Consider the following 114,777-nt stretch of genomic DNA (forward strand, 5'->3'; position numbering starts at 1 on the left):
TGGGGGGGACTTTGTGGATCTCCTTACCTGCAGCCTGTTCCTTGAAGTAGGATATCCTCCTGAAGAAGCGGGCCTTTTCCCGCGAAACTAGTCGAGGAAATTTATTGTGCACTCTCTACGGTTGAATGTTCCCTATGGAGAACCCGTCAGGAATACCTCAACTGTGATGTGCATATTACTGTACTTCTTCAAGTGATATTTCATTATTGTTTTGTTTTATATCTTTATTAAACATTATATTGATTTTAAATTTTATTAGTGTTTTTCCATTACCAAGTACCGGTATAGTCCAATCTATTATATGGCTGAATGGAACTACATATGGGGTTGGTGTGAGCGACTACCCGGTATTTCCATTTAACTCCCTAAAGTCAACACATAGTCGTAGGCTACTGTCCTTCTTTCGAACACAAACAACTGGTGATGAGTATGCGGAAGAAGATTTTGTTACCCAACCTCGGTCAAGAAGGTTTTGGATATATTCTTTCACTTCTTTGTATAGGGGTTTCGGTATCGAATTGTAGCGTTTCTGGACAGGAATTTCATCTTTCAGGTTTATCCTCAGTTTCAGGTTAGGGATGCATCCTATGTCTCCCTCATCTCGAGCAAAGACATCTGATTCATCATATAACATTTGTCTCGCTATCTCCTGTTCTTCTTCTGAGAGATCTTCCAAATTGACAGGTGGGTGCCACTTAACAGATTTGTTAGTGGGTAGCTGATTTCCAGTGTCCCCTTGATTCAACTGGTTTACATGAAACACCCTTTTCTTCTGGTCAATTCCCTTTCCATCGTCTTTGTTTGGAGACAATGGTAGAATCTCAGCTGCTGGAGAAATGGTACCCAATACTGTTCTGGGTGGAAGGTAGATGTCATGTTGAGCACGGTTCAGTATAGGTATCTTCACCAGTTTAGAGAACCCATTTGGCACATCTACCACTGAAGGAAATAGTTCAAGTCCTTCCTCGACTGGATATTCGGGAAGTGGTTCAAATGGCATGATTCCTCCTTTCGGCCACGCTCTAATTCTGCATTTGACTTCACAGAGCTCACCTCCTTTAATCTGGAGTCCCTTCTTCCCCACTTTGACCATACGACTATCGAATATTTCTCCTGGGTCAGTTGCTTGACTGACAGCATTGACAATGTTATTCGCTACACTCTGTCTTACTTTCATAGCTTCACTCAGCAAGATAGTCAGGTTTTGGGTGCTGTTTGGTCGGTCACGGTTTTCTCTGATCAATTCTTCGATAACATTAAACCCAAGAATTGGATTGTCATTACAGCAGTCACTCACCAGCATTGGCACATAAATGGCTAAGTTTCCATGTCCACTACTTTCGAATTCCAGGCAGACTTCAATCCACCCGATGAATGGAATGATAGAACCATTTGCAGCTGTAATGGATAAGTTGTCATCACAAAGTAAATCTTTTATGTGCCTAATGGAGACGCTGGGTAGAAACTTTTCTAACCATGCCTTCCCGACAATGCTGACCTGAGCTCCTGTATCCATCAACATGTCAACCGGAACACCATTCATCCGACATGACAGTAGGCATTTTCCTCCAATTAATTGTGCTACATGTTGTTTGGAGAATCCATTCTCTTTTGGGAGTGTTCTAGTTGACCGGTGGGTGAATACCCTGTTTACCTTAGCATGGGACAGATCATTTGAGGTGGTCACTGGTTGTCCCTTTCCCAGTGACCGTCTGTCGTTTCCCGACTGCCTTCTTTTCTTCAAGCAATCAACCGCTCTGTGTCCTGTCCAACCACAGTAGAAACAATGGTAGCAGTTCTGACTCTCTCGTTTAATGCAATCATCACACCTGGGCTTGCAGTGAGCTGTATCTGGAACTTGAACATTGGTTAGTGGCTTAGTCATTTGGTTTCCAACAATAGGAGTTTGGTTCATCATCTTTTCCAGGTTCTTTGTGAGAGCAGAGACCTGTGTTGTTAGTTCCATTAATGCAGTGTGATTTGCTTTAACATCTCCCTCAACTCTCTTTTGCAAGGTGTCTTTTTCACTATTACCTGGTGTCTGTGATGAATGAACAGTAATAGGTTTATGTTTAGGTGCACTGTTTAAGCGTCTCTGCCTTTCTGTTTCCTCATCAACTGATCTGGTGACTTGCTCTATGATAAAGTCATCCGTTACTGTCAAATCAGACACATAAGGCTTGATATCTCGTCTAACATTAGAATTTTTCTCATTTAGTCCCTGATACAGTGTATGAAGGAATATGCCTTGCACCAGTTTTTTGTCATAGTTAAACTCTCGCCTATAATGTTGTGATGTAGACAGAACTTTTTGTTTTAACCCCACTAGCCTGTAAACAAATTGTTGTGCTGTTTCTCTTTCTTGCTGGGTAGCATTGCTAAGGTCCTGAAATAACTCATTACCACTTCGTTCTCTCATATGTGACTTCAAAAACCTTTTCAATTCAGCAACAGTAAGATCATCTTTGTCAGTCAACATATCTTTAAAATTACCAGGTTTGATTATTCTCAACACTGTGCGTATAATTTCAGATTCAGGGAATTTTTCTGTTAGACCCTCGTCAATTTGTCTGCACACGCTACTGTATCTCATGTCCGAACCATGATCTGAAATTACACCACCATGCATTTTAAATTCTCTACGTGGCAATAAAGCAACAACATCAGTTAATCTCACCACCTCCGATACCTGTTCAGTCCTTGCAGTCCCACTACTAATTTTTGCAGCGGTTGCAATGTCCACAGTTGGTGTACTTTCCTTGTTAAGTTTTAGTTCATTGATCTTGTCTTGGATAATGAGTAGGTAAGACATACCTTGATCTTCCAACTTTTCCAGCTGATCACTTCTCAAGTAGTCTTCAATAAATTCAACAAGTTCCATTTCGTTGGTACCAGTCACTGATGGAACGTCCACGTCTCTTTCATCTTCCAGCGTAATAGCGAGGCTATGCAGCTGTTCTTCATTAAGCAGATGAATTTGTTTCCGGATATCCCACATCAGCACACGACGAGGAGACGCCATCTCTGTTGCAATCTGAAGACTTGCACTCACGAGGCAGACGACTCTCACGACTCTCCTTGTAGTTCTGTAGCAGGCTCACGCTTGTCTCGTGCTTCCCTTTCACTGGTAACACAACGAATCCCGGACGAGCCCCCAAAATGTTACCGGCCTCAAAATGTGAATTAAGAGAGCCGATGGTTGTAGACGTGATGAGATAAGGTGATCAGCTTGGCGTGGACTGCAAAGAATCACACAAACAGCATGAGATATGACCACTGACTTTATGGCTGGAAGTAGTTTAATTTTTACATAACAATACATCTTTTACATTTTTATAGTCACATGTTTATAACCATTAACAATATATATAATACAGATTTTAACTAAAGTATTTTAAAACGTAGTTATAACAATGAACATTACTAAATTTAATAACATATATATCCCTGTTATTCAGTGTTATAGATAATTATCTTTATCTCTCTGGTACACTTTAAGTGTGCAATAATCATACTAGCAATGCATTGCTTTAATACAAATATTTTCATGGTAGTACTCCTTTTTAACGACTAGATGGTGCACATTGCATGTCTGTATGATGCAATACATAAGCTTTACATACAATAGGTTTTTTTCTATATTAAATAACAGAAAACATGTGCTTCTATAAATCTATGCAATTTCCAATAAATCAGGTTTAAATATACCTATTTAGAACGGTTTAGTGTTTTATAATAGACATTTGTTCTGACTAATGCAGTATTTTCATGTTCTTATGCACTTTTCACTTGTTTCTGACACATGCTGTTCTAAACTTCTAATTACAGCAAAACTATAGCATAAAATCTGCTGAGACTTTTTCTGCATCTGCTCAAGATGTTTAGGAATCTTTCTATCACAGGTTAATACAGATTAGGAACAATTTAGAGTACATACCTGCAAAGAATCACACAAACAGCATGAGATATGACCACTGACTTTATGGCTGGAAGTAGTTTAATTTCCAGTCACATGGTGTGTGGCCTTATATAGACTCTGTTTGTGTACCTTCTCTGCCATCTACTGGTTATTAATAGAATAGAAGGGAGATGTTTAGAAATATAAAAAAAAATGAATATGTACTTTGCTTTGGGGTGTCTGTTTTGTGACCATATAAACCCCAGTCCGTCACATAGAGCCCATTCTCCTGGGCATAACTGTTGGCGGCTTAGAAAGTCTGCTTGCCAATTTTCCACTCCTGGAAAGAAGACTGCAGAAAGGCATGGAACATGCCCTTCAGCCCAGGCAAGAATGCGATTCACCTCTTTTTGTGCAACCAGACTCCTGGTGCCACCCTGGTGATTGAGATAGGCCACAGCTGTGGCATTGTCAGACTGAACTCGAACAGGGAGATCCCGTAGTCTGTAAGACCAGTTTATGAGAGCCATATAAACTGGCCGGATTTCTAAAACATTATGGGCAATAGCTTCTCGATCTGAGACCATTTCACCTGTGAGCACGTCTCCTCCAACACTGCTCCCCAGCCTGTCAGGCTGGCATCTGTAGTTATAATCTTCCATGGAAGAGGAAGAAAAGTTTTGCCTTTCAGCAGATTCTTGGTCTGTAACCACTCTCTTGCGTGTCCCTGGGGATAGACACATCGGAAGGTCCAAGGCCTGGGGCTTCCTGTTCCAAGCCGCAAGGATGCATCTTTGCAAAGGCCTTGAGTGAAACCGGGCGAATGGAATGGCCTCGAAGGAGGCGACCATTTTCCCTAGCAGTCTCATACACAACCGAATGGGGGAAGATCTTCTGCCCAGAATTAGGCGCACCAGATCCAATATAGCCATTGGTTTTGGCCTTGGTAGAAACACCCCTCCCTGAGCGGTGTCGATGACCATGCCCAGATACCCCAACCTGGTATCAGGCTGTAGGGACGACTTTTCTAGGTTTATAATCCAACCTAGGCGTCCCAGGTGTTCTAACGTTCTGGTAACACTGTGGTTCAAGAGCGCTACTGTTTTCTCTATGAGAAGTAAATCGTCTAGATAAGCCATCACAGTTATACCCTGAGCTCTTAGGTTTGCCAAGAGAGGGTCTAGAATCTTTGTGAAGACTCGGGGAGCCTTAGCGAGACCGAACGGCAAGGCCACAAACTGAAAATGGCGCTGATCTACCGCGAACCTTAGATATTTTTGGTGTGCGGAAAGAATTGGCACATGAAGATATGCATCCCTGATATCTATTGATGCCATAAACTCTCCTACTTGCAGGGAGGAGACCACAGAACGTATTGACTGCATTCGGAAAGACCGGATGCGCAAAAACTGGTTCAGATCCTTCAGATCCAGGCAGGGTCATCTTTAATATTGATTGGACCCGGAGCAAAAAAATTTTTGGGGGCCCCCTTCCATGCAATTTCACTCTCCACCTGCTCTGAGACATACAATAAATATAAGCTGGACTTAAAATCAGTTTATTGTATCAGGTCAGGCAGCAATTGTGATTGGTTGCCAGAGGTTACAGCATATCATTACTGCTTACTGACTGGTTGCTAGAAGTTACAGCACACATTACGGCTCACTGATTAGTTGCTAGAGGTTACAGCAAATGATTTCTGTTTGTTAATTAGTTGCTAGAGATTACTGTACAGTAATACTGCTCACTGATTGCTAGAGGTTACATCACATCATCTTCTCACTGCAGGGGAGCATGATATACGTATGAATGCCACCTTTATTTACATATCAATGCAGGTGGCCACAGCTATTTGCTTAGTAATGTCGCTGCTATTTACATATGAATGCCAGTTATTTACCTGTAAACACTGGGTCTGCAGGTGAGTCATCTGTACACAACAGGGCTAAAACTTCAAGGGACAAGGAAATTTAAACCAGGATATTTGGCAAGTAGGGATGAGCCGAACACCCCCCGGTTCAGTTCGCACCAGAACTTTCGAACGGACCCCACGTTCGTTACGAACGTTAGAACCCCATTGAAGTCTATGGGACTCGAACGTTCGAAATGAAAAGTGCTAATTTTAACGGCTAATATGCAAGATACTGTCCTGGCGGGAGCACTGATTTTAATGACGATTAAAGTGAAAAAAAAAAGTGAAATATTCCTTTAAATATGGTGCCTGCGGGGTGTCTGTAGTATGCCTGTGAAGTGCCACGTGTTTCCCGTGTTTAGAACAGTCCCTGCACAAAATGACATTAAACAGAAATAACACCATTTAAAACTGCTTGCGGTTTTAATGTTATATCTGGTTCCTGCAATATGAAAAAGGATAGAAGAATGCAATAGGAAAATAATTAGAATGCATAATTTGCTGGATCCATTGGGCTCCCAAAATGTTTTCTCTACCTCTTCATTATTTGACTTAAATACCCACTATCCACTACCCACTATCCCACTAGTGGGATAAAAAATACCCACTATCTTTTTCTATTAGGCCTTTTCCCCCTTACTGTGTGAAGCCAGATATACCCACGTAAATCCCCAAACTAGATCCCATATCCCCACTGTTAGGAGTACCACCGACCCAGGGGACCACCAGTCTCCTCCAATCCTCTCTGCTGACGTCCACCTTTTTTTACCATAGCCCATCCAATAGGAAGTGGCTACAACAGGCAGGGGTGTGGATTTTATCTCTGAGAGGGGCTTTAAATGAAAAGTATAACATACAGTGGCAGTGCGTCCGTAAAGGGCGCAGGAGCGCTGCCCCCTCTCTTCTGTCACCGCTCTATCACCATAGATAGATTCATGCCTTGCATGAATCTATTTATAGTCCCCGCTGACACCCCCTATTCAGGTGTCTTGCCCCTTTTCTGGTGCCGGGCACCTGAATTATAGTGATGGTTTTTTTTTTTTGGAAGCACCTGATTAGAGCCGTAGACTCTAATAGGCACCCAAAAAGGTGAACAGCTGCTCACTCAATTGTTTGTTAGCAAAGCGAAGGAATTCACTTTGCTAACACTGAACCACCTCTCAGCCAATCAGGTGCTCGGGTCTGTTATCTGTCACCTGATTGGCTGAAACATCAGACGCTGTGATTGGACGCCTGATAGAGAGGACAGAAGAAGACATCAAGGAGCACGCAGGACACCGCCACTGACCCGCTGCGAGACAGGCAAGTGCCGGGGTGATACACACTGCCAGCATTTGATGGGGCACAGTTGCAGCGGCAAATGATGGGCACACTGACAGGGCACACTGACACACTGCTTGATGGGGCACAGGAGCGGAAATTGATGGGCATACTGGCAGCAATTGATAGGTATGGTAGTTGGCATAATGGCTGCTCTTGATGGGCACAGTAGCTGCCTTTGATGGGCACAGTGGCTTCGTTTCATGGGCATAATGGCAGCATTTGATGGGCACAATGGCCGCAATTGATTTTCTTTTTTCAGTTTGTTTGCGCCTCCCCAAAAATTTTGAGCACCAGCCGCTAGTGGCACCAGTAGCTGCGTTTAATGAGCACAGTACTTGCGTTTGATGGGCACAGTGGCTGCGCTTGATAGGCACAGTGGCTGCGCTTGATGGGCGCAGTGGCTGCGCATAAAGATCAAGTAGGCTTTGTCCATTTAAGGGGTACATGAGACAGCATTTGCAGAGCGATCCAATTGATTGATATTGCAAAATCCTACTCTAACTCAGCACGCACTATCTCCTAACACTACTGACTGCAAGCTCTATTATAAAAGATAGATCACTAGCTATATAGGTGAGGTGAATATAGCGGTGTATACTGCGGTCAGGGCACACAGACAATAACCACTACACAACAGCAAGATAGAAAATCGGCCGAAAACGATCGGTGTGTACTGTGTTGAATACACAGAACACCCACTGCTTCAGACGCCAACACACTACACGAGGCTGCCTCGATGGCGGCCTTATATAGTGTGGGGCGTGCACTACACAGCCTGAGCTATGATTGGCCACAGGCATCCTGCCTGTGGCCAATCATGGCTCTCCTCGCTGCTGGCGCTGCGATTGGCCAAGCATGCGGGGTCACAGTGCATGCTTGGCCAATCATGAGCCAGCAATGCACTGCGCCATCGCACACGAATTTGACGCGAACGGATCAAAATGTTCGGATTTCGCCGAACGGACGAACAGCCAATGTTCGAGTCGAACTTACGTTCGACTCGAACACGAAGCTCATCCCTATTGGCAAGTATGAGGCAGCTGCTTTGGGCCCCACAACAATGACAGGGCCCAGGGCAGCTGCCCCTTTTGCCCTGCCTTAAAGACGGCCCTGGATCCAGGATAGGTCTGACACCTCCATTTGGCTTTGGAACGGTGAAGAGATTGGAGTAAAAGCCTGAACCCTTTTCCTTTGGGTCCACTTCCACTATCACCCCCTGTTTTTGCTTTACTGGATCCTTGGGAATCCTTGACCTTAGGAACCGAGAAGGCGGAATCTCCTGAAACTCTAGCTTGTAGCCCAGAGATATCGATGAGATTACCGACTCGTTCCGGATATTATCCCGCAAGGCTTCTGCAAACTGCAGGAGCCTTCCCCCCACTCGGCCGTGTGGGGGTGCCCCTTCACAAGGAAGCTTTTGGGCTCTGCTTGGCAGGCTTTCGCCCCCAAGTCTTTTTCTGCCCCTGGGCATGACCTTGGGCCTTTCCTGTAGAGGAAGGTTGGGAAGGCCGTCGCCACTGCTTAGAGCTTGATGCTCCGGGGGAAAGAGAACGCCTAAACGATGGACGTTTGCTCTTTTTGATTGGAAGGAGAGTAGATTTACCCCCTGTAATCTTTTGGACGAATTTATCTAATTCTTCCCCAAAAAAGCGTTCCCCCTTAAATGGGAAACCAATCAAATACTTCTTACATGACAGCTCAGCTGCCCAATTCTTTAGCCATAGGGCCCTTCGCATGTGTACCAACAGGAGAGACAAACGAGATGCTTGTTGGACCGAATCCGAAATTGCATCAATCATAAAACACAGAATTTGAGGAATTTCTGCATAATTCTCCACTTCCTCACTGGGAAGGAGGCCAAGCATCTGCTTAACCTGTTCCTTGAGGAACTGACATAACCCCACAGTTGCGACTGTAGGCTGCACTACAGCGCCAGCCATGGAAAAGGAGGTTTTCAATAACGTTTCCAGCTTCTTATCGGTTGGATCCTTAAATACCTGAGCATTATCCAAAGGACAGGTCAGGTTTCTATTCACACAAGAAACAGCCGAATCGATAGATGGGACCCCCCACTTCTTGGTGAAACTTTCCTCCAGAGGATAAAGCATAGAAAACCTTTTAGGAGGAGCAAACAGTTTATCGGGATGCCCCCAATCTTCATACAACAATTTATCCATTAAGGGATGAATTGGAAAGGAAAAGGCAGTCTGTGGGATTTTCCTGACCCCCAGGGAAGAAACAGAGGATGTAGCGGCCTCAGCAGCGGGCATTCTGAATGTGATACGCACCAACTCAGTATAATATTGAACCTGTTTTCTGAGTGCCTGGGAGGAGGGGACTCTCTCCTCTTCCTCTGACTCATCCGACTGCTCTTGATCCCTATCCCATGATAGGGATCTCTCCTCATTTTCAGAGGTGTCATCTGAAAGAGGAATCTCAGCAGAGGGAGGGGATCTACCCCTTTTCCTGCTATCTTTTAGGGAAGCTGAAATAAAATTCATGATTCTCCCTTCAAAACCCTCCAATGTAGCCTTAAGGGAGTCTTCAGTGACATACACTGGGGCTGAAACATTAGGAGAGGCTGCAAAACCCGACAGGGGCACTGACACATCCTTTGAGGCTGGCTCCAGTCTTGCAGGGGGGGATTGTAAACTACAGGAATTTTTAGGACCCCTAGACCTAGGCAGTGATTTACCAGTGCCCTTGTTACCTCCCCCTGAGACCCTCTTACGAGGAGACATAGTCCTAAGCTACAAAGCAGAGGTACTAGTACAAAGTGCAATTACTGTTGTGCTCCAAGTCTCATAATAAATATATATGCTTAAACTGCACAACCTGATGCTGAGTAGGTGTCTTAGGTTTGCCTGGATCCAATCCCTTAGGATGCTTACTGCCCACAGCTCCTGTGTCTTCCACTTACAGCCCCCTGGCGCTCTGGGCTTTTTAAAATTGGTGCTTTGGCGCCTGCGCAGTAAAGCGCTGTGCACGCCGCGTGCACGCCGCGTGCACGGCCTGCAACCACACCCCCTCCTTCCATTAGTATGGGAGCGCACTCAGCGCGCGTGCACGAGGACTGCCGGTCATCCAAGGGGGGAGAGGATCACCTACGGAGCCACGCGGCACCCCTAGACTACGTGGGACCCCTCTCTTACCTCTATTGTGGCAGAGACTGTAGCGGAGATGTGAGCCATCTGAAAACAACAGGGCTTCACTGAGCGTGTGTATCTGAAAGGCATGTAAGTATGCATCAGGCTACTCTTACTCCCTCTAGTGGTGGAAACCAGGTAAGACATACAACTATTCACATGAAGAAATCCATAATATATGATTTATATAGGATTAACTTCTCTTAGCTGTCCTCGCCGCAGGAATTGCTGAAAACAGACAGATTCCAGCCTTCACCCATCATGGCGGGCAGAGTTGTGCCAACCTTCAGGATTTTTTGGGTTCCTTCTCAGAGGAACCTCTTACCTGGACCTTGTAAAAGACTCTGCCAGAAACTTTCGTGCCACTATGTAAATAGTACACCAAGTCTGGTTTTCCCAGAGCCCAGTCTTCCAACAGGAGAGGACTTACAGGCAAAACCTAGTTTCTTTGGATGATGAGGCCCGGGTACCATATCATCTTGGGAGTCAAATATCGGCCCGAGATATGGATCCAGTTATCATAGCCCTTAGACCCCCGCAGGGACCTGCACAGAGCTTTCTTCATAGCACATGTTTTACGTGACCAACCACCTTAGACACTGGCGAAAAAACTGAGGTGCCTCCCATATGGGAGGGGTTATATAGGGGAGGAATTCTCCTTAATTGGAGGTTAACCAGTGTCCAATCATCAGAGGTGCCTATATAACCCACTATGTAATGAAGCTCCTGTGTCCCGTGATGTATGATTAAGAAAAATGCATTCGTGTGAACGGAACCTAAGGCCTGGTCCAATTTGCTCTAGTGAAGGAAAAATGAATTCCTTCTTGATCCCCCAAAAGGCGATCGGATATTCCCTGAATCAACAATCTCTTGTGTTATTACCTATCAATAATTATATAATTGTTTTATGAGATTGAATTGGATTGACTGTAAGTAATTCTGTTTACAGCATTCCAGCGTGCGCTCTGATGGTGTGCGCTCTGATGGCGTGCGCTCTGATGGAGTGCGCTCTGATGGTGTGCGATCTGATGGCGTGCGCTCTGATGGAGTGCGCTCTGATGGTGTGCGCTCTGGTGGCATGCTCTTTCAGCCTCTTGGCTGTTATTTTAGGCTCTGAAGAGGCTGAGAGGCGCAGAGGGGAACATTAAAAGCTCATTCAGATAGGCGCTGAGACTCGTCCTCCATGTGGAGTCACATTTTGGGACGTCTGCATCCACCTTGCAGCTGCCCATAGGAAGCTCATAGAATTAGATTCAGATGCAAGGCAGGAGCAAGTTCACTCAGGGAGGGTACAGCCGTTACAGCTGTAAGGTGCCAGGGGGCCAAGGGGCCCGCCTGGGACAGAAGAAGGCAGGATGGGTGAAGGGGATCCGTGCTGTGCAGTATAGAAATGATCTCACAGTTTCTGCAGTTCTGGTGTCATTGATTTTGGACATCGAGCTCTTTACTGCCACCTCTGGCTACTATGTGCATGTGCACCCCTCATGTGAAAGTGATCTGCCTGTACTACGCTTCTCAGCAACAAGTCAGCTTTGTAAAAACAAGCTGGGACCAGGTAGGAAGTTAGAGGCTAGGGTTGCCACTTTTTCTTCAAGCCAAACCCGAACACTTTAGTGGTGCACAGCAAAACTTTTTTTTTTTTTTAGCATACTATACTATAGGATTGTAAAAGACCTGGGACACCTTTGGGAGCGCCAAAGAGAATAGAAATGTGGCGTGCATAGTGCCCCCTCACCCTCCCATCAGGCCCTGTTCTGTTCCTCCCATCATTTCTGTCTGAATATTGTGTCAGGGTTTCAGGTGGACTGAAACCCGGACACATGATTCAAAACCCTAGTAGGGGCTGAGAAGGAAAGGGAGGGGGGCTGTTTGTGAACAGGGAGGGGCCAGAGGCTTGTGTGGGTACAGATTTGTGTATGTGGGCCTTCCATATATACAAATGTGTGTGTGTGTGGGGGGGGGGCAGACAAAAATACAGGTGTGTGTGGGGGGGCTGACATATATACAGGTGTGTGTATATGTGTGTGGGGGGGGGGGGGGGCGCTGACATATATACAGGATTATTTACACAACAACAATGGGGTCAGTGGTGCTACCTGTGTCCAAGAGAGAGAACTACACTCTCACTACAAGGCTAAAGGAACCACACAGATTAAAGGGATAGGAAATCACAGTGGTGGTAATACCGTATATACTCGAGTATAAGCCGAGATTTTCAGCCTCTTTTTTGAGGCTGAAAGTGCCCCCCTCGGCTTATACTCGAGTCATCGCCGTCTGACTGCCCGATCAGCGTGTCGAGCAGACAGACGGCGGACATTCTACAATTCAAAAGCCGCGCCTCCGCCTCCGCCTGTGATAGGCGGAACACTCAATTTCCCAGCAGTCAGTGTTCCGCCTATCACGGACATCCGCTCATCCTCGTACTACGGACGAGGATGAGAGGATGTCCGTGATAGGCGGAACACAGGCTGCTGGGAAATTGAGTGTTCCGCCTATCACAGGCGGAGGCGGAGGCGCGGCTTTTGAATTGTAGAATGGCCACCGAGAAGAGCGGCGATCCTGGAAGGACGGAGGCTCGGCTCGGCACGGGACGACGGAGGCTCGGGACGACGGAGGCTCGGGACGGAGGCTCGGGACGGAGGCTCGGGACACAGGTAGGCTGGACACACACAAGGCTGCATGGACACACACACAGGGATGGATGGATGGACACACACACAGGGATGGATGGATGGATGGACACACACACAGGGATGGATGGACACACACACAGGGATGGATGGACACACACACAGGGATGGATGGACGGACACACACACAGGGATGGATGGATGGACACACACACACAGGGATGGATGGACGGACACACACACAGGGATGGACGGACACACACACAGGGATGGACGGACACACAGGGATGGACAGCCATGTCTCACCCTCGGCTTATACACGAGTCAATAAGTTTTCCAGTTTTTTGGGGGTAAATTGGGGGCCTCGGCTTATATTCGGGTCCGCCTATACTTGAGTATATACGGTAATCACTAAAGCCTCATACACACAGTCGGACTTTGTACAAACTTTTCCGTGGACTTTTGTACAAAGGGCGTGGTCCACAAGTTTGTATTGCATACACACGGTCCGACTTTTTGACAACAAACACAACGTACTGACGCCACTTCAAAAGAGGACGTTCAATGACTCCACCTTTGGTCAACTTCTGTATTGTAGTCTGATCTTTTGCATTGGTTCTGAGCATGCGTGTTTGTACCTTGTACAAAAGTCCGATGCTTTTGCGTACACACGGTCGGACTTTGCTCCATCGGACTTTTGTTGCCAGAAAGTTTGTCCGTTTGCACAGCCAACAAAAGTCCGATGAAAACAGAAAAAGTTTGTCCGATGGAGCATACACACGGTCGGATGTTGCTCCAAAACAGCTAATTTGCATGTTTGTTGTCAAAAAGTCCGACCGTGTGTACGGGCCTTTACACCCTTCATCTAGAGGTGGTAAGTACTAATTGGGATCTCATCCACCTATACGAGGACAGACCCTCCTGTATAAAACACTAGGGGGTAAGTCCACAGTAATGACCCAATAAACAGACTGCACCGCCAGCAGTCCAGTGATTCAGTGATAATTCCCCAAATAAGTGGAAAATGATATATAAGTGCAAAGTTATATAAGATATTTATGTATACACACTAAAGGCCCATTACACAAGATCAGACTTTTTGACAACAAACATGCAAATTAGCTGTTTTGGAGCAACATCCGACCGTGTGTACGCTCCATCAGACAAACTTTTTTGGTTTTCATCGGACTTTTGTTGGCTGTGCAAACGGACAAACTTTCTGGCAACAAAAGTCCGATGGAGCAAAGTCTGATCGTGTGTACAGAAAACCATAGGACTTTTGTACAAAGTACAAACAGGCATGCTCAGAACCAATGCAAAAGATCAGACAACAATACAGAAGTTGACCAAAGGTGGCGGTAAACAGCAGAAAAACAACATGATTTGGTGAAAGTTGGCTGAAAAAGTGCTGCTGTGTGTATGCAACACAAGTTCAGGGCCGACGCCCTTTGTACAAAAATCCAAGGGAAAGTTTGTACAAAGTCCTATCGTGTGTATGAGGCTTTAGACTATAAACTGTGTAACCAAATATTTCAAATGAAATATGTAAAAATATAAATATATATGTAATAGACAAGACCACTCTTAAGCCTCATACACACGATAGGACTTTGTACAAACTTTCCCTTGGATTTTTGTACAAAGGGCGTCGGCCCTGAACTTGTATTGCATACACACAGCAGGACTTTTTCAGCCAACTTTCACCAAACCACGTGGTTTTTCTGCTCTTTACCGCCACCTTTGGTCAACTTCTGTATTGTTGTCTGATCTTTTGCATTGGTTCTGAGCATGCCTGTTTGCACTTTGTACAAAAGTCCTATGGTTTTCTGTACACACGATCAGACTTTGCTCCATCGGACTTTTGTTGCCAGAAAGTTTGTCCGTTCGCACAGCCAACAAAAAGGCCCATACACACGATCAGACTTTTTGACAACAAACATGCAAATTAGCTGTTTTGGAGCAACATCCGACTGTGTGTATGCTCCATCGGACAAACTTTTTTGGTTTTCATCAGACTTTTGTTGGCTGTGCGAACGGACAAACTTTCTGGCAACAAAAGTCCGATGGAGCAAAGTCTGATCGTGTGTACAGAAAACCATAGGACTTTTGTACAAAGTACAAACAGGCATGCTCAGAACCAATGCAAAAGATCAGACAACAATAAAGAAGTTGACCAAAGGTGGCGGTAAAGAGCAGAAAAACCACGTGATTTGGTGAAAGTTGGCTGAAAAAGTCCTGCTGTGTGTATGCAATACAAGTTTAGGGCCGACGCCCTTTGTACAAAAATCCAAGGGAAAGTTTGTACAAAGTCCTATCGTGTGTATGAGGCTAAAGTCAGATGAAAACCAAAAAAGTTTGTCCGATGGAGCGTACACACAGTCGGATGTTGCTCCAAAACAGCTAATTTGCATGTTTGTTGTCAAAAAGTCCGACCGTGTGTACGGGCCTTAACACCGTAAACCTAGAAATAGATCCTGAGTGAAAAAAAATCATAAGTGTATAGTGACCATAAATTTGTGAAAAAAAGTGTCCAAACACCATCAAATGGCATATAAAAGTACATATAAGTGAACCAAACCAGTTCTATTACACAAAAAAAGTTGTGTAGCAAAAAAATTGCATAAATCTGTGTGGAAAAAAATTGTGCAGCAAAAAAAAAAAGCATATAAAAGCCAAAAGTTGCAAGAAAAACGTATATAGCTGTTCCAGTATGAATAGTTGTTTATGCTTATGCAGATGATTCAGGTGACTTTTGTGCTTGCAGTTTTTTGCAGGTGACCTGTGTGCGCCTCCTGATATGTCCCTACTCACCAGCCCCTGCAGGGGTAATTCACATGTAACGCCACACTCTTAACCGAGATTTCCGTGTGTTGGCATCTGCAGGCTCTTAGGCGTCCCTTGGTCTCCAGGTAGTCGCAAGTGTACACAAGTGTGTGCCTCATGGAAAAAAGATATTGGCTCCCATAGTGTAGCGTCAAGAAATCTTCTGTTTATTAAAAATATTTTAAAAAACAAATTAAACATATGCTGTATGGATTTTTTACTTTTATTTTAATTTGTTTTTAAAAATAAAAATATTTTTAATAAACGGAAGATTTCTTGACACTACACTGTGAGAGCCAATATCTTTTTTCCTTGAGGAGTTTTTGGGGAGTTTACACACCTGAGCTCTTTTTTTTTTTAGCCAATGGAAAGTTAGTAACTAGGAGGAGAGGTAAGGCATTGTGCAAAAAAATGTGCATTATACAATATGTGTTTTTAGGTGCTTTCCTGTGTATAGAGGCCAAAACCATGTGACTCGTGTCCTTACCTGAGCTTCAAGCCACCAGCTTTGAGCAAAGCTTAGGTCTGAAAGTCCCCATTGTCATATGTTTGAAGTGGTTGGTTGTAAACCATTACATATACTCAGTGAAGTGCCTGGCCTCAGGTGATTCATGGACATTAAACAAATCCTCCTACATAAGTTGTACCAGTTTATCTTCAGCCATCTCTTCTCTATATCTGTTCAAACTGCTGAATTTATAAGCTTGTCTCGAAATTCAGAAAAGGGGTGCAGAGAGCCGAAGTTACACTCTGCAGAGCTTAGTTAGGAGAGCTCTAAGCCCTTGTACACACGGTCGGAGAATCTGTCGGAATGTGTCCTATCGGACCGTGTCGTCAGATAATCCGACTGTGTGTGGTATGCATCGGACTGATTCTGTCCGAATCTCCGTCCGACCCAATTTTCCAACATGTTGGAAATATTTCCCGACCAACTGGGCCGAACGGACCTAATCCGATCATGTGTAGAGCATTTTCATCGGACCAAGTGCCACGCATGCTCAGATCGAATTTCTACATCAAAGCTATTGTCTACTAGCCTGAATGTAGTCCCATCGTAACGAAATTACGTCATCACGTTCTGAAAGATCGGATTTTTCGCCAACTTGGCCCGACCGTGTGTATGCAACAGTTTCGGACACAATCCGTAGGACTAAATCCGACAGGCAAAATCCGACGGATTTGGTTGGCAAAATCTCCGACCATGTGTACGCGGCCAGGGAGATGATTGGCGGGAAAAAGACTTCCCTTCACACAGCATAAAGGATAGAGCTGAGGGCGTAAATCACAGGCTGTGTGCTGGAGGTCCCTCTATTGTCACCATTTTTCTTTTAGTGTCGTGAAAACTTGTCAGTAGCGACTCATGCTGATAGAGGTACAAAGCAGCAGACAGAAATTACACTTTGGGCTTTTAATTAAATTAAGTACACACTACAGAGGGCTGGTCTTTGACCTATCTTTTAAAGTGGCTGTAAACCGCAGACATGAAATATGAACAGAGTCATTTGATTTAATGAACATCAAAGTGCTTTATTTCATTAATAATTATGCAATGTTCATTAAATCAGATGACTCCAGACCCATCCTAGGTAGGGATGAGCTCAGGCGTGTTCGCATGGACCACGTGCAGAGCCCGCCAGAAAGTCGGCACAGCGCTGCGCTAATCACAGGCAGTGAGACGTTGCCCGATCTCTGCAGCCGCACAGAGGGCAATGTCTCACTGCCTGTGATTAGCGCAGCGCCATGCCGACTTCCTGGCGGGCTCTGCACGTGGTCCATGCGAACACGCCTGCGCTCATCCTTAATCCTTGGATAACGTTTCTGCCTATAGGAGCACCACCCACCTAAGAACACTGCAGGGAATCTGGGACCCTGCAACACTTAGTGGGCCTGTAGGGGTATGAGGTTTTTGGAGGGGGCTGGGGACAACTATAGGGAGTGGGGTCCTTGGAGAGGTCAGGGGGTCTCTCCAGGAGGCTGGGGGCTTTGTGGGGAGCACTACAGGACACTTTTGGAGGTTGTGAGAGCCAAGGTGGGCTGGAGGGTCTGCCGATGGATGGAGGCATTGCACTGAGCTGGGGGGCACTGTGGGGGGATGGAGGGCACTATAGGGGCTGAGAGCTTCAGAGGAATTAGGGCACTCTTGGAAGTTGAGAGGTATTATTGGAGAATGGGGGGGGGGGGGGACTTTAGGAGTTGTTAAGCGCTGTGGGACATTAAGGGCTCACCCAGCACATTTGTAAATGCTACTTTTAGGGCATCTGCAAGGTTCTTTTTTTCCCCTTTTTCTGCCTCTCCGCACCCCTCCATGTTAGCCTATTTGTCCATACACACATAGGCGTTTAGAGGCAGAAGAAAAAAAAACACTTCCAGTACGTCTAGGTTGCTTTGTGCAGAATAAAAACTTGACACAGAAAACTAGAGTTTTTTTTATCCATGAGTGAAAATGCTCAAATACTCCAAACCTTGTGGTGCGATTTGAGCCCATACAAAATAAATGGGCTGAAATTGCACTGCAAAGAAAATGCATATGATTTGAACAGGAATGCAGTGGGATGCCTATCTGAATCGCATGTGGCGTCCCGCACCGAGCCGGTGAGAATCCAGGCTTGTGATAGCGACTTCGGCCCGGGTTCACACAGGAGCAGTAGGGGAACCGCATGCAATTTGGACAGGAAAGGTACTGCATTCCTGTTCAAATCACATGCAATTCTTTGCAATGCAATTTGAGCCCATTCAGTTTGTATGGGCTCAAATCGCACCACAAAAAGGTATGGATACTTGGTATCAGCGAGTACTTGACTAAAAGTGTCCACACTGGTACTCGCCGTTAAAAATCAGGTATCAGTGCAACCCTAGCGTAAATGCGTCTAGAAGCGCATTGACGCCAGGCATGTCAAGCACTTGAGCTTTAATTCATTTCAAAGACCAAAATTCTGGCCAAATGAGATGATCTAATGCCCATGAGCTTGAAGCGCCTAAACGCATTTATATGCGCCAGGCATTTTTTCCACACAAAAGTAAAGGCATTTAGACGAGGTTAGCTAATGCCCTGTGTGCAAGCGGCCTAATGCCCCATACACACGGTCGGAAATTCCGACGGAAAAAGTCCGATCCGTTTATGTTGTCAGAAAATCCGATCGTGTCTGAGCTCTATCTGACTTTTTTTTCATCGGAATTTCCGACGGAAAAAGATTGAGAGCTGGATCTAAAATTTTCCGACAACAAAATCCGATTGGACTTTTTCTGATCGTGTGTAGTGAATTCCGACGCACAAAGTGCCACGCATGCTCAGAAAAAAATTTGGAGACGAAAGCTATTGGCTACTGGTCTCTACGTAGTCCTGTCGTACGTGTATAACGTCACCTTTCCGACAACTTTGTGCGACCGTGTGTAAACAACACAAATTTCGGCCAAAATCCCTCGGATTTTGTGATCGAAATGTCCGACCTTGTGTATGGGGCATAAGGGATGTGGAGGCCCAGAGGGAGGCTGTGAGCTGGCAGAGGGGCACGGTCCAGTGGTTTATAACGGGTTTTTAGCTTTATAGAGGATTAATATTGTTTTTTGTTTGATTGATTGTTTATTGTTGTAGTTGCGGTAGCAGGTATATACTGTATATAAGAACTATATAATGGTGTGGTCACAGTCTGCACTTCCAGATCCCGTCTTCATCTGAGCACCATATTTACAGAGTATCAATTAATTTTGAGTTTTCATGATAAATATTTAATTTTGATTTCCAGAAAAAAAAAAAAAAGAACTTAAGCAAAAACGCAGAATCATGACCATTAGACTTTATTTTAGGGGGAAAAGAAAAACATAAACGTACAATATCAGCTAACACTACATCCAATTCTAGAATACTGCAAGGCCTCCAATACCATTCAAAGGTCTAAAAAGTATAAAAACACATCAATACCGTTTCCTCTAAGGAGTACAAAAAACACAAATTTAATAAAAGTAAAAAAAAAACACAAAAAGAAAGTTTCATTGCGGTGACCTCTCCAGGAAACAAGACTAGCGAGGAGCACAATGGTCCCCAAATTTCTGGAAACTGTTGATGGGGCAACACTTAAAAAAAAGTTTCTCCTTTAATCTGTGTCCTTACAAAAACTTTTCTTTTTAATTCTGCAAATCTACAATTGGCACAACTTGTAGGCGGGGATGAAAATTGAGGATTGATTCTTCTTATGTTCATTTTGCATTTGACCATTTTAAAATGTTTTTAAAGGGAAAGTCCACCAAAAACTGACATTATACCCCCCTCCACTTTGTTAACCCTTCTCATTCTGACTGCTGCCCATCTTGAAATCGCTCACATCCCTTACAACCCAGGAAGTGTGAATGGCGGCACCGAAACAGGCCACACCCACATCACTTTAACAAATTCTTAAAATTGTTCTACCGTCTTCACCCCAAGCAGAATCATTTTCCTACGTATCCAGCTGCCGTTAGATTCGATCTAATACTGAGGATCCATTTACATCTGTGTGGTGAGCTAAGGCAAGTGTGTTAATCATAGACATGCACAGGAGGTGTGCCCGGGCACACCCTAATCACTATATGCATTGCCGATTTCCTCTACTGCCCAGGCTCCAGCACCCCCACCCACCCCCCCACAGTGCTACTGGCTTCCCTCCTCTCCCCACCAGCTGCTGCAGGGGAACTTTCAGGATGGAGAGTGGTGGAGGGGCTATTAATATGTAATTTACCAGTGCCTTCCTTTTCTAAATGAACACACTCACTATGCTCATTCATAACTGAAGCATAGTAAACTGTTTACTATACTTCAGTTTGTGAATGAACATGAAGCCGCTCAGTACAGAGCACTTCCCATTCATTCACTGCCCCGTGCAGCTGAGGCTGCAGAGAAAAGGCATGTGTATTAGAGCTTTGGGGTGCACACACTAATGCAATAGGCTGCACACACCTATACAGTTAATACATGTCATTTCACATGTTAACATGCACTGCATTAAGGCAGCCCATCAAAATCAATGGGCTTTCAATGCCCCAAAATCAGGCGTGGTGCAAAATCTTTGCCACAATGCACGGCGGTGAGTTGCAGCCTTACAACGCATGTGTTGGCTTAGTGCTTTCGGGTACTATTCAAACAGAATGGCACCTAATGCATTTAATGTGTGTTTCCACGCTTTGACATGTGCATTCCTACAACGCACAAATGTAAATCAGCCCTGATATGCTTTTGAGTGTTTTTGCTTGATTGAAATTGATGGAAACACATCTGAATGTGTCTCAGCGCATGCATCAAGACACAAACCAATGTGCATCATAATGCCGCATATTACCAGGTCATAAGGCAAGCAAAAGCACCACGATGTGCATCAATGTGCATTATGATGCACATTGACAGCCAATGCAAAGCGCTTTGCAACACATGACAAAGTACATTAACATGCGTTGATATGCATTTGGATGTGCTTGCATTAATTTAAATAGACACCACATGGTGGGTAAAAACACATAGCCTAAAAAAGGTTCCCAGACACTTTGTCCTTAATAAATCTGATCGGCATATCAGAAATTTGGCAAAACAATTAGCTTAAACCTTATGTAGGCAACTTAACTCCCACCACTGAATTCTCAAATTCAAATGCAGCGGCAAGAGTGAGACTCCATTAACGCCAATAGGAAGGGGGTTCCCTGGGTAGCTCTGGCTGTGGATTTTCTAAACTATATATATGGAAGTGCGTGCCACAACCTACCAGTACCCAACTGTAACCGAAATATCAGTCTTTGGTGGCCTAGCCCATGGATACCATAGATGAAGGGGTTATTTTGCCATTAAGGTGCCATATCTGAGGGTTTGCGGTAAATGGATTATGGCTGTAACAGTTTTACATTTTTTGTGATCCCGTTCCAGAAATGTTTCCATTTCCCGTGAATGTCAGGTTTACAGCAGCAGGTAGATCCTACATCTGGCCATATACGTTACAATCTGATTGTGCAATCTTCTTTATGATTGATTAAAGACTGTTATGTAGGCTCTCAAGCTACAGCTCTGCGCAATCACCTTAAAACGGAAGTTCAGGCAAAACCTGACCGCTCAACCTGTTCTCTGCCACATTCTAAACCTAATCTATCTGACCCAGTAAAGCAAAAAAAAAAAAAAAAGAAAAAAAAAAATCGATATACTTACCCATTCTGCAGCCGATCCGGTCCCAGCATCAGCTGCCAGCGGCAGCTTCAGTGTGGAGGCGGAAGCAGGAGAGGCAGCCGACAACGGAAGCCCCATAGTAAGTTTATGGGTGATGTCACTTCCTATCCTCTTCACAGCTGTTGTCGGTCCTCTCCTGCACACAGCTTCTGCCGCCAGAAACCGGACTGGCTGCAGAATAGGCAAGTACAGCAATTTTTGCTTTACAGGGTTAGAGAGATTAGGCTTAAAATGTGGCAGAGAGCAGGTTTATGCTGCTTTCACACTGGGGCGGGTGTTGACAGTAAAACGCCACTAGTTTTAGGGGCGCGCTGTTAACCCCCCGCTAGCGGGCAAATAAAAGGGTTAGTAGCACCCGTGTAGCGCTGAATCACTTTGCAGGCGCTTGGGCAGCAGTGCCCATTAACTTCAATGGGCAGGAGCGGTGTATACATACACCGCCCCAAAGATTCTGGTTGCAGAACTTTTTCTAACATCCTGCCAGCACAGCGCCCTGGTGCAATAGCACTCAGGCTTTCACACTGGGACTGCAGGGGTGGCGTTTTTCAGGCGCAAAAGCATCTGAAAAACGCCTCAGTGTGAAAGGGGACTTATAGTTTTTGCCTGGACTTACACTTTAAAGTTCACCTCTGAATTACAAAGCCCCCCCCACGCGCTGGGGAGGTGCTCTGTAGTCCTAACACACCCTCCCAGGCTGACAATGCTCCATATTACAGTACAGTAATGCTCCGTACACACGATCGGAAATTCCGCCAGCAAAAGTCAGATGTGAGCCTTTGGTCGGAAAATGCGATCGTGTGTATGCTCCATCGGAATTTTGCTGGCAGCAAAAGATTGAGAGCAGGTTCTCAATTTTTCAGTCGGAAAAAGTTCCGATCGGAAATTCCAATCGTCTGTACAAATTCCGACGCTCAAAATTCCTATGCATGCTCCGAAACAATTCGATGCATGCTCGGAAGCTTGAACTTCATTTTCTCGTCTCGACGTAGTGTTGTACATCACCACGTTCTTGACGATCAGAGAACTTTTGTGTGACCGTGTGTATGCAAGCCAAGCTTGAGCGGAATTCCATTGGAAAAACCATCCAAGTTTTTTTCCGATGGAAAATCCGCTTGTGTGTATGTAGCATAAGTGTAAAGTGACCAGTTTTGGAGTCCTTACATTATAAAATAAGCTGCTTGAATGATTCATCATTTCGGACAGTAACACATTTTAAATGGAGTGTGTCAGAGGAACAGGCATTGGATATAATCAGAGATGAACACAGTTAAAGCCGAATTCCAGGCAGACATTAGCAAAAAAAAAAAAAAAACAACTCCAAATAATGCAGAAACGTAACCACTATGTGGATGCAGCTAGTGTAAGTACCTGATTCTTTCTTAGTATCAGCTTCCGGCAATGCCCTGTACAGCAGCACTCAGACTCAGGCCCCATACACACTATTCGATTTTCTGCAGATTTACCAAAACCATATAATATGAGGTCAAACCTTCATAGTTTCAATTTGCATGCAATCAGGCAGGCCCTTGCACTACATGGTTTTGGCAAAGCTGAAGACAAAAATCTGCAGGAAAATCTAATAGTGTGTATGGGGGTCTAAGAGAGGAAAGGGCAGAGCTAGGGGGCCAATTAGGCTCTAAAGCAGTGCAAGGAGAGGGCGGAGTCATAACCATGCTGCTGCTACATTGTCCAATCAACAAGCCCAGGAAAGGGGGGGGGGGGGTGGGCCTGTCTGACCAAGCTGTTCTTTACAACCACAATGGAAGGCTGATCCCCCCTCCAACTACCGGGATCACAACGCTGGCAAAAACTGAATTACATGGCATGCCAGAGTTCCCATCTGTAGGTTTTAAAAATGTGTATTAGTAGCTTTGCCTGGAGTTCAGCTTTAATGAAAAAAAACACTACAAGAACAGTTAAACAGTTATGAAACACAAAGTAACAAAAAAAAAAAAGTAACAATTCTAAAAAAGTAAACATTAAAAAGTAACAATTTTAGTTGGGTTGCCCCGTTTAGTAAACGATGAAACAGATTTAAAAACTGCAATGCCGTGGGATCTGCATAAAAAAAGTGAAATGCTCCCCTCCCCCGCTGTCAAAATGCTACATTACAGAAAAAAAAAAAAAAAAAAAAAGCACTGCAGCGCACTGGGCTCCGCTGTACAATGCATTGGGAAGCTTTTCAAAATAAGCAGTGTGCATTGCCATGCCTTGTTGCATGTTAAACACACACATTTTAGCATATATTGCCAAAAAAATAAGTGTGAATAAGCCCTTTAATTCTGCAATGTAGCATTTTGTCAGCAGGCGCATAAGCGGACTTTACATTTTAGCACAAGGTCAGCTTTGTCAACACAGGCAAGAAAAAAAAATAAAAAATTATAGATAAAACAATCAGCTGTAAATGGAAACTAATAAATTCAAGTTAAAAAAAAAATCCTGATGCTAACTCCATTAGTGGTTGTACTGCTATTAAACTACGTTTCGCATAATACCCAGCCAGGTCCAGGGGGCCGTTGTGTGACGCTTCGAGGGTAATTACATCTCTCAATTGTCAGTGGGGTGTATCTAGACCTGCACAGACTCTTGAAGTATCCGCAGTACTGCATATCCAGTTTTGCTCACTTCCATAGGGGTCTATGGAACGCTTGTATGGACATAGCAATGTATGCACAACTGTAAATACAGTTTACATGTATTTCTGCTGAATACTTCCAAGAGCACATATATGTTTATAGTGTTACTGAACCCCAGACCCTGCATTCACTATATCTGGTCTCCCACACAACATGGAAATACAATTATTTTAGTAAATATAAACTGCTAAAATACATTTTCTCATCGGCAATATATAGCAGTCTTATGCCTTCTATCAGTGTCTGGTTAAAGCTTGTAGGAGGAGTTTTCATTCTCCTCTGACTGTCCTATGAGGCTAGAGGACCCCTGAACCTCTGTCTGGACAGTGCTGATTGGCCCTGCGCTGATCACATGCACCCTCCCAAGAAAAAAAAAAAAAAAACTTCTCTAAAGCCTCGTACACACTATTTTTCTGCATAGTTTTTCCTTAAGATTTACCAAAACCATATAATATGGAGGTCAAACCTTAGGCGTTTCAATTTGTAATCAGGCAGGCCCTTGCACTACATGGCTTTGGTAAACCTGAAGGGAAAAAAAAAAATCAGCAGAAAATCTGATAGTGTGTATGGGGCATTACAGTACACACCAAACTGAGCATGTGCAGAGTGCCCCCAAGGCTGTACCATCAGGAGATGGATTAGGGACAGTGGAAGAAGGAGAGGATCAGAGAAGGCAGGATCAAACAGCCCCTTAGGTTCCACAGTGAGTATAACAAAACATGCTTTACTGCATATACAGACTGATTGAAGGTTGTGGGTTTAGTAACACTATAAAGTGTATGTCAGGACAAAATTACATAAAACAAACATTCAGTACATCTCTGCAATACATATATTGCCCTGTGTTAGGTCTCTTTAAAAATGCCGCAAGTACAGAAAAATCCTGGCTGACCTGCCAGAAATCCAAAGAGTCAACAACGCTGCCTCTTCTGCACTGAAATTCCAAACAGTGCTGCCAGCACTCCTCCTCTCCTCAAGGGGCAGTGTTCTGTAGTATATAAAAAAAAAACTAGGCAGGGCTGACAACACTGCTTAGGATTTCTGTGCAGCAGAGCCAGTGCTCACTACAGGAAGTTTGGAGCTCCTTGGATTTCTGGCAGGTCAGCCAGGATTTTTAGCAATTTCATTTTTGGCCCGGACATGCACCTTAAGCCCTTTACTTGACGTAGAACAAAAGGCTTTTCATTTTGAATGGAGTAAGTGAGAGTTATAACCCCTGTCAGGTGTTTTTTGTTTGTTTTTTTGCCATCTGTGTCTCATTGTAAGTTTTCCCTTCACTTCCTGTCTTAAAGCCAAAACAAGAAGTAAGAGGAAATCCCTCCAGCGTGTCACCAGAACTAGGTGCTCCCACTGGAAGAATTCCCCTCTTCCTGTTTCGGTGACAACCCAAAATTTGAAATGTATGTTAAATTTTCACCTTTTGTGATCACAGTCACCAGGAAAAAAAAGGTGAATCTTCCCAACGTGGGCACAGACAGAAAAAAAAAAAAGAATCTGACAGGGATTCAGATCCAAAACGATAAAATACATTGGCCTTTAGTTATACGTTAGTGTCAGCAAGTGGGATGGACTTTCTGATCATGTGTGGTGGTCACATGATCGGAGCCCGTTGTCAGCTCCCAATCCTAAACCAAAATCAGGAGCCGTCTGTGATTGGGCGCTTGGAGCACAGAAAGCTGCTGACCCATGTGTGCCAACCTCCCTATGTGTTACATGGTCAGCAACAGGTTCATTTTTACTTTAAATGAGCAAATCTAGGAAAAAAAAAAAAAAAAGTATAATATATATACTAGAATAAATAAAATAACTATAGGAACTAAGTAAATATTAAATTAGTAACTAAAACAGCATAAAAAAAAAAAGTTCTAAACATTCTAATCCTGCACATGCTGCATACAGAGCGGCCTGCAGTCCCGGAATCTCTATAGAGGATATCGGTGATCGCCGATCGATCGGTAGTAAATACAAAAATAACAACGTAAAATTTCTCGGAGTTCTGCGGGAATGAACTGTCAGTAGTTTTATTTTAAGTGCTATAGAGATAAATTGAGATTGTTTGTTTTTCTTCATCGAACAAAAATAGAAAAAAAAATTACCCAAAAAAAAGCGCAAAATGTTTCCTTGATATCAGTAGAGAGGACAAGGGGGAGCGCCAGAAGTATCCAGTCTCGGGATATTCGGTCGCAGCGTCCAGTATTTTTTTATTTTTTTTTTAATAGACCGTTCCTGCAGTAGCCATGACGGGATTGGTCGGTCTGTGTCTCAGGCGCTGTCCGGGGAAGAGGCCGTGTTTTTTTTTCTCTGTGGCTTTTTTTTTTCCCCGAATGAGGTAACTGGATTCTGAGTAACAAGAGAAAAAAACGGCAGAGATACAAAAAAAAAAAAACGCACCTCGCCTCCTGGCCATGGTGCGGTCAGGAGCGGAGTGCTGGAGTCACTTGTTGGTCAAATGAAGAGATTGCCTGCACAGGCCACGTGGTGGAACGGGCCGTGTTTGGACCACTGAATGTGAAAAATTGCCCTCTCGGGTGGGAGGTAAAAAAACTGAAGAATTTCTGAAAAATTCTCGATTCCGTTACAAAATACCGTTCTTCTTGTGCGTGTTGGTGGAGACAGGGCTCGGCCGCAGCTTAGGACTCTTGAGGTACGACCGCCAATACCTTCTGAAATGCAACAGTGCTGGAATCTACGGAGGAAAGGATGACACAAGATTAATCAAGGCCTGTGGAGGAGGTAAAGCAATATGAGACCCATGTATCTGGGACTCTCAGCTGCTGAACTACAAAACAGCTCCATCGGGCCACTAGTAACTGGAGGGGACACAAAATATGAAAGGCAAATCTAATTCTCCATTATTACTGAGATATAATTCAGCAGGGAGCATATTGGACCTCTGCAGAGAGCCCCCTGCTTGCACACAGAGCAATAGATTGTAAGCTCTTCTGAGCAGGCCCCTCTTAACCATCTTATTTTAGTGAAACTGTACTATCTCCCTTTTAGAATGTAAAGCACTGCATAAACTGTTGGCGCTATATAAAGCCCAAATAATAATAATAATATTATAAGAATTTTCCTTCTCTGCAGCATGCTGGCATAGGGTGGGCTTTTCTATGCAGGCTGGGGCTGCTTTCTAAAGACATTGTAAAGGAGTCATTTACGGTTCCAGTAGGGGGTAAAAACACATGGCTGAGCCACATTCTTACTGCCCTCCAACTGCTCCTCCTTAAGGCTGGGGTTCACACTGACAGATACGGCTCGCAGCAGGGGTCTGGTGCGTCCCTGTTCTGTTTCAAGGACAAATCAGGGCCAACATTTTGCCTGAATTTGGCCCTGAAACTGAGCCAAAGACGCAAGCCGCTCCGCAGCCACAACAGAGATGCGTGAACCCGCTCCATACAGAGCTGCTCACAATCTCCTGTCATGCAAATTGATGCGAGGAAATCCACGTCCAATTTGCATAGGTGTGAACCCAGCCTAAAGTGCAAAAAAAAAAAGTTACAAATATGTTGGACTTGCACAGAGCCGCCTGGATCCTCCTCTTCTGTGGTCCTGGCCCCTCCCTCCTGTTGAGTGCCCCCACAGCAAGCTGCTTGCTATGGGGGCACCCAAAATTAAGTCACAGCTCCCTGTGTCCATTCAGACACAGAGATGGGACCCGGCCTCACCCCCTCTCTCCTGATTGGATGAATGTGTTTGATTAACAGCAGCAGGAGCCAATCGTGCCATGCTTGCTGCTGTCTCAGCCAATTTGGGGAGGAGGGGGTGTCTTGGGCAGCTTAGGACACTCCTGCAACATCGCTGGATAAAGATGGGCTCAGGTTAGTATTAGGGTGGGGGATGCTGCACACAGGTTTTTTTTTTTTTTTTTTTATCTTAATACATAGAATGCATTGAGAAAATAAAAAAGAATAATAATAAAAAAAAAAAGACACTTTCTGTCTTTACAATCCTTGCAAATGAAACCCATTCAAGTGAACAAGGCTGCGCTAATTGCGGTGTCGTAGTGCAACATTTAGGGGGTCAAAACAGGGGGGGGGGGGCTTTCAATACACGGCCTTGTTTGTTTGGATATTGTAAACGTTATATTATTTGTACTTGGAAGTTATCATCTCTGTTCAAATGTAAATTTCTTTTTGTTCTTTTTATACATTGGAAAACCTTAATAAAAACATTAAACAACAAAGGGTTATGAGGCAACAACTTCACCTCCAACGCCGGTCACACTTCATGCTGTAAAGCATTCTAGTTATTATGGCAGTAGGTGTACAGCAATGGCCCCAAACGCCCGCGATAACCGCGGAGACAGACACTCCGGCGGTGAACTCCCTTGGGGCTGGCATGGGCATGACCCATTTTATGAAAGTTTTTTTTATTGCTTTATATGTTCTATGTTGCTGTATGTACTTGTCAAGTAATCTCAGAAAGAATTTTATATGAAATGCAGCAGTAAAAATACATCCAGTAAATCTGAAATGCTGGCATTGAAAAATACATTTAGGCTGAAGATTAAATTGCTTATGTTTTGTCTTCCTTGGTTCCTCTTCCCCCCCATCATACTAATGAGAGACGTTTTGGTTGGGGCTCGTTTACATCAGCCTGCATGCTAAACGAATGGCCCCTTTTCACATGTTGGTGGTGTCCACTATGTAACAGCGGTGAGGAGCGGTGCTTGTGTTACAACACAATGCACTGTTCACCTTACATAGTCTACATAGTTAGTAAGCTGGAATAAATACACCAGTCCATCCAGTTCAACCTGAGTGAGTGTCTACAATTGTCCCTATCCCTGTACATAGTACATCACACACTCACATTGATCCCTACCCTCAAGGAGCCCACAATCCAAGGTCCCCATTCATATACTAGGTCCAATTTTGGACAGAAGCCAATTAACCTACCTGCATGTCTTTGGAGTGTGGGAGGAAACTGGAGTGCCTGGAGGAAACCCACGCAGGCACAGGGAGAACATGCAAACTCCAGGCAGGTAGTGTCGTGGTTGGGATTTGAATCAGTGACCCTTTATACTGCTAGGTGAGAGTGCTAACCACTACACCACTGCCCTGCCCCTCAACCTTGTTTTTATGCACCACATAAACCGAGAGGTAATGCAGTACAAAACATGCTGCATGACTATATAAATGGTACCACAGAGCTGAAAAAGAGCACCTGTTACACTTTATGTCTAAATATGTAATCATAGGCTTGCGCAGGGGGTGTGCCAGGTATGCCTGGGCACACCCTAATCACTACGCATGGTGCAGATTTCCCCTAATTCCTGGACTACCCTCCTTCCCCATCTTACCCCCACCTGCGCCACAGTGCTGCTGGCTTCCCTCCTCCCAGATGCTGCAGGGAATATTTTAGAATTGAGATTGGGGGAAGGGGGTAGTAAATATGTAATTTACCGGCCTTTTTCCCCTTCTAAATGAACATAGTCGCTCACTGTGGCCATTCAGAATTGAAGCATAGTAAACTGTTTACTATGCTTCCGTTTGTGAAGGAACAGGAAGTTGCTCGGCGCAGAGCACTTTCCATTCGTTCACTGTCCAGTGCAGCTGAGGCTGCAGAGAAAGGCATGTGTGTTTGAGGTTTGGGGTGCACAGCCTAATGCAATGGGCTGGGCACACATATGTATGTAATATTATCATCATCAGGACTAGTGATCCCATCCCCCCCCAAGAGATACGTACATATGCCCTGCTGGATCCACAATGGCTTATTCTGCCACCAGACTCCAAAATAGTACACAGGGACTCCCGATAAGATGATGATGAAGCCGATCCCACATTCCACCGGCGTCATATAGAACGACACAACGATCAGGAATACACAGGCCAAGATGAAGAAGATCGGGAGAGCCACATTAACCTGAAAGAGAGCAGAGACGGTACAATATAACTATACCTGGAGAGCAGTGAAGTCACTCTGTATAATACATCTCATGTCTGGAGAGCGGTGATGTCACTCCTGTATAAAATACCTTATATCTGGAGAGTGGTGATGTCACTCCTGTATAAAATACCTTATATCTGGAGAGTGGTGATGTCACTCCTGTATAATATAGATCTTATATCTGGAGGGTAGTGATGTCACTCTGTATAATACATCTCATGTCTGGAAAGAGGTGATGTCACTCCTGTATAATATATCTTATATCTGGAGAGCGGTGATGTAATTCCTGTATAATATATCTTAAATCTGGAGAGTGGTGATGTCACTCCTCTATAATATATATTTTATCTTTGGAGAGCGGTGATGTCACTCCTGTATAATAGAACATATATGGAGAGGCGTGATGTCACTCCTGTATAATATATATCTAATATCTGGAGAGCGGTGATGTCACTACTGTATAATATATATCTTATATCTGGAGAGGGGTGATGTCACTCCTGTATAATATATATCTTATAACTGTATAATATATATCTTATATCTGGAGAGCGGTGATGTCACTCCTGTATAATATATATCTTATATCTGGAGAGCGGTGAGGTCACTCCTGTATAATATAACATATCTGGAGAGCTGTGATGTCACTCCTGTATAATATATATCTTATATCTGGAGAGCGGTGATGACACTCCTGTATAATATATATCTTATATCTGGAGAGCGGTGATGTCACTCCTGTAAAATAGAACATATATGGAGAGGCGTGATGTCACTCCTGTATAATATATATCTTATATCTGGAGAGCAGTGATGTCACTACTGTATAATATATATCTTATATCTGGAGAGGGGTGATGTCACTCCTGTATAATATAGCGGTGATGTCACTACTGTATAATATATATCTTATATCTGGAGAGCGGGGAGGTCACTCCTGTATAATATATATCTTATATCTGGAGAGCGGGGAGGTCACTCCTGTATAATATATATCTTATATCTGGAGAGCGGGGAGGTCACTCCTGTATAATATAGCGGTGATGTCACTCCTGTATAATATACATCTTATATCTGGAGAGCAGGGAGGTCACTCCTGTATAATATAGCGGTGATGTCACTCCTGTATAATATATATCTTATATCTGGAGAGCGGGGAGGTCACTCCTGTATAATATAACATATCTGGAGAGCTGTGATGTCACTCCTGTATAATATATATCTTATATCTGGAGAGGGGTGATGTCACTCCTGTATAATATAACATATCTGGAGAGCTGTGATGTCACTCCTGTATAATATAACATATCTGGAGAGCGGTGATGTCACTCCTGTATAATATATATCTTATATCTGGAGAGCAGTGAGGTCACTCCTGTATAATATAACATATCTGGAGAGCGGTGATGTCACTCCTGTATAATATACATCTTATATCTGGAGAGCGGTGATGTCACTCCTGTATAATATATATCTTATATCTGGAGAGCGGTGATGTCACTCCTGTATAATATATATCTTATATCTGGAGAGGGGTGATGTCACTCTTATATCTGATGATCACGCTGTCGCAGAGTGTGCCGAGTATGGGGTACACTCATTCATCTCTCTCCTATACACATTCTATTCCCATGCGTCAGCCTGCAGATCCCCACCTATATCCTCAAGCCATGTACATAGATTAAGCTTCTCCTCCAGATCTCCGGGCCCCATGCATGTGTGAACCACACCTCACCGCAGCAGGTGAACGTCCTCAGGAAGCCTGACAATAAAGGCTCTGGGATCAAGGGACTCCACCACCTATAAAAAAAGGGCCACGGTGTCTGAAGGAAGCCAAAACAAAAACACGGACTCTGCAGGAACAGGGGCCCCTGGCCCCGGCCGAGATCACACAGCATGGAGGATGATCTGAATGGGGAGGCAGCTGTTTGTATTTCCAGCAATTCTCTCTCACCTCAAACACCAAGGGTCAGATCTCCCCGACGGCCCGCTTCGAGTGAACCTGCTGCACTCGGCAGGCCGAGGAAAGAGACACTTTAAATAGTCATCGGAGATAAACAAATTCCAAATCATTTTCCTGCAGCCTGGGAATCTCTGTGATCTGCCATTATTAAAAAACTTCAAATGAACTTATTGTGTTTTTCTTCCTGCTAACCTATTTCTGCTCCTGTATCTTCAAATGAAGAAATGGGATGTGTGATCTGTGAAGCTGCTACACAAAAAGATCAAAACTACACAAAAAAAAAAAAAAAAAACACACCCCACACACTATTAAAGCGGCCATTTATTTTCTTTTTTGGACAAAGAGGGGAAAGGGTCTTTATAGCTGCCTGTATTCCTGGTGGGAAAATGTCCCTTTGTGTTCAATCCTGGCAACATAGGCAGGTCATACAGAATTCATTTTATTTTCTTTCGTTCAAAAAACAGATTCATCAAATGTGTGGAGAAAAAAATTAAAAATAAAAAAAAACACACACACACACACACACCTCACACTAAACTATTGTATTCTTCTGACGGGAAGCCTTCCCTGCCGCCAGAATACAATGATCAGTGTTGCCAGCGGCTCTGATCATTTGGGAAAAAACCCAACAGGCTGGTTATATACAAATAAATGGATAGATCCACTTCTGTACAACCAGCGAGCCCATACATGGATAATGATGGATCGAAATTTGTCCCTGCTGAACCTGGCTCAACTTTGATCCTTGTTTGGCTGGGTTTACACACTATAGCTCTGACCTATACTGCAGCACTGCACGGAGCACGGACATACCACAGTGCTGTATAGAGAACACTGGGCTTACCACATCAATCTCTGCATGAGAGGAGCTTACACTCTAATGTCCTACCACAGTCACACACTTATTTTTATACATTTATATAGCTCTGACATATACCACAGTGCTGCGCAGAGAACAGTGACCCCGTCACATCAGTTTCTGCACCAGAAGAGCTTACACTCTAATGTCCCTTCCACAGTGACATTATTCTACATTTATATAGCTTTGACATACCACAGTGTTGTATAGAGAACACTGGGCCCGTCACAACAGTTTCTGCATGAGAGGAGGTTACATGCCAATGACCCACCACAGTCACACTAGTATACATTTATATAGCTCTGACATATACCACAGTGCTGTACAGAGAATAGTAAGCCAGTCAAATGAGTCTCTGCACCAGAGGAGCTTACACTCTAATGTCCCCTCCACAACAATACACTACTATACATTTATATAGCTCTGACATACCACAGTAGTGAGCCAGTCACATCAGTTTTTTTGTACCAGAGGTGCTTGCACTTTGATGTCCCCAAAAAAGTTTAAAGCAGGATGTTGGTTCTGTAAGGCAAGAGTGGCAAGCACCAAGCGATAGCTCGGTCTCTATCAATCTTTCAGTTTGTGTGTCTCTACAAATAGCCATTAACCAAAACACCAACATTCAGCATACTGTGGAAACTGTACCAAAGAAAAAAGGCAATAGTACAAAGGATTGAATCACCAGTATTGCCCTGTGGTCTACCTGCAGTTGATTTTCTCACTATTACTGTCTTACCATGCCTTGTCCTGCACTGCCTATGTGGAGGAAGTCATCATGGCAGGGGAGCAGAGCTTTACTTCCACATGCCAGAGATGCTCCCTGATGACACCACCTGCCCATGGAAAAGAAAGAAAGAAAAGGAAGAAAGAAGAGAAAAAGAAAAAAAAAGGGAGGAAGAAAAAAAGGAGGAAGAAAGAAAAAAAAAAGGAGGAGGATGAAAAAAAAAAAAAGAGAAACTAAATAAATAAAAAGACCCCACCCAGTTGTGTGACCATAGCAAATGATCATTCGCTACGGTCACATTGATTATTCTCCCAGCCAATCAGGAAGGAGGTATGAGCATTTGCCATGCCCCCCCCCCCCCACCGAAAAAAGAATTTATCACCAGCCGCCATTGTTGGAGAGGTAATGCCTAAAAGTAGAAGGGGTGAAGAAAGCAAAGATCAGCAGAATGCATGAAGCAGAAGGAAAATCCTTGCACTGCAGGTGCAGCTTCCTTTCCAGCAAGGAGAACCATGAGCAGCACAGTAGTGACATCACCAAATCTCACTCTGAGACTAGCAGTCAGAGACAGCAGTGCCTATGAGATATATATATATATATATATATATATATCCATGTGTGTGTGTTCTTACACTGCAGGTGTATGGCTATGAGGCTACAGAACAGGAGTGCGCTGCTATTTTAGGAGCACTAGACAAAAGTTATATAGGTACTGCTTAGATGTCAAATCTCTGGGTCCTGGACAAATTCCTTAAATGGGCCATTCCCTTCCAGCCTTCCTGTATCTGCTCTTAAATCTGTTTTATTGCCATGCAGGCATAAACTGGCTTCATCGCGTCTCCACGGCGCAGATAAAAGCCACCCTAGGGCTGATATTATCGTCTGTGCGAAAAGCGCAAATTCCAAACACTTATTGAGATTTAATGGCCTGGCTTAATCTTTTATAGGTATAATTGCACATAAGCCCTCAAGCCTTGACAAGCCAGACGGGAAGCCTAATAATGATGATGCCTCGACTCCTGTGGCTGATCTCCCATTATAAAGGCACGTGTTCAGTGTGATGGTTGGTGGATCAAACGACCCGGTTCCTACATCTCTACATCTTTCAGACCACTGATCAAGTGGTAAACGCAAGCATCTGAGAGCTCCAGATGGTTATCTGTCTTGTTACAACTCCCTCTTGCCATGGAGAACTGCCAGTTCCAGCATCTCCTGTCAGGCTCTATAGAAGAACTTGTGGCCACATAATAGAATTTGTGTACCCAACATAAAATCAAAGTCCTTTTCATAGAGATACAGATACACACAGGATATAATAAAAAAATAAAAAAAGGGAGGAGGAGAATTATATATATATATATATATATATATATATATATATATATATATATACACATATACATACACACATATATACACACACACACAAATAATTTCAGAACTTTTTCCACCTTTAATGTGACCTATAAACTGTACAATTCGATTGAAAAACAAACAGATCTTTGGGGGAGGGGAGGGGGGTGTAAAAAAACTAAAACAATGTGGTTGCATAAGTGTGCACACTTTCTTATAACTGGGGATGTAACTGTGTTCAGAATTAGGCTAGGTTCACACCATAGCGATGCGGGAACGCCGCAAATCCGCTGCGTTTTCCCGCATCGCATGCCTCCCGCCGGCAGTTCACACTGCCCTATGCGGACTGCTGGGAGTGTCAATGAAATCTTAATGACACCCCCAGACCAGTCCGCATATCACAGTGTGATCTGCAAACTCGGACAGGAATTGGATCGCATGGTGTGAACACCCATGCGATCCGATTCTGCTGCGGACCAAAAAAAGGGTCCTGTGCGAGTTTGCGGCGGGTGCGATGCGAATTCAGCCATACTATCTGTATGGCTGAACTCGCATCGCACAGACAGATCGGATGTGATTTGCACTGCAGTGCGGTGCGAATCACATCCGGGTCTCCCACCCGCAGCGGTGTGAACCCAGCCTTAGGCACATTCAAACTAATGTTAAATAGGACTCAGTACACACCTGCCATCATTTAAAGTGCCTCTGATTAACCCCAAATAAAAATTCAGCTGTTCTAGTAGGTCTTTCCTGACATTTTTGTAGACGCATCCTACAGCAATGCCATGGTCCGCAGAGAGCATCCAACGTATCAGAGGGATCTCATTTTTAAATGGTATCAGTCAGGAGAAGGGTACAAAAGAATTTCCAAAGGCATTAGATATACCATGGAACACAGTGAGGACAGTCATCATCAAGTGGAGAAAATATGACACAACAGTGACATTACCAAGAACTGGACATCCCTCCAAAATTTATGAAAAGACAAGAATACTGGTCAGAGAGGCTGCCAAGAGGCCTACAGCAACATTGAAGGAGCTGCAGGAATATCTGTCAAGTACTGGCTGTGTGGTATACGTGGCAACAATCTCTCATATGTCTGGGCTATGGAGTAGAGTGGCAAGACGGAAGTCTTTTCTTACAAAGAAAAAACATCCAAGTCCAGCTAAATTTTGCAAAAACACATCTGAAGTCTCCCAAAAACATGTGGCAAAATGTGTTCTGGTCTAATGAAACCAAGGTTGAACTTTTGGCCATAATGCCAAAAGATATATTTGGTACAAAAAAACACTGCACATCACCAAATTAAAACTATACCCACCGTGAAGCATGGTGGTGGCCACATCATGCTTCTTTGGGGCCATTTTTCTTCAGCTGAAACAGGGGCCTTAGTCAAGCTAGAGGGAATTATGAACAGTTCCAAATACCAGTCAATATTGACACAAATCCTTCATATTCAGCTTTCTAGCAGAAGCCTGAAGAGGAACTTCATCTTTCAGCATGACAACGACCCAAAGCATACATCCAAATCAAAGAGTAAAGTTTTGGAATGGCCCAGCCCGAGCCCAGACCTGAATCCGATTGAAAATCTGTGGGGTGACCTGAAAAGGGCTGTGCACAGGAGATGCTCTTGCAATCCGACAGATTTGGAGTGTTTTTGCAAAGAAGAGTGGGCAAATATTGCCAAGTCAAGATGTGCCATGCTGATAGACTCATACCCCCCAAAAAAATGAGGGCTGTAATAAAATTAAAAAGGTGCTTCAACAAAGCATTAGTTTAAGTGTGTGCACACTTATGTAACCATATTTGTATTTATTTTTACTTCCCTCCACCTAAAAGATTTCAGTTTGTGGTTCAACTGAGTTGTACAGTTTATAGGTCACATTAAAAAGGTGGAAAAAAAGTTCTGCAATTATTTGTCTGTCTTATTTTTTTTACATCACAGAAACCTGACATTTTATATTCACTATGTATGTACCCTGTTTCCCCCGAAAATAAGATCTAGCTCGATAGTTGGTGATGGCTGCAATATAAGCCCTACCCCCCAAATAAGCCCTAGTTAAAGTCATTGTAGGGCTTATTTTTTGGGAAACAGGGTAGGGCTTATATTGCAGCCATCACCGACAATCACGCTAGGTCTTGTTTTGGGGGAAACAGGGTATGTATATATATATATATATATATATATATATATATATATATACACACACACACACACACACACACATTATTTCACATATGTCCAATGTGAAATTATACCGATTTATTCATACCTTTGTTGCACTTTTTATAGCCCTGATGACTGGGGTGCTCTCCCTTAAAAAAAAACATTGTTGGGTCTTTTATAAAGTCTATGTGATCTTACATTGGAATGATTTTGTATCTATTAACTTTGTGACTTGGCTCTTCAATCTCAGATTCCTACAGTCTTCTTACTTTCATGACAGGTCCTCTTTTATTACAATCATGTTCTATGGGTGGTCAGTCATCCCTTTCTTACCTTGATTGGTCTCTCCAGTTCTGGTTTCTTGTACCGGAGCCACATCATGCCGATGATCGCCAGAGCCACACAAAGCCAATTGAAAAAGCTGAAGAAATTGATGACGGAGAAAATGTCGTTTGAGAAGGCGTAGAGGAGCGTCATAGCGCACTGCGGGGGAGAATCATCCAGGACACGCAATGTTAGCAAGTCATAAAAAACTATTTCATTTTATTTAGCTTTAAAAATTGTGACTTTAAACTGTTTTACATGCCAAAGGATTTGTATTTCTGTGCACCCGGTCCATAGATTTACCCAGCTTTGTCAAACAGAGCAGGGCAGAAGACCTGATCTTCCTCTGCTGCAATTAGGTAAACTGTCCCTCCTCCAGCTTGTGATTGGACTGTGAAAAGATAAGCAGCAGACTCTCTGCTTTCTCCTCCTATCAGCATTCCCATTGTTAGCGCATGATGGGCTCCTTATGTTGGCTCCACCAGGACTAAGCCCCTGTACACACGGTCGGAGATCCTGCCAACCAAATCCGTCGGATTTTGTCCGTCAGATTTAGTCTGACGGATTGTGTCCGAAACTGTTGCATACACACGGTCGGACTAAAGCCCCATACACACGATCGGACTTTGTACAAACTTTCCCGTGGACTTTTGTACAAAGGGCGTGGTCCACAAGTTTGTATTGCATACACACGATCGGACTTTTTGACAACAAACACGAACGTAGTGACGTCACAACGTACTGACGCCACTTCAAAAGAGGACGTTCAATGACTCCAGCGCCACCTTTGGTCAACTTCTGTATTGTAGTCTGATCTTTTGCATTGGTTCTGAGCATGCGTGTTTGTACCTTGTACAAAAGTCCGATGCTTTTGCATACACACGGTCGGACTTTGCTCCATCGGACTTTTGTTGCCAGAAAGTTTGTCCGTTCGCACAGCCAACAAAAGTCCGATGAAAACAGAAAAAGTTTGTCCGATGGAGCGTACACACAGTCGGATGTTGCTCCAAAACAGTTAATTTGCATGTTTGTTGTCAAAAAGTCCGACCGTGTGTACGGGCCTTAAGTTATCGAAAAATCCGATCTCTCAGAACGTGATGACGTAATTTCGTTACGATGGGACTAGATTCAGGCTAGTAGCCAATAGCTTTGATGTAGGAATTTGATCATCTGAGCATGCCTGGCACTTGGTCCGATCAAAATTCTCTACACATAATCGGATTACGTCCGACCGGCCCAGTTGGTCGGGAAATATTTCCAACATGTTGGAAAATTGGGTCCGACGGAGATTCGTACAGAATCAGTCCGATGCATACCACACACAGTCGGATTATCTGATGACACGGTCCGATAAGACTCATTCCGACGGATTCTCCGACCGTGTGTACGCGGCATAAGAGGGTGAATCTTTCAAGGGAAAGAAACCACAATAAAAACTTGACAGGGAATCTAACCTCATTCCTTCCAAAACTAAAAAAAAGTTATATATACACACAGTAGATATTTTTAGTGGTCTGTTTATTTACTTGTTCTTTCTTACACCAAGCAACACAGGGATTTCCAGTATTCGTGTAATATCACATGGTGACGGTCTGGTGCTCAGACACATGATGTCCTCACTCTGACCACGGCCTTTTTTTTTTTTTAAATCTTAAAGTGAACTTGTTTTCTCTTTCTCAAGGAATGCAACATGTTCACCCAATCAGGTTCACTTAAAGCTGAACTCCAGGCGCAGAGCATAAATCCACATTGCCTGCATTAGATACCTTTGTAAACCGAGATATTACAGTCACACCCCATTGTCAGCAATGGAATTGTTCAAATCAGTGCAACTCTGACTTTTCAGTGCTGCACCAATTCGGAAAAAAATAAAAAAAATAAAAGGTTCCTGCGCCTTTTTTTGTGCTTTCAGGTGCGTCCTGCATAGACATCTGTGCATGAAGTCGCACAAATGTCAGGCAAGTCGCACCTAAAAAATTTTTTTTTTAAATCACACTGACCTGCAGCTTTAAATTTGTGCGACTTCAAAGTCGCATTCAGTGTGAAGGGGGTGTAAACTGACAATTAATCTGCTTCTATTTTGACTGCCCTGGTTCCTCCCTGAGCGCTACTACAATAAAAATAGCTCTTCCGTCAACCCAGACTATAAATCCATGGAAACTGAACTCACTGTGAAGATGAGAGATGGCATAGGAGTCAGCAGTTGTGGATGAATCATCGCCAGGAGAGATGGTAGGTGACCTTCTCTGGCTCCCACGAAGAACAATCTGTGGAGAAGAGTCGGGATTTTACCAAGAAAAAAAAAAACATCTGGCACCCTGATCAAGAAGAATTGTCTCAATTTCTTTATTGCTAATCTGTGAAATCTCATTCATAATTAGTTTCGATCATAGGTGTGCGCAGCCTAAAGCGCAAGCACATGTGTATATATAATGGAGATAGAGATGATATATTAGGGATGCACCAATACCTTTTTTTTATAACAAGTACTGAAAGTTCTTCCCCCAATCTATTAGCCCTTGTACACACAGTCGGACATTCCGACAACCAAATCCGTTGGATTTTGTCCGACGGATTTTGTCGGATGGATTTTGTCCGAAACTGTTGCATACATACGGTCGGACAAAGTTGTCGGAAAATCTGATCGTTCAGAACGTGATGACGTAATTTCGTTACGATGGGTCTACGTTCAGGCTAGTAGCCAATAGCTTTGGTCTAGGAATTTGATCTGAGCATGCGTGGCACTTTGTCCGATCGGAATTCTCTACACACAATCGGATCAAAGTCCGATCGGATCATGTTGTCGGAAAATTTTATAGCCCAGCTGGAAAACTTGGTCCGTCGGATACTCCGACGGAAACAGTCCGATGGAGCCCACACACGGTCGGATTATCCGACAACACGGTCCTATCGGACATTGTCAATCGGAATATCCGACCATGTGTACAAGGGCTTAAAGAGGTATAGAAAAAACTTTTTTGGCTAGACTTCTATGGATCACAGGAGTGCACTTCATTCTGCACTCCGGTGACCCATTTTCAGTCTGCACTCCCGTGACGTCACAGAGCCGGTGTTCTGGCAGATAGTGTCCTGCCATCATATAGTGTCCGCCCCGTACTGCGCATGCGCAGTACGGGGCAGAAGAAGCTTCGGAAAATCTCCAAAGATGAACGGTGTCTGCGCCATGAGTGGAGGTGGTATATTCCAACTCTATGTCCACTTGGATGGTGGGGATAGAACCTGGACGCACGGCACAGGCGCCGTTCATCTTCGGGTATTTTCGGAATCTGTGTGTGCTGTGTACTGCGCATGCGCAGTACACAGCGGACACGATCCGATGGGTGACCGTATATGATAGGACACCGGTCCAGGCTCTGAAAAGATCCCGATCATATGGTCAGGATCCACATAGAACCCTGGGCCAGCACCTGTACTCCGTCTCTCAGCAAACCGCCGAGAGCCTGAGCCAGCCCCTCCACAGTCCAGCGTTCCAGTGAGCACTGGAGGGGAGAGCAGAATGCCGGTGACTGACCGTCACATCTCTTCGCCCAGAGTGGAGGGGAGAACTGAGCGATCAGCAGTGTTTGATTGCTCAGTTCTCAATACAGAGCCAGCGGGGGACAAATGCCATATTTCTCTTTTAAAGCAGAACTCCAGGATTTTTACCCCACCACCAGCATATATGATGACACACCCCCTATAGGGGGAGGGGGGAGGGAGGAGAACGTAAATGACAGTTTGGGCTTACAGGAAATGGGCAGAATGACAGACGTCATTCTTCCTTGAAGCGATAGACTAAGGAAGTCAGGGACAGCTCTGGAACATGGGGGGGGGGGGGGGGGGGAAGTGGAAATTTGAAAGGGGCAAAAATATAAAAAGTCCACTTAACCAATATAGTAAATTAGTAGAAAATTTATTTTACCAACCAATTAGGTTTCATTTTATATAAAACTGGGCTCACACATCTCCGGCCACGGTTCCTAGCATGGGGTCCGGTGCATCCTGGTTTAGGTCCGAATATTGGCCTGAATTCGCACCTGAACTGGACTCAAATATGCATAGTACCCTTCTACAATCCGGACCGCAGCCCGCCACAGGCCTGTGTGAACCAGCTCCATTGAGAGCCGGTCACACTTGAGATATATATGAGGTGTACATGTATAGTATATTAGGCACCAAAAAGATGCCAGTACAAAAGGTTTCATGGATAGGCATATCATATTACCTGGAAGAGGTAAAGAGAGACCCATTGACGGATCCAAAACAGGAGAGCCCCACAAAGACGGGGATGATCCAGGCCATAACACCTAAGTGATAATTTCCAAAATCCTGTAAGAAAAAAAAAAGTGAAGGCATCAGACACGATGTATTACAAAACAATATGTGCAGCAAGTTCAGGGAGTCTAGGTTCACATCGGTGTGAGTTGGCATGTGATTTGACATGTTAAATCGCATGCCAAATTGGTGGCTATTGGCACCGTCCAAAAGCACTGTGTGTAAAGAAGTCAATCTAATGATCAACTTCTACAAGAAAAAACTGAAATGGAAGGCGTGCACACCTAGTGCATTACCAGAGATAATTTAACAAGACATTATTGTATAAAAAGTGGGTACTCACAAAATTCAACTGACAAAAGGCCATAAAAACTAGTTTTGAGTAAGGGGGGTGCGCCCCCGAAACAAGTTAGCTGTACCCCATGTTCTGTGCATGTCCATGCACTGTGTTTATGGCCTTTTGTTAGTTGTATTTTGTGAGTACCCACTTCTTATTACAAAAATGTATTATTAACCACTTCAGCCCCAGAGCATTTGGCTGGCCAAAGACCAGAACACTTTTTGCAATTCGGCACTGCATCGCTTTAACTAACAATTGCGTGATCATGCGACGTGGCTCCAAAACAAAATTGATGCCTTTTTTTCCCCCCCACAAATAGAACTTTTTTGTGGTATTTGATCACCTCTGTGTTTATTTTTGTGCTAAAAATAAATAAATAAATAAATAAAATAAAAAAAAGACAATTTTGAAAAACTTTATTTTTTTATGGAATTTCAGGCACAATAAGACTTCATGAAGATGGGCGCCTGGGGTTATACAACATAAAATTCAGGCATAGATGTGTGTGAACATTGTTCTAAATCAGTCTCCCAGGTGCTGGCCTCGTCCATCATGGATTCCAATGAGCAAAAATAATTCTGGTTGGCCGCACGACCACCGTCACCAGCTGGTGATGCTCTTCCCTCTGTTTGTGGATAGGTTTTCATGGACTTGCGGCCAACCAGATTTTTTTGCTCATAAAATTCAGGTGTATTACCCCATCACAAGGTGCTGCATATAGACACCCATAGAAACCATTGGCTGTATAGGTTGGTACTTGCATAAAACATGCAAATGGACATGCGTTCCTGGGCGTAGACAGTCTACATCCAGAGTTGTATGTCCATACACATGCGTTTAGGCAACTACCCACTTGCAGCCATTGATTTCTATGGGCACCTGTTGATTGAGTTAAATGCACCTCATTGGCCTAAACAGTTCCTATCCCTGGCTTTTCATTAATACATCATCACAGCAAGAAGTAGGAATACAATAGGTGCTTAGCTTGTACAGAGAAAATATATAATAATAATAATAATAATAATAATAATAAATATAAATATATATATATATATATATATATATATATATATATATATATATATATATATATATATATATATATATATATATATATATATATATACTTCTGGTAAGGAACACAAGACGTACTACAGGTGAGGGATTTATTAAGCATCTTCATCACTAGTCAAATCAGGGACAGTTTGGGTTAAATGAAGACAAGGGCCCTGTAATTTCTAAAAGTACTGCCATGTAATTCAGAGTTCCATATAAGTTATATATTTTTTCCCCCATTCTGGTAAAAGGTTTTTCGTTTTCCAGTTTATGAGTATCCACTTACTACCATAACAATACAATATACATAGGAAGGATTTGACACAAGCTGGGGGTTTGCAAGCCCCCCCAGTGCGTAATTGTGGGGTAAATTACAACTCTGACTAACAAAGTAAAAATGGAAAGCCCATCAAAAGACAAAGTAACAAAATAATTTGGAGATTACATTTTTAGCCTCAGTTCCACAGTGCTTTTTTTCTGCCATGAGAGGTCCTTATTCTGATGCCCAGCATCATTTAACCCATGGCCTCTGAGCCCAGGTCATACTGGACCCACCCCCAACCTGTGATTGGAGAGGAGTACCACCACAATGAGCTCATCTTTAACTGCTCTCTCCTCATATCAGCATGCTCCATGTCTGCACATAAACTGACTAGTTTCTTATACTGCCTCGGTCTCCCAGTCTGAGCTTTGATGTGCAAGGATTGCAAAAGGTACTAGGTTCGATTTCACGATTTTATTTTGTTTGCATTTAAAAAATAAGTTACATGATGTATTACGCTCTTGTCACCCAAGTAACACATATGCATTCATTGACATCCAATGTTTCTATGCTGGGAGCACACTTATGCCGCGTACATACGATCAAATTGTCCAGCAGGCTTGGCCCGGCAAACAATCTGCCGGACTTTATAACGAACAGACTTGGCCACAGATGGACACTCCGAAAGTTCGGCGATTTCTAGCGCGATGACGTACAACATGTACGACGGGACTTGAAAAAGGAAGTTCAAAAGCCAGTAGCCAATAGCTTCCTTCTCGTACTTGCTTCAGAGCATGCGTCATTCTTAGTCCGCCGGACTAGCACACTGACGAACGGATTGTCCGCTGAAAGCCAAGTCCGGTGGACAAATTTTGAGTCAAAACTACTTTCTAAGTCCACCGGACTTTTACGATAAAAAAGTCCGCTGGAGCCCACACACAAACAAATTGTCCGGCGTACTGTGGTCCGGCGGACTAAAGCCCCATACACACTATCAGATTTTCTGCTGATTTTTTCCTTCAGGTTTACCAAAACCATGTAGTAGAAAGACCTGCCTGATTGCATACACATTGAAACTCCTAGGGTTTGATCTCATATTATATGGTTTTGGTAAATCTGAAGGAAAAACTCAGCAGAAAAACTGATAGTGTGTATGGGGCTTAAGCCCGCCAGACAATTGGATCGTGTGTACGCGGCATAACAGTATATTGACTGAGCCATTATGGACATCTCTCGGTCTTCAGTCATGATCGGGAGCTGGTGGGCCAGGCTCTCTACCGTGTGACCTGACCACTGCGACAGCCAATCACAGCAGTAATGTGATCAGGAAATCCTTCTGTAAAGACCCATTTAAAGGGACGCCAAGGCTGGGTAGGAAGGGGTTCATAATTACAGAAGTGACTTAATAGGTTTCGTCTGGGTCTACCTAGAGTTCAGATTTAAGGATGGCAACTTGATAAAAGGTATAGACCTCGGGCCTAAATTGTTGTACATATCTACAGTTCTAGAGTATGTATATAGTCAGCCTCGTCTTCGCAGCCCCTGAAGCTCTTAGTAGAGAGGTTTGGAGGTGTAATTTAAGTGGCATATAATAGACTTGGCAAACACAGAGGTGCCAGGTTGGTGTGGATTGTTACACCTGGCATCTAACTTCTCACTCTTTACTGCTGTCAGTGGTCTAGCTGGCTCCTTCAGTTGAACATCCCTTACAAGACTGATCCAAGTCATTCCTAATCTCTTCATATGCCGGTCTACCCCATACAATCCTGTACACTGACAGGATTCATTTACCATCTGGACTGGACCTATTCTTCTGTAGTTCCTTTTGATTGTAAGCTCTTGAGGGCAAGGCTATCCTACCTTTTGTTCTTCTGTTTGTTATGCAGTACATTGTCAATCTTAAAATATTTGTTCTGTAATTTCCCCGGATTGTACATATGTTCTCTTTATTAACAAAGGATAAAAAAAAATAAAAAACCCAATGACTTACCACGGCCACGGCCTCAGAGGTCAGCATCTGCTCCGGTGTAAGCGTGGTGAAGTAGGCCAGGTTGGTGAGGACGTACACCAAGGTCACGATGGGCAGAGAGATAATGATGGCACGAGGTAGGTTTCTGCAGACAAGGGAAGTGATACAATTCATTTACATAAATATTGGATCTCCTGGATCATGCAACATTAGTAGAGCCCTCAATCAATGGGTTAATCTACATGGGGTGCCACGTCAGGGTAGTGAAAGCTGGCAGTTTACTTACTTGTAAGGTTCTATCATTTCTTCAGTGACGAAGTTCAAGTAATTCCTGCAGCCACAAACATAGTGGAGGAAAAATGTTAGAGAAGATTCTATTCAATAGAATAAAACCCAAACCAACGCAGCCAATCAGAACTCACATCTATTCAACAAAACAGAACCCAGAGCAGCCAATCAGTAAACTCAGCTTCAAAAATCAAATATATCTATTCATTGTTGCACTTTGTTCCAGGTAAAAAAAAAAGTTACACATCCATCTAATGCAAAGTGCTGTAAATTTAATGTACAGTCCAGAATAGTCCAATCTTTGGGTTAATATACTTTTGCTTTTAACACCTAAAGGGGAAATTCAGTCTCCTCTACGACACCGCTATGTTTATCAATGCACCAAGGGCTCCGTCCGGCCATTTATATTCCAGTTCTGAAGGAGGGAGGAGCCAGATGCAAATAAGTTGCTTTACTGGGTCCATTATGACACCTGTACAATATTTTTTTTTAAATGTTCCATAGAAAGTGCACACAAAAAAAAAAGGCCGGATCTGAATGCAATACTCCTCATCTTCTGCGCTGTCCCCCACAGTAATCTCTTAACTAGGGTTGCACGGATACCGCTGCTGATACTAAGCATTTGCAAGAGTACTCAAGCAAATTCTCCGATACCTAAAACCAATATCTTTGCGGTGTGATTTGAGCCCATACAAAATGAATCGCTCAAATCGCAGTGCAAATAATTGCAAGTGGTTTGAACAGGAATGCAGTGCGATTCCTGTCTGAATCACATGCGGTTTCCCCACCGATTCTGTGTGATCCCAGGCTTGTCATAGCAACTTCACAGAGGAGTGGTGTGGGAAACCGCGTGCGATTTGGACAGGAATCACACCGCATTCCTATTCAAATCACATGCGATTCTCTGCATTGCAAATTGAGCCCATTCGTTTTGTATGGGCTCAAATCGCACTGTCAAGGTATCGGTAATTGGTATTGACGAGTATTGGACCACAAGCATCGGTACTCACTAGTACAAAGACACGGATCCGTGCATCCCTACTACTCGCATCCCTACTTTTAACCACAAGATGTCCTCAGTCTTCTGGGTTTAATGCACAACATTAAAATCTAAAGACTGAGGACATATTATGAGAACATGAAGTCATGGACCCAACCCCATTTAGTGTATAACAGTGCCGAGAGCGGCTCTTATATCATCAATTCACTACCACATGACGGGGGAAAACAGCAATATAGTGTCAGTAAGTGGGCACTCACCATCCGCCGTATGCGAACAGCCCGCTGTATAACGCCAAGACCCATTTGCCGACATCCTTACTGGTGTTATCGAAGGAGTGTTCAAGACTCAGACTGGTGATGTCTCCTGCGGAGCGAACAGGAATCTGATTACAATTGATGGTCTTGCAGACTAGCAGCTTACATACAGGTGACTCAATCTCACAATCTTCCTCATCGTGGGAGGGGCAGAGACACAAACTACGGCAGGAAATCTCACCATTGTGGGAGGGGCAGAGACACAAACTACGGCAGGAAATCTCACCATTGTGGGAGGGGCAGAGACACAAACTACGGCAGGAAATCTCACCATTGTGGGAGGGGCAGAGACACAAACTACGGCAGGAAATCTCACCATTGTGGGAGGGGCAGAGACACAAACTACGGCAGGAAATCCCACCATTGTGGGAGGGGCAGAGACACAAACTACGGCAGGAAATCCCACCATTGTGGGAGGGGCAGAGACACAAATGTTAAACACTAGCCACTTTAACAATGGTTGATTACAGAGGATCATAGAATTGAAAAAAAATGGCAAAGTCCAAGGCTTCCTGTCCTAAACTATAAAAATCATAGGCAAAAAACTGTTTCCAGCTTGGATAGAGTAAGGGAGAGTTAAAACCCCTAGAGTTTTTTTTTCACCATTTGTAGCCAAATTTCTGAGATTTCCCTTTACTTTCGGCACCACAGACAAACCGGAAGTGAGAGGAAATCCATGCAAATTAAGGGAATTCCTTGGGGACCCCCCAGGTCACCAGAACTAGTGCCCCACCCCCGTCCCTTAATTGGTAGATTTCCCCTTTAATACTTTTCTGGGGGACAACCCAAAATGTAGGGTTTCCTTTTATATTCACTTTCAATGATAATAATAAACAGGACAAAGGACGGTGAATCTCCTTTAAGTGGTTCTACAGGCAGAAAGTTTATTATCTTAATGAATTATGTGAATTAAAAGATAAAAAAAAAACCCACACACACCTTCTGTAAGTAGCAGCCCCCCTCATACTTATACACCATTGCTGGATGGAGATGGGGCTCAGATGAGAGCCTCGGCTGTCCAGGACTCTCCCTCCTGATTGGCTGAGACACAGCAGCTGACGCCATTGGCTCCTGCTGCTGTCAAAGACAGTGAGCCAATGGAGGAGAGAGGGGGCAGGGCTAAACTCCATGGACACAGAGGCGGTTTAGCTCAGGTGCCCCCAGAGCAAGCTGCTTGCTCCGGGGGCAGGAGGGAGGGGCCAAGAGCACTAGCAAGGGAAAGAAGAAGAAGAGGATCAGGGCTGCTCTGTGCAAAAACCACTGAGCAGGTAAGAACATCATGTTTGTTATTTTTATACAAAAAAATTAAATAAAAGAAAAATTTAATATCACTTTAACAATGGCACAGACAGCAATAAAAACTGACAAGCATTCTAATCACTCTTAAAACAAAAACAAAAAAAAATAAAAATTGCCTTTAGTTATACTTCTAAAGTGAGGTCTACTATAAACTTCCTTACTCTGATTTTTTTTCTGCAGGATATTCCAAATGTTATATTGTTTTACCCAATAATGTTTAGCATTCTTCTGAGAATGCTACAAAGAATACAAGACCTATCTTCAAGGTTTTTTTTTATAAAACAGCATATATCCTTCCCATAACACAGAGTGTCCTTGGATGACTGGGGCAGTGACTGGGTAAAAAAAAACCTCCATCACCTTCCAGACGAACGGCTTTCCCTAGTAATGAATAATGTCACATGATCAGTTCCACCCTCCAACAGCTGCCAAGGATATAATAGGACTTGTAAATTCAAAATGCAAATCCCATTATGTAAAAAGGAGCAAAAAAAAAAAAAAAAAACACACATTCAAATATCAGGTAAGCTTTAAAAAAAAAAGGCAAGTTTACTTTTGTGCAGCCTATTGCTATTTTACATTTAGGTTTTGAGAAGTTGAAGTTTCATTTTTAAAAAGGATCTTTAGTCAGGAAATCCTGCTCGATCACTTTAGGCTGGCCCCTTTTGCAGGTATAGCTATGTAAAAATTGTAAATAAGTGCCTAAAATACAGTTTAAAATCCAGGAATACAGTCTCACCCTGCTCTGCACATGCTCAGTTTCCCATCTATTTTTAGGCACCATCAAGTTTGTAGAGGCCGATCTGCTGAGCAGAATTAAACCTTCCTATACTTTACAGCCAAGGAAGCTGCTTCTGTTTGATCTGCAACTGCCATGGTGCTGGACATGTCATCAGTTATGACACCAGACATTTGATGGTTTGAGGCTGGGTTAACACCAATTGCCGCATGCGGCTCCCAGCAGGGGTTCACCGGTTTCAGGTCCAATTTCAGCCCGAATTTGGACCTGAAACGGACCAAAAGACGCAAGGGGCTCCTGTGCAAATTCGCACCGGAGCCATGGCGGAGATGTGTGAACCGGATCCATAGAGAGCCAGTCAAAATCTCCTGCTATTGCAAATTGGATGCAGGAGAACCCGCATCCAATTCGCAATGGTGTGAACCCAGCCTGACAGTTTGGTTGAGGATACAAGCAAATGTGAAAGTTAGAAATCTCACGATGTAACAGATTTTTGAAACCGTTAAATTGATGGGTTTTATGATTTACTGCTATTCAGGGGCTCTGGCAGCCTCCAGCAAGAAAACACAGTAGCAATGCTAGAGGTAATTTACTGCACACATTCATTGGTCGTGCAATTTATGGTCCTTGCTAAAGAACAATTACTTTTTATCAAGTTGTTATGGGTAAAGTTTTGCTTTGAGAAGTCTGATTATTTATGGTCCAATCAAACCGCTTTTTTTTTTTTTATTGGAAAGTTTCACTGTGGAGGTGCAAAACAGGGCCATTGGGTCATACCCAGGCCAAGGATAGATGGATCAGTTGTCCATCACTGCACTAAAGATAAAATACAACTTGCTTTTACATTTATTTCACTCTAGTCATTCTTCCACAAGTTAACATAGGAGTGCATTAATAAAGGCTCATGCCCACAGGACATTCCGCAGCCACTTTAGGGAAGTCTGGCGTTTTTTTTTTTTTTTTTACTGCCTCTGAACCTATCCTCCATGTTAGCCTAGGCGTCAATGCACACAAACCTTCAGAGGAGTTTGGAGGCATAAGCATTTAGGGGCAGGAAAAAAAAAATAAACTGCCTGTGTGTCCTGGAGCAAAGGCTGTTTGGCTGTAAAAAACAGCCTCGTTTAATCACATTTGGCATTTTTACATTTTATGGAGTCTTTTTATTGATAAAAAAAAAAAAAAAAACACCACACACACGCTACCTCTCAAAAACGTGGAAAAACACTCATAGACGCTATTCAAAAACATGTCTAAAAATGGGGATGACGATCATAGCAAATAAAAAATATTTCCTATGATCATCAGCTCCATCTAGGTGGTGCAGTATTTTTCGGATTCACTATATTCTGTATAAAAGAAAAACATTTGTCCCAATCAAAAGGAATGAATGAACATGCAGTTTCACAGGACAAATAGCACTCCATTTAAAAAAAAGAAAAAAATTATAATAATTAAAAAAAAAAATATATATATATATATATTATATATATATATATATATATACACACACATACACACACCTCTTATGCCATGTACAAAAAATCCGATCGTGTGTGGGCTCAGATTTTCCGACACACAAATTTTGAGAGCAGGATCTAAAATTTTCTGGACAACAAAATCCGATTCTGATTGTGTGTAGACAATTCCGACGGACAAAGTGCCACGCATGCTCAGAATAAACTTCAGTCTTGCACAGTTGTACCGGCTCCTCTCCTGGACTGAAATTACTTACTCGCATTTCACTGCACACTGTGAGCTTTTCTCAATGTGCTTAAAGTGGTTGTAAACTCTTATGCCCTGTACACACGGTCGGATTTTCCGACGGTAAAGGTCCGATCAGATTATGTTGTCGGAAAATCCGATCGTGTGTGGGCTCTATCGGATTTTTTCTGTCGGCAATCCTGACGGAAAAAGTTTGAGAGCAAGATCTAAAATTTTCCGTCAACAAAATCGGATTTGACTTTTTCCGATCGTGTGTAGACAATTCCGACAGACAAAGTGCCATGCATGCTCAGAATAAACTAAGAGACGAAAGCTATTGGCTACTGGCCCGTTTATAGTCCCGACGTACGTGTTTGACGTCACCTCGTTCTGAACGATCGGATTTTGCGACAACTTTGTGTGACTGTGTGTATGCAACACAAGTTTCGGAAAAAATCTGATGGATTTTGTGGTCGGAGTGTCTGACCGTGTGTACAGGGCTTTAGAGGTTTAAAAGACACTTTTTTTGTATGTAGTGACTGACATTTCCAACTGTTGCCATCCGCAAGGTAGAAATGCTACATAAACTGGTGTGTTTCAAAGAAATTCAATGCCATCATGTTGGTAAAAGTTAGGAAATGAAGAGTAACATTTGAAAAGCTGGTAAAGGAAGCATTGCTACATTTCCTTTATCCAAGTGTGGAAAATAAAGAGAAGAGCAATAGAAAGACAACTAGGAGGTCATCAGGAAATGCATTTCTAAATTTCCAAAGCACTCCAGAAAGACATCCATGTAGTAAAGAGGAACAGTCAGATTTGCCTCTAAGAGATGGTGACCGGAGGTAATAGTTGCATTCCTCGCCTGCGTGGAATAACTCCAGTGCGCCCGAAGCCAGTAAGGAGCTGAAGCATCTGACGGACGCCTCTAAGGCCATGTGAGGCTTCTCAGTCTAATCTATGGCATGGCTTGTCACATGATGAGCAACCCAGTCAGTCTCACTCCTAGACAATGCCACCTTCCAGTAGTTAACCCTTATATTCCCAGCAATTTAAAAATGTGAACATTTTATAAAAGTCACAGTATAAAACATGCTAAGATTCAGCATGAGGGTCTCCATTGCTGCTCAACCTCAGAAGGACCTTCTGATGCACTAACCTTAACGCAACACTTACCCCAGCCTTCACCTGAACCCAGAGGCGTACTAAGTGGGGGGGGCGTGCCACCCCGGGTGCCACACACTGGGGGGGTGTCAGGCCAGCGCCCCCCCCCCCCCCCCTCCGCAACTGAAGTGTCAGACAGCACCGTGCCTCGGGTTCGCAGCCCACACAGAGAGAGCCCGAGGCACTGGCCGTGGGCGGCATTGCGGGGGGGGGGGGGGGGGTTGGGGTGCGAGCAGCACCCGAGTGGAGTGACATCTGCCGGCTCAGTGATCCGGGACCCGGCTCCCCTTCTCTCTGTGGTCGCGTCGCGCTGCCGTTCTGATCAGTCTCGGGCAGCGGCTGTCACTCACAGCCGAGCAGAGTGAAGCCACCTCCCCCTCCTCCATGCACAGCACTGTGTAGACAAGGAGGGGGAGGCGGCTTCACTCTGCTCGGCTGTGAGTGACAGCCGCTGCCCGAGACTGATCAGAACGGCGCGACGTGAGTCACGTGACCACAGAGAGAAGGGGATTATTGCGCCGGGTCCCGGATCACTGAGCCGACAGGTGACACTCCACTTGGGTGCTGCTCGCACCTCCCCCCTGCAATCCCGCTGCCTTGGGCTCCAGGTACACTATGGGTCCTTAGGGGAGGCTGTGCACTGTAGGGGGGTTCTTTACTGTGGTGGGTCCTGCACTGTAGGGGGGTCCTGCACTGTAGGGGGTCCTGCACTGTAGGGGGTCTGCACTGTAGGGGGGGTCCTGTACTGTAGGGGGGGTCCTGCACTGTAGGGGGGTCCTGTACTGTAGGGGGGGTCTGCAGGGGGGTCCTGCACTGTAGGGGGGGGGTCCTGCACTGTAGAAGGGGTCCTTTACTGTGGTGGGTCCTGCACTGTAGGGGGGGTCCTGCACTGTAGGGGGGTCCTGCACTGTAGGGGGTCTGCACTGTAGGGGGGGTCCTGCACTGTAGAAGGGGTCCTGCACTGTAGAAGGGGTCCTGCACTGTAGAAGGGGTCCTGCACTGTAGGGGGGTCCTGCACTATAGGGGTCCTGCACTGTAGGGGTCCTGCACTGTAGGGGGGGTCCTGCACTGTAGGGGGGTCCTGCACTGTAGGGGGTCCTGCACTGTAGAAGGGGTCCTGCACTGTAGGGGGGGTCCTGCACTGTAGAAGGGGTCCTGCACTGTAGGGGGTCTGCACTGTAGGGGGTCCTGCACTGTAGAAGGGGTCCTGCACTGTAGGGGGTCTGCACTGTAGAAGGGGTCCTGCACTGTAGGGGGGGTCCTGCACTGTAGGGGGGGTCCTGCACTGTAGGGGGGTCCTGCACTGTAGAAGGGGTCCTGCACTGTAGGGGGGTCCTGCACTGTAGGGGGTCTGCACTGTAGGGGGGTCCTGCACTGTAGAAGGGGTCCTGCACTGTAGGGGGTCCTGCACTGTAGAAGGGTTCCTGCACTGTAGGGGAGTCCTGCACTGTAGGGGGGTCCTGCACTGTAGAAGGGGTCCTGCACTGTAGGGGGGTCTGTACTGTAGGTGAGGATTCTGTACTGTAGGGGAGTCTGTACTGTAGGAGGGTCTGCACTGTAGGGGGGGTCTGCGCTATAGGGTGGAGGGGTCTGTACTGTAGGAGGGTCTGCACTGTAGGGGAGGATTCTGTACTGTAGGGGGGTCTACACTGTAGATGGGGGTCTGTATGGTAGGGAGGGGGGTCTGCACTGTAGGGGATCTGTGTAACATGCAGAGGGTCCAGAGCTGTGAGGGGCTGTGTAATGTAAAGGGGTGCAGAGGTGCAGGGTGCTGTGTAATGTAAAGGGGTCCAGAGGTTCAGGGTGCTGTGTAATGTAAAGGGATCAATAGGTACAAGGGCTGTGTAATGTAAAGGGGTCAGGAGGTTCAGGGTGCTATGTTATGTAAAGGGGTCCAGAGGTACAAGAGCTGTGTAATGTAAAGGGGTCCAGAGGTGCAGGCTGCTGTGTAATGTAAAGAGGTCCTTAGGCGCAAGGTCCTGTGTAATGTAAAGGGGTCCAGAGGTGCAGGGCGCTGTGTAATGTAAAGGGGTCAGGAGGTTCAGGGTGCTATGTTATGTAAAGGGGTCCAGAGGTACAAGAGCTGTGTAAAGTAAAGGGGTCCAGAGGTGCAGGCTGCTGTGTAATGTAAAGAGGTCCTTAGGCGCAAGGTCCTGTGTAATGTAAAGGGGTCCAGAGGTGCAGGGCACTGTGTAATGTAAAGGGGTCAGGAGGTTCAGGGTGCTATGTTATGTAAAGGGATCCAGAGGTACAAGAGCTGTGTAATGTAAAGGGGTCCAGAGGTGCAGGCTGCTGTGTAATGTAAAGGGGTCCAGAGGTGCAGGGGGCTGTGTAATGTAAAGAGGTCCTTAGGTGCAAGGTCCTGTGTAATGTAAAGGGGTCCAGAGGTGCAGGGTGATGTGTAATTTAAAGGGGTCCAGAGGTGCAGTTGTGGAGAGGGGGGGTACACAGTAGTGACAAAAAGATATTGAAGGATGCAGAGGTATGCAGGGGACATGGTGGGTGTTTTTACATTTTATGGTGGGGGGGGGGGGGGTGCCAGATATAGGATCCGCCCCGGGTGCCAAATGCTCTAGGTATGCCCCTGCCTGAACCCCATCATAACTTAACTCCTAAAAATAAACCTTCACTGTCAAACCCAATTATTCAAAAGGACCTTTAGTCTGGCATCACATTATGCAATCATCATCCGATTAATTTTGGTTTATTCGATTAATTTCAAAATCGGGAAACCAGTGGAAAAGGGAGCAGATTGCTGAATTTTTTGCAGTCATGTTTGCAGTGAGAGCTAAATGCAGGCTTCCCAAAAAAAAATACACTGCCAAGTGAACGAGCAGCACAAGGCTTCTATCCCCACCCTATTAGATTGTAAGCTCTTCTGAGCAGGGCCCTCTTAATCCTCTTGTATTTTATTGTATTGTCTCCTTTTTATATTGTACAGTGCTGCGTAACATGCTGGAGCTATATAAATCCTGAATAATAATAATAATCCCTATAATTCAGAGGTCTTCAAACTACAGTCTGCTAGAGGATTTTATCAGGCCCACTGCTGGGTCAGTGGCCTCTATCATGGGTCTTCAGGTCAGTTTGTTCCCCCCAACTTTCCCCAACCACACCTTTCTCCAGCACAGCTGTCAATGAACCATCATTGGCTGCTAGGACTGATGACGTTCCAACCACCAATCATGTTCTTTACCCAACATTCACAGGAGGAAAGCACCGGGACTTGATGGGGACCCCAACGTAAGGAGGCTCTGATGGAGACCCTGATGTACAAGGGACTATAATAATAGGAACCCTGATGTAAGCGGGGATTCTGATGGGGACCCTGAAATTTCTTAGTTTTGGTTCACTAACATTCTCTCTGTTCTTGGGTTTGGAATTCTCCAATACCTGTAGGAGCAAACGCTGAACAAAAGCATACAGAAACAAGAAAAAAAAAAGAAAAAAAAAAAAGTTTTCCTACTTTGCTCAACACGCCACTTGTGTGAATGAAGCCTGAATGTTCCACATAACGTTCTTTTATCAGAGGCGGTGAACAGACTCCTCATAGACATCACTGCGCCGTGTGAATGTGCTTTTGTTTCACACCGTTCTGCTGACTCAGCACTCTGCTTATCAGACAACACAGAGGATGGAATGTAGGAAGAAGGCTAATCTGAGCGATCTCCCTGGCCGAAATCTGGAGGATGTCAACTGTACAGGGCCAACACACAAATGTTATTGAAATAAAAAATGTGTCTAGTACTGCAACTAAAATATGATGTACACAGGAGAAAGGTCAACGTCTGGGCCTCAGATCTGTTATACCAGCGATGGTCAACGTTTCTGTAGCAGAGACTGCAGACACACTGCAGGAGAGGGCCAGAGACTGCAGACACGCTGCAGGAGAGGGCCAGAGAGGCTGCAGACATGCTGCAGGAGAGAGCCAGAGAGGCTGCAGACATGCTGCAGGAGAGAGCCAGAGAGGCTGCAGACATGCTGCAGGAGAGGGCCAGAGAGAAGCTGCAGGAGAAGACCAGAGAGCGGCTGTAGACATGCTGCAGGAGAGGGCCAGAGAGAGGCTGCAGGCACGCTGCAGGAGAGGGCCAGAGAGGCTGCAGACATGCTGCAGGAGAGGGCCAGAGAGGCTGCAGGCACGCTGCAGGAGAGGGCCAGAGAGGCTGCAGACATGCTGCAGGAGAGGGCCAGAGAGGCTGCAGACATGCTGCAGGAGAGGGCCAGAGAGGCTGCAGACACGCTGCAGGAGAGGGCCAGAGAGGCTGCAGACACGCTGCAGGAGAGGGCCAGAGAGGCTGCAGACACACTGCAGGAGAGGGCCAGAGAGGCTGCAGACATGCTGCAGGAGAGGGCCAGAGAGGCTGCAGACACACTGCAGGAGAGGGCCAGAGAGGCTGCAGACACGCTGCAGGAGAGGGCCAGAGAGGCTGCAGACACGCTGCAGGAGAGGGCCAGAGAGGCTGCAGACATGCTGCAGGAGAGGGCCAGAGAGGCTGCAGACATGCTGCAGGAGAGGGCCAGAGAGAGGCTGCAGGAGAAGGCCAGAGACAGCGGCTGTAGACACGCTGCAGGAGAGGGCCAGAGAGAGGCTGCAGGCACGCTGCAGGAGAGGGCCAGAGAGGCTGCAGGCACGCTGCAGGAGAGGGCCAGAGAGGCTGCAGACACGCTGCAGGAGAGGGCCAGAGAGGCTGCAGACACGCTGCAGGAGAGGGCCAGAGAGAGGCTGCAGGAGAAGGCCAGAGAGCGGCTGTAGACACGCTGCAGGAGAGGGCCAGAGAGAGGCTGCAGACACGCTGCAGGAGAGGGCCAGAGAGGCTGCAGACACGCTGCAGGAGAGGGCCAGAGAGGCTGCAGACACGCTACAGGAGAGGGCCAGAGAGGGTGCAGACACACTGCAGGAGAGGGCCAGAGACTGCAGACTGTAGATTAAGGTCATCTGTGATCATCAGAAATTGCTCCCACATCTGACTCTTCCAGACAGTAGCAAACGTCTTATCTGCTGAAAAAATGCACAGATGGTTCCTTCCCAAATGTAACTGGCCGAGGTCAGCCACCCAGCTGTGCGATTACCATTATCGAATGATGTTCAAGTGACAATATTGATCATCATTCAACCAGATATAGGGGAAAAGTGAAAGTTTGTGAAAGTTTTCTGCTAAAGTAAAGTGCCAATTTTTTGCCAATTTTTAAAGTAAGAATATAATTTGCTTATAGATTACTTATCCTAGCTTCCCTCCCCCAGTTAAACTCTGTCTAATTAAAAAAAAATAAAAAATAAAAATAAAAAAAACCTGCAGGACAAAGGCATAATGAGCTAGTATGCATAGCATATTAGCCCAATATGAATTACTTACCTGAGAGCGAAGCCCCCGAAGTGACCCTCGTCCTCCGTCACCGGCATGATACCCAGAGTGACTTCTGGGTATTGCTGCTCCGGCACTGTGCTTGGCCGGAGCAGCGGTGACGTCACTCCGGTGCATGCGTGCGGGGGCCGTCAGTGACAGCATGATCGCCTTCACTAATGACACGCTCAGTGCGCCTGCGCCGTTGTCTACGGCAAGTCATAGACAACGGTGCCCATTTTTAGGGAAATATCTCCTTAACCGTGTAGCCTTAATCTAGGCCTACCTATAGGTTAAAGTGATCTGTAATGCCCTGTACACACGGTCAGACATTCCGACAACAAAATCCATCTGTTTTTTTGCCAAACTTGTGTTGCGAAGTGACGTTCATTGCGTACAATGGGACTACGTTGAGGCTAGTAGCCAATAGCTTTGGTCTCGTAATTTAATCTGAGCATGCGTGGCACTTTGTCCGTCGGAATTCTCTACAAACGATCGGAAAAAGTCCAATCGGATTTTGTTGACGGAAAATTTTAGATCCTGCTCTCAAACTTTTTCCGATAGAGCCCACACACGATCGGATTTTCCGACAACATAATCCGATCGGACCTTTACCTTCGGAAAATCCAACAGTGTGTACAGGGCATTAGAGTTTACAACCACTTTAAGCACATTGTGAGAAGCTCACAGTGTGCAGTGAAATCAGAGTAAGCCATTTCAGCTAAGGAGAGGAGCCGGTACAACTGTGCAAGACTGAAGGGAAGGCCGGAGGTCAGATTTAAGTCACAGCCTTTTTTGGCAGCTCTCAATGAAAATATGATTTTATTTTACTATCCAACAACAAAGTCTGTCCAGTTCTAATTAGGTTTTGTACAAATCTCTATAGCCGGTCTGCCTGTAATTGATGTCACAGCTCCCTCTATGCTGCATAATGTAAAGGTCTCTCCTATCACATTTCTGACAGTTTTGCAATGCAAATAAATCTCGGCAGTAACTTGTGCGCTCTTCCTTCTCGGTGACCTACATCTGTATGGAGATCCGGGTTCTGCAGATTGTTCTGAGCGCACCTGAAGCCCTCAAACCTGACCTCATCGCCGCAAAAGCCAGTCCTTCCTACTAGACAAGGCAGAGCAACAATGGGTGTAGTCTCACCGCTACAAACTAAATCAGTTGATGCCTGAGTTTTCCCTTGTGCATTACAGACATCACATCACATGCAATGTCTGTGCGGTGTGATTTGAGCCATACATTTGGTATAGCTAAAATCGCATCAGCGCAAATATGGTGCAGGACCTTCCCCAAACCCTACCCCCCCCAGGGACCTGAATTGCATCGCATTGGTGTTCACAGCCATAGGAAGCGATTCTGGCAATCGCACTGCGGTTAATCTAACACCTGCAGCAGATCGAATGGACGCAGTGCGGTAAACACACAGGGTTCGCTGCGGTATGAACCAGGGCTAAAGGTGGAACAGCCGGGCGCTGAAGATGGGTGAAGAGGAGATTGGTGGGGGTGATCACCTGTATGCAGCTCTGACAGTGTCATATTACATGCGCTGAGGTAGGCTTGCATAGAGGCCCGGCCTGAAGCCGCTCTAACTGTAGTTTTCTCTCTTCTGACTGCGGTTGCTTTTGGAATGCTAATCAGCAATTTGTTATAATTTGTACTTTGGTTGGAGAGAACGGCGAGGCTCCAGGATTTAGATAAACATTCGCTGGGACTCGGAGCAGACGCGCGAGTAAAGCACCGGCGCAGACAGAAAACAGGTTGCTTTAGGTACAAAGCCAGCCCGAGAGCTCAGGATTTGTCCGTAATCCTCTTAGGGTGAGCTTTTCTGATGAGGCAAGCAGTGAATTTATCATGTTAATTCCAGTCGAGGTGTTCAACTCTTGTGACGGCTCCTGGCAGAGCAAGCGGCAGCAGCGAGAGGTCATGGGGGGAGGGAGGGCGGAACGCAGGGGTCGGAGCGTGCACACTCGTGCTCTGCAGCACCCTGGGAATAATTGCATAATTCTTCCAAAACTAATAAGTGCTGGAAAAGCACTTAATACCCCTCGCCTTTAAAGGGAGCGTTCACTTTGGAGTGTTGGAGACGTTCCTCGGGACGGTGTCTGGCTCTTTCCTTTTAAGAACTAGTCACAAGTGGGATGATGCAACAATATTCCGCCTTAAAGCGGTGTTCCTGCCGAAATTTTACTTTGATAAAAATACCCCTTTAACCACTTACAGACCAGAAGATTTTCCACCTTAATGTCCAGGCCTTTTTTGTGATATGGCACTGCGTCGCTTTAACTGACAGTTGCGCGGTCGTGCGACATTGTACGGAAACAAAATGGGCATCTTTCTCCCCCCCACAAAGCTTTTTGGTGGATTTTAATCACCTCTGGTTTTTTTTTTTTAGTTGCACTATAAAAAAAAAAAATGTCTTCATCAGTTTAGGCAAATATGTATTCTACTTTTGATTTTAACCAAAAATATCGCAATAAGCGTACATTGATTGGTTTGCACATAAGTTATAGCGTCTACAAAATAGGGGGATATAGTTATGGCATTTTTCTAAATTTTTTTACTAGTAATGGTGGTGATCTGCGATTTTTAACAGGACTGCAACATTGCGGCGGACACGAGAGAGGAGAGAGAGAGAGAGGAGAGAGAGAGAGAGGAGAGAGAGAGAGAGAAGAGAGAGAAAAGAGAGAGAGAGAGAGAAGAGAGAGAGAGGAGAGGGACGGAACAGCAGATCTCTCGCTAACTCCTGTCAGAATGGGGATCTGTCTGTTTACATTGACAGATCCTCGTTCTGGCTCTCGTTCCCACAATCGCGGGTGGTCATTGCGGCCGCCAGCCACGTGCACTGTGTCCCTCGCCCTACAAGAAGCCAATGTACACCTACGGTGCTTCGAGTGAACGGGTTGACCCGCCGTCACGACGGCGGCTGGTCGGCAGGTGGTCAATACTCATCCCTAGCGTATTCTAGTAACGGTATCTTGTATGCCAAGGTCCGTTTAGTAATTTTGCAGCATTGTTTCCTTACTTTTGTAAGTTCCAGCAGACCATGGCATCTCATGTGTGGGTATCTGAAGCTGAAGTGCCTCTCTTCCTCTATTCCGTGAATGCTGAATACCCAGCATGCACCAGCCGATCTTGTGCATGATCAGTGCGGCGTGAGCCATATAATAGTTTGCTATGACCCAGCGACGGCCATTGCCTCCCAGAATTAATGATACATATCACAGGAGACAATACAAAAAGCAGTGCCAACAGTGCCCACCTGTCCAGGGAGCCCATGATGTCGGCACCCCAGCCGATTTTCAGATCGAGGGCTGTCGTCGTCATTCATTGTAAGGGAAACCAAACTTTGACTTCACAGCTGGTTCCCTACTGCGCATGCATGAAGCACGCTTTGCGTTTTAACTGGCCCAGCGGCGGAGGAAGGAGGGGCCAAACTTTCAAGGGACTGCACTGTGGCCCAATCTCTCAGAAGTGGGGAACGGGTGCCTGTCAGAAAACAGGTTCCCCCATGAAAAATGCCAAATGTGGCACCGAAGGGGGGAGGAGTTAGCAGATAAACGGAAATTCCACTGTTGGGTGGAACTCCACTTTAAGACTTGTCAACTTACATTAGTTAGAAGAGTGTAGCGCCAAAAAAAATAAAAAAATAAAAAGGGCGGGGGGTAGCTGAATAATGAGAGTCGTGTGGCTTTGCAGCGCTACAACATTATTATACAGGATTTATATAACGCCAACAGATTGCGCAGCGCTTTACAACTTTACAACTCGGGGGCAGACAGTGCAGTTACAATACAAGACAGGAGGGATCAGAGGGCCCCGCGCGTTAGAGCTTAAAAAATCCTCCATGCAGTAGACAGCTCACCTCTGCCCAGCTGTACGAAGCCCAGGATGATGATCAGACACAAGGCCAACAGCTTCGCCGCAGCAAATGCGTCCTGGACACGCGTCGCCGCTTTAACACTGTAGCAGTTGATTGCAGTCAGCAACACTAAAAGAGAAAAAAAACAAAAGTGTAATTAGTAATGTGGCTCACTAACAACCTGATTTATATAAACATTACATAAGAGCCGCAGTCCAACCGATTTCATGCCTGGACTGACGGGAATGTTACTATGACAGATATTATGTAACAGATGAATTACATTTTTGCACTTGTGACTCTGATCAGTCTGGAAACGGCTACAATTCACCGCAATGACGGCAGAGTGAGATCACCGGCAGGTCCAATCAGCTAACAGGCGGGGTTTATTTTTATTTTTTAAATATATATATATATATATATATATGATACATTGTACAGCAACCTTTCCATCTCACACTGAAATTCCATCAAATATAAAAGAACTAAAAAAACTTTTTTTTTAGATTTGCCATTTGCGGTTCACTCCTTCTGTGCACTGAAACTGAAACAGAGCTACAGCTGGATTTTTACCACTATGACTTGATGGACAGGTGTTGTATGATGTCACCTTCGTACTAGGCTGAACTCCACGCACAAAAACTTTATATACAGCATCTCACAAAAGTCAGTACACCCCTCACAATTTTGTAAATATTTTATTCTATCTTTTCATGTGACAACACTGAAGAAATTACACTTTGCTACAATGTAAAGTAGTGAGTGTACAGCTTGTATAACAGTGTACATTTGCTGTCCCCTCAAAATAACTCCACACACAGCCAATAATGTCTAAACCGCTGGCAACAAAAGTGAGTACACCCCTAAGTGAAAATGTCCAAATTGGGCCCAAAGTGTCAATATTGTGTGGCCACCATTATTTTCCAGCACTGCCTTAACCCTCTTGGGCATGGAGTTCACCAGAGCTTCACAGGTTTCCACTGGAGTCCTCTTCCACTCCTCCATTATGACATCACAGAGCTGGTGGATGTTAGAGACCTTGCGCTCCTCCATCTTCCATTTGAGGATACCCCACAGATGCTCCTTAGTAGTGGTGGCCTGTGCATTGTGGCACCGCCCCCTATCCCTGCCGCCACCTCCCTATCCATGCCCCCGGCTCCTTTCAGGACACATGGACTCCTATGGCGGGGGGAGGAGGGGTGTATTTTTTTTAAGCACCTGATTAAAGCCAGGGGCTTTAATGGGCTTCAAAAAAGGGTGGGTTTGGGCGCAGGGATTGTCCTGTGATCCATCCGCGCGGGGGGGATATGTTGTGAGTGCGGTGTCCCGCGATCCATCCTCAAGCGGGGGACTATGTGAGTGGGGTGAACTGTCCGCGGTGGGTGTGAGCGGGGGGGGAACTGGCAGCATATGATGGGCACACTGGCAGCATTTAATGGGCACAGTGCCTGCAATTGATTTTTCTTCAAAAAAATTGTGCCCCCCCCCCCCCAAAAAAATTTGGAGCACCAGCCGCCACTGCAATACGGTTTAGGTCTGGAGACATGCTTGGCCAGTCCATCACCTTTACCCTCAGCTTCTTTAGCAAGGCAGTGGTCGTCTTGGAGGTATGTTTGGGGTCGTTATGCAGGAATACTGCCCTAATGGAAAAAGAACCAAAAAAGTCCACGTGTAGAAAGTTGTACATCAATGTGTTCCTCCGCAGTGGCACGCAACAAAACACCACAGGAAAAGTTAGCTTGTGGCTAATTACCCCTGCCGCGGGTCTCTTTGTTATGCACCAGTACTCCCAGCGTCCTCGCCAATGTAGCCTCATACACAAATACATTCAATGGGTCCCCATGGAAAGACAATAAAGGCTTGCATAGTATAAATCCTGACAAGCCCCATACACACTATCAGATTTTATGCTGATTTTTTCCTTCAGATTTACCAAAACCATGTAGTGCAAGGGCCTGCCTGATTACATACAAATTCAAACTCCTAAGGTTTGACCTCCTATTATATGGTTTTGGTAAATCTGAAGGAAAAAAATAAAAAATAATTAGCAGAAAATTGGATAGTGTATGGAGCTTTTATTCATTATAACCTCTGGATATGATGCTGCGCACATGCACTCAACTTCTTCGATCGACCATGGCGAGGCCTGTTCTGCGTGGAACCGCTGTATGGTCTTGGCCACCATGCTGCAGCTCAGTTTTAGGGTCTTGGCAATCTTCTTATACCCTAGGCCATCTTTATGTAGAGCAACAATTCTTTTTTTCAGATCCTCAGAATTCTTTGCCTTGAGGCGCCATGTTGAACTTCCAGTGACCAGTATGAGAGAGTGAGAGCGATAACACCAAATTTAACACACCTGCTCCCCCATTCACACCTGGGACCTTGTAACACTAACGAGTCACATGACACCTGGGAGGGAAAATGGCTAGTTGGGCCCAATTTGGACATTTTCTCTTGTGTGTACTCTTGGGTGTACTCACTTTTGTTGCCAGCAGTTTAGACATTAATGGCTGTGTGTTGAGTTATTTTGATGGAATGGCAAATTTAGACTGTTATACAAGCTGCACACTCACTACTATACATTGTAGCAAAGTGTCATTTCTTCAGTGTTGTCACATGAAAAGATAGAATAAAATATTTACAAAAATGTGAGGGGTGTACTCACTTTTGTGAGATACTGTATGTCTTACTATTCATTGTTTATTTTGGTCTTTAGATGAACCATTTTGGTGCCCTTTCCTCTTTGCATTTCAATTTCTGTGTCTGTTAGGAGAATGCCCTTCCTATAAAATTGACACAATTCATATTTTACATTAAAATACAAAACATCTTCTAATCTGATAATTTCCTAAAAATGTCCCAAGTAAATCCATGATTACTGAATTCTAACATACCTAAACCAATTTTAAATACACTATGCAATTTCCATGCAGTGGCTCTTTAAATCCCCTCTGCGGCCCCTGTAGCCCCGGGAATGGTGCCACCGCGCAGCACCCCCCCCCCCTTACGGGGCCCCAGGCTTCCATTCTTTGATCAGTTCAGTCACAGCCCAACAAAGGTTAGATTGTGTCCCTTGCTAGGTATGCCAGTCTTTTACTACTGCGCCAATTAGCACTGAACACAATGTGGAAGAAGAAATGAAATCCCTAGGATGGCAGGCTCCGAATTCACTGAAGCTGTGCATAGCCGAGGCACAAGGAAAAGCCCACCTCACACCTCAAGGATGCCAACTGTTCGCAATCAACCAACGGGCTTTTGGAAAAGTGATAACGTTGTGCCACGGATAAAGATGGAGGTAAAAATTTGGAAGGCTTAAAAAAAGAGTGTAAACTTAAAAAAATAAAAAATAAATAAAAAAATAAAAAGGGGGTTGTTAATGGCTTGAATAACCAATACACAATTTTATTATATTCCTTTCCTCAACAAAAATCTTTATAGATCAAACCATACCCAGAATGAGGATCTACCTTCTGATGGTTTTTAAACATACCCCGTTTCCCAGAAAATAAGGCCTAGTGTGATTGTCAGCGATGGCTGCAATATAAGCCCTAGTTAAAATCCTTGTAGGTCTTATTTTCAGGGTAGGGCTTATTTGGGGGTAGGGCTTATATTGCAGCCATCACCGACAATCACGCTAGGTCTTATTTTCGGGGGAAACAGGGTACATCTTTCTATACAGTCACCCTCCTGAGCTACACCCTTGAGCTGCTTAAACAGAGTAATATTCTGAGGGAGATAGAGGTGTCTGGGAGCAGAAAAAAAAAATGAATTTTACACAATGATAATCTTTCAAAGCCATTTTCAGGTATGGATATTTTTGCATAGTTACATTGGTACAGCTTAGATCAATGTAACTATGTGCCATACCTGGCCACTCCCAGTGGAAGCAGGCTATGACTGTAGTGGACATTGCTATTACAGTGATTGCCGCTGTCCTATGCTGAGCGTCTGTTTTGCTCCCTCGGCATGGGTGCCATTCAGAGAATGCTTTGCATTTTCGCAAGCATACCCTAATTGGATGAGGTGAAGATCATTATGGCACCAGCCCACCTCTACAGCTCACTTAGAGAATACTTTTTTTTAAATAAATGCAAAGTGGTCCCTGAATGGTGCGATTTCCTATGTTTGTGCATCAGGGGATCCAGAGGACTGCGGCAAGGTAGTGATGCTTATTACAGGGATTGCTGGCTTTCACAGAAATTGTAAAGGGAAGAGGAGAGAGGGTGTATCTCCCCAGTTGAAACACACAGCAATTGGGCTTTTTACCTTCCCCACTCCATCCAAACAACCCCCCCCAACACACAAACACACAACCTTATATACACTTCCAATTTCATCAAACACGCATGGAGTGTGGAGGGGAGAGATGCTGGCACATTTTGTCCAGAAGCAACTTTTTTTTTTTATTATTTCCTCTACAGCATTACATATCCTGGATGAGTCAGAGCTGGTAGTAAAGTTTCGGCGTGTTCTCAACCTCCGTATAGAGAGAGTGGCCTCCAAAACACGAGGGAGGAAGGACTTCATACGTGTGACGTGTGACACCGACACATAACTGCAGAGAGTTCACTGGAAGAGCTGACTCATGATATTTACTATAAGAAGTCTTTTATCAACCACCAGACCCCCTCCCCTCCCCCGAACCCCACCCCGATAATGCTACTAGTAATAGTCTGCTAGAGTAAATGCAGAGTTATTACACAGACAGGGAGGACAGACACTTACTGCCGGGAACTGAGAGTCTATTAAGGCAGTATGACTGAATGTGACAGTATGAAGAATCTTTTCAATGACAACAAATTGTCAATGGTCTAGGACCACCAAGTGCCAGTGTGTCAATGGTCTAGGACCACCAAGTGCCAGTGTGTGTCAATGGTCTGGGACTGGGACAGTGATTCTCAACCAGGGTTCCTTCAGAGGTTGCTAGGGGTTCCTTCAGCACTGGGCTATTTCTGCCTCTCGGATAAGTTTCCACTGACACCATTGATCTTTTTAGCTATCTATAAGGGGTTAATTCTTCCCAATGACCACAAGTGTAAGCACCATTCTTCCCACTGACCATCACACTAATGTATCATGAGTTGTAGATTTCTACATTTTAGCAGGGGTTCCCTGAGACTGGAGAATTATTTCAAGGGTTCCTCTGTGTTGAAAAGGTTGGTCTAGGACCACCAAGTGCCAGTGGGTCAATAGTCTAGCACCACCAAGTGCCAGTGGGTCAATGGTCTAGGACCACCAAGTGCCAGTGGGTCAATGGTCTAGTACAACCAAGTGCCAGTGTGTCAATGGTCTAGGACCACCAAGTGCCAGTGTGTCAATGGTCTAGGACAGTGATGGCGAACCTTGGCACCCCAGATGTTTTGGAACTACATTTCCCACAATGCTCAACTACACTGCAGACTGTATGAGCATCATGGGAAATATAGTTCCAAAACATCTGGGGTGCCAAGGTTCACCATCACTGGTCTAGGACCACCAAGTGCCCCCCCCCCCCCAGTGTGCCATTCCTCTGGGACCACCAAGTGCCAGTGTGCCATTGCTCTGGGAGCCCCACGTGTCAATGTTCTGGAACCCCCAACTGTCATTGTGCTGAACTTCCAAATGTCAAAGTGTCATTGTTTTGGCTAACACAAGTACCCAAATTACTCACTTCCCAATCTGATGCACCTCATCTTCCAGATCGTGGAAACCTCAAGTAGACACCCAGTGCCCCTTCACATGATCCTGTTTGGCACATTTTCCCAGCAGCACATTGTGGGAATTCCAGTCCATGGGAATATTACATTTTCATAAATGTAGCTACAGGTGAATCATAAGCCATATTGCAGGACAGTGCGGTATACCACCATATTATAAGCAGTGCTGCTCACACAGACTCTACAGGTGCTGCAAGCAGTGGGAATAAGCCCCCCCCGCCCCGTCTGTCTCTGCTCGATGTCCTGCTGGGCTATTCCTGTCCATGTTTTTCATGGTCACAAGACCAGTTGTATTATTACATTATCAGGGCCCCAGGCAGGATCAGTTCCTCAAGAACAGCTTGTTTTTCTATCCAGTGGGGTTACCACAATACAAAACATTTGAATATACTGTTGTGATCTGCAGCCCAGCCAGACGGGAGCTGTGTGGAATAACCAACACTGGGGATAAGAATTGCAGACATTTCAGTTACCGAGTCCTTCCTCTGACCCGGCATAGCAGGCCATACACAGGTCACTGGGCTTCCCAACCTCTGATGGAGATCAAAGCCGTGTTATTACTACGAGTCCCCAACTACAACCTGCACAGCCAGCTCCCGACTCCCTGACATCGTGTACCAGCCGGAGTGTCAGACTCTGAATTGTAGCATTAACTCCAGACAACTGGAAAAAGTTCATTTAAAACTAAAGTTTAACCAGCTAATATTTTGCTACTCCTGCCAACCACATACCAATGACAAAAAATAAATAAATAAATAAAACACACACACACACATCCTTTGCCATTTCCATTACATACTGTATTTTATTTACACTAAAATAACACACCACCTAGGATATTAATGGGAATAAAAAAGAAAAATTTGTAAAACCGCTGCCACTCAGGATTTTGGTGATTTGAGTGGCAGAGTTTTTACAAATTGTTCTTTTATTCCCATTAATATCCTAGGTGCTGTGTGTTTATTTTAGTGTAAAAAATTTTTTTTTTAAATTATGCCAAGAAAAAATTGTGGCGCTGGTCTAGAATCCCTTGTGTAATCAATCTGGCTAATACCAGTAGTGAAAATAAGTAAACATTTGAATGTGCAACTAGCATGAAAAAAAAAAGTCAAAGAAATCCATCTTTATATATATATATATATATATATATATATATATATATATATATATATATATATATAGATGGATTTCTTTGACTTTTTTTTTTCATGCTAGTTGCACATTCAGCATTTTTTTTTGCTTGCACATGATTGGATGATAAAATCAGCAGAGCTTCCCCTCAGATCTACAGCGACTGCACTTTCAAGTGCACTTGTAGTGCAGAGTGGATTTCCCTTTAGTAAAATCAACCCCTAAGTGCCTCCCTGACACTAGGGTGAAACCGCTTGTTAATGTTTGCCTATCGCCTCTGGCCCTGATCCAAAAGCCGCGAATGCAATACAGGCGTGTGTGATGACGTCAGCCCCTATGCGTTTCGTCATTCAACGCCCTCAGGAAGTAGGTGAGGTATTAGCCAGATTGATTACAGAAGGGATTATAGACCAGCGCTGCAAAAAAAAAAAAAAAAAAAAGAAAAGTTTTTTGGTATACTTTATTTTAGACCTGGTGATGTAATCACAGGGTCTTTCTGCTTCTCTATGCAATGCAGGCAGATCATGGCTGTTGGAAAGGAACAGCAGGGTAATGTACATAGCTTCCTGAAAACATCACAGCAAACTGCCTCAGTACTCCTCAAGAGCCTGCAGTCCTGGCACAAGCAGTATGCTGGCTCTTGAGGAGTTAGGTAAATGCCTTGATGGGTGGATGCCAGTCTGGAGCAGTGGGCGTTCCTAGGCAGGCTTCATTTGCATGCAATCCTCACATTGTGGAGAGGAAAGGACTAGAATGGTGCTCAGCCTGTGTCTCTCCAGCTGTTGCAGAACTACGATTCCCATCGTGCCTCTGCCTTTGGGAGTCATGCTCGTAACTGTCAGCTTTGCAATGCCTCAAGGGATCTAGTAGTTTTGCAACAGCTGGAGGGCCACAGGTTGAGTAACACTCCACAAGATGCTGGATGTCCTCCAGCCAGGAAATAAGGCGGGCTCTATCTGACCTGCTGCAGCTTCTAATGCACAGAAGCTCACAGTGTGCGGCGAAATCAGAGTAAGCAATTTCAGTACAGGAGAGCGAGTACAACTGTGCAAGACTGAAGGTCAGATTTAAGTAATATCAGGACAAGACAAAGGCCCTGGGTGTGGATTTCAGGTTCTTTGTATGTATTTCCTGTGTACCTTTCTCCGATTAACCGGACGGTACTTTTAATAGCCGTGGTGGCATAACAGCCACTAAAACACAGGATCAGTAATCTCCAAGCAGCGAGGTAAACAGGATTTTCATGAGATGTAGGCGGGAGAGGCGTCTTACTTTACTAAATCGTTTCTTAAACCTGTTTAACCGATTATTGAACACTTCATCCCTATAGATTTAATAGATGACCTGGAGTCAGGGCTGAGCCTGGCGGGTCCAAATCACAGGGGTTACATAGTAGGTGAGGTAGAACAAAGACACAAGTCCAACCTATGTGTGTGATTATATGTCAGTATTACATTGTATATCCCTGTATGTTGCGGTCGTTCAGGTGCTTATCTAATAGTTTCTTGAAACAATCGAAGCCCCCTGATGAGACCACCGCGTGTGGAAGGGAATTCCACATCCTTGCCGCTCTTACAGTAAAGAACCCTCTATGTAGTTTAAGGTTAAACCCCTTTTCTTCTAATTTTAATAAGTGGCCACGAGTCTTATTAAACTCCCTTCTGCGAAAAAGTTTTATCCCTATTGTGGGGTCACCAGTACGGTATTTGTATATTGAAATCATATCCCCTCTCAAGCGTCTCTTCTCCAGAGAGAATAAGTTCAGTGCTCGCAACCTTTCCTCATAACTAATATCCTCCAGACCCTTTATTAGCTTTCCTGCCCTCTGTACTCGCGCCATTTCCAGTACATCCTTCCTGAGGACTGGTGCCCAGAACTGGACAGCATACGCCAGGGTCTTGTAGGGTTCTTGGACACTATGAACAAAAAAATCCCCCCCACTGAGAGGCCGAATATATGTGTACGATTGACGTGAAGAGGTTAACAGACCACGCTGTCTGGCAAAAGTGTCAGTTAGAGAATGGGGACAAACCATTTATCACTGACAGGGGTGCTTAAAGGATCAGCTTTTAAACTGTTACTGTCACGGCTTATAAAGTGTGAGCTGGAGTTTGGCTTCAATTTGTTAGTCGAGTCCACCTGAATCTGCGAGTCTAAGCCCTTGTACACACGGTCAGAGATTCCGATAACCAAATCCGTCATAGTAATTCCGACTGATTAATTCCAGAAGAGGTCCGGAAGTGATGTTGCATACACATGGTCGGACTAAATTGTCGGAAAATCCGATTTTACATAACGTGATGACGTTGTTTCATTACGAAGGGACTACGTTCAGGCTAGTAGCCAATAGCTTTGGTCTAGGAATTTGATCTGAGCATGCGTGGCACTTTGTCCGTTGGAGTAAACATGATCGGAGTATGTCCGATAGGAGCATTTTGTCTGAAAATTTTACCGGCAAGTTGCAAAACTTGGTCCGTCGGATATTCCGACGGAAACAGTCCGATGCAGACCACACACAGTCGGAATATCTCACAAAACGGTCCGATAGGGTACATTCCGACCGTGTGTACAAGGGCTAGCACTAACCTCCCTCCTGAGGGTCAGGGCTGCTGTCAAAGGGTGGCGCCATTGCACCCCAAGACAGGAAATGTGTTACGTGTTTAGCACTGCACTTTATATATTGTGTTTTCCATATTTATGCTAAAAATATCCATGTTTTAGCGTGTTAGCTGCTAATTTGGGACAGCGCAGTGTCACATTGGCTCTATAGGAAATGTGTTACTGGCAGGTGAATGAAACGAAAAACCTGTCTCGGGACCGTCAAGCTGCAATAGATTACATTTCTATTTTTAGGTTTAATATTGATTTGGGTTAGTTTCACACTAGAACGTGGGGCTCGTTTACCGCCAGTGCTCAAAATGCACTACAGATGTGATCTGCAGCAGGTGTCAATTTTACTGACACCCCAAAGCAGATCGCAAACGTAATGCATTTATCTGCACCCGATTGCATAATACAAACGTTCCATGCCATCTATTCGCAGTGCATTTCCAAAAAGTAGTGCATGCACTACTTTTGGTGCGATGGTATGTGATTTGAGCCCAAATCGCACCGCACAGGAATGTGCAGCACGTTCCTGTGTGAGTCATAGTGTGAACCAGGGCTTAGGTTGGCCACACAGCTTGAATCTCAGCAGGAACCAGCCCTGATTCAAACCGTGAATGGGCAGGCTGAATGTACCAAGTTGAGCGATCACGTTTGGTACAACCAGCCTGCCGGATTCTCACGATTATCGCTAGCGGCTGTTATAGCCTCTATCTTATTCTGGCAGGGATGGCTTTGCCCGCCTCTGCTCCCACCAGGAAAAGACAATTGCTGATTCCCCTGTCTGTATTGATGGGGGAATAGTGTGAATTTATTTCCTCCGTGTCTGGCCAGCCTTTGACCCCCTTCACACGGAGCATTTTGATCAGCAGGGGGGAATCGATCCGCTGATCAGAGCAGAGCGGGCTCTGCATAAACTGAGTGGACACAGACAGAGCCCGCTATGCTCTATGGATAACCAGTGTAAATGGATCACAGAGACTACCTCCAATCACACGGAGGGATTGGTTTTTAGTGGACCACATCAGAGGTAGGTGGGTGTAAACCGACACATCTCCATTTACTCCTGCCGGACCATAGAGATGAATGGACCGTCCAATCAGGTCCGCCTGAACAAACTGACAGGCGGACTTGATAGGAACAGTCTTGTGAAAGAGCCTTAGGTTATCCAATCAGCCTAGAGAATGTCTTTAAGCATCTGTTAAATAAAAATATTTAATGAAAACAATTACAATTAAAAGCAATTACCTTCAGCAAATCCAAAACACAGACAGAGACGTGTACACCAAAGGGTTATCTTACACATTGTTTCTTTGTATCTCTTGACACCAGAAGGGTAAACATTAGTCAAACAACAAGCAGCTTGGTTGGGGAGGTGAATGGAGTCAGGTAATCAATGAGAAGACAGTAAACAATCACCTATAATTCCCTGTTTGGTGAAGATAGAGCCAAGTAGATTGAATGTGGATGATGTGGGTCACACCGAGGAGGGACGGGTCTCCATGACCTCCCACAGCCATACAGTCCATGTGTGAATGTTTATACAGGGAAGACAACTGCAATCAGCCATAGACATCCAATCATCTGTTACACTCAACACTGATCCAAAGATACCTTATTATGACCATGGATTCAGATGGGATTATCTCTTGTATAAAGTCAATGGCCAGGAAAACTGCCCATAGACTTTCGAGCAGTCGGTGATAATCCAACCACTGTACAGTTTTGGTATCTTCAGAGCTCTCCATACACTTGTATGCTGGGCTCAGCTATGCAGTGAAGAGGGGAAGAGGGACTACAATATGTGGGAGGTTTCCTGCCCAGTCTGATCACTTGATACCTCACACCGGTGGTCAACTGGTGGCATCAAACCACCGAAGTGAGATTGTCAACTGAGTTAAAGTGGTGTTGCCACCAAAAAAATAAATATATATATATAGCTTAAAATTAATTTAAAAAAATGTAAAAAAAAATTGGATTTTTTTTTTACTCACCTCTAAATGCCTGTTGCCAGGGGGTTCCTCGTAGTCTGCCTCCTTCAGTGCCCGGGCTGGTGACATCACTTCCCCTCGGCGCCGCACAGTCATCTGGGACCTGTCACGTGTCCCAGTTGACTGTGCGGCATATCACGGCGTGCGGAGCCGCATACGCAGTGGGTGCCCGGCTGTGAAGCCACAGCCGGGTGCCCACAGTAAGAATGCCAGCGCCGCGAGTGGAGTAGGGAACAAGGGGGGCTTTGTCATCGCTGGACCCTGGGACAGGTAAGTGTCCGATTATTAAAAGTCAGCAGCTGCAGTATTTGTAGCTGCTGACTTTTAAAAAAAATTTTTTAGGGGGCACCCCACAAAAAAAAAAAAAAAGAACAAACTGTAAAGCTAATTATACATTATGCCAGTGTTTCTCAGCCTTTTTGTCAGTCAAGGCTCCCTTTAAAGTGGTTGTAAACCCTTACACACACACACCACTTTTCACTACAGGTAAGCCTATAATATTGACTTACCTGTAGGAACCGTGGATATCTCCTAAACCTGCACGGTTTAGGAGATATCAAATGCATCAGCATGTGCAGACGTCATTGGCACATGCGCACTGAAGAAACAGCTCGTTCGTGGCAATTATTCAGCTGATGTGCCATGACCGGTGACTCCCCTGTGCATGCGCAGGAGTGACGTCATAGTGGCTCCAGCCAATCAGAGCGCCAGAGTCTCGAAGTAACATTCTGGAGACATGTCACAGCTAGAGTTGCCACCTCATCCCTTTAAACCCGAACACATATGAATTACAAAGGTTCTGAGGCTAATTTCATGCAGATAAGGCACCAAGTGAGTTTAATCATCACCTTAATCAGCCACAGAAACTGTGTAATTAATATGTGTTCGGTTTTAAAGGGATGATGGGGATCGCTGAACCAGCTTCAACCTAAGGTATTTCATAATGAGATAGTATGAGATGCATACTAGCTCATTATGCCTTTTGTCTTGCAGGTTTATTTTTATGGGTTTACAACCACTTTAAAATTATAGACAATCTCGGGGCACCCCATTCTCACATATAAAACTATTTATAGTTTTGCAAAATGCAGCACTATTCACACGTGGGACACCCAGTGTTAGAGAGGATTTATTCTTCCAAAGAAAATACATTTTTGCACACTGGTACTGACTAGTATTCCAAGGTTTCTCTTCTCCCTCAATTTCTCTCTATCAGGCTGCTAATGTGACCCCAGTGCTGAGAGAGAGGGAAAGAGGAGGGTCAAACAAGGATTCTGCGGAAGCAACAGATATCCTTATCAACTGATGATGACATGACTGGTTGTTTCGTATGCCAGTGTCTAGAAAGTCATGGTGCATAATAAAAACCTGTGGCTTTGTGTTACTAAAAGGCGAGCTTCATCCACCTGCTGGTGTGTATACTTTTTTTTAAGGCATTTTGCCAAGGCACCACTGAAGAAACCTCAAGGCACCCTGGTTGAAAAAGGCTGCACTATACAACCTGATGCAATGTGCAGTCTCCAAACAGCCTTCTTTAGATTTACCAAAACTCTAATATAAGGACAAACCTAAACAATCCATATGATTTGTATTAAATCAGGCAGGCCCTTGCACTATACAGCTGATGGTAGATCTAAAAAAAATTGTACAATCAGATTTTATAGTGAATGACCAGCCTTAAAGCTAGCTATACACGCACAATACAATTTCCTTTACCAAAACCATATAATACAAAGGTCAAACCTAACCACTTTCAATTGGTATTCAATCAAGCAGGCCCTTGCACTACATAGTTGAATGGAAATCTAAAAAGGAAATTGAACAAAAATGATATAATGTGTATCCAGCTTTAGATCAAGCAGTGGTCATCTCAGGTCTGCGCTGGATCTATGCCAGGTAATACAACGGGCACACTTCACCCATTGCTTGGTCTGGTCAGAATTAACACAGGTCCAAAGACTCCCTTCCCACTCCAGCGGTCTTGGTGGTTGGAAATTTTGCTGCAGCATCGTTCAGTGCAGCACATTTTTTTTGGAAAGGGGTCAGGGACTTCTTTTCCACGTTTCTTGTGTGTAGGGCAAATTAACGGGCTGCTTTATACATGGCAGACATTCCGCATTTCATGCGTCACGCATAAGAATGCACAAACATGTACGTGCGCACGCCCAGTGGCACTTGCAGGTGTGACCCTAGCCTTAGGGAGGCGTCACATTCTCTGATCTAGAAGTAACGTCACTTGACATTACTCCAGCAGGTAGAAGGAAGGTGAGTAAACAGCAGGAATGAGGAGGTTGGGGGCAAATAATTGCACCTTATGCTTTCCCTGCTTGGGAAAAGCATGAGTTCACTTTAAAGCCTCATTCACACCAGCCTGCACACTAAAACGCATGCACTAGTGTTTGCTGGGGAGGGGTGGGGGTGTTAGTACAACACATAGAACTGTTTCCTTGTATTTCCTCCCCCCTACTTGTCACAAAAAATAACTTTTTTAAACAGAAGGAAAAACATTTAACTTTATGAAGCAACACGTTGAAACTCTTTGTGGTGTGGCGACATGCGGTGCATAGATGCAGGCATGCTGCCTTTTTATGCAGAGCAACCCTAATGCATATAAACGCAGTGTTATGGTAAAAACAGAGAACATAGCAAGAAATTGTTTTCCCCTGTGCCTTGTGTTCAATCTACGCAGATCTATACAGCTACATGGTCCGAATGGGGCCCTAAGTGTGTAACATCACACTTGTGAGCAGATTCCACTAAATTGGTCAGAATCCGGCACCAAATCAGTTCAATGTGACTAGGAACCAGGGGCGGACTGACCATTCGGCCACTCGGGCACTGTCCGAGGGCCCTGGGCCACTAGGGGGCCCCATCAGGGTTGCCGGCCTCAGTAAAACCAGGGACAGCATGTAAAAATCTGTGTTTTTTGTTACATCTTTCTCTGAAATGTCCCTTACCGACATCCTTTTGGTCTAAAAATCCTGAGATTATAGCTGCCCCACCTCTCCAGTACATTCTCAGCCAATAGAATAGTACTGTTTGTACATATATGTGTATACTATGTGATTGTATACTGAGTGTGTGTATGTATACTGTGTTGCCCCATAATCTCTGATTGCCTGGGGGCCCCATAATCTCCTATAGCCCGGGGGCCCCATGAGTTGTCAGTCCGCCCCTGCTAGGAGCCCCTTGAAGATGCCAATAAGCCCCTATGATCAACGCAATCATTCGACATTGTGATTATATCTAGCAAAAGTCTTGTGCTTGTTACTTTGGGGTTTATTTACGAAAGCTGTAGCTGGAGAGCGCAAAAAATCACGCTCGCGTCTGAATAAAGGCCAATCAGATTCTAACCCCAGCTCGTGCAATCAAGCTTCGGCAAATAAACCTGGAAGTCTATTGGTTTCTATGCAGAAGCGAGACGGATTTCTGCGCTCTCCAGCTTTAGTAAACAAACCTCTTTGTGTCATTCTTTAAGTATCTTTTTTTATTTCCAATTCAACTTGAAATGTAGCGACTGGAAAAAAAAATGTATCAATATCAAATTTTGAACCCATCATTCCTCATGTGTAACAGTCTCACAAATGATCACTGAATGGAGGAGCGACATCGGATCCCCCCCCCCCCCCCTTTGATTTTTGCAAAAAAAAAATATCCATATTAAAAAGGTTCTAAAAATGTGCATAATTAAACATGACAATGACCGAGAGCTCTGCGGCAAGCAATGGGTACACACACCCACCAAAAATATTTAGAATCTGGTGACAGATGCCACAGGAGGGGGGGGGGGGGGGGGCTCATCACATTACTGCTATTGAGGCCGATCTCCAGAATGAACCGGTTTCCCTGAGAAGCATGCAGGCTGATGTAACATGACAGCATGCGGAAGGGGGAGGGGCTATGACAGGGAAATGAATGGGAGGCGGGGCCCCACAACATGTGCTGCTGAGAACACTTATTTCACGGAAGATGATGAAAGCCAAGCAGAGCAGGATGTGTGTGATGGAGAATATGCTACACATTACTCCACGTGTCTGCATGATAGAAGACAATGCCACACACACACACATATATATATATATATATATATATATATATATATATATATATATATATACATATATATATATATATATACATACATACATACACATACATAATTATACACACACATATACATATACACACACAGGGCTGTAGAATGAATGCACAATATGATACACACAATGATCTTGTATATAGAACATACAGAGGATGTCATTGCACAGACAGTGTGGATGATGTATCATTTATCTATTGCATGTACAGGGTACTCACTGACAGTACAGGTGGTCCTCAGACACAAAGGAATACATACATGAGTATACAGGAGATGGAGAATAGCAGTGGTGGTCAACTTACATGATATGAGGAGCCTCAAATGTAGCCCCCGACATCACAAAAGGGCCACACACACGACATTCAGTGATTGTAATGGTACAGAAAAAAGGCTATGTATATTCAAAGTGGAGTATTTAGGTGGATGAAGGTACTCGCAGGCAGTACAGGTGTATTGTGGGAGGAGGATAGGTGGATGAAGGTACTCACAGGCAGTACAGGTGTATTGTGGGAGCCTGGGAGAGGGTAGGTGGATGAAGGTACTCACAGGCAGTACAGGTGTATTGTGGGTAGAGGATAGGTGGATGAAGGTACTCACAGGCAGTACAGGTGTATTGTGGGAGCCTGGGAGAGGGTAGGTGGATGAAGGTACTCACAGGCAGTACAGGTGTATTGTGGGTAGAGGATAGGTGGATGAAGGTACTCACAGGCAGTACAGGTGTATTGTGGGAGCCTGGGAGAGGGTAGGTGGATGAAGGTACTCACAGGCAGTACAGGTGTATTGTGGGTAGAGGATAGGTGGATGAAGGTACTCGCAGGCAGTACAGGTGTATTGTGGGAGGAGGATAGGTGGATGAAGGTACTCGCAGGCAGTACAGGTGTATTGTGGGAGGAGGATAGGTGGATGAAGGTACTCACAGGCAGTACAGGTGTATTGTGGGAGCCTGGGAGAGGGTAGGTGGATGAAGGTACTCACAGGCAGTACAGGTGTATTGTGGGTAGAGGATAGGTGGATGAAGGTACTCACAGGCAGTACAGGTGTATTGTGGGAGCCTGGGAGAGGGTAGGTGGATGAAGGTACTCACAGGCAGTACAGGTGTATTGTGGGTAGAGGATAGGTGGATGAAGGTACTCACAGGCAGTACAGGTGTATTGTGGGAGGAGGATAGGTGGATGAAGGTACTCACAGGCAGTACAGGTGTATTGTGGGTAGAGGATAGGTGGATGAAGGTGCTCGCAGGCAATACAGGTGTATTGAGTAAAGTATAAGTAGGTACTCACAGACACCAAGGTCTATTGGATATCTAGTCTAGGGTAGATGCAGGTACTAACAGACATTGGAGTATAGGGAGAAGGTAGGTACTCAGATTTTGTGGGTGGAATATTGTGGGGATTTGAACACTCACAGACATTATAGTGTGTGGAGTATTGGGTAGGGGCAGGTAATCACAGACTGCACAGGTGATTGAAGGTTGGTACTCACAGGCATATTGTTGGTAGAGTATAAAGTAGGTACTCACTGACACACTAGCAGCACAGGTGTATTGTGGTTGTACAAGGTGAATGGAGGGAGGTACTATTCAGATGTATTTTTGGTGGAGTATAGGGTGAATGAATGTTGGTACTCAAACACACAGGCAGTGCAGCTGTATTATGGGTGGTGTATAGGGTAAATGAAGGTAGGTACCCACAGACACTCTAGTACAGGTGTATTATGGGTGGTGTATAGGGTAAATGAAGGTAGGTACTCACAGACACACAAGTAGTACAGGTGTATTGTGGGTGGAGTATAAGGTGAATGAAGGTAGGTACTCACAGACAAACAGGCAGTACAGGTGTATTAGGAGTGAATGAAGGTAGGTACTCAAACAGGCAGTACCGGTGTATTGTGGGTGGAGTGCAGTATAGGGTGAATAAAGGTAGGTACTTACAGATACACAGGCAAGCCACTAGCTTGGCGGCGTCGTCGGGCACAGGGCAGCTGGGGAAGACGGGTTTGAGCAGGTAGGTGGCGAAGACCAGGGCCACGATGTACTGGGACGAGGGTCGGATAATCAGCAGCTCCACCCAGAGTTTGAGGAAGGCCGGCAGGGGCCCGTACACCTCCAGCACATAGGCGTAGTCCCCCCCGGATTTGGAGATGGTGGTCCCCAGCTCCGCATAGCACAGGGCCCCCACTATGGAGAACAGACCGCACACCGCCCACACGATGAGGGAGAGCCCGGGGGATCCCGCCTCCCGGAGGACCCCGGTGGGGGTGACGAAGATCCCGGAGCCGATGATGGTCCCCACGATAATGGCCACCCCGTTCACCAGGGTGATGTTCCGCTGCAGCTCCACCGCCTCCGGAGCCCCGCCCCCGCCGTTCTCTTGGAGCATCTTCTCCCCGGCCTCCTCCTCCGCCCCCGGGGAGCCCGACTGCCTCCGCTTCACCGCCGACATCCCGCTCAGGCGGTGCTACCTGTCACCCGCTGACCGGCTGCGACCACGTGACACCTCGGCGCTGTCCTGGTGCTGAACGCTGAAGGGGGGGGGGGGGCACACAGCTCTGGGCAGATACCCTTCAGAGGGCGCTAATAGGGGCCACGGGCACCTCTCCTCCCCTCTACTGCCTCCACGTGTTCCCCTCCGCAGCCTGGCACTGGCACCGAACCTGCCCTCCCTACTACCCACCCCTCCCTACCACCCCTACCTTATTGCCCCTCTAATACCCTCCTCTCTCCCCCTGTGTTACCCTCTGGTCCTCCTCTGCTGCCCTCTTCTCTCCTCCCCCTGTGATGCCCCTCTCCTCTCAGATTCTCTCTCTGTGATGCCCCTCTCCTCTCCGATTCTCTCTCTGTGATGCCCCTCTCCTCTCCTCCCTCTGCGATGTGATGCTCCTCTCTTCTTCTCCGCTTATCCCTCTGTGATGCTCCTCTCCTCTCTGTCCCCCTGTATGGCAGCTCGATGCCGGTCTCAGCTCTGTGCCATCCTCCTCTCCCGGCTCAGCTTATATCTGCGGCCTTACCGACGTCACACTTACATATTAATTGTGATGATGCATCCAGGGGGTGTGAGGTTGCCGCCTGCTGGCCGCTTGTAATAACTACACCCCGACTTCTGGAGGCGGCAGGTGCAACACACTGCTGGACTGTCACTTTCAACTACAGCGCTGGACTGAGAATTCACTGCTGAACTGTCACTGAACATCCATATGCTGGGAGTTCAGTGCCCCCTGTACCTTTAAGAAGGGGTGGCTCCCCTTCAGTCCACCAAAATGCATGTGCTACCACAGTGGGCACACTTAGTGCCGGTGTTCTGATGAGAAGTGTCCCCCTATCGGAGGCGCAGTACGGAGGACAAGGAGACGCTGAAAGTCTCTGAAGATGAACGGCACCTGCGCACTTAATAGTACCTTCTGCCCTCAGTCCAGGTTCAAGCCCCACCATCCAAGTGGGCATAGATGATGTAAAACAGCACTTTGTAACAGGGGCCCTCATGGGCTCGCTTCGCTCGCCATGCTATGGGCACGCCCTCGCTGCGCTCTGCAAATTTTTATTCTACCTCTATGTCCACTTGGATGGTGGGGCTTGAACCTGGACTGAGGGCAGGAGGTACTATTAAGTGCACAGGCACCGTTCATCTTTGGAGACGCTCGGCATCTCCTTGTCCTCTGTACTGCACAAGCGCAGTACAGGGCGGACACTATCCAATAGAGGACAGAATTCGACAAGACACCGTTTCTACCACTAGGCAGCCGCCTAGGGCGCCCAGCCACTGGTGTTCCTACTCTCTTCTCTATGCAACAAGCAATTAAAGAGGGATTCCACCTAAAATATAAATATTAAAAGCCAGCAGCTATAAATACTGCAGCTGCTGACTTTTAATAAATGGACACTCACCTGTCCCGGATTCCAGCAATGCCGGCAGCCGAGGCCGATCGACCGCTCGGGCCTCGGCTGCTGCCGCCGCCATTCGATGTGAGGGAATCAGGAAGTAAAGCGAATCGGCTTCACTTCCCGGTTCCCTACTGCGCGTGCGCGAGCCGCGCCGCGCAATAGGAGATCTTCGCGCTGTCACTGGGACCCGTGTGTGTCCCAGCAGACAGCGCGGCAGGGCAGGAAATGGCGTAGACTCCCGTGGGAGTCTATGCCCGGAAGTGGGTGAAAATACCTGTCTTTGACAGGTATCTCCACCCCCCTCCCCCCTGAAAGGTGTCAATTGTGACACCGGAATGGGGGGGGGGGGTTCCGATCAGCGGAGGTTCCACTTTAGGGTGGAATCCCGCTTTAAGTCTCAACATCAGCAAGCAGCCGCCGCTCCGATCGCACCTAGTGTCAGAGGTGGAGGACTGTGTCTGTGTCCCAACTCACGAATGAATGGAAGCAAGCAAACACTGGGCACTGGTGAGGCTGCATTGATGGGCACTGGTGAGGCTGAATTTGATGGGCGCTTCATTAAAAAGGTGGGGTTTACATAGGCAGGGAAAAGGGGGTGGGGCCAGGGGGGTGGCAAAATGAGGTTTCGCCTAGTGTGTCAAAAATCCTTGCACCAGCCCTGGGGACACTTATAAGTTAGTGTTAGGTACTCCAGATACCAGGGTGCTTTGACGAGGCTCTGTGGCTTACACATGCATTTGCAAATGTGTGCAGACTAAACCCCTGCTTTTATCACATACTGTTAGGTTTAATTGGTTGTCTGGAGGCTGATCGGTAAGTTAAAGTGAAACTAAAGGTACATTTTTTTTTTTTTTTAAATAGCAAAACTGCTAAATTGTCACTGGACATTCACTGCTAAACTATCACTAAGCACACTTTGTTGAAATGTGACTGAACGCTCACAGCCAGTGGCATCGTTGGGGGTGGCTTCTGGGGTTATAGCCCGAGTCTCCTACCGGGTGCAGTGGTCAGGGCCAGACTGGCCTACCGGGATACTGCCAAGGCCGCCTGCCCTGGGGCCGTGGCGCACGTAAAAGATATGGCTGTGGGCCCGGGCCAACATGTCAACCTGCACCATGTCCGCAGCCTCTGACCATCTCCTCCCACACCATGTCCGCAGCCTCTGACCATCTCCTCCTGCACCGTGTCCGAAGCCTCCGCCCATCTCCTCCTGCACCATGTCCGCAGCCTCTGACCATCTCCTCCTGCACCGTGTCCGCAGCCTCTGACCATCTCCTCCTGCACCATATCCGCAGCCTCTGACCATCTCCTCCTGCACCATGTCCGCAGCCTCCGACCATCTTCTCCTGCACCATGTCCGCAGCCTCTGACCATCTCCTCCTACACCATGTCCACAGCCTCCGACCATCTCCTCCTGCACCATGTCCGCAGCCTCTGACCATCTCCTCCTGCACCGTGTCCGCAGCCTCCGACCATCTCCTCCTGCACCATGTCTGCAGCCTCTGACCATCTCCTCCTGCACCATGTCCGCAGCCTCCGACCATCTCCTCCTGCACCGTGTCCGCAGCCTCTGACCATCTCCTCCTGCACCATGTCCGCAGCCTCCGACCATCTCCTCCTGCACCATGTCCGCAGCCTCTGACCATCTCCTCCTGCACCATGTCCGCAGCCTCCAACCATCTCCTCCTGCACCATGTCCGCAGCCTCCGACCATCTCCTCTTGCACCATGTCCGCAGCCTCCGACCATCTCCTCCTGCACCATGTCCGCAGCCTCCGACCATCTCCTCCTGCACCATGTCCGCAGCCTCCGACCATCTCCTCCTGCACCATGTCCGCAGCCTCCGACCATCTCCTCCTGCACCATGTCCGCAGCCTCTGACCATGGGATCCGCACATGTAGCCACACACACACATATGCCCGCCCAAGCATATGACTTTCTTTACTTCACTGCTATGGTCTCTAGCCCCAGATCTTTTGTAGACCAAGCAACACCCCTGCTCACAGCTATACTGTCACTGAGCACACACTTACTGCCACCTTCATCAATGACATGGTTACATCATGCAGCATGTGTTAGTGTCATGGCCGTAATCATTCAGCTGTTTGTAAAGGCTAGGGATGGGAAGATGTCAGCCTGCAGGTGCTCAATGATGGAAAGTTTTAAAAGGCTGAACATTGTACCTATCAGAACAGCCTGAGATTGCTGCGGAGGAGCAGATCCTGAGTACAGGCGCCACCTGGTGGTAACTTTACAAGTCTACATGAGTGAATCTCTAAAAAGTAATTTACGGTTGAAAATGTTTTTGTTGTTATTATCAAAAAGAACAACATTGTTCAAAATATACAAGTATGACATCGAGCATTAAAATGGGGTAGTGAATCAGCACAATGGCTATCGCCCAGAGCTTGACTCGTATCAAAAAACAAGACAATTTTGTATTGAACTGTAATTGTGTTGTCCCCCCCTATACATTGTAAAGCATTGCGTAAACTGTTGGCGCTATATAAATCATGTATAATAATAATAATATCAACTGTTGCACGTTTCAAGAAACATTCAGAAACAAGGGTCATTGTTGTTCTTAATAAAAATATAAAGGAAAGAAAGAAAAAAAAGGGGGGGGGGGAGTGACCAAATAAAACAAGAAGAAAAGGGAAAGGAAAAAAGAAACCCAAGAAAGAAAGCATAGACAAGAAAAGGCTGAAGCAGAAAGGAAGAAGAAGAGTCATAAAAGGAAGGAAGAGCTGCTGTGAAATCTTGTGTGTAAAGAGCTAACCAGAGACCAAGATGCCCGGAAATTACCATCTCTACCAGCCCTAAGTTCGATAAGTTCGAGGGTGACCCCGTCAGGGTTGAAGGCATATTTGTGAGGGTATCTGATGAGGAGAAGCGGAGCCAAATAGACCACAATACCTTGTATTTATCAAAAGTGTCGTTGTCTAACGCCATCATTTCCTCCATTCTAGTATCGTTTACAGTTGAAACCCATTGTGACAGCGGAGGTGTGGTAGTAGTCTTCCAGTTTAATGGAATGTTTCCTTTCCTATCCTGTGATCAGCTCCTCCGGATGTGATCCTGTGACCCATGACGTCACTTCCGTGTGTTCCATGCTGGTTCCGGCTCCTCTCCTGTGGCCACAGGACGTGCTGTGGACCTGCCATCAACACACCACGCACCACGAACCCCTTCCGCACTCAAGAAGCCCTTGGGACTACCTATAAAGATAAGCCTGTACCTTCCTTACTTCTTGTGAGTGTTTATGTATACCTTGCTATTAAAAATCAGCTTCTAATACTGCATTTTGGTGGTGATTCTTTTGTTCTCTCTCTCTCTATTTCAGTATAACGGAATGAGTTGCCGTGCTGCAGACAACAAAAAAAAGGAGAAGACTCCTTTTCTGTGATGCCAGAGGTCCGGGGAGCATAGAGAGGAGGGCAATCTCTGGGGTAGGCGATAGGGATTCTTCATAAGTTGTATTATAGATGTTAAATACCTGAGTCCAGAAAGGGCGTATCCTCTCACATTCCCACCAGACATGTAAATATGTGCCTATAGCCGTGCCACAACACCAGCATGATGCAGAGGTAGATGGGAAAATCTTGTTTAATGTAAAGAGATCTCTATACCATCGGGATAGGATCTTGTAATTCTTTTCTTGTGAATAACAGGAGATAGTAGATTTGCCCCGGAGAGATCCCTTTCCAAGTCTGCTGACCATATCCTGGTATAGGGTGGTAAGTCGTCATGAGTAAGGGATTGTATGAGACCATACAGAGCCGATAATAGCTGTCTAGGTGTATCAGAGAAGGAGCACAGTCTTTCCTATTCAGTGTAGGGGTGGTGTATTTGGGAGGAAACGAACATTTGTTTTGTGAACGAAGATAAGTGGAGCATGGTAAGCCAATGCGCCGGTGGCCACTCAGAGCATACGAATGAGCCCGGCGTAGTGAGCCCGATGCCCTGGGAAATGCGGGATTGTAACACAAAGGGGTCAAAGTAGAGGGATAATATTGAGCCCCCTGTTATACCATAACCTAAGGGCAGCGAGTGTCAGTGGTGAGGAGGAAGACAAGTGGGACAGGTAATTTTTTAAAACCCAATAGAAGGGTCCGGAGATCGACAGGAGCCAAGTCCTGTTCGACCATAACTGAAGCCTTTAGGAAAGGGCCGGTGAAGCAATCGAGAATGCGTGCCATAAGCGCATCTTTATAATAAAGTGCGTAATTTTGTAGTCCTGCCTCCTCCCTTGGAGTTTTCGAGAGGGTGAGCAGGTTATACTTGACCTTAGAGAAGACAATGGTTCCAAAGGAATCGGATGGCAAGGGCGTAAAGAGACAAAGAAGGTCTTAGGCACCAGAACGGGTACAGTTTGAAATAAGTATAGTAATTAAGGTAGGGTATCCATCTTAAGAGTGTTAATATGTCCAACCAAGGCAAATAGGAATCTCCCCAAGCCTCCAAGCGTTTCCGAACGCATGAAAGGAGGGGAACATAGTTCAGGCAGAATAGATTAGACAGATTGGCAGGAATGGTGACCCCCCCCCCCCCCCCCCAGGAAGAAGATGCCTCTAGCTGGCCATTGAAAGGAATAATTTGATCGTAATGATGAAATTGTAGAAGCAGATTGAAGATAGATATATTGAGACCTTCTGTCTTGGAAATGTTTCGTTTAAAGTTGCTGAGTGAACCAAAAAAAATTTAAACTCTGCAAAAAGCAAGGGGAAAGGAAATATGGGGTTGTTGAACGTAGACCAGGAGATCGTACCTCATATAGGGATAACTTATGATTAGAGGAGGGGGTGTGGATACCCTGGATAAAAGCGTTTTGATAGATGGCACATGCCAGTGTTCAATAACAAATAGAAGAGGGGAGAGGGGACAGCCATGTCACTTGTCATTTGAGATATCAAACGGTTCCGAAGAAGGACCATCCAGGCAGAAGATTGGGACTAGAGGGACATCACCATAGAAATGAAAGACACTCCTAAACCTATTTGTTCCGGTGAGAGTTGAAGGAATCTCCAGCTGACCCTATCAAACGCCTTTTCGGCATCAAAAGATAAGAGACAAGCGTCCAGGTTTTGGTGTTGAATGTAGGATATAAGGTGGATCATTTTGGTTGTGTTGTCACTGGCCTCATGACCCGGGACAAAACCGACCTGGTCCTTATGAATTACCCCCGGTAGGAGAGGAGACAGGCAATTGGTCAGTACCTTTGAAAAAAGTTTGAGATCTATATTCAGCAAAGATTTCGGACGATAGCTGCTGCATTGGGAAGGATCTTTGCCAGGTTTTAGTAGGATAGAAACATTAGCGGGCGGGAGCCCATTGGAGGCATCTATAGCGTTAAACGGTGAGCAAAGGTTTTGTAGACCCGAGGAGTCAACCCATCCGGGCCAGGACATTTGCCCGTTTTCAAACCCTTGATGGCTCCCAGAAATTCGGGCTCAACCAAGGGCTTGTCCAAATCCAGGAAATCTTGGGTGTCAATCGTGGGTAGGGCTGTTTCCGAGATATAATCTTGCATGTCATCCCTAGAGGAAGGGCTAGAGTTTTTGGAGGCGTCAGTTGAAAGATTATAAAGTTGAGAGTAATACCGTTTAAAAGAAGAGGAAATGCCCCTTGTATTAAAAGTCTTGTTCTGATTGGATTGGGTTATAAACGGAATAGAATGACAGGGAGGTCTAGGGTGAAGAATCCGCACCAAGTGTTGGCCGCATTTGTTGGCTAGAGAATAGTGGTAATTACGGGCGCTGTCATGTGCAATTAAGGAGTGAGAGTCTAGGAGTTGGAGCAGGTTGTGACGGGTGTTGGAGAGCTTAACAAAGTCTAAATCACGTTTATGGAGTGATTCAAGCTCCGCAATGGTGGATAACAGGCAAAGGATGTCATTTGCCCTGATCTTCTTCAAACGGGAACCGTGCTGAATAAGTACGCCCCTAACCATACATTTTAGTGCTTCCCACTGTATGAGGGGATGAAAAGTCATTTTATACAGTATAAAGCGGAACTACACAGTATCTGAGCACCACAACCCAAAAGTGCTGTTTAATTTTTAATATTCAAAGTAAACTCCCCTATCTATCCATCCATGTCTCCATGTTTAATTTTGATGAGTAATTACTTTGAGAAACACCCCAAGCATTTCTGTCCGTGGCTTCTGAAGTCACCTAATTAGTAAATAGAGTCCACCTGTGTCTAATTTAATATCAGTATAAATACAGCTGTTCTGCAAAGCCCTCAGAGGTTTGTTAGAGAACCTTAGTGAACAAACAGCATCATGAAGGCCAAGGAACACACCAGACAGATCATTGATAAAGTTGTAGTAGAAATTTAAAACAGGGTTAGGTTATAAAAAAATATCCCAAGCTTTGAACATTTCACGGAGCTCTGTTCAATCCATCATCTGAAAATGGAAAGAGTATGGCACAACTGCAAACCTACCAAGACATTTCCGTCCACCTAAACTGACAGGCTGGGCAATGAGAGCATTCATTAGAGATGCAGCCAAGAGGCCCATGGTAACTCTGGAGGAGCTGCAGAGATCCACAGCTCAGGTGGGAGAATCTGTCCACAGGACAACTATTAGTCGTGCTCTCCACAAATCTGGTCTTTATGGAAGAGTGGCAAGAAGAAAGTCATTGTTGAAAGAAAGTCATAAGAAGTCCCATTTGCGGTTTACGAGAAGCCATGTGGAAGAAGGTTCTCTGGTCAGATGAGACCAAAATTGAACTTTTTGGCATAAAAGAAAAACACTATGGGGGTTATTTACGAAAGGCAAATCCACTTTTCACTGAAAGTGCACTTGGAAATAAAGTCGCTGCAGATCCGAGGGGGACATGCAAGGAAAATAAAAACAGTATTTTAGCTTGCACATGATTGGATGGTAAAATCAGCAGAGCTTCCCCTCATTTCAGATCTACCCCTTAGATTTAGAGGGACTGCACTTCCAAGTGCACTTGCAGTGCAAAGTGGACTTGCCTTTCGTAAATAACACGCTATGTGTGGCAAAAAACTAACACTGCACATCACCCTGAACACACCATCCCCAACGTGGAACATGGTGGTGGCTGCATCTCGTTGTGGGGTTTCTTTTCTTCATTGGGCACAGGGGACAGAGAAGCTGGCCAGAGTTGATGGAAAGATAGATGGAGCCAAATGCAGGACAATCTAATGCCGCGTACACACGATCGAATTGTCCGGCGTACTTAGTCTGGCAAACAATCCGGCGCATAGTCTGGCAGACTTTCTACCGAATGGACTTGGCCACACACGGACACACGGAAAGTCCGGCGTTTGCTAGCGTGATGACGTACAGCACGTATGACAGAACTAGAAAAAGGAAGATCAATAGCCAGTAGCCAATAGCTTCCTTCTCGTACTTGCTTCAGAGCATGCGTCATTCTTAGTCTGCCAGACTAGCATACTCACGAACGTATTGTCCGCTGAAACCCAAGTCCGGCGGAAAGATTGGGCTGCAAAACTACTTTCTAAGTTCGCCGGACTTTACGCTGAAAAAGTCCTCTGAAGCCCACACACGATCGGATTGTCTGGTGAAATGCGGTCCGGCGGACTAAGTACGCCGGACAATTCAATCGTGTGTACGCGGCATTAAAAGAAAACAAAATTCCACTCAAGCTGTCTTGCATACACACGGTCACACCAAAGCCCGACCGTCATGAACCCGGTGACGTACAACACGTACGATGGTACTAGAAAAAGGAAGTTCAGTAGCCAATAGCTTCCGTCTCGTACTTGCTTCAGAGCATGTGTCGTTTTTGGTACGTCGGAACAGCATACAGACAAATGGTTTTCCCAATAGGAATTGGTTCCGTCTGAAAAATTTAGAACATGTTCTCTTTCTAGGTCCATCAGAATTTTCGATGTAAAAATTCTGATGAGGCATACACATGATCGGAATATACGATGAAAAGCTCCCGTCTGACTTTTTCTGTCAGAAATTCCGCTCGTGTGTACGTAGCATAAGAGTCCGCAAAAGACTTGAGGCTGGGAACTAGTGAAATTATTACGGTAATCAGTGTTATATATAAAATATGCACTGTTATTGTACTAATGGCACTGGAAGGGAAGGGGTTTTGTTTGGGTGTGTTTTACTAACTGTAGGGGGGACCGTGTGACTGGGAAAATACACACATCTGTCTTCCTGCATAGCAGAGCGACAGGATCTCCCCTGTCAGAATGGGGATTTGCCTTGTTCACACAGGCAGATCCCTGTTCTGTCACTGCGGGGAACAAACACGGGTCGGCCGGCAGACATCGAGTCCACCCCACCCATTGATTGCCCCCCCCCCACTAGTCAGTGGACACGCGCGCCCACAAATCGCTGTGTACGAGCCGATATACAATGATGCTAATTCGCCACATTGCCGCAGTACAACTGCGGCGGCTGGTCCTTAAGTAGTTATTGTTAATTTTTTCATACCCAGGGAAATCACGTCGACTCATTGAAAGCTTTATATATCTCTCTTAAGCCGCGTACACACGGGCGGACTGTATGGCCAACTTAGTCCGTCGAAACACATTTCAGCGGACAGTCCGCTCGTGTGTGGGCTTCAGCGGACTTTTTCAGCGTGCAGTCTGGCATACTAAGTATTTCGGAATTTCCGTAATACTGTCCGTCATACTTTGATTTCAGCGGACAATCCGCTCGTGAGTAGGCTAGTTCGACGGACTAAGAATGGCGCATGCTCAGAAAGGATTTACACGGCGGAAGGTTGCATTGCTGTGTATTGGACTTCCTATTTCTAGTCCCGTCGTACGTGTTGTACACGTCATCGCGCAAGCTTTCGACGGACTGTTTGTGCATCCGTGTGTGGTCAAGTCCGTTCATTCGAAAGTATGACGGACTGTCCGTCGGATTGTATGACGGACTAAGTAGGCCATATAATCCGCCCGTGTGTACGCGGCTTTATCTTCTCTTCCAAGCAAGCTGTATATACATTTTCAAATAACCTGATACATATCGGTTCAAATGTACTTTATCTGCTATGGTGCTCATGTTGAGCATATTGTCAAAATGTGCTACTGTAATGTACATTCGTAAGGCCCCTTTCACACTGGGGGGCTGCAGCAGACGCTAGATCGCTAGAAATAGCGCCTGCAAAGCGCCCTGAAACAGCCGCTGCTGTCTCTCCAGTGTGAAAGCTCCAAGGACTTTCACACTGGAGTGGTGCGCTTGCAGGACGGTCAAAAAATTCCTGCAAGCCGCATCTTTGGAGCGCTGTAGGAGAGGTGTATTTACTGCTCCTAGAGCGCCTCTTCCCATAGAAAACAATGGGACAGCGCTGCAAACCCAACTGCAAAGCGCATCACTTTGCGGGTGGTTTAACCCTTTTTTGGCCGCTAGCAAGGGTAAAACAAAACGGTAAAGCACTGCTTTACCGCCAGCGCCCACAACGCCCCAGAGTGAAAGTAGCCTTAATAAAAAGTGTTAAAAAAATGTTACTCTCTAGATGTGCAAAGCTGGTAGAGATATCCCCAAAAAGACTTGTAGTTGTAATTGCAGTGAAAGGCGGTTCTATAAAGTATATTGACTCCGGGGGGCTGAATACAAATGCACCCCACACTTTTCACATAATTATTTGTAAAACATTTGGAAAACCATTTATCGTTTTCCTGCCACTTTGTGTTGGTCTATCACATAAAATCCCAATAAAATACATTTATGTTTTTGGTTGTAACATGACAAAATGTGGAATATTTCAAGGGGTACGAATGAGTTCAGAAGCTGAGTTTAGGGCATTTCAAGCGCCAAACTTGCATTTAGCTGCGTTTCATTTACAGGTGCTTCCAAATGCGAAAGCAGCAAAACGCCGCTAGTGGCGGCATGTAAACGTGGCAAAACGGACGTTTTAAACGTGGGTTACTATCTGTCAAGTTAATTGTTCAGGAGAGGTTGTAAAAACGTCCCATGTAGGAATTTAGATAATCTGAACCAGAACTAGTAAGAGGAGCTAGATGGGACTTGTAATATAGCTCCCAACTGTCCCTGATTTGGACCAAGTCCCTCTTTCCTCCTCATTTTGCTCTGATCTATTTAGTTGTATATAAAATGCACTATTTAACTATCAAAAAGTGTTTCCCACTGCTAAACCTTTCATCCAATTTTTAAATGGCTGCATCTGTAAACTCCAAAAGCCAATATAAAGGAATAGTAGTAGTGAAAATAGCACAAAAATTAGCACAGAAGCAGCATATGATACATTGTGCAATACACAAATCTGCCAATTCATGGGAAGAAAATCCAAGGAAACAGAATTATTACATAAATGGATTTCGTATAATTGGGCAAAGAGTTGCGGTTTGACATTTTTGAGAGATGTAATGTGACAGACCACTTCAAAGAGGACCCGTGACACCGCTACAAGCCTTCTCATCCACAAATCCAAATAAGATGTTCCCAGGCAGAATGCAAAGGAAGAAAAAGTAAAATTAGTTCCTAAAGCTGAACTCCGGGCACAAAAACGTTCATCTAATTATATTCCTGAATAGCCACACTGGATATAAATCCACTTTTTGTGCGCCTTTAACCCAGATTTTACCCTGTAAAAGTAGCGGCAACATCATCACTGTGCTGTATATATCCTGTACAGAAAGCAGAGGTGTGGGAGTGGCCAGTAGGCTCCACCCACTACAGATAACTACAGGAGGGGGCGGAGACAAGACCAGTCACCCTGCACAAGGAGAGAGAGCAGCAGTGAGTGGTCTTTATTACAGGAAGTCTCACACTGGATTACTGCACAGATCTGGAAGAAATACACAAAGCATAAAGAGATTCAAGAAGAACATACATGATGAGTAGATAATATGTGTTTATTCTGGAGTTCATCTATAAATAAAGTGGAGTTTATTTCTGTCTGTGTCCCCACTGGCAAGATTGCACATCATTTGCTGTTCTAGTGACACAACAGGAAGCAAGAGAACCTCTCCTGAAAGGAAAAATACCATTTTTTTATTATTTGTCACTGAGACATGTGTCCCCAGATTTTATATTTCCCAAAACGGGAATCGTGTGAATTTCCCCAATGACAAGCAGCAATGTAAGCCTGACAGGAGTTCTAACCCTCCTTGCTCCATCCAAAACCATTTACACCCAAATCAAGGGTGTTATAAAACACAGAATGTATTATGTGACAAAACAGTAGCACGGAACTGCAGTCAAAAATAATAAGGTAAAAAAAAAAATCACCTGTTAAAATATAGAAAATAATAAAACCAGCTTTAGCAGCAATATTCACCTTCCATCTAGAGATTTCCCCGGCAGTTTTTTTTTTTTGCTGCCAATAGATGTCCTCAGTCTGAGGCTAGCATCATTCAAACTGCTTCCTCTGAGCCCAGACTGTTGTGGGCCCGCCCCAAACTGTGATTGGACAGTGAAAGGAGAAGCAGCACACTGATGAGCTCATCTCTATGTCACTCTGCTCTCTCCTCCTATTAGTATGCTTTTTGTCAGTACACAAACTGATTGACTCTTTGTGCTGCTTCCCTCTACCCATCTCTGAGCTGTGCAACCTGTAGATCGCGATCTACCAGTAGATTGCGGACAGGTGACTGGTAGATCGCAGTCTGGGCTTGCTGACCCGTCATCCCAGAGCATGAAATAGAGTGCAATGCAGAGGGACTGCTTGTAAAGATGGAGCTGTAGTAGGGAGCAAGAGCCACATAAGCCAATGCCTCCTCCTCTGTAGTGCTGGCTCCTGTCCCATGCGGAGTGATACCAACTGCACTCCATCTCTTATCCCGACTAGAGGTCTCCAGAGTGGTGCCAGGAGCCAGAAAGAAGAGATCTTCAGGTCAGTGTGGAGCAATACACTGGGCATAATAGTATAGGGCTGCTTTCACACTGATGCTCTGCAGTTTGCAGTGCAGTGTACCTGCAGCTTTCCTATTGGTTTGCTGCGCTTAGTCATTGACTTCTATTATATCCTGCCGGTTTGGCGCCCTTTCTGAATGCAGGAGTTTGGGTGCACTTTCAGAAAATGCACCACACCTGCAGGATATAATAGAAGTCTATGGCAAAGCGCAGCTAACCCAGGAAAATCACAGATGTGCTGCACCCACGGTGCTGGTAAACTGCTCACATCAGTGTGAATGCAGCCTTATAGGGGGCTCAGAACAGAAAGGGTTCATATACATTTGAATTTTGGGGGGGATGGTAAAACCCCATATTTAAGATGTGTTTTTACCACCCTCGCCCGAACCACACCCCCTTTAGCTGCAGTGGCCAGGGGTGTACATATGTTGCACATGCAGTAATCTCGCAGTGCATTGTGTGGCGCTCCGTGGCACTCGAATTTGCCTCAAACGCCCCATATGTTCGTTTGTTCTCCCATATGTTCTGCGAACAAACACCTGATGTTCGAATCAAACTTATCCCTATTGAAGAGGGATCTCTGATGTCAAGGGGGCTCTGTTGTGGCCAGAAGACCTCTGATATGAAGGGGTACTCTGATGTAAAGTGTTACTAAATTCACAACAGTAAAATCAGTCTGTATATGCAGTAAAGCTTGCTTGTTATACTCACTGTGCAACCTAAGAGTTGAATCCTCCACATTGTGTAAAAAGGCTGTTTGATCCTGTCTTCTCTGATCCTCCCCTTCTTCTAAAATCCTCAATTTAACTGCTGATAGAACAGATCCTTGGGGGCAAACTGCACATGCTCAGTTTGGTGTGTATTGGCGGAGAGGTTTTTTTTTGGGGGGGGGGGGGGGGGGTTGTGTGTGATCAGCACAGGACCAATCAGCACGGTCCAGAGTTAGGGGTCCTGGAGCCTCATAGGACAGTCATAGGTGAATAAAAACTCCTCCTACAGGTTTTAACAATACACTGATAGAAGTCATAAGACTGCTCTATACTACTGATGAAAAAAGGTATTTAGCAGTTTATATTGGAGACCAGATATAGTGAATGCAGGGTCCTGGGTTTACCAAAGTGTGTGCATCGTTCCAGCCAAGTTCAATTTTTAGATTTTAGGGGGCAGGCTCTGGATTTTGCATACTTTTAAAGGGTGCTGCAATGGAAGGAAGGTTGAGAAGTGTTGCTGTAGAGTTGAGCTTTAAAGTGGACATAACATTGGATACATTTTTTTCATATTACATGCATTCCATTTAAAGAGGAAGTAAACCCTTTCAGACCACTTTGACCTACAGGTAAGCCTAGATTAAGGCTTACCTGTAGGTCCAAGCAATATCTTCTAAACCTATATGGTTTAGGAGATATTTGCCCGAAAATGGGCACCGCTGTCTACGGCGCATGCGCCGTAGACAGCGGCGCGCAGGCGCACTAAATGCGGCAAGTCCAAGAATGGATTTGCCTAATTTGTCGACTCCCGTGCGCATGCGCGGGAGTGACGTAATCGCGGCTTCGCCGAATGGCAGCGGCGGAGCTGCGAGACGCGACTCCCGTGCGCATGCGCGGGAGTGACGTCATCGCGGCTTCACAGCTGTCATTCGTCGGAGCTGTGAGACGCCACCAGCAAGATGGATGCGGCGGACTACAGGGGACAGCGGCGACTTCGCTGGCTCCTGTGTCAGGTAAGTGACACATAATGAGCTACTATGCGATGCATAGTAGTCCATTATGCTTTACCTTTGCAGGGAAAAAAAGAGGAAGTAAACCCATCAGGGTTTACTTCCTCTTTAATACGAAGATTAATTGGCTTTATTTCATCATCCCAGCAGCTCTGGATCCTGCTGTTTAATTAGTCCTTTCTTATAGCAACCCTTCCGAGCCTCAATCGCCTAGGACCCTGGAGAGGAAGTGGACGGAAAGCAGATTAAAGAAACTTTGTTTGCATTTTTCACTCACAAGATATCAGTTTTGGACGGTGGTCTGTAGAGGGAAGGAAGAAAGGAGGGGGGGCTCCGCTGGTCAGAATTCAGGTTTTGTTCATCCAACTCCTACAGAAAGCTCCCCGGCCAGGTCACCAAGTAGCATTTCAGAGGCCACTTCTGGTCTGACACCCACACAGGTTCTACAACCAACAAAACAGCCTTTCACAAAGTGCATGGGAAACTCCTAAATACTGCAGATTTATTCTGAACAGTTTGGCTCCAGAAATGTCCAGAAAAAGCAAAACCACCAAACAGGAAAATGCAGATGTTTAGGTAAAATTCATGCTGTCAGCTACCTAATAGGTGACTGAAATGCAGAGAAATTTCACCAACCCAAGCAGGAGAAACACAAAAGCCTGGAGATGTGCCATGCCAATCTTAGGATCATCAACCCCATCTAGTGGCCATAATGCAGTATTTTCCTGACCCAGGCTAATGCAGATGAAGGCATTGTCGGGGGGGGGGGGGGGGGGTATTGTGTGAGAAGCAACAAATGTATTAAAGTGTTATACTGGCACCTACTTCAGCATGCTGCCTTTAAGCATTTAACATGAGAAAATATTGCATATCTGATGCTGGATCTGCTTTAAATTTAGCAGGCCTGAAATTTGACTTTTCTGTCACACATCAACTGTAGGTAAAATTAAGCTTACAGTGGAAGTGGCTTCTCTGTGAGAAGATGAGGTAGATCAATATCTTCTTATACAAATGTACTTTTATTTATTATTTTGGCTTTAGTCCAATTCAAATACCCTCTCCGGGAAGAACACCTCCACTTTGTGACATTTCGGAGTTCGCTGGCATCAATAGCAAAGTGCGCTCTTCCTGCTCGGGTCTAATGGCACAGAACACGTCATTCCCTTCATTGTGTAAACAATCTCACAAATCTCTTTCTGTGCAAACTTCCCCATCTGGGTGTATTCTGATGCCAGGGATGAAAATGATATAATATAGCCCAACCTCCAGCATAAAAGACAAACGCTCACTTTCATTTGTACTCACTGTTCTGTCCCCCGGGGGACAATGTAGTAGTTTGTCCCAATGTTGTACTTTGTAAGCCTAGCTATGAGGTCAGACAGGGCGTCCAACAACGTAGCTAGCAAAGAGATTGATAATCAGATCTAAGCAATTGCCCAGGACAAGCTCTGGCAAAAGGAACGCAGGGGAGGGGGAGGTGTCAGCCAATCCCCCAAGCATTCCCCCCCACCCCCTGCATTCCTTTTGCAGCTGCATGTCTCGAACAAGTACTTAGAGCCAAGGTAAGCAGCGGTTATAAAGCAGCCATCTCCTTGATAGCTACGTTATCGGATGTCCAAGGAAGGAAGGGGGGGGTACTCTGTCTGAACTCATAGCTAGGGTTAGGCAGGCCATAGATGGTTGTAATCTCTGCCTGATTCAGCAGGAAATGGCTGAAATTCGAACCATTAATGGGCAGGCTGAATGTACCAAGTTAACCGATAAACTTATTATCAATCAACTGTGTTTACTATTTTTATATCATAATCACAACAGAAACTACCCAAATGACCCTGATCAAAAGTTTACATACCCCAGTTCTTAATACCGTGTATTGCCCCCTTTAACACATTAATGACAGCTTGAAGTCTTTTGTGGTATCTGTGGATGAGGCTCTTTATCTTCTCAGATGGTAAAGCTGCCCATTCCTCTTGGCAAAAATCCTCCAGTTCCTGCAAATTCTTGTGCTGTCTTGCATGAACTGCACATTTGAGATCTCCCCAGATTGGCTCAATGATATTGAGGTCATGAGACTGAGATGGTCACTCCAGAACCTTCACTTTATTCTGCTGTAGCCAATGACAGGTGGACTTGGCCTTGTGTTTTGGATCATTGTAATGTTGGAATGTCCAAGTACGTCCCATGCCCAGCTTCCTGGCTGATGAATGCAAATGTTCCTCCAGTATATTTTGATAACATACTGCATTCATCTTGCCATCAATTCTGACCACATTTCCTGTGCCTTTGTAGCTCACACATTCCCAAAACATCAGCGATCCACCGCCATGTTTCACAGTAGGAATGGTGTACCTTTCATCATAGGCCTTGACTCCTCTCCAAACGTAGTGTGTATGGTTGTGGCCAAAAAGCTCAATTTTGTCTCATCACTCCAAATGACTTTGTGGCAGAAGGTTTGAGGCTTGTCTCTGTGCTGCTTGGCGTATTGTAAGCGGGATACTTTGTGGCATTTGCGTAGTAATGGCTTTCTTCTGGTGACTCGACCATGCAGCCCATCTTTCTTCAAGAGCCTCCTTATTGTGCATCTTGAAACAGCCGTACCACATGATTTTAGAGAGTCCTGTATTTCACCTGAAGTTATTTGTGAGTTTTTCTTTGGATCTCGATCAATTTTCCTGGCAGTTGTGGCTGAAATTTTAGTTGGTCTACCTGAGCGTGGTTTGGTTTAAGCAGAAGCCCTCATTTTCCACTTCTTGATTAGAGTTTGAACACTGCTGATTGGCATTCTCACTTCCTTGGATATCCTTTTTTATATTCCTTTCCTGTTTTATACAGTTCAACTACCTTTTCTCGCAGATCCTTTGACAATTCTTTTGCTTTCCCCAGGACTCAGAATCCAGAAACATCAGTGCAGCACTGGATGAAAGATGTAAGGGTCTGTCAGGAGTCCAGAAACTCATTGATAGGGATGAGCTTCGAGTTCGAGTCGAACTCATGTTCGACTCGAACATTGCCTGTTCGCCTGTTCAGCGAACAGTGAACAATTTGGGCTGTTCGCGGCAAATTCGAAAAGCCGGAACACCCTGTACAAGTCTATGGGAGAAATCTAAAGTGCTCAATTTTAAAGGGTAATATGCAGGTTACTGTCCTAAAAAGTGTTTGGGGACCCGGGTCCTGCCCCAGGGGACATGGATCAATGCAAAAAAAAGTTTTAAAAATGGCCGTTTTTTCAGGAGCAGTGATTTTAATAATGATTAAAGTGAAACAATAAAAGTGTAATATTCCTTTAAATTTCGTAGCTGGGGGGTTTCTATAGTATGCCTGTGAAGGGGCGCATGTTTCTGGTGCTTAGAACTGTCCCTGCATAAAGTGTCATTTCTGCAGGAAAAAAGTCTTTTAAAATCACTTGCGGCTATATTGTCGGCTCCCCGTAATACAGAGAACACTCAATGAGTGTTCTCTGTATTAGCCGACAATTCATTCATTCATTGATAAAAAAAAAAGCGTGGGGGTTCCCCTAAATTCAATTACCAGGCCCTTCAGGTCTAAAATGGATATTAAGGGGAACCCCGTGTCAAATAAAAAAAAAAATTGACGTGGGGGTTCCCCTAAATATCCATACCAGAGCCTTCAGGTCTGGTATGGATATTAAGGGGAACCCTGCATCAAATTTAAAAAAAAAAATTGACGTGGGGGTCCCCCTAAAAATCCATACCAGACCCTTTATCCGAGCACGCAACCTGGCAGGCCGCAGGAAAAGAGGGGGGACGAGAGAGCGGCCCCCCTTGTTAAAGGGGGCTTCCAGATTCGAATAAGCCCCCCGCCCGCAGACCCTCACAAACACCGGCCAGGGTTGTGAGGATGAGGCCCTTGTCCTCATCAATATGGGGACAAGGTGCTTTGAGGGGTCACAGACCCCCAAAGCATCCTCCCAATGTTGAGGGTATGTGGCCTGGTACGGTTCAGGAGGGAGGGGGGCCGCTCTCTCACCCCCCCCCCTCTTTTCCTGCGGCCTGCCAGGTTGCGTGCTCGGATAAAGGGTCTGGTATGGATTTTTAGGGGGACCCCCACGTCAAATTTTTTAAAAAATTTGATGTGGGGCTCCCCTTAATATCCATACCAGACCCGAAGGGTCTGGTATGGATATTTAGGGGGACCCCCACGTCAATTATTTTTTTAAATTCGACACAGGGTTTCCCTTAACCACTTTCAGACCGGACCATTTTGCTGGTCAATGACCAGAGGTCTTTTTACAATTTGGCACTGCGCTGCTTTAACTGGTAATTGCGCGGTCATGCAATGTTGTACCCAAACAAAATTTGCGTCCTTTTCTTCCCACAAATAGAGCTTTCTTTTGATGGTATTTGATTGCCTCTGCGATTTTTATTTTTTGCGATATAAACGTAAAAAGACCGCAAATTTTGAAAAAAAATGATATTTTCTACTTTTTGTTATTAGAAAAATCCAATAAACTCAATTTTAGTCATACATTTAGGCCAAAATGTATTCAGCCACATGTCTTTGGTAAAAAAAAAAGTCAATAATTGTATATTTATTGGTTTGCGCAAAAGTTGTCACATCTACAAACTAAGGTACGTTTTCTGGAATTTACGCAGCTTTTAGTTTACGACTGCCTATCTCATTTCTTGAGGTGCTAAAATGGCAGGGCAGTACAAAACCCCCCCAAATGACCCCATTTTGGAAAGTAGACCCCCTAAGGAAATTGATAAGAGGCATGTTGAGCCCATTGAATATTTTATTTTTTTGCCTCAAGCGATTGAATAATGACAAAAAAAAATTTTTTTTTTTTTTACACAAAGTTGTCACTAAATGATATATTGCTCACACATGCTATGGGTATATGTGAAATGACACCCCAAAATAAATTCTGCTGCTTCTCCTGAGTACGGGGATACCACATATGTGGGACTTTTTGGGAGCCTAGGCGCGTACGGGGCCCCGAAAACCAAGCACCGCCTTCAGGCTTTCTAAGGGCGTAAATTTTTGAGTTCACTTCTCACTACCTATTACAGTTTTGAAGACCATAAAATGCCAAGATGGCACAAAACCCCCACAAATGACCCCATTTTAGAAAGTAGACACCCCAAGCTATTTGCTGAGAGGCATGTTGAGTCCATGGAATATTTTATATTTTGCCACAAGTTGTGGGAAAATTACAAACTTTTTTTTTTTTTTTTTTTCACAAAGTTGTCACTAAATGATATATTGCTCACGCATGCCATGGGCATATGTGCAATGACACCCCAAAATAAATTCTGCTGCTTCTCCTGAGTATGGGGATACCACATATGTGGGACTTTTTGGGAGCCTAGCCGCGTACGGGGCCCCGAAAACCAAGCACCGCCTTCAGGCTTTCTAAGGGCGTAAATTTTTGAGTTCACTTCTCACTACCTATTACAGTTTTGAAGGCCATAAAATGCCAAGATGGCACAAAACCCCCACAAATGACCCCATTTTAGAAAGTAGACACCCCAAGCTATTTGCTGAGAGGCATGTTGAGTCCATGGAATATTTTATATTTTGCCACAAGTTGCGGGAAAATTACAAACTTTTTTTTTTTTTTCACAAAGTTGTCACTAAATGATATATTGCTCACGCATGCCATGGGCATATGTGAAATGACACCCCAAAATAAATTCTGCTGCTTCTCCTGAGTACGGGGATACCACATATGTGGGACTTTTTGGGAGCCTAGCCGCGTACGGGGCCCCGAAAACCAAGCACCGCCTTCAGGCTTTCTAAGGGCGTTACAGTTTTGAAGGCCATAAAATGCCAAGATGGCACAAACCCCCCCCCCCAAATGACCCCATTTTGGAAAGTAGACACCCCTAAATTTAGGGGTACACTAGTGAGACTAGGTAATAAATGGCGGGTGCCCTGAAACTATAAAAAAATAACTAACCAACCAGCGTCACCTGTAACAGTTATATGGTGATCACTGGTGAAAGGGTTAACTAGGGGGCAATCAGGGGGCTTTATGCGGTAGTATATGGGGGTCCCTGGTGCTATAAAAAGCTGCGGCGAACCTAAATACCTACCTGCCTAACTAGCGTCACCTGTGACACTAATACAGCGATCAGAAAAACGATCGCTTATTAGGCTGGGTTCACACTGGAGCGATGCGGGAACGCCACGAATCCGCGGCGGGTTCCCGCATCGCATGCCTCCCGGCGGCAGTTCACACTGCCCTATGCGAACTGCTGGGAGTGTCAGTGAAATGTTAATGACACCCCCAGATCAGTTCGCATATCGCAGTGCGATCTGCAAACTTGGATCGCATGGTGTGAACACCCATGCGATCCGATTCTGCTGCGGACCAAAAAAAGGGTCCCGTGCGAGTTTGCGGCGGGTGCGGCGGGTGCGACGCGAATTCAGCCATACTATCTGTATGGCTGAACTCAAATCGCACAGAGATCGGATGTGATTTGCACTGCAGTGCGGTGCGAATCACATCCGTTCTCATAAACCGCTGCAATGTGAACCCAGCCTTAGTGACACTGGCGACGGGGGGTGATCACGGGGTTAAACCTTTATTGGGGGGGTTAGGGGGGTACCTTAGAACTAAAGGGGGCTAACCCTAACTGCCCTAACAGTTATTACAGTCACAAATGACACCCGCCGGGTGATCAGGGGGTTAAACCTTTATTAGGTAATAAATGGCGGGTGCCCTGAAACTATAAAAAAATAACTAACCAACCAGCGTCACCTGTAACAGTTATATGGTGATCACTGGTGAAAGGGTTAACTAGGGGGCAATCAGGGGGCTTTATGCGGTAGTATATGGGGGTCCCTGGCGCTATAAAAAGCTGCGGCGAACCTAAATACCTACCTGCCTAACTAGCGTCACCTGTGACACTAATACAGCGATCAGAAAAACGATCGCTTATTAGGCTGGGTTCACACTGGAGCGATTCGGGAACGCCACGAATCCGCGGCGGGTTCCCGCATCGCATGCCTCCCGGCGGCAGTTCACACTGCCCTATGCGAACAGCTGGGAGTGTCAGTGAAATGTTAATGACACCCCCAGATCAGTTTGCATATCGCAGTGCGATCTGCAAACTCGGATCGCATGGTGTGAACACCCATGCGATCCGATTCTGCTGCGGGCCAAAAAAAGGGTCCCGTGCGAATTTGCGGCGGGTGCGGCGGGTGCGGCGGGTGCGATGCGAATTCAGCCATACTATCTGTATGGCTGAACTCGAATCGCACAGAGATCGGATGTGATTTGCACTGCAGTGCGGTGCGAATCACATTCGTTCTCATAAACCGCTGCAATGTGAACCCAGCCTTAGTGACACTGGCGACGGGGGGTGATCACGGGGTTAAACCTTTATTGGGGGGGTTAGGGGGGTACATTAGAACTAAAGGGGGCTAACCCTAACTGCCCTAACAGTTATTACAGTCACAAATGACACCAATGCAAAAAAAAAAAAAAAAAATGACATTGGTGTCACTGTGACTGGGGGGCAGGGGTAATTGGGGGGGTGATCGGGGGGGTGTGAGTGTGCCTGGCATGTTCTACTGTGTAGTGACGTGTTGGTGCAACTCACCGATCCTCTCTCCTCGGTGTCGGAACGAAAAATACCGACACGGAGGAGAGAATACATCACTTCCTCTCCTGTGTTTACATTACAGGAGAGGAAGTGATGTCACGAAGGATTTCTATTCGTCGGGAGCGATCGTGAGGGGGTGGCCATGAATGAATGGCCGCCCCCTCGTCCGGGATCGCTCCCGAACGAATACCGACCGCCGCAGGCACCGGGCGGGGGCCCGATCGGGCCCCCGACCCGCGGGAAGGCAGGGACGTACATGTACGCCCTTATGCCTGCCCGTGCCATTCTGTCGACGTACATCGTCGTGCGGCGGTCGGGAAGTGGTTAATATCCATGTCAGACCTGAAGGGCCTGGTAATTGAATTTAGGGGAACCCCCACGCTTTTTTTTTTTTTTTTTAATCAAAAATGGTCGGCTAATACAGAGAACACTCATTGAGTGTTCTCTGTATTATGGGGAGCCGACAATATAGCCGCAAGTGATTTTAACCACTTCAATACAGGGCACTTTCACCCCCTTCCTTCCCAGCCCAATTTTCAGCTTTCAGCGCTCTAGCGCTTTCAGTGACAATTGCGCGGTCATGCTACACTGTACCCAAATGAAATTGTTATCATTTTGTTCGCACAAATAGAGCTTTATTTTGGTGTTATTTATTCACGACTCCGTTTTTTTTTTTTTGCGATATAAGCGCAAAAATAGCGGAAATTTGGGAAAAAAACAATATTTTCTTTTTTCTATTTGAAAAGAAATCCAATAAAATCAAATTTTGTCATAAATTTAAGCCAAAATGTATTCTGCTACATGTTTTTGGTAAAAAAAATTCCGTTAAGTGTATAATAATTGGTTTGTGTGATCACGGACATATGTACGCAAATGATCATGTACATATGTGTGCAGGTGATCACGGATCACGTACATATGTGTGCAGATAATCATTGGGACATGTGATTTTAGTGGGACATATGTGGGGGACATGTTTTTATTATTAGGGACATGTGTTTTTATTATTTGGGGACATGTATGTTTTGGGGACATGTGTGTTTTGGGGACATATGTGGGGACTGTGTTTTCACTGTGTGGTGTGTTGTGTGTTTACACTACACTGATGATCAGTGAGTAAAAAGCTGTGAAAAGCAGCCCATACTCACTGATCATCAGCCGGCTGCAGCGTTCTGCTCTCCTCTTCTCAGCGGTGACTTCCGTGTGAGGAGAGGAGAGCCGATTGCCTAGCAACCGGCTGTTTGTTTACATCACATGACGGCCGTGATTGGACACGGCCGTCATGTGATCAGGAGGGCCAATCACAGAGCCCTCCTGCCGATCTGAGATGTGCCGTGTCCGGGTGACACGAGCACATCGGGATCGCGCCACTGCGCGGGCGCGCGTGCGCGCGATCCCGCTGCTCCTGAAGGACGTTCCTGAACGTCCTATCAGGAGCAGGCGGCTCCCACCCGGCCGTATATATACATTGGCCGGGTGGGAAGTGGTTAAAAGACTTTTTCTCCTGCACAAATGACACTTTGTGCAGGGACAGTTCTAAGCATGGGAAACATGCGCCCCTTCACAGGCATACTATAGATACCCCCCAGCTACGAAATTTAAAGGAATATTACACTTTTATTGTTTCACTTCAATCATTAATAAAATCACTGCTCCTGAAAAAAACGTCAGTTTTTAAAACTTTTTTTTTGCATTGATCCATGTCCCCTGGGGCAGGACCCGGGTCCCCAAACACTTTTTAGGACAGTAACTTGCATATTACCCTTTAACCACTTCAGCCTCGGACCAATAAATACCTTAAGGACCAGAGGTCTTTTTGCAATTTCGCACTGCGCTGCTTTAACTGGTAATTGCGCGGTCATGCAATATTGCACCCAAACGAAATTTGCGTCCTTTTCTTCCCACAAATAGAGCTTTCTTTTGATGGTATTTGATTGCCTCTGCGATTTTTTTTTTTTGCGATATAAATGGAAAAAGAGCGAAAATTTTGAAAAAAAAAGATATTTTCTTCTTTTTGTTATAAGAAAAATCGAATAAACTAAATTTTAGTCATACATTGAGGGCAAAATTTATTCAGCCACATGTCTTTAGTAAAAAAAATGTCAATAAGCGAATATTTTTTGGTTTGCGCAAAAGTTATAGCGTCTACAAACTAGAGTACATTTTCTGGAATTTACACAGCTTTTAATTTATGACTGCCGATCTCATTTCTTGAGGTGCTAAAATGGCAGGGCAGTACAAATCCCCCCCAAATGACCCCATTTTGGAAAGTAGACACCCCAAGGAAATTGCTGATGGGTATGTTGAGCCCATTGAATATTTATTTTTTTTGTCCTAAGGGATTGAATAATGACAAAAAAAAAAAAAAAAAATTTTTTTTACAAAAAGTTGTCACTAAATGATATATTGCTCACACATGCCATGGTTATATGTGGAATTGCACCCCAAAATACATTCTGCTGCTTCTCCTGAGTACGGGGATACCACATGTGTGGGACTTTTTGGGAGTATAGTCGCGCACGGCACCCCGAAAACCAATCACCACCTTCAGGATTTCTAAGGGTGCAAATTTTTGATTTAACTCCTCACTACCTATCACAGTTTCGAAGGCCATAAAATGCCAAAATAGCACAAAACCCCCCCAAATGACCCCATTTTGGAAAGTAGACACCCCAAGCTATTTACTGAGAGGCATGTTGAGTCCATGGAATATTTTATATTTTGCCAAAAGTTGCGGGAATATTACAAACTTTTTTTTTTTTGCACAAAGTTGTCACTAAATGATATATTGCTCACACATGCTATGGGCAGAAGTCAAATTACACCCCAAAATAAATTCTGCTGCTTCTCCCGAGTACGGGGATACCACATGTGGGGGACTTTTTGGGAGCCTAGCCACGTACGGGACCCCGAAAACCAAGCACTGCCTTCCGGATTTGAATATAAAATGCTATAAAAAACAAACTAACCAGAGTCACCCGTAACACTTATACGGTGATCAGTGGTGAAAGGGTTAACTAGGGGCAATCAGGGGGTTCAAATTTTTATTAGGTAGTATATGGGGGTCCCTGGCGCTATATAAAAACCTGACGGGGAACCTAAATAACTAACTGGCTAACCAGCGTCACCAGTGACACTTATACTGTGATCGCTGGTGAAAGGGGGTGAAAGGGTTAACTAGCAGCAATCAGGGGGTTAAAACCATTATTGGGTAGTATATCGGGGTACCTAGCGCTATAAAAACCTGGCGGTGAACCTAAAAAAATAACTAGCTACCTAGCGACACTAGCGACACTGATGCAGCGTTCAGAAAAATTATCGCTTAGTGACACTGGCAAAAGGGGGTGAAAGGGTTAACTAGCGGAAATCAGGGGGTTAAAACCATTATTGGGTAGTATATCGGGGTACCTAGCGCTATAAAAACCTGGCGGTGAACCTAAAAAAATAACTAGCTACCTAGCGACTGTAGCGACACTAATGCAGCGATCAGAAAAACGATCGCTTAGTGACACTGGCAAAAGGGGGTGAAAGGGTTAACTAGCGGCAATCAGGGGGTTAAAAACATTATTGGGTAGTATATCGGGGTACCTAGCGATATAAAAACCTGGCGGTGAACCTAAAAAAATAACTAGCTACCTAGCGACACATGCAGCGATCAGAAAAATGATCGCTTAGTGACACTGGCAAAAGGGGGTGAAAGGGTTAACTAGCGGCAATCAGGGGGTTAAAAACATTATTGGGTAGTATATCGGGGTACCTAGCGCTATAAAAACCTGGCGGTGAACCTAAAAAAATAACTAGCTACCTAGCGACTGTAGCGACACTAATGCAGCGATCAGAAAAACGATCGCTTAGTGACACTGGCAAAAGGGGGTGAAAGGGTTAACTAGCGGCAATCAGGGGGTTAAAAACATCATTGGGTAGTATATCGGGGTACCTAGCGATATAAAAACCTGGCGGTGAACCTAAAAAAATAACTAGCTACCTAGCGACACTAGCGACACATGCAGTGATCAGAAAAATGATCGCTTAGTGACACTGGCAAAAGGGGGTGAAAGGGTTAACTCTAGGGGCAATCAGGGGGTTAAATCTTTATTGGGGGGTGATAGGGGGCTACCCTGGACCTAACACTAACTGTCCTGACAGTTTTTACTGTCACAACTGACACTGAATGCATTGATCAGTAAAGAAATGATCAATGCAATCAGTGACACTGTGACTGGGGGGGGAGGGGGGGGCGGGGGGGGGATCGGGGGGCGATCGGGGGGGGGATCGGGGGGGGTTTGTGTGCCTGTGTGTACCTACATGTCAGTGTAGTGTTGGTGCACACTTACTTTTACTGTTCTCCTCGTAGTCCGGTGTAGTGTCACAGTTTGATGCCTATCACAGGATGGTGCGGAAGTGACGTTGTTGCGTACTGCGCATGCGCGATGCGCTCCAAACGCTCGCGCCGTGCGTTCCAACATAGTTTCGGCAATACAGTTCAGCGAAACCATCACATAATGTTACGGAAGTGATGTTACACACAACACAAACACGGGCCACGTTGTTGCGTACTGCGCATGCGCGATGCGTTCCAAACACTTGCGCCGTGCGTTCCAACATAGTTTCGGCAATACAGTTCAGCGAAACCATCACATAATGTTACGGAAGTGAAGTTACACACAACACAAACACTGGGCCGTTCGTTACAACACTAATACTTCCCTTGTTACCTAGTAGGTTTTGCATTGCTGGGACTTGTAGTGCCTATCCTGAGCTACATGCTTCAATGTTCAGTGTCCTCATCCCTATCCCCATGCTTCAATGTTCAGTGTCCATCCTTATCCCCGTGCTTCAATGTTCAGTGTCCTCATCCTTATCCCCGAGCTTCAATGTTCAGTGTCCATCCTTATCCCCGTGCTTCAATGTTCAGTGTCCTCATCCCTATCCGCGAGCTTCAATGTTCAGTGTCCTCATCCTTATCCCTGTGCTTCAATGTTCAGTGTCCTCATCCCTATCCCCATGCTTCAATGTTCAGTGTCCTCATCCCTATCCGCGAGCTTCAATGTTCAGTGTCCTCATCCTTATCCCTGTGCTTCAATGTTCAGTGTCCTCATCCTTATCCCCGAGCTTCAATGTTCAGTGTCCTCATCCCTATCCCCATGCTTCAATGTTCAGTGTCCTCATCCCTATCCCCGAGCTTCAATGTTCAGTGTCCTCATCCCTATCCCCGAGCTTCAATGTTCAGTGTCCTCATCCTTATCCCCGAGCTTCAATGTTCAGTGTCCTCATCCCTATCCCCCTGCTTCAATGTTCAGTGTCCTCATCCTTATCCCCGAGCTTCAATGTTCAGTGTCCTCATCCCTATCCCCCTGCTTCAATGTTCAGTGTCCTCATCCCTATCCCCGAGCTTCAATGTTCAGTGTCCATCCTTATCCCTGTGCTTCAATGTTCAGTGTCCTCATCCCTATCCGCAAGCTTCAATGTTCAGTGTCCTCATCCTTATCCCCATGCTTCGATGTTCAGTGTCCTCATCGAAGCAGGGGGATAAGGATGAGGACACTGAACATTGAAGCTCGCGGATAGGGATGAGGACACTGAACATTGAAGCAGGGGGATAGGGATGAGGACACTGAACATTGAAGCTCGGGGATAAGGATGAGGACCCTGAACATTGAAGCAGGGGGATAAGGATGAGGACACTGAACATTGAAGCTCGCGGATAGGGATGAGGACACTGAACATTGAAGCTTGCGGATCGGGATGAGGACACTGAACATTGAAGCATGGGGATAGGGATGAGGACACTGAACATTGAAGCACAGGGATAAGGATGAGGACACTGAACATTGAAGCTCGCGGATAGGGATGAGGACACTGAACATTGAAGCATGGGGATAGGGATGAGGACACTGAACATTGAAGCACAGGGATAAGGATGAGGACACTGAACATTGAAGCATGGGGATAGGGATGAGGACACTGAACATTGAAGCTCGGGGATAAGGATGAGGACACTGAACATTGAAGCACAGGGATAAGGATGAGGACACTGAACATTGAAGCTCGCGGATAGGGATGAGGACACTGAACATTGAAGCATGGGGATAGGGATGAGGACACTGAACATTGAAGCACAGGGATAAGGATGAGGACACTGAACATTGAAGCTCGCGGATAGGGATGAGGACACTGAACATTGAAGCATGGGGATAGGGATGAGGACACTGAACATTGAAGCACAGGGATAAGGATGAGGACACTGAACATTGAAGCATGGGGATAGGGATGAGGACACTGAACATTGAAGCTCGGGGATAAGGATGAGGACACTGAACATTGAAGCACAGGGATAAGGATGAGGACACTGAACATTGAAGCTCGCGGATAGGGATGAGGACACTGAACATTGAAGCATGGGGATAGGGATGAGGACACTGAACATTGAAGCACAGGGATAAGGATGAGGACACTGAACATTGAAGCTCGCGGATAGGGATGAGGACACTGAACATTGAAGCACGGGGATAAGGATGGACACTGAACATTGAAGCTCGGGGATAAGGATGAGGACACTGAACATTGAAGCACGGGGATAAGGATGGACACTGAACATTGAAGCATGGGGATAGGGATGAGGACACTGAACATTGAAGCATGTAGCTCAGGATAGGCACTACAAGTCCCAGCAATGCAAAACCTACTAGGTAACAAGGGAAGTATTAGTGTTGTAACGAACGGCCCAGTGTTTGTGTTGTGTGTAACTTCACTTCCGTAACATTATGTGATGGTTTCGCTGAACTGTATTGCCGAAACTATGTTGGAACGCACGGCGCAAGTGTTTGGAACGCATCGCGCATGCGCAGTACGCAACAACGTGGCCCGTGTTTGTGTTGTGTGTAACATCACTTCCGTAACATTATGTGATGGTTTCGCTGAACTGTATTGCCGAAACTATGTTGGAACGCACGGCGCGAGCGTTTGGAGCGCATTGCGCATGCGCAGTACGCAACAACGTCACTTCCGCACCATCCTGTGATAGGCATCAAACTGTGACACTACACCGGTCAAAAAGACCGCCCCGAGGAGAATGACATCACTTCCTCCTTCCTGTGTAAACAATACACAGGGGAGGAAGCTTCTCATTGGCCAGGAGCGATCCAGAGGGGGTGGCCGAAAACCAACGGCCATCCCCTCATCACGGAGCGCTCCTGGACCGAATCGGACCGCCGTAACCAGCGGGAGGGGGTCCGATCGGACCCCCCACCCGCTGGAAGGCAATCACGTAGATGTACGTGATTATGCCTGCCTGTGCCATTGTGCTGACGTACAATGGCAATACGGCGGTCCTCAAGTGGTTAAAATGAGCACTTTAGATTGTGAACGTTCGAGTCCCATAGACTTTAATAGGGTTCTAAAGTTCACACGAAGTTTAGGTCTGTTCGCAGGTTCTGGTGCGAACCAAACAGGGGGGTGTTCGGCTCATCCCTACTCATTGACCTTTTATACACACACACTAATTACAAGCAGACAGATCACAGGTGACAATGGTCACCTTTAATAGCCATTCAAACTCCTTTGTGTCAACTTGTGTGCATCTTATAAGGCCAAAATCACCAGGGTATGTAAACCTTTGATCAGGGTCATTTGGGTAGTTTCTGTTGTCATTTATGATTTAAAAAGAGTAAACACAGTTGATTGATAATAAATGGCTTCAGCCAAACACCAACCATGAGTGAAAGAAATGTTTTTGTGTTATCATTCATAGTCTCTGAAAAATGGCCAAGAAATCATAAATCCTGCCAGGGTGTGTGAACTTATGAGCACAACTGTAGTTATCAATAATGACATATTTGCCAGGCAGTATTGTTCGCGTTGCCTCTTTGGTTGTATGCTTCATATAAAGTCCCAAACATTTCTTATTTTATTATTTCAAGTTATTAGGGATAAAGCCATAGACGGAGTATAGCCTCAAATACAAAATATACGTAATACATATAACAGTACCATCATCCCAATTGATAATTGTCAGGTTATTAGGGATGGAGGCACTTGTCCCTACTTGTTCTTGTGCCTCATACAAAGTGCCAATTTCCCCTTCCTGCTCTAGCAATGTAACACAACCGTTTCAACCTGTAACTATGTACTTTTGTTTATTTCAAGCAGTTTTGCATTCCCATATATACATATATAAATCCACCCATAGGGATTACAGTGTTGCCAATCCCAGATTAAAGTGGTGTTGCCACCAAAAAATAAAAAAGTGTTTAAAATTCTTAAAAAAAATAAAAATAAATAATAATTGGAAAAAAAAATGTTTTACTCACCTCGAAATACCTGTTGCTAGGGGGTCCCTCGTAGTCTGCCTTCTTCCTTGCCCAGGCTGGTGAGATCACTTCCCCAAAAAATCAGCAATCCACCGTCATGTTTCACCGAGCGGAGCGGGGAACGAGGGGGGCTTCGTTCCCCCCGCATCGCTGGACCCTGGGACAGGTAAGTGTCCAATTATTAAAAGTCAGCAGCTGCAGCATTTGTAGCTGCTTTTAATTTTTTTTTTTTTTTTTTTTTTTAGGGGCACCCCACTTTAAGTATCAAAATACAAGTACCCCCCCCCCCTCCCCCAAGGCAAAGTATAAGGGACTTTCTAGGCAACAGGGGAGAGAAACATTAACAGAAAATTCTACAAAATAGCTTTTATTATGAAAAAATATATAAAATTAAGGTGCAAACGTCACCAGTGATTAATAAAAACATTAGATTACAATCATGAATCGTTAGTGCAATTATGTCTACAATTATCATGCACTAACGATTCATGATTGTAATCTACTGTTTTTATTCATATTGGCGACATTTGCACCTTAATTTTATATATTTTTTCATAATAAAAGCTATTTTATAGAATTTTCTGTTAATGTTTCTCTCCCCTGTTGCTTAGAAAGTCCCTTATACTTTCCCTTGGGGGGGGTACTTGTCTTTTGATGCATTCTCATATAAGTCTATGGAAATGCAAAACCCGCTTGAAACAGGTCAAATGTAGGTCAGATGGTCATCAACTGAACCCATCATTTTAATTCTGGATGATCTCAGTAAAATCTTACTGCACATTGCTTGTGTGTACTCATGGGGGGGTTTATCTACTAACGGTAAATCCACTTTGCACTTGGAAGTGCAGTCGTAGATCTGACAGGGATATGCACGGAAAATTAAAAAAAAAAAACAGCATTTTTGCTTGCATGTGATTGGATAATAAAATCAGCAGAGCTTCCCCTCAGATCTAAAGCGACTGCACTTACAAGTGCACTTGTAGTGCAAAGTGGATTTGCTTTAGTAAATCAACCCCACGGTGTCATTGATATCACAGGGCCGGGCTTCCTGCACTGCATAGGATGTGGACAGCTAAAAAACAGCAAGATACAAATAAATAGCCCAGCCTTATTGTTCAAATAAAAACAAGCTTTAGCTGCAATATTCACCTCCAATCCTGAGCAATTTCCATGTAGTAATTTTTTTTCTTCCAATAGATGTCCTCAGTCTGACAGCCAACCCTCTTCCACTGAGCCCAGGTTGTCATGGATCCACCCCCATTTTGTAAATGGACAGTGAAAAAAGAAGCAGCAGAAGGATAAAGTAATCTCAGCTCATCATTCTGCTCTCTTCACCTATCAGCATTCTTTTTATTGGCACCTGAACCGATTGGCTCTTTGTGCTGCTTCCCCCTCCCCCTTTTCTCAGCTCTGCTGTACAGGGCCTGTAAGAGGGTAATACCATGTCAAATTTAGATACTTACACTGCTTGTGTTTAATATGCTATTTACTGAGCTGAATTCAATTTGGATAGGTGAGAGGAAGCAGAAAAGAGAAGTGAGTAACAACCATAGATGTACAGTTGAAAAAAAAAAGTATGTGAACCCTTTTAGAATGATATGGATTTCTGCACAAATTGGTCATAAAATGTGATCTGATCTTCATCTAAGTCACAACAATAGATAATCACAGTCTGCTTAAAGTAATAACACACAAAGAATTAAATGTTACCATGTTTTTATTGAACACACCATGTAAACATTCACCGTGCAGGTGGAAAAAGTATGTGAACCCCACCAACATCAAAACCTCATCCCAACTGTGAAGTATGGTGGTGGGGGCATCATGGTTTGGAGCTGCTTTGCTGCATCGGGGCCTGCATGGATTGCTATCATCGAAGGAAAAACAGAAGATGGGTGTTGCAACAGGACGACGACTCAAAGCATAGAAGTAAATCAACAACAGAATGGCTTAACCACTTAAAGAGGAAGTAAACCCTGATGAGTTTACGTCCTCTTTGATTCCCTGCAAAGGTAAAGCATAATGGACTACTATGCATTGCATAGTAGTCCATTATGTGTCACTTACCTGACACAGGAGCCAGCGAAGTCACCGCTGTCCCCTGTAGTCTGGAGCATCCATCTTCTCGGGTGGGTTTCGCTGCTCCGCCGCTGTCATTCGGCGAAGCCGCGATGGCGTCACTCCGGCGCATGCGCACAGGAGCCGCCACTTGCGGCATATCGCCGTTGACAGCGCCGCGCTCAGTGCCCGTCTTTCGGCAAATATCTCCTAAACCGTGTAGGTTTTGGAGATATTTCTTGGACCTACAGGTAAGCCTTAATCTAGGTTTACCTGTAGGTCAAAGTTGGTTGTAAGGGTTTACAACCACTTTAAACACTGCTGTGTCAGGGGGTGGGGCTGTGGCTATGATAAATGGCTGCAGGCTCAGAAAGAAGTGGTCTTCTCTTCAGGGTTAAGCACCCATAAAGAATAAAGGGAGGATAAGTCCGGCCAAACATTGAGTGGACTTCTTTTTTGCAACCACGGATTGCAGGAAAGAAATTAGCTCTATACACCCGTCAACACAGGCAGTGTTGATGGGGAAATCCCCCCTGCCCAGCCATTGTCTTCTCCCGGCAGGAGGGCATCTCCGGCGGGAGAAGATAGTGATTATTGCTAGCAGATAAATCCTAGCGATAATGACGGGAGCGGAGATATCCTAGCCATAATCACAGGTAAAGCCCCATACACACTATCAGATTTTCTGCTGATTTTTGTCTTCAGATTTACCAGAACCGTGTAAATATGAGGTCAAACCTTAAGAGTTCCAATGTGTGTACAATCAGGCAGGCCCTTGCACTACATGGTTTTGGTAAATCTGAAGGCAAAAATCAGCAGAATCTGATAGCGTGTAATGGGGTTTAAATCCTGGCATGCTGGTTGTACCAAAGTTGGTCAAATCAACTTGGTACCTGCAGTTAGAACCTCGGCCGGTTCCTGCTGTGCCAGCCGAGATTCGAACCGTATATGGCCTGCCTCAGGATAGAGATGAGGAACAGCTGCACATTTTACCATTAGGCAGCAGCCATTGTCATTTTTGACCGGCACTCATAATCCCGTATATATTCCCGACAGTGAACCAAGGCCAATTATGAGCCTAGTAATTGGATTATACAATCAGATTCTGACCATGGTGGAAGTGCTTTGTGTGCCAATCGACCTACATAGAGCAGCCAAGCAGGATGGACATGGGAGCGGCATGAATTTCAATAGAACCTCTTCTCATTATTTTCCCACGTTGGGGAAAAAAAATAAAAAAATCTTTCCCAGCGCAGCATGGGAAATCTCGGTTACTGCGCACAGAAAACAATCAATCAACGGGCAGATTGTTACAAAGCACAAAGTAGATTGGACTGCAATATGTATGGGAACGGCTCCACTCCTGAACTGAAATGACATTCTGCGATTTCCCTGCACACTGTGAACTCCTCACGATGTGCATTAGAAGCTGCAGCAACTCAGATCCAGCCCTGCCTCATTTCCTGGCTATCAAAATATTCAGTTCTTTCAATCACGGAGGCTCAGCGTCACATGTGGGCAATCTGCATGCAAATATAGCCTGCCTAGGAACGCCCACTCATCCAGACTGACACCTGCCCATCAAGGTATTTTGATATTTGCATAACTCCTCCCAAGAACCAGCCCACTTTTTGCATGAGGACTCCTGAGAGCAATACTGGGGCAGCCCCTCCCACCGGCAATGACCTGCCTGCATTGCATAGAGAAGAACAGAGACTCAGCCATGACATCATTGAGTCTCAAATATAAAATAATGAAAAACAGAAAGGTTTTATTTTTAAAAATGTCATTAACATGTTGGTTAGGTGGGAGGGGGGACCAGAGAAGGCAAAAATATAGGAAGATTACATTTCAGCTTTCATTGTACTTGTTCTGTAAAAGGTGAAGATTTGAGAAGCTACTTGGATGAGAGGTGAAACCTTCGCAATATTACAAACAAGTCCAGCTGAGTGTGAACTTCTCATAGATAAACCACGACTGCGATAAACGAGATCCTTCACACACAGCTGCTGTTAGAAATCATGGGGGCCCCATACAGCCTACCTGGCAGAGCCCCCTCCCCCCCGTCCAAAAGTGACCGAGGACAGATTTATCTCTGTAGCCTCAGCTGCATGAATAAAAGAATAGGAAGCACTTCGAAGCTTCCTCATTTCACAAACTGAAGCATAGTAAATACAGTTTAGTGATAAATAGACACAGGAGTGATTGGTGCTGATTAAGCACTGTGTTCATTCAGGAAAGGATGGGCAAGTAAATTACATATTTACCAACTCCTTCCACCACTCCACTTTAAAACATCCCGCTGTGCGCCCCTGCAGCGGCTGCCAGCGTGAGAGGAGGGGAAACTGGCAGCGCTGCAGGGGAGAAAGGGGCGCACAGCGGGGCCCAGACAGCAGATAAAAGGGGCACATGTGCTAGAACTAATCCCCCCTGCAGTGCAGCC

General features: G+C 45.2%; 1 protein-coding gene across 1 annotated transcript; it reads right to left on the reverse strand.

Moving 5' to 3' along the window:
* Positions 1–19,511: 19,511 nt before the first annotated feature.
* Positions 19,512–80,255, reverse strand: SLC7A5 (solute carrier family 7 member 5). The gene is made up of 10 exons (XM_077453358.1): positions 78,897–80,255; positions 61,449–61,574; positions 47,279–47,384; positions 46,017–46,061; positions 45,752–45,875; positions 42,054–42,157; positions 39,999–40,095; positions 37,838–37,987; positions 30,237–30,414; positions 19,512–27,232 (listed from the first exon to the last, which is right to left on the reverse strand). Exons 1-10 carry the CDS (start codon positions 79,405–79,407, stop codon positions 27,177–27,179), a joined length of 1,497 nt encoding a protein of 498 aa, XP_077309484.1. The 5' UTR covers positions 79,408–80,255; the 3' UTR covers positions 19,512–27,176.
* Between the last annotated feature and the right edge of the window lie 34,522 nt (positions 80,256–114,777).

The sequence above is a fragment of the Lithobates pipiens genome, unplaced genomic scaffold (assembly GCF_037356315.1).
Source record: "Lithobates pipiens isolate NorthernLeopardFrog02 unplaced genomic scaffold, aLitPip1_a1.2 Scaffold_10, whole genome shotgun sequence".
NCBI classification, from domain to species: Eukaryota; Metazoa; Chordata; class Amphibia; order Anura; family Ranidae; genus Lithobates; species Lithobates pipiens.

What these genes read in the sequence shown, in the direction of transcription:
- SLC7A5 (XM_077453358.1), bottom strand. Translation starts at nt 79,407, where the DNA reads ATGTCGGCGGTGAAGCGGAGGCAGTCGGGCTCCCCGGGGGCGGAGGAG. An exon ending in AGTGGCTTGCCTGTGTATCT is followed by an intron (nt 61,575 to 78,896) that starts GTAAGTACCTAC and finishes TTTCTCTTTTAG; the next exon opens with TGTTGCTGACTGCAATCAAC. An exon ending in CTTCGTACAGCTGGGCAGAG is followed by an intron (nt 47,385 to 61,448) that starts GTGAGCTGTCTA and finishes TTCGCTCCGCAG; the next exon opens with GAGACATCACCAGTCTGAGT.